Source organism: Pezoporus occidentalis, unplaced genomic scaffold (assembly GCF_034315485.1).
Source record: "Pezoporus occidentalis ecotype Australia unplaced genomic scaffold, CSIRO_AGI_Poc_V1 ctg274, whole genome shotgun sequence".
Lineage (NCBI taxonomy): Eukaryota > Metazoa > Chordata > Aves > Psittaciformes > Psittacidae > Pezoporus > Pezoporus occidentalis.
Genome location: NW_026914653.1, coordinates 210346 through 337564, shown reverse-complemented (window position 1 = coordinate 337564; position 127219 = coordinate 210346). Strand labels below are relative to the sequence as shown.

At 56.2% G+C, this 127219-nt stretch overlaps 6 protein-coding genes and 1 long non-coding RNA gene across 19 annotated transcripts in view; 3 read left to right on the top strand and 4 right to left on the bottom strand.

Moving 5' to 3' along the window:
- The first annotated feature begins 16234 nt into the window (after positions 1–16234).
- TMEM9 (transmembrane protein 9) lies at positions 16235–22886 on the top strand. Of its 2 annotated transcripts, none has more exons than XM_062624919.1 (6): positions 16235–16298; positions 19836–19937; positions 20301–20392; positions 20819–20927; positions 21419–21550; positions 21693–22886. In XM_062624919.1, the coding sequence occupies exons 2-6, from the start codon at positions 19842–19844 to the stop codon at positions 21840–21842; spliced, it is 579 nt and encodes a 192-aa protein (XP_062480903.1). In that variant the 5' UTR covers positions 16235–16298; positions 19836–19841; the 3' UTR covers positions 21843–22886. The 2 variants fall into 2 exon arrangements, with proteins under 2 accessions (XP_062480903.1, XP_062480904.1); XM_062624920.1 differs by lacking the exon at positions 16235–16298 and adding an exon at positions 17113–17129.
- Positions 22887–23588: 702 nt separating this feature from the next.
- On the bottom strand, positions 23589–30721 carry LOC134166850 (alpha-1,6-mannosyl-glycoprotein 4-beta-N-acetylglucosaminyltransferase-like). Of its 4 annotated transcripts, none has more exons than XM_062624900.1 (5): positions 30165–30721; positions 28792–28920; positions 26073–26197; positions 25690–25837; positions 23589–24842 (listed from the first exon to the last, which is right to left on the bottom strand). In XM_062624900.1, exons 3-5 carry the CDS (start codon positions 26175–26177, stop codon positions 23698–23700), a joined length of 1398 nt encoding a protein of 465 aa, XP_062480884.1. In that variant the 5' UTR covers positions 26178–26197; positions 28792–28920; positions 30165–30721; the 3' UTR covers positions 23589–23697. The 4 variants fall into 4 exon arrangements, with proteins under 4 accessions (XP_062480884.1, XP_062480885.1, XP_062480883.1 ...); XM_062624901.1 differs by having other exon boundaries at positions 28792–28902; XM_062624899.1 differs by having other exon boundaries at positions 28792–30721.
- A 1514-nt stretch (positions 30722–32235) lies between these two features.
- Positions 32236–44878, bottom strand: TMEM183A (transmembrane protein 183A). 3 transcript variants are annotated; one of them, XM_062624904.1, is made up of 8 exons: positions 44716–44878; positions 44193–44282; positions 41667–41822; positions 39279–39438; positions 38016–38196; positions 34715–34795; positions 33938–34093; positions 32236–32705 (listed from the first exon to the last, which is right to left on the bottom strand). In XM_062624904.1, the coding sequence occupies exons 1-8, from the start codon at positions 44810–44812 to the stop codon at positions 32520–32522; spliced, it is 1107 nt and encodes a 368-aa protein (XP_062480888.1). In that variant the 5' UTR covers positions 44813–44878; the 3' UTR covers positions 32236–32519. The 3 variants fall into 3 exon arrangements, with proteins under 3 accessions (XP_062480888.1, XP_062480889.1, XP_062480891.1); XM_062624905.1 differs by having other exon boundaries at positions 39279–39435; XM_062624907.1 differs by lacking the exons at positions 44193–44282; positions 44716–44878 and adding an exon at positions 44008–44163.
- Positions 44879–48726: 3848 nt separating this feature from the next.
- Positions 48727–101949, top strand: PPFIA4 (PTPRF interacting protein alpha 4). Of its 6 annotated transcripts, none has more exons than XM_062624882.1 (31): positions 48727–48826; positions 70836–71621; positions 79300–79401; positions 79510–79674; positions 80222–80296; positions 80742–80837; positions 81219–81440; positions 81841–81987; positions 82103–82237; positions 82825–82908; positions 83646–83777; positions 85712–85774; positions 86998–87089; positions 89130–89271; positions 89474–89679; positions 89994–90234; positions 90435–90470; positions 91061–91194; positions 91351–91514; positions 92092–92185; positions 92418–92499; positions 93116–93316; positions 94161–94223; positions 95562–95588; positions 96492–96667; positions 97154–97251; positions 97973–98148; positions 98362–98430; positions 99227–99404; positions 100260–100351; positions 100796–101949. In XM_062624882.1, the coding sequence occupies exons 2-30, from the start codon at positions 71385–71387 to the stop codon at positions 100316–100318; spliced, it is 3696 nt and encodes a 1231-aa protein (XP_062480866.1). In that variant the 5' UTR covers positions 48727–48826; positions 70836–71384; the 3' UTR covers positions 100319–100351; positions 100796–101949. The 6 variants fall into 6 exon arrangements, with proteins under 6 accessions (XP_062480866.1, XP_062480870.1, XP_062480869.1 ...); XM_062624883.1 differs by lacking the exon at positions 48727–48826 and adding an exon at positions 51969–51991; XM_062624886.1 differs by lacking the exon at positions 85712–85774.
- Positions 101950–102175: 226 nt separating this feature from the next.
- Positions 102176–107120, bottom strand: MYOG (myogenin). Its single transcript, XM_062624917.1, has 3 exons — positions 106591–107120; positions 104030–104111; positions 102176–103300 (listed from the first exon to the last, which is right to left on the bottom strand). The coding sequence occupies exons 1-3, from the start codon at positions 107068–107070 to the stop codon at positions 103179–103181; spliced, it is 684 nt and encodes a 227-aa protein (XP_062480901.1). The 5' UTR covers positions 107071–107120; the 3' UTR covers positions 102176–103178.
- Positions 107121–117318: 10198 nt separating this feature from the next.
- LOC134166877 (uncharacterized) lies at positions 117319–118958 on the bottom strand. The gene is made up of 3 exons (XR_009966021.1): positions 118474–118958; positions 117465–118136; positions 117319–117375 (listed from the first exon to the last, which is right to left on the bottom strand). It is a non-coding gene; the product is annotated as an uncharacterized LOC134166877 (long non-coding RNA).
- Positions 118959–119268: 310 nt separating this feature from the next.
- The window catches only part of ADORA1 (adenosine A1 receptor), a 23238-nt gene continuing 15287 nt past the window's right edge, over positions 119269–127219 (top strand). The window contains exons 1-2 of one of the 2 annotated variants that reach the window (XM_062624909.1): positions 119269–119555; positions 119860–120237. In XM_062624909.1, the coding sequence (XP_062480893.1) occupies positions 119897–120237 (341 nt within the window). In that variant the 5' untranslated portion in view covers positions 119269–119555; positions 119860–119896. Of the gene's footprint in view, positions 119556–119587; positions 119699–119859; positions 120238–127219 lie in introns of those variants that run through there. The other variant, XM_062624910.1, reaches the window with a different exon arrangement.

Here is a 127219-nt window from a genome sequence, read left to right as displayed (position 1 = left end):
CTGCAGATTGTGTTTCCTCTTCACGGCAACTCATTAAAAACGGACACAACCCAAGGGCTCCGGGGTGCTTTAAAGGAAACAGCCGCTGAATTGGGTTGAAGCCAATCTCGACACTAACCAGGGCTATTAACCCATCAGGTGAGGTGAACTTGGCTTCAAAGCACATTGAAAGATGAGGCTTCTCCAAGCTTCCTCCTTTCTAAATAACTCTTGAAGAGTTTGGGTTATGAATATAAGGGGCAGAGCGAGCACCTCACTCTTGAAAAGCAGGAGCCTGCACTCCAGCTACATGGCTGGGAGCAGCCGCTGCTACCCCCATGGCTTTGTACACCCCTGGGAATAAAAGGTACCCTCCAAAGCATTAGCAAGGGATTAAGAACCATTAGGTCAGGCTGGAAATGGAGATCAGATGCCCCTGCAGACTCGGTTCTGCTTATCAGTAAAGGCTTTCTGTGCTGGGAACAGCAATCCAGAGTCACCTGGAGCTGATGGAGATAATCCAAGAGAAACAAGACCAAGTCCCAAAATTCAACCGCCCAAGGCAGGAGATGAAGAGCTTACAGGCAGCTTCTTCAGCTTGCAGATGCTAGTGGGCACCCATGGAGCACCCAGCAGCCCCCTTGCTCCCATCCTTTCCCAGGTCTGGATGTTGTAGACATCTCTGGTGTTCCATTGTTCACCACAGGGATAGTCACACCTTGAGTGATAATGCCACTCATCCTCAGTAATTTCAAAGGTAACCCCACGAGAGGGGGGACATGAGCACATCAATGCCTCTATAAAGATGGATAAAGCTCAGCAGCTTGTCTTCTTCAAGGAGGAAAACGTGTTTGTGGGATAGACTGTACAAGAAGCACTCCAAGCACTGAAATGTGGGCAGACTCCACAGCCCCAGCAACGTGACCTGCCCTAGCATCACACCAAGTCCAGCACCACCCAACAGAAGAGGCAAGAATCTAAAGTAAACTTCGTTTCCAGAGGTTTTGCTTCTAATCCTTGAAAGTAATCCCACACACACCAAGCAATGGGCCCATTGCCCCCCTGCATAAAGCTATAGCTCTGATGCACCAAGCCTGGGCAAGCAAGTAACTGTAAGAAGGCATAGCAAGAGGCAGCAGGGTGAACAAGCAGGAGGACAGCAGGTTTGCCTGGGCTTTTAAGTCAAATAACCCAAACGGGGTTATCATTCCCCAAGTCTTTTTCTGCAGATGAACCAGGTTTTGGGGTTTGGATTCTCAGTCCCTTGGCATCACAGTGGCCAACTGAAATCTACTGAGAGTTTCCTACCTTGCTGCTCAATAGCTCAGCATCCTTCCTGTTGATGAGAGAGCTGAAGCTGGTACCCAATCTGCCAAGGTTATACCACAACAGGTTTAAGCCATAAAGTGCAAGTGACACATCCCAAAGAATCCACATTTGCACACATTTATGCACATTTACAGTCAGCAAAACATATAAATATATGGTCCTATTTAGTGTTGTAGAAGAGCAAAAAATACCTTCTGCCCCCAAAAGCAAAGTACTGCAACAACCCAGGAGATGCTAAAATCAGCCTCAGAGACTTGAAAACATGCCCCAGTTACCAGACTCAGAAATCCAAAGGCCAAGCTCGTGTAATGTATTTTACTTAGCAATCCCCTGACATATCCCTTCCCTATAACCCACTCCAGTGATTTGTAAGCCTGGGTATTCCCTTCCCTTTAACAACCCTCATAAAGACGATTTCCTGCTGGACATGCAAGAGGACTGTACTGGAAACCCCCCAAACGCTGTCTGAGCTGACCTGAGGGATGTCAGACTCCAGCTCTACTTTTATACCCAGTTAGGAAGTGGTTGCTGGTTGCCTCGGAATTGCATTTGTCAGGAATGGAAATTCTTTGCCAAAATAAACCAGTCAGATTTATTCAGCACATAGATTTTGTTACTGTCCCAGAGTATTACCCTAAAACACTATCAGCTCAGCCAGCCCTGGCCCTCTCCCCTTTCATGTTTGCAACCCGGTCATGGAGTTGTCTGTTAGAAGTTGTACCGAGGGAACAGAAACCTCCTCACTGCTACACTAGATGAGGATAAAACACAGAAATGAACTACTAGTGAGGCCTGAGTCTTTGTTGTGACTGACTAAGGATACGATCCTCTTTGTGTTCTTCTCATCTTGACGATCAAGCAGCATGGTGTCTCAAGGATGTGGACACAGACACAAGACACAGTTGTGCCAGTTGTCACATCTGAGCCAGTTTTCGGCTGCCCACCACATAGCCTTGACAAGTGTCCTACAGGCAGGCACCACAGCACTGCTTGAGATTGAAAGCACAAGCTCCATGCCAAAGCAGGATGCAGCCTGGTGGCAGAGCACCCATCCGATGGGCCAAAGATCTACTTTGATTGCAGTTGCCATCTCTCAAGCACCCAGACAGAATGATACCTCACAGTCCCTGTGGACACTTGAGGCTGTACAATTCACTATTGCCTTCAAAGGCCAGACTACCTCAGTAACCACTGGAAGTCCTGCCTGTGGTGAGGCTGATGCCAGGTTGACCTACCCCGTAGCCAGGAGCTCAGCGCACACACTTGGACATGAAGGGTATGGTTCCAAGACAGAAACTCTACCAGGTAAAGTGCTAGGAACCCCTCCATTACCCACACCCAGGGAACAAATCTGAACTACCCCTCTCAAGCTGTCCTACAGCCTTCTGCCAAAGCAAGTACCTGCAAGGCAGCCAAGTTACTGAAGCATCCAACTGCACTTGGAGCCTTCCAGTGGCTTCAGCTACAAGTCAAACTAAAGGCCATTGCCACCAGAGCTTCTTTTATTGCACATCCCTTTCCCCCACCCCTAATCCACCCCCATCCAATGGCTCACTAATTGCATCTTCAGAACCGCAGCAGGGGGACACAAAGAGTGCTCCAAGTATCCAGTCACATTAAAAAGGATGGGCTACAACTGAAGCAGCATGGATTACCAAATTGGGGTTGTGATTCACCTCTTCCAGACTCCTTTAAATGGAATTAGGAGACTCAGTGTAACTCACCTGACCCAGTACCAGAGCCTGCCCTTGTGAGCTCTGGTTGCTATCTGGGTAACCTGATCTGGGAGAACAGAACAGGGCAGATGACACTACGAGAGACCGTAAGTGCCCATCCTACCAACAACGCCTTCTTGGGTCCAAGCCTGAAGCAGGTCTGATATCACCCTGTCACTCCACCCTGGCTGACAGTGGCAGGGTTCTTGATGGTTTTGTGAGGGCTTTCACCACATCATGAAGGCAGCTGAGCTTTTTGACCCCAAACAGCCCATGGCAACCAATTCCCTCATTCTCCCAGGTGATAGTGACCCAATGTGGGACAGACACGGACCCTTATTCCTCAGTACCAGGCCCAAGGCCAGGGCAGGAACCTTAACAGTGAAATGCCTGTAGGAGTGCAAAGAGAGCAGGAAGAGCTGAGCTGTTCCCTGATGGAAAGGGTAGCCCAAGGGACCTTCCTAAACAGACACATTCACCCAGAACCTGATGAGGGTGAGCCAAGAGGTGATGGCAACAGGTCCCATCAGCAGCGGTGTCATCGTCAAAGGCAAGGTGAAAAAGCCAGGTCCGAAATCAATCTGGGAAATTCAAAGAGCAGCCTCTTGGGAACAGCCTGAAAACAGCCACAACTACAGCAAAATGTAGGAAGAGGAGGGATGCCCAGGCCTGAGTTTAAGTAGAGCTGCTGGGCCATGAGCAGAGGGTGTGGGAAGGGGTCCCATGTGAGACTGCTCAGGGCAATTAAGGCCTATTAGTGCCCTGGATTGCAGAACTTCATTGCTGTGACACCCCAGCTCATCCAAACCTTGCACCCAACAGGGGCTCTCAGCACCATGCTTCTAGTTCAGCTCTTCCTTCCACCCTGCCTCCCCTAAACCCTCCTGCTTCTACAGGTGGAAGCGTGAAGTTTGAAGTGCTCAAACCTGACTAATAAGTACTGAGCACTTGGAGCCTTCCCTAACATTGCTGGGATCACCTGGATGCACATGACCTGGTGCCCACCTGCTGGACCACTGGGATATGAGCATCTTGGTCATATGTGGGATGGAGGGAACGGAAACATTTTGCTTTACAATAAAATCAAACCACTTCCTCTCCTTTAATGTCTCACACTGAGTTCTGCCACCTCGACACAACATCACTCCCTACCACACAGCTACGTTTGCAACTGCCTGGGAAAGGCAGAGCCTCTGAGTAGGAGCCGGACTTTATCTTGCAGCCCAGTTTACAACCCGGTCTCTGGCAATACTTCTTCTGTGTTGCCTTTTGTGAGAGCCGTGTATTTTCCAGCAATCAAGCACGTTCTGCTGCCTGTGGTCAGGCAGACAGGCAGGCTCCTGCCTGACCCAAGGGCAGAGGGACAGAGGGAGGTCGCTTTTCAAGGCAGATGGATGGAGAGATGCCTCATCGAAGTGGGCAGGGTAAGGTCAGGGGTGCTGATACATCACGGCCAGACTAGAAGGGAGGAAAGGAGGAGTGGGTGTCAGAGACAGATCCTGTGTCAGGACGGGTGATGGATGAGGGAGGACCGTCTTCTGGGAAGGCGGCTGGGGCAGACAATGCCAGTGCCAGGAGCTGAGCAGGAGGAAACAAGACCCACGCGAAGGCCCTGATTAACCCTGCATTTGGACAGAACTGAAGGGAAACTGAATGGCAAGCAAATTGCTCGCAGTTTGGGCCTTTACGAAGTCCAGCATGTCCTTGTCAATCTCTTTGACTGGCAGGTTGGGAGTCCCAGATGGTTCAGAGCTGTCTGGGACCATGATAGTGAATGGGTCGTCCTCTCAGCCATTCATGTGCTTTTCAGGTGTGTCTCATTTTACACTCACCACTTACTCCTCTCTTTTCACCAGTGAGTGTGTCTGCTTTAAAGTGACCATGCAGGGGCAGAGCTGTCTATGCAGCTCATGGTGGAGAAAGGGAGAACCCTCACACATTTATCATCCGAGATGGCTACCCTGTATTGCTCAGTGGTTTCATATCCCTTATTGTTCCTCAGGGCCAGATGGGTCATGCTGACAGTTTCCCAATCTCTGCTGGGAGGAGGAAAGCACTAGTGAGATGCTCCTCTTGGCCATTCCTTTCCATTCCTTCCATGGCAATATTAAGCAACTTGGGTCCCACTCCAAACTGGCAGCATCAGAGTGGGAGGCCGCTGATGCAGGAGGGTGAGTCTAGCACAGAGAACAAGACTCCAGCAGCCCAGGAAGATACAAACTCAAAAGAGCCCTAAAAGGCAGGGAGCAATGAACTAAGCCATTAACTGTTGTTGCTCCCCTCCTGCAAGAGTATGAAGACAACACTTCTGGGCTTAGTGTTGATGAAGACATGTCCATCTTTCCAAGTAAAATTGTAGTTTTCTGTCCCATACATCTAAATGTTCAGCTTTTCCTTCCTGGTGTAGTATTTTCCTATCTATCCATCACCTTCCAAGAGGCTATCTCCTATTCCAGGTACCTTTCTTTTCCACGTCCTCTCTCTTTATTTATCCTGTTGGGCAATTTGTATCTTCTTTGTAGCTTCTGAACTTGCATCTCATTGATAAGAACATTGAGATCTGCAGTTTGTCTTCCCTGGCAGGGTTTTGGCCTCCTTCCTGCCTCTCTAGGTATGCCTGCAAAAATAGCATATGGGCATTGCTGCCTTATGACCCTATCCCTGAGAAATAAACTTCCCCAAACAACAAGCCCCAGCCGTCTGAGGCAGAAGCCAAGATACACTGGCCTTGCCACATGCCACAAAGGTCAATAGACCCGAATTGCTGGATCAGACAGGAGGACAGAATGCCAGAAGCAAAGGGCATATAAATCTACTGACTGTCAGCTTAACTATGTCAGCTGATTCTTGAGCTCAGCCGGAGAGGGAAAGGAGAAAGATGGTCCCAGTTTACCTTCACAGGTCTCAATGAATTGAGGCTTCTTTCAAACACAGGCAGTTACAGCAGTTCCTGAAGTGTTTCACCCAGGAAACCCGGGATCAACCAGATCCAGTCTTGGAGTGAAATCTACCCTCAAAAGTGGTCGTTCTTTGAGTGTGAGGCTTGACTCAGAGTATGGAAAGGCTGGCAAAAAAAAGAGCACCAAGCGAAGGATAAAGGCATCAGTGGGCAAAGGAATGGAGAAGGAGGAAAATTCAAACTGAAGTTATTGAAATTCATCAAAGTAGTAATTCTAGCAAGTGGGACAAATGGAATTAACTGACCATAAAGGGGAATATCAGGAGGTTTTCAACCATCCGATCTGGTTAACACAACCACCTAGCTGGAATAAGCAGGCGGAGTGTCTGACAGAGTGAGCAGAGATTGGTTTCTTTTATAATGGGAACTCTGGGACACAGCTTTCTGCCACTCAAATTCTGAGTTCTTTGCTAAGGTCAGGAACTAATTCTGAGAGGACGAACAGCGGAGACACTGCACTCAGAAACTCTTGGCTGCAGTAAAGGCCAGTAGGGAGTGACTTGCTCCATAGTTATTTTGGCAATTCGTTGGCCCTACCCTTGGGCATTCTCTTTCAGTAGCCAAACTATAGTGAACTTTGCGCACAGCAGAGTGCACAGGTATCAGGCCAGCAGCAGGGCAATGAAGAAAGCTGTAAGACAGTGCATTCATTTGAACCAACAAGGCAGCGTTACGGGAGATTTAAGTGTTACCAACATCCCTGCCGGTGAAGCCCATAGAAGAGTAGGGCCCAATTCTCCCTGCTAGCAAAACCTCCATGTCACTTCAGTAGAAATCACAGATTGCATCCAGACAGAAATACCACTTCTGTGTGTGTGTCCTCTCCTCTGCCAGCCACAGCAATGATTCCCCCATCATCTGGTGTCTGCAAGTGTGTGTGTATTTGTATTTGGATCTGCATATACACAGCACTTTACTGGTGCATGCCGAGTGCTTCAGGGCCTGAAGAATCACAGCAGCTCTCTCGGGCTTCATGACTCTACCGACTTGTGACCAAGAATGTGAATAGCTGTGACCCAAAGGGTATCCACCCCACCTCCCTCGGCATCCTGCTGACAATTGAGCTGACAGCAGAGCTAATGCTCCAGCACGCGGTGCGGAGAGGGCCGAGTCCCCTGCTGCAGGCTATAAATTACACGCGGCCAGTTTTAACACCTCTTGGTGCAGGAAAGCTCTCCGTGGCCGTGGCTGTGTCATCCGCCTGCCCAAACACGTGTCAGCGATAAGGAAATCACCCCCCTGGTGAGAGGCATGTTAGAAGCTCTGAGGAGAGGTCGCAGTTGCAGGCAGGACAGTGTGAATGTGGCCGCGGGCACCTTCTGACCCCTCTTGGCTTCAAGGGCAGGAGCTCTCTCTGCAAACAGCTCTCCCTGGCAGAGGCCTGTGCCAAACACATCTGCTACAACAACGTGTGCTGAGCCCTTCCGTTAGGGATGTTGCGCTGGACCGTGAATCCCAGCACTGTTTCCCGAGGAGGTGGGAACCCCACAGCTATGGCGTGACCTGTTTCACATGGGCAATGAGCTTTCCTTAGGCAACCAGTAGAAAAGTCTCTCTCCAGACTTCAGGGCAAGACACAGAAGACCTGGCACAACCATTCTACTGTCCACCATCCCTTTCAGAAGTACCAAGAGCATCCGGAGGCTCTCCGAGTCCCTTCTCCATGTTCGATGCTACCCACTGGCTGATGTGGCTGTGAATCAAAGGAAAAGGAGGAAATGAAATGATTGTTTCACAATAAGAGCAAGCAGCCATTGGAATAATCTTCCCAGGTGCATTCCCCAGCACTGGACATTTCTAAGTGTCAGCCGGACAGAGTTGGGACATCTCATCTAGGTCATGCTGGGCCTAGAAAGGTTGGACCAGATGAGCCTTGAGGTCCCTTCCAACCTGGTGCTCTCTAATACCTCAATTCTATCACTCTATGAATCTCAGTGCCACCATTCAGAAAGGGAATTCCTCATGGAAAAAGTCGCCAGGAAGCAAAACCAAATAAAAGTCTCTCCATAGTCCTGGATGAGCTTTCCCTCACACTCCAGCATCGCCCAGCGGTGACGAATTGCTGTGCTTTGCCTCATTTGGATGAAGTGGGAGAAGCAGCCGCAGGGGCAGTGAGACCAGTGTCCTGCTCTGCCAGCACCCCCATGGCACTACGCTCCTGGAACATGGCCAGAGCCATGGCTGGGCCAACCCAGCACACCCGTTCCTAAGGAAATGATCCAGCAGAGCATCTACTGCAGCCAGTGCCAGAATCCAGGTCCCTGTCAGGCTGCTCGCTGTGCTCTGTGCACTGCAGGCTCGTGGTCAGGGCTGTTGGGTAGCACATGACACTAAGCATGAGCACTGGTAGTCCTGGGAAGATGTCATTCCTGCTCCAGGCTTTTTGTCTCCACTGACAGGGCTGTAGCATGTTTCCCAGGTCACCCACTGCAGCAGTGTCACTGTGGAACTCCATGCTAAAGCTATTTACTTGGCACTGTAGAAGTACAAGTGAACTTGGGGCATCGTGGTCCCATCACAGCCTTCCAAGGTCTCTGTTCCTCTGCCCTCCAGGCTGGGTGGTGAATAGCTCCCTGGAACCATCAATTACAACACACAATTAGCTCCACTGAGGAAGAGTCACAGCACAGCCCTGGCAAACTGCCCTTCCTCCCACTGCTCCCTCATTAGGCTGCTCCTCTCTTGCTGCATCTTCAATTAGCTTGTCAGCAGCAGCTTGGCCTGGATCGAATTCCCTGCATTCTCCCAAAGGAAACCGTATAGGACAGATGGGACAGCAAAAGCAGCGAGACAGCAGGGTGAGAAGATATGCAAAGGAATCGCTGTGCGTCTGTGACCTCAGAGGGAGGACAAACCGGGGGTGTGCAAAATGTAGGTAGGCTGAGACCCAGCAATTTCATTCCAGCAAACCCACCATAGGGCAGCAGAAGGGAGAGGCAAAACCCAGCAAAAGCCTCGAGGAATAAAGCCATTTATTGAGCCATTAAAGTGAAGAGCCCAGCCATGGCTGACCCCCAGCTGCACAGGAAAGCTTCATCTCCCCTTGCTCCCACAGGCCAGCACTTGGCCTCAAACCACCTTTTCCCTGTATTCTGCAGCCGTTCCCCTTGTCTGCATCCCTCTGAGCCCAGCAGATGCTCCACGGCATGGAGCATGGAAGGAGGGGAGGGCAGAAGCGCTGGATGGGGCGAGCAGCCCATAAAACACACACCTGTTGTCAAGCAGAAGCCAAGGCTTATGTCAGCCTGCTGCAAATATTTCCCCTTCCACCTTGGTGACCTTTGCAATCACACTTCATGAGGGAGACTGCTCCCATTAAGTGCTACTTGATCCTCTGTTAATGCAGCAGTTATGAAAGGACCACAGCACTTGTTGATAGGATAAACACCTCTGCAGCGGGAGAAGCTGCAGGGAAGGGGCACACACCTCCTCTCCCCTCTGCTTCCTCCGGTCCCCCTGTCCATCACCACCGTTACAGCCCCACGTCTGGACAAGGAAAGCGGAGCCTGGCTGCAGCAGCAACCACTGCTCTGTATCTGCTGGCTCAGCTGAGCTGCCAGTGCCTGAACTGCGGCAGAGAAGAGGGTTGGGTTTTCTGATCACTGAATGTTCATGAAGTCACAGAACCCCAGCCTGGTTTGGGTTGAAGGGAGCTTAAAGCTCCTCCAGCTCCAACCCCTGCCACGGGCAGGGACACCTTCCACAGAGCAGCTTGCTCCAAGCCCCTGTGTCCAACCTGGCTTTGAGCACTGCCAGGGATGGGGCAGCCACAGCTTCTCTGGGCACCCTGTGCCAGCGCCTCAGCACCCTCACAGGGAAGAGCTTCTGCCTAAAACCAAAGTATCTGCAGGATGGTTGAAGTCCCCCATGAGGACAAGGGCCTGCGAGTGTGAGGCTGCTCCTATCTGTCTAGAGACACTTTCATCCACAGTCCTCCTGATGGGGTGGCCTGTAGCAGACCCCCACAGTAACGTTCCCCATTGCAGTTCTCCCTTTGACCCATTGATGTAAATAGCTACACCCCCTCCCCATCTACCAAGCCTGTCTTTCCTAAAGAACCTGGAACCTTCCATTCCAACACTCCAGTCATAGGAGCCATTCCACCACGTTTCAGTGATGTCAATGCTATCATATCCCTGTAGCCGTGCACACATCCCTAATTCCTCTTGTTTATCCCCCATACTACAGGTGTTTGTATAGAGGCATCTGAGCTGAGCTCTGAATGAAGCCGACTTCTTGGCTGGAGAGGCTGAAGTAGCTCTGCATCACTCCAAGCATTCATTACAGGTAGCTGGCATCTGACTGGGAGTGTTGGGATGGAATGATGCCCCCCACCCTCAACACATCCAGTTTAAAGCTGCCTTGACCAGCCTGGCAAGTCTCCAACCAAAGCAGTGCTTCCCCTTCATCAGACCAGCCCCATCAGCCTCCAGTAGACCCGGCCTCCCAAAACGAGTCCCATGGTCTGAGTAAACCCCTGACTATGGGGTCACCACCCCTCTAAGCATTTATTAACCTGCCAGATCCATCTGGCCTTGCCAAGGTCCTCCCTTTTGACCTGGAGGACTGATGAGAAAACCACCTGAGCCCCTGACTGCCTTTCCCAGGGCTCTGTGGTCCTTAATGCCTCCCAGACTGCTGCTGGCTGTACCACTGGCACCCCCATGGACCACTAGCAGTGGGTAACAGTAGAGCTTCCTAGACCAGGCAGCCTCTCAGCAACATCCCTGATCCAAGCCCCCAGTAGGCAACACACCTCCCTTGAGAGCGGGTCAGGGATGGATGGGTGCCTCTGTGCCTTTCAAAGTAGCATCTCCTACTACTATCACCCGCTGCTTTGTCCTGAATAACAAAGCCACCAGTGCCCTGGGGATGATGATTCAGAACACATGTGCAGAGCTCCTAACATTGTGCACTGACAAGAAGTTTCATCAGCTCAGATAAATACCCCTGCCTTCTCGGTGACGGTCCCTCGTGCTCCACATGCCTCACCTCCCCTACCTGCCAACATTTGAAACCTATAAATAGGGCCAGCTGGGAGAGGAACAGGGGATGTACATGGCCACCCACTAGATATCTGTCAGGCTGTCACTGCTTTGCAGGTCCCAGCAGTGCAGGTCACCCATGTTTCCATAGAAAGGGCAAGCACCTCCCTCCACAGATGTTCTTCACTCCTACAGCCAGAGGCTGCATCTTGCTCTGCACTACAGACCCCTTTGTCACTGAGCCCAAAAGAGCAGTGGAGGGCACCATGGGTTTTGGCTCACTCCTCCATGGGACCATTTGTACACAGAGCCAGAAGCCCAGTGCAGGTCTCAGTGATGTGGAAGCATCAGTGGAGGTGGGTTACATTTGCACAGGCCACTCCTGTCAGCAGACACCACTTGGAACCTTCTCTTGGAGAACTCCTGTCCAAGCAGAAAGCTATCGCAGCAGGAGCACAGAGCAGCTTCTGTGTCTCCTCCTTCCAGGCACAAGGCTCTTTGACATGTACAGGACAACCTGCTTTCCAATCAGTGCCTGCCTGCTGGTAAAAGCTGTTAATGCTTTGTATGGTCTCCTGTCAGCAACATTATCCCCTCCTGTCCTATCCCCTCCTGCTGAGACTGGAACGAGGGATTGTCCTCTTTGGTGCCTGCAGTGGGACATGGAGAGGGGGAAGGTGAAATGCAATATGAGCAATACTATCCATGGCAGCAAGCAAGGCTAACCAAAAAGCTGTGAGGGAAGCAGGATTCCGAGAAGAGGGAATGCTGGGGGAGGATAAAGCATGGAGCTCTCTTGACAGCGCTCCAGGATCATTTTGAAAGGGCCCAAGAAATGATTTTTTAAGGTCTATTTTTACGATCAGCCCCATGTGTGCTGAGGGCCCTGCCTGCCTCACCACTATCCCCTTACTTCCAAGATTAGCAACCGAAAGATTCATTTGGATCCATTGAGGATGGGATATTTTCTAGCAGAAGCATCGCTGCCCGCGGGGGAGCAGCTCTGAGCTGCAAAGAGCACGTACAGGGAAACCCCACACCGTGGGCAATCCCTCCGGACAGGAGTCCCCCAGCTGGGAATCCACCAGTTTGGGTTCAGGTCAGCACAGCTGGGGTGGTGACACCAAGTGACCGTCATCTGGCACCGTGACTGATCATAATACACAATACCCCCCTGCAGCTGCCAACAAAAGCTGTGGAGACAACAGAGGATCAAGGCTCCGCTCCTGCTCTCCGGGGGAAGATCATCGAGAGCTATTAAATACTCAAATGAGCCCGTGGTCCTTGGTTCAGGGAGTTCCCGAGACAGATGGAGCTGGGAGGGACTGAATCCATGGCTCTTGTACCCTGCCTCATGCACTGCTGCCACATGACCCAGGGAAGCTGTGAAGGCTCCATCCCTGGTGGTGTTCAAGACCCACCTCTTTGGTACTTGAAAACGTTTGCCTTGGGTTATGATTGTTATCTGAGAACTGTGTCACGGGCTTATTCTTAAACAGCAGAGGTTGTCTTGACTTGGAAAACTCTGGCACAAGGAAAACAGATGAGTTTTTACCAGGATGTGACAAAAGCAACGTGAAGGCAGCTATGTATCCTGGGCTGCATCAAAAGGAGGGTGACCAGCAGGTCCAAGGAGGGGATCCTGCCCCTCTACTCTGCTCTCCTGAGACCTCACTTGGAGCATTGTGTGCAGTTCTGGTGTCCTCAACATAAAAAGGACATGGAGCTGTTGGAACAAGTCCAGAGGAGGCCACGAGGGTGCTCAGGGGCTGGAGCAGCTCCTGTATGAAGACAGGCTGAGGAAGTTGGGGCTGTTCAGCCTGGAGAAGAGAAGCTGTGTGGAGACCTCAGAGCTGCTTCCAGTGTCTGAATGGGGCCTATAGGGATGCTGGGGAGGGACTCTTCATCAGGGACTGCAGTGACAGGACAAGGGGTAACGGGTTCAAACCGAAACAGGGGAAGTTTAGATTGGATCTAAGGAAGAAGTTCTTTACTGTGAGGGTGGTGAGGCACTGGAATGGGTTGCCCAGGGAAGTTGTGAATGCTCCATCCCTGTTTGGACGAGGCCTTGGGTGAGATGGTTTAGTGTGAGGTGTCCCTGGCCATGGCAGGGGGGGTGGAACTGGATGATCTTAAGGTCCTTTCCAGCCCAAACTATTCTATGATTCTATGACGGGAGAAAAGCAGCCTGCTTGTCCCACTGCTCTGATGGGGTGCCCACAGGAGTACCCACGTGCTTGCATGAACATGAGCAGTGCAACATGGGGAGCCTTCAGGAGCTTCCCACCTGCGTGTCAGCGCTGGTTGTCCTGGCTTATGTTTGAGCTCTTCCATGTGACAGCAAAATTAAAGGCTCATGAGCACTCCCTGTGCTTTCCAAGAGCTGTAAAACCCATGGGCAGAAGCTCTCAGTCCGCCCTAGTGCTGGTGCCCACAGTGACTGGAGCTGAAGCCTGCATTGCCCTGCTCCCCAAGGTCTCACATGAAGTGTTTTCCCCACTGTGCTGGTTTTGGCTGGGATAGAGGAAACCCTCACAGCAGCTGGCTTGGATTTGTGCTGGAAATGGTGTCGATAACACGGGGTCAGTTATCTAAGACCTTCTCTGCTTCTCCCCCCACCAGCCCCAGGCTGGGCGCACCAGAAGCTGGGAGGGGACACAGGCAGGACAGCTGCCCCAAGGGATATTCCATACCACGGGACATGGTGCTCAGCACATAATGCTGAGGACTGTCAGCAGAGGCTGCAGCTTGTGATTGATAATGCTTGGTCACTAACGTGTGCTCAGACATCCCCATGAGGATTCCCCACGCCTTTTTGAGGCTGGCAGGTCTTTCATGCCGAGATCTTCACGCACCCTCACAAGCAGCTCTTGTGATCCTCACGAGTTCCTCAGCTGCCCTCACACAAACCCCATGGCACTGCTGGGAACCACAGGAGTGAGGAAACTGAGGCACATCACCAGAAGCCGCTTCCTTGGAGCCGTAAGGGAGCCAGCAGCAAAAGAGAAAACAAGTGCTATTCCCTGGTCTAACCAAGCATCCCACACAGGCAGAGAGGCTGACCCAATGCCCAGCAATTCCCCTGCATCCTCTCTTTGTCACTGTGCAATTCTGAAGGCATTTTGTTTCATGTTTAACACAAAGACCAGATCATTTTGCTGCAGCTGGAGAATGAGGGCTCGTCTGCCTGAATGACAGGATGCCCCTCACAATGGCAGGATGCATCTCTAGGGTGTTTACAGGTTGTTTGGCACAGTGGAAAACTCACCCTTTACATACCTGGCAGCTGACGTGCCCCCACCGTGGGGCAGGAAGAAGGCTTGCAGTGTGGCCACTGACACCCGCTTCCAGACTGACCAAGGACAAGCTGTTCGGGGTGTCCTCAGTCACTGCCACGCTACCAAAAATGCCCCCTGTCCTTCAGAAGCTGACACCACAAGTACCACTCCGGACTCATTGCATCAGTTCAGGGCATTAACAGCGATGCCCGATGCATTTCCCCTCCCTTACGTATTTATGTGCTCGTTTCTCACACTGATTCCCTCACCCTCTGTGCCAAACGAACTGCGTTTGGCCTCTATTCCCAGGACACTGCATGGAAAACTCCTCCGAGGCACCTCCCTCACCTCCCTGCTGCCAACAAAGTGAAAGGCAGAAACCGCGAGGGAACAGCCCCACGAAGTCATTGCTAACCCTGCAGTGCTCCAGGTACGATGAAGCCTCCTGAAGGCTGGATCTGTGCAGTGATGCTCTTAGGAATGAAGACAAGGCCGAGCAACAGGTAGGGAGAAATGAAGCCGCAAACCCTGTTGCCTCCAGCCAAACTCTCTCATTTTCCACTGCTGCTGGGCTTTAAACACAGCAACAGGAGATAACTGTGCCCGCTGCATCCCAGTTACCTGGGACTGGCAAAAAGGCTGCTGGGCAGGGGGAAAGGCAGCAAGAAAGGGCACAGAAAACAGTTTCCTGGATGTGTTGTGTGTGAGATCTCCCTCCCGTCACTGCAAAGGATGCAGCCAATCCTCTCTCCCAAGGAACTGGAAACCAGTGACTTGAAAAAGGGACTAGAAAGTGAAACGCAACTTTCAGTCTTGTATTTGGTGGGTCTGTCTTTGAGGCACTCCCCTAAAAAAGCCTGATCCCTGCACTCAGTGCCTGGGCTGTCCGGGCTGTTCCTTTGCTTAGGGCAAGGGGATTGCTCCGTGTCTGGTCCCCAGTTCAGGCTGTTTCCTCCTGGTGTGCATCCAGCTCACTCCAGCCCATGTACCTTTGGGCTGCAAAAGCACACAGCAAACAGCTTGCTGTGGCAAGAGCATGGCAGAGAGGATAAAAACACCTCTTCCCCATCGGTGCTGGGAGGGTTGGTAACAGAAAATCCCCGCGGTCATCTGGCTCTTAACCCTGGAAGCCATCGGTCACTGCACAGCAGCGCCAGGGTCCCCCGCTGAAGTGGGAGCTGCACTGAAGAGGTTGCTCCGCTCGGCAGCGCTGCAGCAGGAGGAAGGAATTAGAAGTCCCTTGTGCATCTCATAGCCAGCATTGTTCTCGTGGAGTATTCCCTTGGATCGGTCCGGCTGATGGAGGCCACGGTCCCACAACAGAATCCAGCTGAGTGCAGGGGGAATGCAGCCATGGCAGGGGGAGGATTTCACAGGGGACAGCGATGGGGTGAGAAAAGGCACCAGTGATTCCCACACCCGGGTGCATGGAGCAGTGTGGGACGTTTTAAAGGCAGGAGGTCTCCAGAGGCTCTGCATTCAACCCTGAAACAAGCAACCTCAGTCAGTTGTGACTTACACGTATTTCTGGCTGAACACATCTCATGCAACCGTGGAATGGTTTGGGTTGGAAGGGACCTTAAAGCTCCTCCAGTTCCAACCCCCGTTCCAAACGCAAGACCCCCATGGCCTTGGGAAGACGCAACATTCTCCCCAGCACAATTACGGAGCAGAAACGGGTTTTAAGTCAAGAGGCTGACGGCAGCCCCCCGGCCTTTGATGCTAGAGGATCATGAGTAGCATTTATAACCGTACATCAGCCAGAAAGCATCACCAAGGGCACAGATGATGCCAGTGCCCTCTGACGGACACAGCAACACCTTTAGTGCCGCTCCTGCCCCCGCTCCGCCCCACACCGCCCGGCTCCCCACAGCCCCGAGCGGCGGCCGGACCTTCCCCCTCGGGACATCTGCCTTCCGATTGGCTGCTGGCGCTGCCTGTCACGGCTCGTCACCCTCCCTAACCAATGAGCGTGCAAAGAGCCGCGGCGGGGGCGGGGCTTGAAGGAGTCGGGGCCGGCGGTGGAGAGCGTCGGGCTGGTGTCGAGGGACAGGTAGGGCCGGGGCGGCTGCGGCGGGCGGCCTGAGGGGAGGCGCGGCCCGGCCCCTTCCATCCCACCCCATCCCCATCCCATCCCGGCCCCTTCCATCCCACCCCATCCCCATCCCATCCCGGCCCCTTCCATCCCACCCCATCCCATCCCATCCCGGCCCCTTCCATCCCACCCCATCCCACCCCATCCCACCCCACCCCATCCCACCCCATCCCATCCCACCCCATCCCGGCCCCTTCCATCCCACCCCATCCCATCCCACCCCATCCCGGCCCCTTCCATCCCACCCCATCCCACCCCACCCCATCCCATCCCACCCCACCCCATCCCATCCCACCCCCTTCCCATCCCACCCCATCCCATCCCATCTCCCCCATCCCACCCAATCCCACCCCACTCCACCCCATCCCACCCAATCCCACCCCACTCCACCCCATCCCACCCAATCCCACCCCACCCCATCCCCATCCCACCCAATCCCACCCCATCCCTTCCCATCCCGGCCCCTTCCATCCCACCCCACCCCATCCCCATCCCACCCTATCCCACCCCATCCCATCCCCATCCCACCCCATCCCACCCCATCCCCATCCCACCTCACCACACACCCACATCCCCACCCACCCCACCCCACCCCATCCCATCCCATCCCATCCCATCCCACCCCATCCCACCCCATCCCCATCCCACCCCTTCCCACCCCTTCCCTTCTTCCCCTTTTCCCTTCTTCCCCTTTTCCCTTCCCTGATGCGCTTCCCCCCAGCCCCGGGCTGTCTCTGTTGTGGACCACGGTGGTCGCTCGCTCGGTGGCGGCGGCGGCAGCGGCCTGGGGTAAGCGGGGGGCACCCCGGAAGGCCCGGCCCCTGGATGGGGTGGAGCTGGGATGTGGAAGCCTCGGCAGCGCTGAGCATCCGCTGTCCTTGGGCGGGCATGGAGGGGTCGCTGCCGGGGGGGGGGAAGCTCCGAGTGGGGCGGTTGGGTGTTGGGGCTGGGGAGAGCAGAGAGCCCGTGGTGGGCATGGGAGCATCATGGATAGAGGCTTGGAAGGGCTCCGGGTGAGGTAGGGACAGCCCAAGGGGAATGGCTTTAACCTGCCCGAGGGGAGACTGAGCTGAGCTCTTAGGCAGAAGCTCTTCCCTGTGAGGGTGCTGAGGCGCTGGCACAGGGTGCCCAGAGAAGCTGTGGCTGCCCCATCCCTGGCAGTGTTCAAGGCCAGGTTGGACACAGGGGCTTGGAGCAAGCTGCTCTAGTGGAAGGGGTCCCTGCCCATGGCAGGGGTTGGAGCTGGAGGAGCTTTAAGGTCCCTTCCAACACAAACCAGGCTGTGGGTCTGTGTTAAAGGTGAGGAGTTTATTGGGATGCTCCCAGGGAAAAGATGCAGATGTGCTATGGGCCACCTCGGTGGGGGGGCTCGTACCTGGAAGTACCGTGCTCCTTGGTCCCTCCAAGGCCATAACCACACACACGGTCCCTCTCCCCTGCTATCAGTCACGGTGCTGTTGGGTTTAGGTCCAGGTACAAATGCTTTTAGTCAGATGGCTGCTGGGAGATTGGCTGATTGTCTGGAAAACAAAGAGTTTTAAGGCATTTTTGCAAGCACCCCTTTGAACATACATTGTCAGTCATTGAAAGAATACCCATAAACAGCACTGTGTATGGCTGTTGATGTTTTACAGGTCATGATGGGTGGATTTGGAGTCATCCAACGTGTTTATCAACATGGTGCAATAGACTACATTTCCCCCTGCTTTTATTAAGAATTACGTCCCTGAGTTGTTTGGGTGACCTGAATTCACCTGAGCAGGCTAAAACCAGATACACACCTCATTGTTAACAACTCAAACAAGTAGTAATCCAAACCCACCTACAATGAGGAGTGTGCATGGTGCAGCCCAGCTATGTCACAGCATTTCTGATGGAGAGCTCCAACCCTGGTGTGCAAATAGTCTGCCAAGGGCAAGGTCCTGCACCTGGGTTGGAGCAAATCCCAGGTACAGCTACAGGTTGGGCAGAGAAGGGATTCAGAGCAGCCTGAGGAGGACTTGGGGGTGTTGGTCGATGAAAAAATGAACACGAGCTGGCTTCAGTGTGCGCTCACAGCCCAGAAACCAACCGTATCCTGGGCTGCATCAAAAGGAGCGTGACCAGCAGGTCATGGAGGTGATCCTGCCCCTCTACTCTGCTCTTGTGAGACCTCAGCTGGAGCATTGTGTGCAGTTCTGGTGTCCTCAACATAAAAAGGACATGGAGCTGTTGGAACAAGTCCAGAGGAGGCCACGAGGATGAGCAGGGGCTGGAGCACCTCCTGTATGGAGACAGGCTGAGGAAGTTGGGGCTGTTCAGCCTGGAGAAGAGAAGCTGCATGGAGACCTCAGAGCAGCTTCCAGTGTCTGAAGGGGGCTACAAGGATGCTGGGGAGGGACTCTTCATTAGATACTGCAGTGACAGGATAAGGGGTGACGGGTTCAAACTGAAACAGGGGAAGTTTAGATTGGATCTAAGGAGGAAGTTCTTTACTGTGAGGGTGCTGAGGCACTGAATGGGTTGCCCAGGGAGGTTGTGAATGCTCCATCCCTGGCAGTGTTCAAGGCCAGGTTGGACAGAGCCTTGGGTGCCATGGTTTAGTGTGAGGTGTCCCTGGCCATGGCAGGGGTGTTGGAACTGGATGATCTTCAGGTCCTTTCCAGCCCTAACTATTCTATGATCCTATGGTTCTGACTGGGGTGCAGAGGGTTAAGAAACCCTGTGATAAGCTGATACGGCTGGAATGCATTTTGATGGGGTTTGGCAGATCAGCTTGTTACAGGTGGCTGGTGTTTTGTCTAAAGAAGAAAGGGAACTTGGTGTTTCCAATCCATAATAATCATTTTTGATGTTGACAGGAGTATAGCAAACAGTGGTGGAATATTCCAGTGATGGAAACACTCATGGAATCATGCGAGCCAGTAGAAAATAGCCTGGAGTGAGCTGTGGGATTACCCGTGCCCTACAGAGCTGATTAATGAAGGTGTTTATTACCTTCCCTGAGTAAAGCTGTGATGAGTTGGCTTTTCAGCGCACCAGGATTGATGCCACCTTGGGGACAGCTGCCTTTTGTGCTGCCCTCATGCATGGGGCTGCAGCCTTGTGGAGACTAAGTCTGCTATTGTGGCAAAGGAAACGGGCTCATATTCCTTTGAATTCAGAACACACATCTCTGAACAGCCTTATCTGTGCATTTTGCATATGCAAAATACCACAATAGGGTGCTGGGGACTTGCAGAAGTCACTGTGTAAGGGGGTCAGCAGTACTTGCTGCAGGACTGCTGTAGTTGGGATGTGTGGCTCTAGAAGGTGGAAGCTTATTCAATGGGAGTGTTTCTTGGCATCTGTGTAAAGTGTTTCCGGGAGTTTTCTCACTGACATCATTGCCTTGATTCAGGGATATATTTCTACCTCCTAGGCAAAGGGGAGCACAAAAAGAAAGCTCCAGTTAACTCTTTACGGCTGCGTTCAGTTGAGATCCTCTGTCCTGGATGTGACTTTCTGTTTCCTCAGGCTTCCATGATGTTTGCCCAGTGCAGCCCCAGGTGTGCGAGCTCCGTGCTGCTGCTGGTGCTGCTCTGCTGCATACTTCCTCCTCCGGCGCTAGGCAGCAAGGTGAGTGACCTGCTTCAGACACACCCTGACCCGTGCAGGCAGTGCGACAGGAGCAAAAGCAGCGGAGAAGCAGCAGGGTTTCACAAAGACAGGGAGGGCTGAGGTGTGTTCTTGATGGCAGTGGCCTCTGCTGTGCCTTCTGCTGGGTTTTGGAGCTTGCACTTTATAATGTGTATGAAAAGTACTTGGTGCCTGGGCAGGCGGGTTAACTGTGGAGTTCTTGACGTGAAGGCAGCAGTGCAGGAAGAAGAGACGTGGTGTGAGGTCCTCTTGGAGAACGTTTTGCCTTCTCCCACCGGCCGGGTGCTGAGGGCACAGAAATGGCCCCGCACCTCACTGACACCACCTCCTCGTGTTGTGCAGAGCTCAGAGGACATCCGCTGCAAGTGCATCTGCCCCCCGTACCGGAACATCAGCGGGCACATTTACAACAAGAATGTGTCACAGAAGGACTGGTGAGTTGGTGTGGGTTCAGTCCATGAAAACCAATGCTCCCGAGTGTCCAGCTGGTGCTGGGGAAGTGATTCCCTGCCTTCTATTTGCAGGGGAAGCTGGTTTTGTTGGTAGGGGATGTTCAGCCCAGGCAAGGAGTGCTTTTTGAACAGAGACTGAGGAATCTGGGGGTGTGATTCCTTAAGGCACAGCTCTCAGCAGATACAGGGTGTACCCTCCTGTTCCTTTCACCAGGACCAGATCCCTGCAGAAGGCATTTGGACAGTCTGTGCCAGGAATTAGCTGAGCTGTGAAGGGAACTCAAACCCGGATCTGTGTTTTCAGCCTGATGGGAAAGCTGGGACACAGGCAAAGTCACCCCAGTGTGCTCCCCCAGAGCATTGCTTTCAGCTTGGCCTGCTGCTGATTTTGGGTTCTCTGTGTTGCAGCAACTGCCTGCATGTTGTGGAGCCAATGCCAGTGCCAGGGAATGATGTGGAGGCCTACTGCCTCCTGTGTGAGTGCAAGTACGAGGAGCGCAGCACCACCACCATCAAGGTAATCATGGCTCTGCTCCCTGTGGCTGGCTCCTTCTCCCTGCCATGCCACGCCAGCCCAGGCACAGCCACACTGGTGGGTGCCTGGAGAAGAGCCCAGGAAGGGGAAATAAAACCATGGTGGTAGTGCCAGGGGCACCATGTGCGAGCCAGGAGGGCTCCTGGCAGGGAGGAGCAGGCTGCACGGGAGCAAGGGTTTCTTGCTGAGGATGTGTGACAGTGACAAGCACCTCTGAGCAGGGGCACGTCCTGTTGGGCTCCTTTCACATGCAGCACGTGTCCTGAACTGGCACAGTGCAGGGAGGAGCAGCACATTGTGGCACTTGTGTCTCATCAGCACTTGCTGCAAATGCAGGGGACTTTCTAGTGAGCAAAATCAGAATGAGAGAGGAGACCCAGCATCCGAGGCAGCTGTGAAAGGAGCTTCTTGGCCTCTGTGCTGCTTCTCACCTACATACTGATTCTTTTCCTCTCTGCTGTCTTTGACTGCAGGTGATCATCATCATTTACTTGTCTGTGGTGGGAGCATTGCTGCTGTACATGGCTTTCCTTGTGCTGGTGGACCCTCTGATCCGGAAGCCAGATGCTTATACCCAGCCCCTGCACAATGAGGAGGAGAATGAGGTGAGGCTGTGCTGCTGGTGCATGTTTCTTGTGCTCCAGGCCCTTCACCAGCTCCATTGCCCTTCTCTGGCCCCACTCCAGCAACCTCCTGTGCTGGGACTGCCCATGCCTTGGTCTCCTTCATTGTTTCCTTCCCTTGCAGGATGCTCGCTCCTCGGCTGCAGCCCTCACCCCATCTGGGGCCAGAGCCAACACGGTGCTGGAGAGGGTGGAGGGGGCCCAGCAGCGCTGGAAGCGCCAAGTGCAGGAGCAGAGGAAGACAGTTTTTGACCGCCACAAGATGCTGAGCTAGATCTTTGCTGAGCACCACTCCCCAAGAGCCAGGGCTGTTCCGCTGTTCGAGACGGACAGCAGGTCATCCTCCAGGACCCTGTGGTGGTTGAAAGCTTTAACCCTCTCTGATTTACCATCTTCATGGAGAGCAACAGACCAAAATGGTTTTGTCCCTTTGCCCTTCACCCCTCAGCCCAGAGGCTCCTGACCCCTTGCCTGGCTGAGGTCTGTGCTCATCGTGGCTGCATGTACATGGTTGGATGCATAGGCTGACTCGAGCAGACACTGCAGCTCCAGTCTCCATCATCCCACCCCTGTGTTGGAGACAGAGGTCTCCATACAGTGTTGGAACCCAGCTGAGTCTTCCTGGGATAAAGATAGTGGGCTAATTTTTATGTGGGATAAGTTATGTGGCACTTCTCCAGGACAAAGAAGCCTCCTCCTCCTCTTCCAGTTTGCACCAGTGTTAACTGGGCGTCCTGGTGCTGAGATGAGTGTGTTGTACTGGAAGGAAGAGGAGGGGGTTCCCTGCCTGGGGTCAGCTGCTTACCCTGGTGTAAACAGAGGGCATTTCCACTCTCTTCAGTGGAGTGTGTCCAGATTTACACCAGCATAACTGAGACTGCAGCTTGCTTCTGCATAGGAGGTGATCACAGCACTGGTGAGTACCTTCACAAGAAAGAGACCAACAGGTAAAAGGTTGATTTACATGGTTTTTTTTTCCTGCTTTAGCAAGGGATAAAAACATACTGGGGAGAAGGCTTTTCATTGCACCCACACTGGTAACCCTTGATGCTCTCACAGCATGGTCAGGAGCACTCGTGTCCTGAGCAAAGTCTCTGCAGGAGCACTGTAAACACTCCTCTGGGTCTTGGGGCCCTGGGAAGGGAACACTTGTACTGCTCCAGGCACTCCCACAAGCTCTGAGTGGACCTGGGCTGTGTGGAAGAAACTGAAGTGATTCTGCCGTGTGTATATTGGTCCCACTGAGAACATTGACAATGTCAGGAAGGTGCTGGAGATCATCATGTAGCATCTCTGTATTAAATGCAGACAAAACTCTGTTACCTGGCTGGCTGGTTTTTCAGGGAAAGGTCCCATCCCAGCAGGGCTGGGGCTCCAGCACTGAGTGGCTGCTCCAGCTTCACATCATACTGGGGTCACGTTTTGCTTTACACGTCCTTGTTCCATGGGCTCAATGGTTGGACCTTTCTCTCCCTTAAGAAAGCCACATTTTCTCTGTCCTTCTTTCTCGGTGTGAATCCCTTGTGGACACAGGGTGGTTCCTGGTTTCCCTCCTCCAAGAGGGAAAAGTCTATTGGAAGGGTCTGAACAGCAGGACTGGGGCTGGATGGGAGCTGTTGTACTGGTGCGATGGGTCCATCTGGTGGCTGGTGCCCCCTGACCACCACTGGGACATGGGTGACCACCAGTGGCCGGGTTCTTGCCCTAGGCCCCTGATCCTGGAGGGTGAAGGGTTTGCTGAGCAGTATCCCTGAACCCCCCGGGAACAGCTGGAAAATGGGATAAGAGAGGAAAAGCTGCAGGTGGTTGGTGGGGTAGAAAACTCAGGTGGGGAGGGGATGGTGTGGAGAGGCTGCAGGAGGTGCCACTGCCTGGTTAGCTGTGGCTTCTTCATCAGATGATTGCCTTTGTCCCCTACCCCATCCTTCCTCATGGAGCTCCTGCTCCCCTCACCCTGCACCCAGGCTCAGCCTGGGGGCCCTGCTCCTGCTCCCATCCCACATCCCTCCGGACACAGGCGCCAGCAGGAGCCAATAATTTAATTCCTCATCCAAAAAAAAGGGAGCAGGGAAACCAAGGAACCTCTGAGTACAAACTGCACCAACGTTTGTAACCTGCCTCCTCCACGGTCAGCTGCCCGCCGCGGTCCAGATCTCGATGCTCTGGATGATGAGCCACTCGCTCTGGTCCCGGGTCACCCGGATCCTAACACACTCCACAGGCCCTGGGACGCCCTTCTCCAGCCCCCGCCGCTCACAGCTCCCCTTCTCGAAGATGCCCACCATGGTGTAGGCAGAGCAGTCCCGGCCATCGTCGCGGCGCCGCCGGCCCAGCTCCAGCACCCCGGCGCGCAGGATGTCCCCCCGGCGCTCGGCAGAGCCGGTGCGCACCCGGACACGGGTGACACGGACCGGCTGCTGGAACACGATGGAGAAGGTGCTGCCGGCTGCTGGGTCCTTCCCCCAGAAGTACCCCTCGGCGGTGCTGTAGGCCTTGAGGGGCTCGTAGTTCTCAAAGACAGACATGGTGGTGAACAAGGCCGCTGGAGGGTTGTCCGGCAGGTCCATGGCATCAGCCTGGAAGTCATCGTCCTCCAGCCTGTTGACGGTGCCCTGGAAGGAGGAGTAGAGGCCCATATGTTGGAAGAGGGAGGGCTTGAAGCGGATAGCATCCTTCTGGGTGAGCAGGAGGCGGAAGTGCACCAGCAGCCAGTCACAGGGCATCTCCTGGTAGAAGAGGAGGAGGAAGCGAGCCAGGCGAGGAAGGTCACTGGAGCGGTAGAGCTTCCCGATGTAGCCCAGCTTGGAGAACTCCAGCGTGGCCCAGTTGGAGCCCTCCTGGGAAGCCAGAGCCTTGCGGATGGCCATCAGGAAGGACTTGGCGCACCACACATCATCCTCGATCATCAGGTAGTAGGAGGAGAGGTTGGCGGCGAAGGCGAGCAGGAAAGCGTAGTCCACGTTCTGCTTGGACCTGAACCTCACCCGCTCCTCCGGGTCATTGAAGTTCCTCTTGAGGCCCTCCAGGGTGGGGTAGAACTCGTGGGGAGCGTGGATGAGCAGGAGCCGGCCCAGGAGGATGTGCTGAGCAAACCTGGTGGCGATGTTGGCGGCCACACGCACGTTCCACGTGGGGTCGGCGTCAGCCAAGTGCACCACCACCACCATCTCCTGCAGCTCCTCCTCTGTCGACTGCTTGAAGAGGGACTGGAGCGTGGCCGGGAGGTAGTAGCCACGCGGCCGCTGCACCGATGCCAATCCCACCGCCAGGAATTCTGCAAGGCAAAGGAAGGGCTTTGGCAGGCTGGGGATGGACCTGGGATGTGCCACGGCGAGGGGGCTCCAAAAAGCCCTCTCCATGCCCAACCCACAATGGCCCCAGGTCAAGGCTGGTAGGTCCTTTCTGAAGCTGAAGCCTCCAGCATCTTGGGAGGCACCCAAATGGCAGGGAGGGCACAGGATGAGAAACCAGGGCTCCTCTGAAGAGGAAATATTTGGGGGAAAACACCTTTACAAAAGGCAAAGGTGGGGAGGAGCAGAGGCAGCGTGCGGGGAGGGATGGCTTCGTGGAACGGCTGCACATCCCTACCCAACTCCAAAACTCATGGATACGGCCTCACCAGGATGAGATCACCCCTTCCCTCCCCACAGCTTCCCTGCAGCTCCTCTGTGCAGCCCCTGGCCCATACTGGGCCTCTGGGTTCAGCCCAGGCTCATGTGGGTCTGCCCCAAGGTGTCTGCATGGGAAATGCTTCTCATGCACCAAAGAGCTCGATCAACATCTCCCACACTGCATGATTATCCCCACGGTTCAGTCCCACCACCTCCACCTTCCTGACTGGAGCTCAGCCCAGGGAGAGGGGATCTCAGCCACTGTCCCAGCAGAGACCTGGGAAATGCAAACGCCTGCAGTCACCCCAGCCCCAATGTGCAGGAGCAGGGGCCATGCTTGGAGCACACGGACCTTCCTCTGCCCCTCCGTCTTGACAAAGAGAGCAGCAAAGGTTGGCTGGGGAGGTATGGGCAGGTGTGCCCCCTCCAAACAGGCTGGAGCAGGGCCGCCCCTGCCCAGCGGCAGCAGCGATGGGGCAGGTCCGTGCTGGGGGTCCCGGGGACACTCACTTTTGTGGGGTGACAGGGAGCCAGCCAGGAGGTGGTAGGAGACGTTGTGGAGTGCAGAGAGGCCGCCCGTGTCCCTGAGGATGCGCTGGGCTCCTTCCGGCTGCAGCAGCTGCAGGACCGCGTCTGGGGCCAAGGCCCCGAGCTCCACCTGGGTGGGAGCCGCAGGCAGCCAGGTCAGAGCCCAGAGTACCACAGACACCCGTGAGCACGGGGCAGTGACAACAGGGGAGCCCCTGTCCTGCCCTGAGCAACACCAGGGAGAGGAGAAGGCAGAGCTGGGGTGGGGTTGATGGGGTGCAAAGCAGGGAGCAGAGGTTGGGGTCCGTGTGGGGCAGGCGGGGATGGAGGATGCGGCCGTGGGACATCACTGGTGTGGGACTCACCTCTGGGGGATCCTGTTCCTGCCGGCTGCCCCCGTAGAGGAAGAGGAGGAGGAGGAAGGAGGCTGCGAGCGCAGCCGAGAGGGAGCGCTTCAGGGAGCATCGCATAGCACCGGACACACCGAGACCTGCGCGAGGAAAGGGCGCATCAGGCCAGGGCTCATGGGGCAGGGGGACAGCTCCTGGGTGCACCCCAGGGGTGATCCCAGCGGCAGCCATAGGGCACAGTTGGTACCGTCCTGCACCATCCCTGCTGAGCGGGCAGTGGGGGGGGGAACACACCCCAACACAGCCAGGTACAAAACGCACCCCGCAGCACCCACACAGCACCCGGAGCTGGAGGCAAGGGAAACGCAGGCACCGCACACAGCGGGGAAGGGTTTTGGGGTCAGGGCGGCCCTCGGGAGCGCTCACCGAGACCTCGGGACCTGGCACGGAGCCCTGGGAAAGGCTCTTCCTGCAGCGCAAGGACAAAGCAGCTCCCGCAGCCCCCCCTGCTGCCCCCTTGTCCTGGCTGGGCAAGGAACCCGTCCCCACCGTGGGGGAGCCGCCTTCAAGGAAGCCACACAGCCCTTGAGGTGTTTTGCCCTGCAGCAGGGGCTTGGCTCCTGTGCTCGCCTGGGGTTTTTCCATTATAAATATGAGCTGGAAGAGGAGGAACTGGAGACGGAGTGAGCAGGGCAACCCCAGCTGGGTGCTCAGAGCACATCAGCCTGTCAGGTCCAAGTACCTTTGAGTGCAAACGTGGAGGAAAAGTCCTTCCAAGCCATGCCATAAACCATGGGGAAAGCTCTCCTGAACCAGGGCTGGGCTTCACCCAGGGCCGCTCCTCACATCATGCAATCCCAGAGCAATTTTATGTTGGAAGGGACCTTAAAGCTCCTCCAGCTCCAACCCCTGCCACGGGCAGGGACCCCTTCCATAGAGCAGCTTGCTCCAAGCCCCTGTGTCCAACCTGCCCTTGAACACTGCCAGGGATGGGGCAGCCACAGCTTCTCTGGGCACCCTGTGCCAGCGCCTCAGCACCCTCCCAGGGAAGAGCTTCTGCCTCAGAGCTCATCTCAGTCTCCCCTCTGGCAGGTTAAAGCCATTCCCCTTGGCCTGTCCCTACAGGCCCATAGAGAAACAAAGCAGCGCAGTCAGTTGGGCACAACCAGGGGCCACAGCCCCATCCCTGGGCTGCAGCATCCATGTCCTTGCTCCTGCCCCAGCACCTCACGCACCTTCCCCACAGCTCCACACCTCAGTGGGGCTGTTCCCCCTGCTTCTGGGGGACATGGTGCTGGTGGACAAGAGCTGCCGAGAGCCCCCCAGTCAAACTCCTCCAGTTCAGTGGGAGACTCCCGGCCTCACAGTGCTGTGTGACGCAGTGGCTGTGATTCAGTCCAGCAGCGAGGGGAAGGGGAAGGAGTAAATACACAACCTCGGTCCCACGAGGCCTGAGAAAGGGCCGGATGCTCCCTGTGTACAGGCGGCTCCAGCTGCTTCCTCCAGCACTGGGCAGAGCAGGGCTCTCGCATGGGGAGGAGGGGAACAACCAGCGCTCAGTGTCCCGCTGCCAAAGCACCTTTTCCATGCTGGAGGAAACAGGCACGGGAGAAGGTTGTGCATCACAACCAGATCACCCGCACCCGGGGGCAGGATGTAACCCAGCACCAGACACCACAGCTGGCTGGAGCCTGATGGGCACCACATCGCGTTGCTCACCCACGGCTCCACAGGGAGGAAGGAGGGGGAAAAGCCCCATCTCAGTAGCGCAGGGCTCCAAAGCTTTTAGGTCAACCCAGGTCTCCTCCAGCCCCGCAGCACAGGGTGGGCTCTGCTTGGACACTCGGCTGTGAGCCGGTCCCGGAGCTGACAGCGTGGGGACCCCCAGCCCCGCAGCCCTCCCGGGGCAGCCCCATCCCAGCGCCTCTCCGGGTCCCGTCCCTCCCGCACCCCCCCGGGGCAGCGCAGACTCACGGGGTGCGCGGCCACGCTCCGGCTCCTCGCTCGGCAAAGCCCCACCCCGGGCCCTCGCCGGCCTCCCGCAGAGGAGGAGCGTCCGGAGCGGCCGCTGCCCCGCGCAGGGATGGGGGGGACCCGGGTGCGATGGGGCCAAGGGTCCCGGGCCCCGCTGCGGGAGGGATGGGGCAGCCTCAGCCTCCCCCTGCGACGGCACCGGCTGTACCCAGCCACCCGCTGCCAGCATCAGAACCCCCCCAGGGTCCGGTGGAAACCTGCCCCTTGGGCGGCACCGGGGTGGGAACACGCCGGGAGCCCGGTGACAAGGAGCTGTGGGGTCTTTCTGCCCCCATCTCCTTTCCAGCCCTTGTGCTGAGGTGACAGGAGCAGAGAACTGCAGCCCCCAGAGCTGGCAGCATCCCTCATGGGGACCTGGGCATCCCAGCTCCTCGCTGGAGCATCGGGCATCGCAGCCCTGGCTGAGGACAGAGCCCCTTCCAGCTCCACCAGCCAATGTGAGCCCTTCCCATGGCCGTTTGTCCCCCGCTCCTCCACCCTCCAAGCCTCATTTCTCTCAATCACTTCCCTCCTCTGGACCCGCAGTGGGAACACAGCCCTGGAGCACCCATGAGTCAGTTACCCACCAGCTCCTCCGCTCCCTCCAACACAACTCACCCACAGCATCCAGAGAGGAAAACCTTTCCCTTGCCTCCACCCCATCCTCCCCGTTTACCCACACGGAGTGTGGAGCCCGTTCCCTGGCCTGGAGCTCTCCTACCTTCAGAAGGGCCCCAGTGTCTCTTCCCAGGCTTTGTCTTCTACCCTGGGACACCCTCCAGCCCCGGCTGCTCGCTGTGGGCTCAGATGGAACTGCCCGGCTCAAACAAACCTGCAAGGACAAAGGTGGCTGCAGAGAGATAAGGTACAACAGGAAGCAGGTAATGGCGTTGGGAAGGAGAGGGAAAGGCATCCGCAGGCTCCCAGATCCACTGGCTTTCCCTGTTCTCACGGTGCTTGATGTTTAAATCCTTAAATTCCCAGCACGGGATGCCGGTGGCTCTGTGCCCGTGGGGTCCCGGGAGCTCAATGGGGACACCAAGGCCTGTATCTGCACCCAGACAAGGGCTGAGTGACACCAGGACAACCAAGGGAGTTGGGAAACACCCCAGCAGTGACTGCACATGGCAAGGATGGGATGTGGGGCTCAGGGAGGGATGTGACAAGGACCGGCAGCAGCTGCAGGAACCAGGGCTCAGTGCTTCCCACCCATGCAGGAAGGAAGGGGAGGGTTGGAGCCACGGTGCCCAACGCAGCCTGGGGTCCCCATGGGACCTATGGGCGCAGCTGGCAGCCCCGCTGCAGACCCTGCCCTTTGGGGAGCACACCCCACTGACACGAGGTACAGCAGAATCCCCCTGGGGTCCTCATGGGCCATCTCAAGACAGGATTTGCCCCTCTCCAGGCACATGAGGCTCTCCACAAACCTGCCCATAGTGAGAAAGGAATCCACAGCCACGACACAGCCCCTTTTGCCTACCACGATGGGGTCTTGGGTCCCCCCATCTGGGGCTGGAGTGAGCACTGGGGTGGGACAAGGGAATCACAGCAGGTACCAACCACCTTACCCACAGCCCTGCCCTACACTGGATCCCTAGCAAGGAGAGGGGCAGGGGGAGGCTGGGGATCCAAGCTTCCATGATTCCCCTGGGGAAACCGGAGAGCTGGGCCGGATCTGCTTACAGCCCTTCCATTATTCAGGAGCCTGAGCAGGACAAAGCAGAAGTAAACCAGGGCCCCACACAGCAGGGAGAGCAGCACGGCTCCATTTCCACACCACGAGGACCCTTTTGAGTTGCATCCTATGGGAAAGAGTGATTGTGATACAGCAAAGAGCAGCAGCTCCTGCCTGGAGCCCTGGCAGGGACCATGGAGAGCAGTTGCACCAGAGCCTCACTGCACCCCAGCCCTGGGGAACACTGAACAGCCTGGAAGAGAGCCTGGGCTTGGGGAACAGAGGGTGGGACCCCCTGCTTGGGCTGAGCTCCAGCCAGGAGTCACCCACATCAGTGAGCAAACCTCAACGTGGGGTTCCCATGCTCCAGGGAAGGGAGGAAGGGGAAACATGATGCCCTGCAGCAAGCAGAGCCCAACCTCTGCAGCATCCCTGCCGCCTCGCTGGCCTCCTCACATGGACCACAGGAGCTCCCAATCCCTGCCTGTGCTCGGCACGCCTCCAGCTCCAGGGCCATCACAAGGTTTGCTGCTTGCAAAGAAAAAGGTCACATCATCATTCTTCATTTTATACATTTCAGGCTGGAGAAAGGCTTCAGGGCAGAGGCACCTCTGTAGCTAAATGGCCTTAATCGAACCCAGCAGGAAACATCCCACTCACCAGCTTCCTGCTCCACTTGCACCACCCAGACCTGCCCAGGGAGTGGTGGGGCTGGGAGCCACCAGCCACCATATGGAGCTGGTGCTGCTGGAGCACCTCTGCCCCAGAGCATGGGGCACATCCTGGCCATGCCCTAGGCCTGATGTGAACATTCCTGCTCTCACACATCTCACAAACGCACAGCCCCAGGATTTGCTCTGGATTTCTTCACCAGAGCAAGAGCAAGGCACAGGGCAGAGCTGATGGCCACCAGCCTGCTCCATCCTCCTGCTCAGCCCTGGCTGGGAGGCAAACACCTCTGCCTTCACCCTCTGTACCCAGGGAAGCAAACAGCTCTGCCTTCACCCTCTGTACCCATGTCTTGCGCACAGCCCAAGCAGTGATCACCAGGCACATGGTGCTCATCTTCCTGCAAAACAGGTTTCAGGGTCTGTAGAGGAAAACACCTTCAAAGGCACTTTAAAGCACCTTGGATTCTGCAGGAAACAGGCTCTGATTGACAGACACCTCCCCAGGAGAGCCTACACCACCCAAAAAGAGCCCCCGGGGCCAAGACAACAGGCAACTGTGCAGCTGATGCTGCTTCACCCACTAAGCAGCAGTGGAGAAACTCCACCCTGTGAGCCCTGAGCACTTGTCACAAAGCTCAGCAGTATTTAACCCCACCACAGGAACATGACTGTTACTCACCCCGTGCTCTGGAGCAGCTTCCTCCCACGCAGCACCCACATGGAGCACCTCAGCTGCAGCCTCCACGCAGCTCCAGCACTAACCTGCTGCCCTTCCTCTCCTGTACCACAAAGGCAAGCACAGCTCAGGCCAGGCTCTTGCTATCATGGGAACCAGCTTTGTTATCAGAGTCACAGCACACTTTTATTGCCCTTATCTCTACTTCAACTAATCTTGTTCCAAAACCTTCCCTGGCGGCACCAACACAAGTTCAGCAGCAGTGAAAAGGGGAAGTGAGGGCAGAGTTTTCCCAAGTATGTTTGAAGTCAACATGCCAGAGCCTTGAATGTAGATCCAAGTTTGGGTCCTCAGCTGGTGACTTACAGAGTGGCAGAGACACGTGGAAGGAACTCCTCATGGGCATCTATGCAGAATCATGGGGTATTTGTATGCTAACTTCAAACTGGGATGGAGAACTCCCTCCTTCCAGAAGCATCACTAAACATACATGGGAAACCACTCAGTGACTCCTGCTTGAGGCAACATCTGATGAGGAGCAGGACTGAGGAGCTAGTGATGAGCAGGCAGCAAATCCCAGCCCAGGGTTCCTATTGCTTCTGTGGCTCATGCACACTGCGCTTCGTCCTCTGCCTGCCACTGCTCCTCCATAAGACCCCATCTGCAGCAGCAGGATGTGCACCCCCCTCAACTACACCTCCAGCCTGCTCTCAGGAAAGACAAGAGTCCTTCATCACTGCTGCAGTTTCATTTCTCCCCTCCATCTCCTCTCCCTCCCTCGGTTTATCTTCTCTGAAAAGCACCTTCTGGGGTTAAAGCTTTAGATCTTCTCAAAGAGGAAGCAGCAGTGTGAGCCCCTGGGAGTACCTTTACATGCAAGTAAGACTTTTGCCTTACATCTCCTCCTTGAAAGAAGTCCTTTGTCTGATCATTTATTCTTTCCTTAAACTCAGATCTGCTGGACTATGAATTACTGGATCCCTGCTGCTTCCAGGCACCCAGAGACCATGCTGTGTTGGAACACCATCCTGCTGCAGGAAAACCAACCTGGGTTTGCTTTGCACATCATTTCTGGTCGTATTCAAGCTGGAAAGCAAAAACCTCCTGTTTCTTCCCAAACAACAGAAAACAGGACCACGGCCATTAGCACCAAAAGGATTTTAAATGAACAGTTCCAGGGAGCGCCTTTCAAATCATAAAATTGGAATTTTACATAAAAGTGTGTTTACAAAGAGTTTCTGCTTTACACTCAGCTCTGCCCATCACTGACCAGAAGTTCTATACATACAGACCAGCGCAGCTGCTTCAACCACTTGCAAGAAGACTGCAGAATTTATTTAAGAAATAAAAAGGATTTCCTGCTTCCTTGACATACTCTTCAGCCTGTTGAGAGGGAGGCACCCGCCGGCTCTGAGGCCCAGGGAGCACTAAGCTTTTGGAGAGAAGGGGTACTGTGGGTGCCACCAATCCAGGAGCCGCACGCTGTGCACGGGGTCCAGCACAACCTGCACTCCCTGCTCCAGGCGCGGCTTCCTGCCGTTGCGAACCGGAGCGTCCTGGAACACCAGGCGCACGCGATGATGCCTCATGTCTGTGCTCACGTTGATGGTGAACTGCAAGAAAAAGAGAGCAGGAGGTGCCTCAGGAGATGAAAGAGATGGAGTTCTTCACAGTAGGCTCTGAATCAACAGCACTGGATTCAAACCAGTTCTCTCTGGCTGGCAACTCCAAATATGACCACTACCAGAAGTGAACTGGAAGCAAGTGGCTGACAGAGAAATCTGGAAATCACTGCCCTGCTCTTAGTCCCTGACAGGGGTGTTGGGTCAATGAGAAGCTCACCATGACTGGGCTGCACCCTCAGAGTGTAAGCAGCAGGGCAGGGAAGGGAAGGGATTCACCCCCTCTGCTGTGCTCTGGGGAGAACCTCCCCCTGCAGTCCTGATCCAGCTCTGGGGCAGCAGCACCAGAGGGACGTGGAGCTGTTGGAGCGAGGCCAGGAGGCCACAAAGATGCTGCGAGGGCTGGAGCAGCTCTGCTCTGGAGCCAGGCTGAGAGAGCTGGGCTGGGGCAGCCTGGACAAGAGAAGGCTCCTGAAGGGGAGACCTGAGAGCAGCTCCAGTGCCTAAAGGGGCTGCAGGAAAGCTGGAGAGGGGCTTGGGACAAGGGATGTAGGGACAGGCCAAGGGGAATGGCTTTAACCTGCCAGAGGGGAGACTGAGATGAGCTCTTAGGCAGAAGCTCTTCCCTGTGAGGGTGCTGAGGCACTGGCACAGGGTGCCCAGAGAAGCTGTGGCTGCCCCATCCCTGGCAATGTTGAAGGCCAGGTTGGACACAGGGGCTTGGAGCAAGCTGCTCTAGTGGAAGGGGTCCCTGCCCGTGGCAGGGGTTGGAGCTGGAGGAGCTTTAAGGTCCCTTCCAACCCAAATCAGTCTGTGAATCATTCTGTGAGTCTATATACACATGGGAAGAGTCTGGCCATACAGGGTTTTGCACTCAGATTTTACTCCATAAGGTAAGGTGGTATTTTCTTGAGGAAGGAAGACCTCTTCTCCTGCATCCCTTCCTCTCATACCCTGCTGGAGTACTAGCAGCTACCCTGCCCCCAGATGCTGCACAACTACAGCTCATTCTCTACATCATCTCTATCTGCTGCACCAAATAGGGAAGAGCTGACAGAAATGCAGAAGCTCAAATGAGGAGATCCTCAGCATTTCCTCTCATTATTAAGATTCCCAGAACTGGTTTACTGATGCACCAGCGTCATTTACACACCACTAACGAGGAGTCCTCTGCATCTCCTTACACCTGCGAAGTCTGCAGAGCAGCCTTCTCCAACACTTACCAAGGTAAACGTCATACCCATGACTATTGGCACGAATATGAAGTTGAAGGTGGTGATCTGCAGTAGACAGCAATCCTGATCTGGATTTGTATGGACTTCTTCATACTGAATGGGTGGCTGGAGACCTTTGCAACACTTGCTCTTAAATCTGGGAGACTTGAAAGAAAGAGACTTATTTAGTGAAGCAGGATGCTATGACGAGAGTTTGGCTGCCTCTCACCCATGCTAACAGGTTCCCAGTGCATTCCCATACCCTGGGGCAGAGCTTGACTTAAACAACAAAACACCATCACTCAGGACAGGCAATCTCATTTGCAGGACCATTTCTTTAGAGGGGAAAGCTGCAGAATTCCCAAGGTTGCCTGAAAGTATTTGCTCCTCCCAGGAGCTGGAGATTTTCATGGGCAGTGTTGGATTTCTTCACTTCTCTGGGCAATCTTTCCAATGGGAAAACCAGATGGTTCAGATTTTGGTCTATATTTTGAGCAATGAAGTCAAACGGTCTTTGGGTTTGGGTAATAATCAATGACCCAAAGACTAGATTATTTGGGATAACAAATGATGCACATCTTAAAGTGAAAGAAGGATAGCAAAGTTAAGATTCTAAATACAGCTTGAAAACTGAGGGTAGTTCAAAACATGCTTTAATTTACCAGGGGAGTCAGTTTCCATTTGGTGTCTGAGCACATAACAAGTTTCCACCTTCCTTTCTACCACCCAGAAAATTCCTTTCTGCTTCAAAACCAACTCACAGCCATTCTGGTTCTTCTTCCATACCTGCTTTTTGAACTTGAAGTTGAATTCCCACATTGCTTCTTGTCTGTTCCCTTCAATCTTTTTGCACCAGAAAAGCAGACACTGAGGTGGAAAGAAAAGAAATACAAAACTGAGGAACCTTGAGGCACCACTTTAAGGAAGTTTTAGCAGAGCAGAAAGGCTTCCACTGACAAACACAGTTACACAGGAGCAGTTAGGAACCATTTATTCAAATGAATTATGTTCAAAGAACACACTCAGCAGCTCAGGACTCCCAGTTCCGAGTTGGCCAACTCGTCATGCAGCTGGATGATACAACAAGGAGCACTGACGTGCTAAACAAAAAACCCCAGCGCACATTTTGCCCCTTTCCTAAGGCAGAGATGAGCAGAACAGATTCACCCACTTTACCCAACCACCAGGAACTGCCACTAAACTGGACGCCAGGCAGGACTGAAGTGAGGAACAACTGAAAACAGAGTAAGGATCGAAAGGAGAGGATCCGGAGGGAAATACAAATTCCAGTACACAAGCTATGAGGTGACAGATGATAAAGTTCCTAAGTCACTGTGGTGTCAAAAGAAGGTCTTGGCATCACTAGGCACTGATGGTCAGACTTCACAGTATAAAAACCACCTCCAGGATAACATGGGCTGATCAACCTCCTGTCCCTTCTTAAAAGCAGATGAGGAAAGGGCCTCAAACAGCATCAGAGCTAGCCAGCACTCACACACCAGGAGTCCTCCAACCTAATCCAGTTACCTCCGTGTGGTCCACAGGCTCCATCCCAGCATGCAGCACTCGCTCTAGAGGAGTCTCAGCAGAGCTCCTGTATTAAACTGAGTAGGAGGGAAATTCCCTGTCTACCAGTGAGTAGAAGCAAGTAGCCTTCAACAGCCAAGAAAAGAATCTGGCACATCGGTGCAGCCATCACTGCAAGTGTTTCCACACCACAGATGCCAGCCCGCCACAGCTGGTCTTATCTCTGAACAGTGTCAGCAGGAAAAGGAAGACTAATATGGGTAAAGACAACTCCACATGACCCATTCACTGTCTCTCCCACTCCAAGAGACGGTCTGACTGCACTGCAGGGCGAAGCACACATTTCATTTCATTCCAGGATTGCGTGACCCCAAACGAAACAAAGCCAGAGCCAACCTCCACCACGGGGCCTCTGTAACTAGAGCCTAGGGGTGACAAGAGAGCCTTTACTTCAACTCTGAGTCATGTCCATAAACGAGAGTCCTTAAAGAACCTTTACCTCAACTATCCTCATGAGGTGAACAAAGCAGCTACGTGGAGTCAAGCTCAGGAACATGTATCAGGTAGCCTCCACCCGGGAGGTTACTGACAGAAAGGTTCTCCAGTAACTGAGAGTTACTGAGGTGAGCAGCAGATGCTGCTGAGTTCAACTCCACCGGCAGCAGCATTTGTGGTGCACCTGCAGAGACAGCCTGCTCTAGCAACTTGTTTGGTCATGGCAAGTAGTGAAGCACAAAATGGTCAGTACCTCCTAAGGGGCAGAGGATGTCGTCCCCGCGTCAGCCGTCCTGCCCTTCAGACGCGCCGTGCGGCTGCCGCTCCGCCAAAAATAATGGGGGTCTCTTTAAAGGGCAAACACTTCTGCTGACACCATAACAGCTCCAGTGTCCCACACAAGCTAGGCTAGGGAAAGAAAAAAGGAAATTAAAGAGGAAAAGCTGGAGTTGGTAACACCCGGGGCTGGGGGCTCCTCTTGCCACATGCACTTTCTGTAGGCATCTGCCATTAGTTTCAACGACCCATAAAGGTAGAACCAAAGCCCATGAAAGCCAGAACGTGGGGAGGAGGCAATGGCAGCTCCTCCTCCGTACCCGCCATGCCCAGGCATTTCTGTGCACGGTAACACAGGTGGAGCTCGGAGTCTTGCAGTGGAGTAGTGCAGCAAGACCAGGCTCACGTTTCTGCTCCAAGGGGTTAGGTCAAACAAGCCTTGTCACCATTTAATTTCCTTTTTTACAAGCTGCATAATAAAGGACTGCACCCGAAGGACCTTCCTCACACCGTTAGTACAGTAGAAGCACTAGCAGTGGGCACCAAAGCCGTTATGATGTCAACGTGAATGCTTCCAAAATGCTGACCCTGCCAGCACCATTTCATGGTTTCCTACAGCCACGCCACAAGCTCCAGCAGTGGTGGGAAGTCAGACCCAGGAGGATTAAGGTTAAGTTGGCATTTCCTAGAAATGTTTTGCTTTTTGGTTTTCAAGAGATAGGATACCCAAAGCGGAGGTTCGGGATGAGAATGAAGAGCTCTGGATGCAGAGATAAGACTGCACGTAGAAGTGTGCGCTGTTCTGCTGCTCTGCAGCACCACCTGCTTGTGGGACTGCTGGATGCACCCGGAGCCATGTGACAGTTGTTTCCAGTATCCACCAGGAGAGGAGGGAAGAAAGGAGGGATGTCACATACAGATCGATGAGGTTGCTCTATTTAGCATGGAAAAGAAGTCCAGCTCTTGAATCAAAACTACCTCAGTTTGGCCCCCAAAACCTCCTTCAACAAGCTTCTGATTTTGGATTTGGAGGGTGAAGGATTCACATTGCTGCTTAAGCTGCTCACAGAGTATCAGCCAGTTGCAAGTTAAACCCAAACAAGAGACACAGAGGCATTTCAGAGTTAATGGTCTACAGCAATTAAAGAGGAATAGATATGCAAGTGCTCCAAGCTGGGATAGCAAAGGGAATTGCCTGCCCACACCAGCCCAACACAACTGCAGCCCCAGTCCCAAAGCAGACACTTGCCATGCTCACAACCTCACTGCCCTCCTTGCCCAGACCCCGAGCCGATGGATGACCTACAGGAGCGCGGTACGAAAGGATGCCCTTTAAGAGGCTATCAGTGGCACTTCTCATCTCTCCAGATGCCTGCTTGGAGAAAAGATGTATTCTGGCAGACAGTGTCAGAATAAAGCAGAAGATATAAAAGCTGATCCTACTACAACCTCCTTTCAGCAACAAATTTGCAACAGGGGAGGAGAGAGCTGCAAATAACCCTAGCAGTTCTGGCATTCAGTCAGCAAGTGCCTTTTTGCTGGTATAAAGATGTGGTAGGAATTAAAGTGGAAGTTACCCAGAAGTGTAACCAGAAACCTCTGCAGTAGCAGCTCTACAAGTAACCAGTGTACTTTTTAAAATGACTATTCAGAGTTGGAAGTCATCCCACGGCCAAGTTTCACTGGCACCATCTAAACATGGTCCATTTTAATTCTAGAAAGGGAACGAAAAAAACCCAGAAAGAGCAACCTCTCAGACATACCCAACTTCCTCAGTGGTTCCACTTACTCTGGAATTTTTTAAAGTGCTGGGAGTACTGTCTGGAATAGCTGGATTCCTGGAGACTCGAGCTGCAAAAGGCTCGTACATGTGGTACAGCGACCGGATGACACACGCTCGGAGGCAGTGCAGCTTCTCCATAGACTCCGGGCGCAGGCGCAGGGGCAGGTATGCGTCCAGACTGTAGTGCCTGAAAAGCCAACAACAAACCCAGCCCATGCTGAAGGGTTACAATGGCAGAGATGTGCAGAGGAGAGCTAGGAAAGGGATGCACGTGGAGAGAAAACTGAATATCTGATTGATCAGAGGACCTCTGGTCAGCTCTGAGTGCTTCAAGCATGCTGCACTGCTCTACGTGAAATCGCATGACAGTCTTAAAGGCTTCACCCATATCAGAGAGGTATACACAGATATCATCCTACAATTCCCCAGTAATTCCTTGCAGACAGTTTGTCCAGAGAGCCCAGATGGTGTTTTAGCTGCAGGATGCACAAAGACCTGCAGATTCCTGCAGGCTCTCAAGGACTCACTTTAGCAGAGTGCAACTGCATCCCTGCAGACAACTGCCTGTGCTTGAGGGTCATTCCTTGATCCACTGCCAAAGGAGCCTTTGCGAGGGAACTTCACACTAAAAAACAGGGGTGAGGATGACTATGGCTGCTATTTGATCCCCACTCCACCTGCCTGCTCCTCATGGACAACAGACAGAGAAACGTAAAGCAAATGTTCTGTCCTGAAAGAAAGTCACCAGTGTTGTGCACCAGGACAGAGGATTTGGTTCAAGTCTTTCTCTTTGCTTTCCTTTTAATTTATCTATTTATTTACTTTTATTTCTGCCACTGAGACAGCTCCAAAATGCCTTAGCTCCTTCTCAGGCCACTCTAATTACAGGAAGGTGGCCATGGTCAAAGCTTGAGGCAGGGCAAGCTTTCCATCAGTGATGTCTCTCAGCAAGGTAACGGCACTGACTCTACTGTAAGCACTTTGAGTGCTTTACAGCCAAAGCACACTGTTACAAACCGAACCAAGTAGGCCATGGCAAGCAGGAAAACACATCATACTTAAGAGATTATATACAGGAATATGTCACACAGATCTATCTCCAGATATAAAGCAGATGCAATATACCACAACCCCTTGCCAGATGAGGCCCCCATCACTATATCAATAAGCAAACATTCTAGGACACTAGCCAAGAGGGAATTATTTCCTTATTTACAGCACCACAGAGCTAGTCACTGCTGAAGCCTCCTATAGTCTTTAGAATCTCACCTTCTGTAGAGCCTGGTCCAAAAGGCAGCAGTGCAAGTAACAGTCCAGGCTTTCTTGCAAATCAAAGAGAAGCGGACAATGTCCTCAGGGCGAATGTAGGAAGCCAACAGCAGCCAGATATCAATGGGGTATTCTTCTCCACCACCCCCATCAGGATCTTCTAAAGGCAATGAAGGTATGTTAGCGTAGTAAGTGACCTCTTTATCAAGTCTTATCTAGAAGCATGTACTTTACTACTGGTAGCACAGGGTAAGCAGCTGAAATATGTATAGACATAGGGTCAAACACACCCAGGCTAATACAACTTCATTACCACTGCTACTGGTTTTCATCAGCATGCCCTTGCCCATCCACACAACCATTACGCTTGCCCTTTGCTGGATAGACGCCATCATTTATCCCTGCCACACTGTCTGCACAAGTATGATAAATGGCAGATTCAAAGAGTAATGCAGGCTGAAAGGTCCTCTGGAGGTCTCTAGTCCAAACAGCCCAGCCCAAAGCAGGCTGGATGAGATCCTTTTGGTCAGGATCCCATCCCATCCAGTTCTGACTGTATCCAAGGATGGAAACCCCACAGCCTTTTTGGACCCTATTTCAATGCCTGACACTTTCACAGCTGAAAAATAACACTGAAGTGAAGAAATAAAAATTGATGGCAAATACAGAGGCAGCTTTATGTAAAGCAGGGCCAAGCTCATGGGTTTTTATCAAAACCCATTTATCAGGTCATTTAACTTCAACTTCATGAAAGCTCATTTAACAGGTCAGCAAAAAATGCTTTGCACTAGAAGTCCCTGAACATTAGACATTGCCAAGCTTGTCAGGTCTTTGTTCAAATGGTCACAGTATTTTGATAGAAGCTCTGCCAGGGAGAGCAAACAACTCTCTGCAACTGGCTGATCAGCTGCTTCTCTTAAGTCTGATTTCATTAAAGCTTCTTGGAAGGGAATGGCCCATTCTTCCTCCCAGAGGTGTCAGAACTGATCAACCAGAACTGAAGGCACAGAAACACCTTCATTCCTGCAGTGGGTTTAACACACCTTTTGCCACAGACAGTCCTCCAAAAATACCTGTAAAGAGCATAACTAACTAAACAATACTGAGCATTAAGAACATTAAGACAACATATAACCTGCTTATGGTGCTAACAGAAAAACTTCAAAGTTTGTGAATAGGTGGCATAAAGAAGGTGTTTAAGAACTTGAGGGTGCCAGACCTAATCCTGAGGCAGCAGGCTAATAGCAAAGGGCAGTACTTTAGTCCCATGTGATAATTGCCAAAGTAAGCTCTGCATGTAATCTCTTCCCTGCACCACCCTGGATTTATGGCAGGCACACCCACAATGGGCTGTCACATCCACTTTGCTGTTTCATCTTACTCAAGAAGCCATCAAACTACAACTGCGGAACTGCAGAGTGCAGCCAGAAGCATCCCTGGTCTCTTACTGGTTTGTTCCTTCCCTAAACACACAGCAGAACTAAGCCAAGGTTGGGACAGACCTGAATCCTGTCCTTCCAGACAGCTAACTCCCATAACTCCAGCCACTCCTTATTTTCCCAGAATTCTGAAGCATGTCTTAATAAAACAGATTAAACTCCTATCCCAGAGGAGTGCTGTGCACCTGCAGTCCCTGACAGATGGCAATGTGTTACATAAATCAGTATCAGCATTAAGAAAGTTAAAGCTATTCTTAAGCTCAAGAAACCAAGTCAAACTTGGTTTCTCAACCTGGAAGTAACCTTCCTTCAAAACTCCTGCAAGCTCACTCCACAGTGGAGCTGAACAGTCCATTGCTTCCACTGCAATGCAAATTGCTTTCTAGAGCTGCACAAAGTGCTGAAGGCTACAGCTCCCTGGCATCACCTTACCACAATGCCACTAGGGCCAAGTTCACTTGCTTGCTGGAAAAAAAGCCCTCTACACTCATTTGTAACAAACCACAAAGGAAACACCTTAATGACAGAGCCTGTGTTCTGCCAGCCAATGCATCATGGACAGCAGCAGTTTCTTCCCCAAAGCAAACATGCTCTCACCTACAAGCTCAATGAGAGAAGAACCTGTCCAGTGGTAGTTTCACAACTATTTCAAGAGCAGCATTTGTTTTCCAAGGCTCAGAGAGGTTTACTGAAAGGAAGGAGCTCTCAGGCTTTGATTTCACAGCCAAAGCTCTGCCTTTGCAAAAAGGCAACACCTCTGAGGAGGCCCAGCAGATTCAACTGATTTAACCCTTGGCATTTCATTTCTTTATGCACAGACAAGTTACAAAACGCCTCAAAGAGCCCCGTGAATAGCCTGTAATTGCAAATATTAACATGACATAGGCAGAAGCCACAGCAGCAGCCCCTGCAGAGCCCTCAGGAGAGGCTGGTGACAGTACAACCCTACCTTTGTGCCTTTTGCTCTTCTTTTTTCTAGAGGCAGCTCGCCCGTTGATGCTCTCTTTCGTATCCATTTCATCACTGCTGTCACAAGACTCTCCCGATACGGAGAGCACTTCCTCAGCAGGAACACAAGAAGCTTCCAAACCACAGAGGGATTTTACTAGAATGACAAGAACCACACACTGAGTATACCAGCAGAGAGGAGACGGTGCTCCAAATTCAGGAGGTGCTTCAGGGGAGCCACAGCTGCTGCTAAGAACTGCATGAAAGCTTTCTGGTGGGTGATACAAGCAGGTAAATCCCAAGCCCAAGATTTACCTCAAAAGATTAGCACCACTGAGTGAACTGGAAACATCATTATTCAGTTTCTTGTTTTAAAGAGTGAAGAATGAGGATGAGCACCAGCACATTATGCAGGTGATCCCACTGGTTTAGCTGAAGCTGTTTACAATTCCAAATAGAAACAACACGCTCTTTCTCTACAGAGCTCATGGGTTCCCCTGCACACCAGAGCTCCCCTGCATGGCCAATGCTCAACCTAGAGCCAGCACCTGCTCTGTAATCATTCTGTGAACACAGAAAAGATACACTCCCTTCTCAGCAGGATAAAGAGATCCTGTGGCCAATGACACATAATCCACTAATGATATAACTGGGTGCCAAGCAAGCAGGAGCTTCACTTATCCTAGAATGTAGTGAAGGGAGACTCTGGCCTAGTAAGGAAAACAGCAAGTCGAGTCAGTTGGTTTGGTTTTGGGTTGAGGAGATGTTTAGACACATCCTTGCTGTCATTTTTAACAGGATCTGTAAACTCAGGGCTCCTTGAGGTAGAGAAGTCCATGTGTGAGGCAGTAAAGACAGGTTACTCTCTAAACCTTATGCATTCATGCCAGAGGCATCCGTCACTGTGAAACAGCAATGCCCTCTCTACATCACCTTTTACAGGCAAAAAGAGAGAGAAATAGATGGCTGCAGGAATAGCAACAAGTTATGACACCAAGTACAGCCAAGCAAGAGAGGACAACAACTGACAGAGACTCTGAGAGAGGGTTAGAAATAGAAACCCTCATCCTCTGCAAAGATCAACATCTGAGTCGAACAGCACAAGTCCATTCATACTTCACTGTAATCTTGCAGAGGCACCTCTGTTCATCTCACAGTTGGGGTTAGGATGGGGAGGAGGAAAAAGCACAGGATGATTCCCCCTGGCCTTTGCTCCCTGCCTGCTGGCACTCACAGCACCATGTTTACTTGGAGCCAGGAGGTGAGGCCAAAGGCTGAAGCTGCCGGGGCAGAGGCTGCTGTCCCCATGTCCCAGTGTGCTGCACCAGATAAGGCTGTAGCATGCGTCAGGACTGCACCAGATAAAGCTGTAGCACAGCCCCAGGCTGGGGAGGAGTGATCCTGAGGATCCCACATAAGGAGGGGAAAGCCCCAACGACTTTGCACAGCAAAGACCTGAGGAAGGGGTGGGCAGGGAGCTGCTGTGACCTGTAGTCAGGCAGGTAACATGGAGAGGAGCCAGAAACAGAGCAGGATTTCAGAAGAGGGCTTCAGCTGGACAAAGCAGGTGATGCTGGATGCAAGGACTTAGAGTGGGGCAGGGAGAAAGAAAAGACAAGAGTTTGGCAGGTATGATGCCAAAGCACAGTACTTTGAGGCAAGGTGAGAGAACACAGAAGGCTGAACAGGAGAGGGAAGCCCCACTCTGCTACAAAGGAGGTAACAAGAGGGAGGTGCCCTCATCTTAAAAGCTTAAGAAGTAGCAGCTAAAAAGGATATTAACCAGCAACACTGCCCCATACAGCTTCCCCCATGACAGTCACTCATGCAAAGAGTGTATTTTGTTTAAATGTGAAAGATTTCAGCAACATAACAAGAGTTTTCCTAGATGAAGGGCTCAGTCTTCACTGTCAATCTCACAGCATTCACCTCCAGCCTGTGTGACCAGTTCCATTAAGAGTGGAGGCCTAAACATTAACATTTCTCAAGCAAACGGGGTGTATTAGGTCAGAATGCACTCTCCCAGCAGCTGAAAACCGAAGAGGAAGCTGATAACTAAATATTGCAACACCTTTCCAGGAAGCTCCTTGCTTATGCACTTCAGCAAGGAAACAGCAACACCCTCAGCAGAGCTCCCTGCAGCACAGGGAGGGAATAGGTTTGCCAGCACTATCATGTTCCCACTGCGAGGACTTTTACCGGCTAATAAAACTGGAGACAGTTTTATAGGAGGTACTAAAGCCTCCTATCATGTTAATTTCTGCTCCAAGCAGGAGATAACACCCAATAGTTAATGGGAAAAGGCCTATTGCAGGCACTGACAAAGACTCAGCAATTCTTACCAGCCTTCTGCAAAACCTGCTGCCTAAAATCCCAACCACCTGATGCTGCAGAGGAGCAGACTCATTCCCAGGCACTGAATGAAACGGAATCTCTCAGGCCACAGAAGGGGTGTTTCCTCCATCCCACCGAGGCTGGCAGCGCAGGGCAGCAGCCTGGGGAAGGCAGGCTCCCAGCACACACTCACCTTCCTGCTGCACCGCGTTGGCCACGGCTTTCTTCACCCGTCCAGACTTCACGACAGCCGGGTCTGAGTTCGCATAATCCGCCACCGTCACTGCGGGAGACGGCATCAGCAGGATTAGGGATTACAGCGAGGGGAGAGAAGGGCTAAAAGCCGCCATCCCTCAACGGGGGGCACAGGAGCAGAAGGAACCGCAGCAAAGAGGAGCAGGCCAGGAGCCCCCCATCCTGCTCAGCTCAGGGCTCCCTCTCCCCCCACCTCAACCCCACAGCGCCTCCCCCCCCCAGCTCCGGCCAGGGGCAGCTCTCTCCCTTCACACCCCCGAGCGGGCCCGGCTCCCCCCAACCGGGGGGCGGCTGCACCGGCCTCATCTCCCCCCCCTCCCCACAGGCCCGTCAGCCCCTCGGGTGAAGCCCCTTCGCCCTCAGGCCCCACCACAGGCCCAGCCCCTCCTTTCCGGCCAGCCCAGGCGCCGCTCCCTGCAGGCCCGGCCCAGCCGCGCTCTACCTCAGGCCGGGGCTCTCACCTCTCTCGGAGCACACATCGTCGGCCCGGAACTTGAGGCGCTTACGGGCGCCCCTCTTGGGCATGGCGGCGGCGGCGGGCCGGCCGCGAGGGGCCATGTCCCGCCCGGGGCCGCAGCGGGGCCGCGGGGACAGCGCCACCCCGGCCCGCCCCGCGACACGCCGTGACGTCAGCGCGCCGGCGCGCCGCGATGACGTCACGGCGGCTGGGCATGGAGGGGGGGGCGGGTACACAGGCCTAGTGTCTGCCCTCCCCTCCCAGACCGACCAGTAACGGGGGTCTGGAGGGGGTTGAGCCCTCCCAGTCCTCCCAGTAACAAGGGGCTCTAAGGAGATGGCTCCCTCTGCATTTGCACTGCCCAGAAGTGAAGGGCTCGGAGGTAATTGCCCCCTGCCCTCATACAAAGGTCTCTGGGGTAGGTGGCTCCCCAGTACTCCCAGTGATGAGGGTAATGAGGGCCACACTCCCTGTAACAACAGCCTCTGAGGTAACCACCCTTCCCAGTCCTCCCAGTAACAAGGAGATGGCTCCCTCCCAGTAAAGAGGGCACTTGGGGGGATTTGCACTGCCCAGAAGTGAAGGGCTCGGAGGTCACTGCCTCTGTACAAAGGTCTCTGCTCCCCAGTACTCCCACTAATGAGGGTAATGGGGGCCGCACTCCTCATAACAACGACCTCTGAGGTAATCGCCCTTCCCCGTCCTCCCAGTAAGGCCTCCCTTTGCACCCCCAGCCCATGGGAGCACTCCCCAGGGCTGGTGTGTGCGTGAGCCCCCTCCTGCTGCCCCCTGGTCCCTGGGTGTCCACCACCACCACCCCCCTGGCTGAACCCCACCATCCCCAGGAGAAGGAATGGAGCCGGCAGCCACCCCGCACCCTTGTGGTGGGTGACACGTGGGCTGTGGGTGCAGCAGTGGGGTCACTGGGTGTAGACTGCCATGACTGTTTCTGTTGGGTGCCACCTCACTTCAAATGGAGCCATAAAGGGAGTCCAAGGCAGGAATGGCAGCCCGGAGCCTGACTGTGATCCTGGGGCCTGTGTCCCTCCGAATGCTTGTGCAGTGCTGAAAGGATTTGGGCACCACTGGGAGCAGCTGCTGGTTGGGAATCCCAGCCAATCCTGGGGGTGATCCCGCTCCCTTCCTTTGGGATTTCCACAGTGGCTGCTTGGGAATCCCAGCCAATCCTGGGGGTGATCCCGCTCTCTTCCTTTGGGATTTCCACAGTGGCTGCTTGGGAATCCCAGCCAATCCTGGGGGTGATCCCGCTCCCTTCCTTTGGGATTTCCACAGTGGCTGCTTGGGAATCCCAGCCAATCCTGGGGAGTTCCCTTTGGGATAGCCTTTGGGGATCTGGCACAAGCCCTGTCCCACCCTCCCTGCCTTGACAGGCACTGAGCAGCCCCTGGTGTTCTGCCTGTGCTCCTTTACTGCAAGGCCACAGGAGATGAGTTGGCTCTTGGGAGGCCAGGGCCACAGTGAGATGTTTCCAGGGCTGTGGCTTCAGCTCTTGTGCTCCCCGGAGCAAGGGAACACGCAGGGTACAGCGGAATCCACGTTTCTTCTGCTTCCAGGCATGGCCAGGAGCTGACAGCAGAAAGAACTTCCATTCCTGCCCGGATTTATTTCAGCAGTTCATAAAATACATTGAGAGCCTTTTATCAGCAAAGAACATATCTGATGGTTGAGAAGACTTCTGATCAAGCCAGCCAGGAAAGGCCATTCCTTGACAGAAATGCTGTTTCTAATTCATCTGGTTTGAAAACAATTGGTATGAATGAAGGGCATTGGCAGATAGTACAACCAGCTCCTGGTGCTGAGGGGTTTACCCACCTCTTTGGTACTTGAAAACGTTTGCCTTGGGTTATGATTGTTATCTGAGAACTGTGTCACGGGCTTATTCTTAAACAGCAGAGGTTGTCTTGGCTTGGAAAACTCTGGCACGTGGAAAACAGATGAGTTTTTACCAAGGTGTGCCAAAAGCAGCATGAAGGCAGCTATGTATCCTGGGCTGCATCAAAAGGAGGGTGACCAGCACGTCCAGGGAGGGGATCCTGCCCCTCTACACTGCTCTCATCAGACCTCAGTTGGAGCATTGTGTGCAATTCTGGTGTCCTCAACATAAAAAGGACATGGAGCTGTTGGAACAAGTCCAGAGGAGGCCACGAGGGTGCTCAGGGGCTGGAGCAGCTCCTGTATGAAGACAGGCTGAGGAAGTTGGGGCTGTTCAGCCTGGAGAAGAGAAGCTGTGTGGAGACCTCGGAGCAGCTTCCAGTGTCTGAAGGGGACCTACAAGGATGCTGGGGAGGGTCTCTTCATTAGGGACTGGAGTGACAGGACAAGGGGTGACGAGTTCAAACTGAAACAGGGGAAGTTTAGATTGGATCTAAGGAAGAAGTTCTTTCCTGTGAGGGTGGTGAAGCACTGGAATGGGTTGCCCAGAGAAGCTGTGAATGCTCCATCCCTGGCAGTGTTCAAGGCCAGGCAGGACAGAGCCTTGGGTGCCATGGTTTAGTGCGAGGTGTCCCTGGCCATGGCAGGGGGGTTGGAACTGGGTGATCTTAAGGTCCTTTCCAACCCAAACCATTCTATGATCTTATGATTCTATGATTCTGTGTGTCAGGCTGGCTGATGTTCAGTGGGGCTTCTCCAGTGGGGCTGATGCTGATGCTGTGTGAAGGTAGGAGCAGCAGCACATGGGCTCAGGGGGCCAGATTCTTTGCTTACCTGCTAATGCTGCCTCCCTGTGCAGTCCATGGACAGCCTCTGCCTCAAATCCCAATTTAGGGAGGAAGAGGCTCTTCCAGAGAGGGAGCCAAGGGTGAGGGTCCAGCCTCACGCATCCACCACCACTGAAATCAGGAGGGGTGATGCTTCTTGTGCCCCCATGGCTCGGAGCTGGGCCTCGGCAGGGCATGGAAGTGACATGACAGAGGTTGGGACTCTACCTGCTCCCACCTTTGCTCCCCACATGGTGGGATCCCCACATTCAGGAGGAAAGGGATGCTCAGGATCTGGCTGCCCCACAGCATGGGTCTGCTTCCCCTTGTCTAGGGACCCCTTGAACAGACCTACTCACAGGGGGCTACAGAAGCCCAAAGGATATCCTGATAATGCTGGGTTAGGCTAAGGTTTTAACCCATATGTTCACTCCTGTTCAGTTCTTGTGGTTCCTCTCCAGCCACCAAGGAAGAGAGAAAATTGGAGACCCTGTTCCTAGGGTAGTTGCCAAAAAGGTGACATAGACTGGGAATAAGATGAGAAAGCTGGGATTGGGCCATTCGTCTTTCCCAACTCCAGGCAGACTCAGATCCATGTCCACCCAGGCAGCCAGGAAGCCCCCAGCATCCTGGCCTGGATCAGCACCAGTGCGGCAGCAGGGCCAGGGCAGGGATTGTGCCCCTGCGCTGGGCACTGGTGAGGCCGCACCTCAAATCCTGTGTTCAGCTCTGGGCCCCTCACTGCAGGAGAGACATTGAGGTGCTGGAGCGGGGCCAGAGAAGGGAATGGAGCTGGTGCAGGGCCTGGAGTACAAGGGTGATGGGGAAGGGCTGAGGGACCTGGGGGGTTCAGGCTGGAGAAGAGAAGGCTCAGGGGGGACCTGATGGCTCCCTACAAGTGCCTGAGAGGAGGATGGAGCCAGGAGGGGCTGGGCTCTGCTCCCAAGGAACAAGGGATGGGACAAGAGGGAACGGCCTCAAGCTGCCCCAGGGCAGGTTTAGATGGGGCTGAGGAACAATTCCTGCCCCAGAGGGTGCTCAGGCATTGGAACAGGCTGCCCAGGGCAGGGCTGCAGTCACCGTCCCTACAAGTGCTCACACCCGCTCAGTGCCGTGGGTCAGTGGTGGCCTTGGCAGTGCTGGTATAGAGGTTGGACCGGACGAGCTGAAATGCTTTTCCAGCCCCATTGATTTGACGACTCTGTGATGCTAAGGGGGGATCCTGCCCCCATTCTCCTGCCCTGTCCCCCCCCAACCCCGACCCCCAGCTCACCCCACGGGGCGTGGCCATGGGGGCGTGGCCTGGCGGGCTGGTGACGCAGTGGGCGGGGCGGGGCGGGGCGGGCCGCGGGGAGGCAGCGGCGCGGCGGCGGCTTCCAGCGACTTCGGCGGCCGGTGAGTGCGGGCGGGGCCGGGCGGGGATGCTCAGCACCCCCCCGCTGTCCGATGGGGCCGGGCTCGGGAGGGCTCTGCCCTTCTTCTCCCCCCCCCCACCACCGCAGGGATGCTCTGCTCCCCCCCGGGATGCTGGACCAGTGCGGCTGTGCTCCCTGTTCGCCTCGCGGTGGGGATGCTCTGCACCGCCGGGAGGGTGCCTCAGTCCGGGGGTGCTTTATCTCCCCGCTCGTTACCCCATGGAGGGGGTGTCGGAGGCAGGGGGGTGCCCCTTTCCCCTGGGTTGAGGCTGAGCTGGGGGGTGTCATCCTCACCCGTGAGCTGGGCTGGGGGGGATTGATGTCCTCTGCTCCCCAGCTGAGCCGGGGGGTGCGCATCCCGTTGCAACCACTGGCCCCACACCGTGGCGGCTGAGCCGGGTGGATGTGCTGCCCCACCGCATGGGTGTGCAGGCAGGAGGGGCGAAGGGATGGGCACATCTGCACCCGGGAGGCTGCATGGTGTGGGGGGGAAGCGATGCCTTTAACCCGGGAGGGGGGTGTCCATGGTTTTCCAGCTGCACTCTGCCCCTGGGAGCCCCACAGTGTAGTCCCAAGCTGCCCCTTTGCACCCTTCCACCCGACAAAGCTTCCACCCTGTGCTGATGAGGAGGGCAGGCATCCTGGTGAGATTGGTCCTAGCCTGGCCTTCTCCTGGCCTTCTGCTCCTCATTTCCCAGCGCCAGATCCTCCTTCCTCAGTGCTGTCTCCAGCCCTGGAGCATCCTCCCTGGAAGCATCCACCCAGTGCTGAGCTCTGGGCTGTATCAGCCCTGGGGAGCATCTGCCTGGCACCCGAGCACCAGCCTGGAGCAGCTCATGGGCATGGATGCTCACTACACAGCTGCGCACGGGGCTGGTTCTGCCCAGAGCTCAGCACCAGGTAGATGCTCATTACGCTGGTCCAGCTCCGAACTGGGCAGATGCTCACCAAACTGCTCCAGCCTGGATGTGGATGTTGGCACTGGGCAGATGCCCACAGTGCTTGGGGCTGGACCAGCTCAGTGAGCATGGAGGAGCATGGTTAGCTCCAGCTGGGCTCACACTGGTTCCCAGCCTCTGCTGGTGCTGTCTCGTCACGGTGGTGGCAAGCTGCCTCCAGACACCATGATTTTCTCCGGAATAACCAGCCTTGAAGGGCTTGTTTATCCCCTAAATTGCATCATTAGAACAGCAATTGGCTTAGGAAGCTGGGTTTTGTTAAAGCTCTGTAAAACCTTCTGGGGATGCCCTGGGTTTGGCCAAGTCAGGCTTGGCAAAGTGTTCACTTAAGCTTGTTTGCCACCATCTGCTTGGATGCTGGGCTGAGGTTCTGCTGGTGAGGTTGACACCAGCACGAGGTATGAGCTGGAGTTCGGTACCTGGATGAACATGCCGGCGTGGTTTGGGAGTCTCTTGGTTGTGGTGCTCCTGGGCTTTATAGAGGATGAATTGTTGGTGTCTTCATAGCTCTGATGGTCCAGCAGTCTCAGGTGTCTGTGCTCTTGGGGACACCATGATCTGCTGCTCCCTGCATCTCAGGGCACTGCTGGTGGGAAACAGGATGGATCTCTGGGGGCTTCCTTATGGGAGCCACCAACACAGGTCACTGGTGCTATTCCCATGCACCCAGAGGTGCTCAGGTCCATAGATGACTTCCCAGCTGCAGTGCTTGCTCCTCCTGCATCTCTTTTCCATGAGACAGGCCAGAAGTCCAGGACCTGTATCACTGGCTGGAGGGAAGGGGGGAGCCTCTAAACTGGCAGGTTCCTGAGACATTGGTGGTGGGACTGATGGATGGATCTGCCTTTTTGGGGTGGCCAGCTCAGCTGTGGCTTGGCACATGGGGATTAAATGACTTGTCTGTCTCTGTGAAGCTTTGTGACAAGGGTGAACGGGTCTTGCTCTTGCCGTGCCTCGGTGCTCCCCAGCAGTTGAAGTGATGCTGGAGGATTGAACCTGCTGGGATTCAGGTTCCTGCCTGCCTCAACTGTCTCAGAAGGTGCCGGGAGTCAAAACCACCCTGAAAACCTCCCTGTTATCTTTTGAGGGTCCTTTTATTGCTGAAGCCTGGCCCTGTCGGGCAGCTCCCACTGGGGTGCAGGGGAGAGGGATGGGGATGGTGGTGTGAGAAGGAGGCTGAGTGAGTGTGAGCTGGGCAGGTGCTGGGGTCCTGGTGTGCTGGGTGGGGAGACTGTGGCCATGAGTCAGTGCTGGGGAAGAGCCTGGCACTGTTGGCGGGGGGAGCTCGCACTGAAACTGGGGGAGGCAGCTCTGGAGCCTCAAACAGCTCAACCCAAACCCAGGACCCAGCTGGAAGTGCTTCAGGAGGTCTCCACTCTCTGGGGACCTGGAGGGACTTTGCCATGAGTCTGCCCTCTGCCTGGGCAGTGCCACTTCGTGCTTTGCAGCCAAGCAGAAAGCTGCTGTAAACCTCCAAACCTTATTTCACAGTTCCACCTAAGGAATGCTTCGGTGAGCCTGAGGTTTCCCAGATGGCTCCCAGAAGTGAGCCTGGAGGTCTCATCTCTGGGCTATTAACTGGAGGGGAAGGATGTTGGCTCCATTTTCCGCCTTTCTTCACAGAGAGGTGTTAAATGCAGTAACAACCCCACACTTCACAGATGCTTTCTGTGAAATGCCATGCACCAAGTGTGGGCAAGGCTGAGGGCTCTGCCATGGGCTCTGCAGGTGGGTCCAAGCCCTGACCAGGCTCCTGAGGGATGTGCTTGGGAGTTCTCAGTGCTTAAAGGGGCTCCTCTGTGAGCAAAGGATGCCAAAAGGCTTGGAAGTGGGTGCATGTGGGTGTGCTCACACGAGCTGGCATTTGGGAGGGAGGAAGGGAAAATATCACATGGAACAACTGCAGCGTTGGGGGACAGGTCTGCGTTGGGCCCATCTGGAGCAGTCGTGAAGGAATGATTCAAGGCTCTTGGCTAAAAAAAGTTGTGCTGATAGAAGTGGATTTTGCTGCAGTTTGTGCTGTGGTCAAGCAGGTTAAAATCCATGTGGGGACGTGGGAAAGCTCTCGGCTCAGGCTGCAAGGTGGGGATGCCCCAAGGAATGATGCGTGTGTTCATCTCCGTCTGGTTTCTGTGCATGGGGCAGCGATTTCCATCCCGCAACAGGAAGATGGAGGTATCTTGATGGTTGGTGCCCAACCTCCTCCAAAAGTGTGTGCTCACAGCCCAGAACCCTCCCGTGTGCTGGGCTGCACCCCCTGCCCCTCTGCTGTGCTCTGGGGAGAGCCCCCTGCAGTCCTGATCCAGCTCTGGGGCAGCAGCACCAAAGGGATGTGGAGCTGTTGGAGAGAGGCCAGAGGAGGCCATGGAGATGCTGCGAGGGCTGGAGCAGCTCTGCTCTGGAGCCAGGCTGAGAGAGCTGGGCTGGGGCAGCCTGGAGAAGAGAAGGCTCCTGAAGGGGAGACCTGAGAGCAGCTCCAGTGCCTGAAGGGGCTGCAGGAAAGCTGGAGAGGGGCTTGGGACAAGGGATGTAGGGACAGGCCAAGGGGAATGGCTTTAACCTGCCAGAGGGGAGACTGAGCTGAGCTCTTAGGCAGAAGCTCTTCCCTGTGAGGGTGCTGAGCTTTAAGGTCCCTTCCAACCCAAACCAGGCTGGGGTTCTATGAGTCTATGAAGAGTCACTGGCCAGGAGGGTCCTGCTTCTGTGCCCTCCAAGTTGCTTTTCCTTTCCTGAATCTCCCCCCTGGTGTTTTAAATGAGCTCCTGTGTCACTCTCTCCAGCAGTGTAATCCTGCAAGGACTGACAGGGCTGGAATTGATCTGAAATGCAGATTGGGTTTTTTTTTTCAGCTCCTGGGTTTCAGTTTGTGCCATGCTGCTTTAGCAAGCACGAGGAGGTACCGGCTGGGTGGCTGCCTGTAATTGCATCCAGAAAGCAGAAAACAAGTGGGGGATGAGAGCTCATTTCCCCCATGCATCCATTGCGACTGTTGTGCAGCAGGGAAGGATGCTCTTCCTGCCTGGATGCTCCATGCAGCCTCCCAAAGGGATGGGATCCATCGCCAGGGCAGGATGGCACAGCAGGGGGAGGGACCCTCTCCCAAAATCACTGCCCATCCACCAGCCATATTGATTTCTCGCTCTCATTTCCACCCTTTATTGATAGAAATAGCTTTTCTCCCGAATTACAGATGGGTTTTCCCTGCCTGGCCAGCATCGTTCCTCATCCAACTCGTGCTGGGACAGGAGAAATGGGATGCTCTGAGACCCTGGGGGACTCCATAGCCAAGAGGCAGGAGCATGGCCGAAGCCTGGGGAAAAGGGGATGTTTGGCCCCACTGCCAACCCAAAACTCAATGTCTGGGCATTTCATTAGTGCAGAGCATCCTCACACACATCCTCTCCTGCCAAAGCCTGGTCTTTCTGGCTTCCAAAATCAGGAAGGGTGTTTATAGCCTTGCTGTGGCATTAGCACAGGTGTCATAAACCTGAGCCCAAGCTCTTCATCATGAATTAAATCGGTTTGGTGCTGGTGCCTGCTCCTGTTCTCCAGGCAGAAATTAATGGTGCCAGGGGCTGCAGACAGGGAGGGGAAAGATGGGCTCGTGCAGAGTTTACAGCCTCAATAACGCAGGTAAATCCACCCTGTAATTCAGTGCCTGGCAGCAGTACTTAACCACATCTTGGCCTCTTTCTAGCATCGCCCCAGACTGGTTTGCAGGAAGGAGTCAGAAGGGTCCAGAGGTTATTTTTGGCTGTGGCTGATGTATTCACACGCTGATGAGCCAGGGGAGGAAGTTATTCTGGTCCCAAACTGTCCCACATAGCGTGCGAGTGTGAATCCTCCGGGCGAGGTTGTGAGATGACATTCCCGGTTTGGGGAGCAAAGTCACATAAAGCCCCTGGATGGCTCCTTTGTCCTGTGAACCTGCTCGGGGAGCTCAGCCCAAGCCAGAGCCCAACAGCCAGGGAATATGGGCTCTGTGCCCTCATGTCCTTGAGAGAGACCCAAGCCCTGCATCTCTGGGCTGATGCAGAGCACCGTGCCTTGATATCCCTGCTCCATCCAAGGGAGCAGCCAGCCAGCCTGCGGGTGTCCCTGGGTGAGACCTGGGATTGGGGGGTACAGGGCAGTGTTCCAAGGCTCGGGAAGCTGTGGTGTCATGGCCAGTTTCTCTGCAGGATGAGGTGGCTGTGGTGCTGCTGAGTTTGCTTTCCCTGGCACGCTGCGAAGCTGAGCTCCCCCTCTCTTGGGAATGGGTGTTGGGAATGAAATGTGAGGGTGGCACAGCCAGATCCTGCTTTCCTCTGCTGTCTGTGTGACAGATTGTTTCCATGGGGCTTCCTACTGTTGCTGCAACTGGTTTCTGACCAGGGCTCCTGTGGCCGTCACTGGGAGGTGGCACTGATGGTGCCTTTGCCATTCCGCTGTACCAGTAACATGCTGCCCACCCTGGCTGAGGATGGCATCGCTGTCAGCTGCATCTCTACTGGTTGCAGTAGAGATCCTGTCCCTGTGCCACCCTCAAAGCTTCTGTGGCAGCGATGTCCAGCCATGGATGCACTGCTGGCACGGGCAGAGTGGGACCTGATCCCCACGTCTCCTGCAGCGAGGAGGCAGGCAGGGCATGGTGAAAGGGAGCCGGGTGTTAGGGCTAAGGCAGGCTGGGGAGGGCTGCAGGAGGCTTTGTGGGGGCAGAGGAGCTGCAAACCCAAGCCCCTAAAGGACCCGTGGAGGTGTTGAGCAAACCGAACGTGTTGGCTGCTGCTTTGCTGCACGGAAAACCTGGCAGTGCTGGAGAGCAGATGGGTGGATGTCCTGGAGATTCCCATCTGCCTGCTAAGCGCTGCTGCCCTCGCTCCTCGCCAGCACCTGGAGGCAGGTGGCCATGAGCCACACTGGGACACAGGGGCTGGAGCGAGGTCGTAAGGACACTGCCAGCATCCCTTGGAGAGGCACCTCCTGAACCCTTCTGGGGGCTTGGCCTCCCCAGTCACCATGTGCAGAATAATGTGGCTTAACTCCTTTTAACCCATTAAGTGTTTTAACTGGAGCCAGAAGGCTCATCTCTAGTTAAAGATGTCTCTGCTCATTGCAGGGGATTGAACTAGGTGAGCTTTGAAGGTCCCTTCCAACCCAAACTAGTCTGTGATTCTATGATCTCGCCTCATCTGAGCTGTCTTTCCTTCAAGCCCAGCTCCAGAAAGGGTGTGCTTTGCTGCTGTTACCTGTCTGACGCTCAGATGTGCCACCCAGAGAGCAGGTAGCGTTTGATGGAGAGAGAAGACTTCTCCTTCGTCCTCCCCAGCATGAAAACCTGGATGGAATCCTCGATTATTGCCAACACTTTGGGGTTGCCATATGAAAAACAAAGATCATTCTGTCCCCTTTGCATCATCTGCTTCTATTCCGTTCCGTTCCAAGACTTCCGTGGTGGCCATTTTTAGAGGTGGCAGGCACAGCATCTCTGCAAGCAGAAATGCCTTTCGTGCTGCATGTCCTTTGTGTTGCCGTGTATCCAAAGGGATTTTGTCTCTTCAGAGGAAGCAGAACTGAGCCCCAGCATTGCTGATCACTGCGTGGCTCTTCCCGAGCGCTGGTGTCGCTTTCAAATCGCACGTCGTCAATAAATCTCATTGGAAGTGCCCTGCAGCAAATGGCATCAGTCTGCACTTGGAGATCTCTCCCACACTGCTCCTGCTGCCTAAAAATACCAGCTCTTTCATTCTCAAATGACTTGGCTATTGTACAGCCACCGTTTTTTACTTCAGTGTTGCTGCATGGCTCAGTGCAGGACGTCTGTTATGCTGCAAAGGGTGAGATTCTGCTCCCCAGCCCGGGGCTGTCAGGAACGTAGGGGCTGGGTTGACCTTTGGGTTCAGTGAACATTTATGACCCTTACCCATGCTGTGAGGCGTTCCAGGAGGGGGAACTCATCCCTGATGTAGCATCGAGCACAATACCCCCCGAAACTCATCCTTTCGCCAAAGAGATGGACCCTCAACAGCCACCGAAGCAAATGCCATCGTTGCTGCTGACCTTCCCAGTGATGGGCTGGCCGAGTGTGCTGGCATTATCCACACAGGGCATGGGAAAGGCACTTCCAATATCCCATCCAGCCCATCACCCTCCACATCCCTGAGCTGTCCCTGCAGTGAAGACAGTGGAGGTTACCCATGGGGATGCTCTTGTGTCCAAACACCTGCATGCTCTAGGAGCTGTCAAACGCCCTGTGCTGCCTCCATCCCTGGTAACCCTCCATGTGTGTGTGTCCCGGGTGTCTATTCCATCCGCCTTGCAGGGAATACATCATTTACATTTCCATGTCTGGGTTTGGGATGTGGAATACTGCTTTGGTCTGAGCAGCTGGGTCTTTCTTTAATGGGTGAATGCAGAGAGCGTGCTGTGTTTTCAGTGTATACAGGGCACTGGGTAGACTGGTGTGTGATGCAGAAGCAAGCAGGCTTTTGGAGTGGTGCTGGATGCGATGGATGTGAAAACTGAAGTGTGGCTGGGAGGTGCTGAGGCTATAAAACATGAGTGATGCTCTAAATGGATGCATTTCTTTAGGAGGCTTTGCATTGAAGGTATTTGGATTTTCCTCTCTCCATCTCCATGCAATGAACCCTTATGGTGCTGGGGGGGAGTTTGTAAATGCAGCCTGGAGCAGCGGGTGAGCCCTGGCTTGAAGCACACAGGGCTGCTGGGGCTGGCTGGTACCTGGAATCCCTCCACCCTGCTGCAGTGGGGTCAAGCCAAGCACTGATTATTCCCCAGCCTTGGAGGGAAAACAAACAAGTCTCTTTTTAGAGGCTGCAAAGGTGAGAAACCATCGCAGAGCCCACTCTGCTCGCTTGGTTTCCTCCTCTCCGCACTGCAAGCAGGAGGAAATCCAACCACTGGAGAAGCCAGGGAGGCTCCGCCGCTGCCCCGCAGTGGGGGGACAAGTGTCCCATCGAGCAGAGCCAGCACATGGGCACTCAGACCTAAGATGTGGCAGGGCCTCCATCACTCAGTGCCCAGACTTCCTCCTTCCTGGGGACTCTTGGCTCCACGTGGGCTGCCCTGTACCTTGACACGCGTGTGCATGAACGTGGAGCCAAAGCAAGGCTGGACGTGTGTGTGTGTGTCTGCCTCCATGGAGAGCTGGGGCTGGGCTCTGCACGTTGGGGTCTGTGCCCGTGGGGCTCAGAGGGATGTTCTGTGCAGATGCAGCTCACGGGCGGCTGGGGAAGCCAAAGGAGAGCTGCCAAGAGGGGAGGCTGCTGCAGGGAATCCGCGTCTCTCCTTGCCTGCAAAGCTCCTGCCGCTGCTCGGGAGATGCCGGCTGGGCTGGGAAGGACCAGTCCTGGAGCAGGGAAGGGGTTTTGTGGCCGTGCTGGGAGAGCAAGAGCAGCTCCCAGCGTGGCTGCAGCTCGGGATGGAGCTGCCTCTTGCTGTGAGCCCGCAATGCTGCGTGACACCGGCACAGCCCAGACCCTCCTCTCCTCGCAGCTCTGGAGCTGGGAAGAGCCGGGGCCGTGTTTGCCTTGCCCAGCTTGGGCTCTGCCTGCGGATGCTCCAGCTCAGCTCCTCTGGAGGTGGGGAGCTCCCTGGGAGGATGGAGGTGTGGGTGTCCCCTCGCAGAGGGATGCTCATGGGGATGCCAGAAGGGTTGCGCCGTTTGCTTTTCCACTTGGGATGCTGACAGCTGGATTCCTGCTTGTGCCGATGGCGCTGCAAGTACCTGAGGAAGCAAGGAGGCATCCACGCTGCTCTCCTCAAGCAGTCCGAGCAGATGTGCTACAGCAGCAATGTGGCCTGGGGGTGGCAGGAGAGCAGGAGGAGGATCTCTGTAAAGAATCATAGAACCTCAGCCTGGTTTGGGTTGGAAGGGACCCAAAAGCTCCTCCAGCTCCAACCCCTGCCACGGGCAGGGACACCTTCCACTAGAGCAGCTTGCTCCAAGCCCCTGTGTCCAAGCTGGCCTTGAACACTGCCAGGGATGGGGCAGCCACAGCTTCTCTGGGCACCCTGTGCCAGCGCCTCAGCACCCTCTCCAGGCACTCAGAATATGAAAGCATTTCACCACAGCTCCTATGGGGCTCGCTGGACTGGGGTTAAGGGGGGATACCCAGGGGCTGCTGGTGCCTCTAAGCACCCCAAGCATCTCACAGGTCACTGCAGGAGTCAGCCACACCTGTGGGCACTGCGGTGAGCAGGGCCGTATTCAGGTGCTTGCTCCCCATCCCGCTTGTTCTCCAGATGTTTCGCTTCCCCCATCATATCCCTGTTCCCATCGGTCATTATTTCTCTGTAGGTGAAGGCTTTTTAATAACATCTGGCATTTTAGCCATTTTTTTAGCAATTTCCTTTCTTCGACTCCAATTTTCTTCCTCTTTTCCCTAACCAGGAAGCCTTTCTTTGTCCTTGGCCAGAGGGGAGGTGTCTGTTATTGCCTCTCTTATCATATTCCAGGAGGTTTGATTAGGTTAATGAAAATCATTCTCTTTCTCTTGTGTGTCGCTTCCACTCTCCTCTCTAGCCTGGTTTCTTAAGGAAATGACACTAAAGGGCTTGTGTCATCACAGCTTTTACTCTCCCTCTGCTCACTCCTGTATTGGTGTCTCTGGGGTGGACCCCAGAGAAGCTGGGGCTGCCCCATCCCTGGCAGTGTTCAAGGCCAGGTTGGACACAGGGGCTTGGAGCAAGCTGCTGTATGGAAGGGGTCCCTGCCCGTGGCAGGGGTTGGGGCTGGGGGAGCTTTAAGGTCCCTTCCAACATAAACCATTCCATAGTTTTATGATTATACCGGCCCAAGGGAAATCTTGGGAGGCCTGGGAGAAGCACAGTGTGCCCTCAGTAGTTCAAATGCATCGGTGGAAAAGGACCAAAGCACTTCTTGGCATGTCCTTGGAGCTCATTGCCCTTTGCACCACGGGATGAGGTCTCTCATGAGACGTGCCCTCCTTTCCCAGCCTTGCATGGGGAGAGGGATCGTGCCACGCTGGGGAGGAGGGTTTGCTCAAGCCCTGCAGCATGGAGATGCTCTGCCCAGCTCTTGCAGTGTGGAAGCAACCTCTCTGCTTGGCAGTTCAGCTGGGACTTGGCTTTTCTGCCCATGAGCTGCTGCTCCTTGGCACCAGGTTGTGTTGTAGAGCTGCACTCTGAAGGTCTCCTGCTCGCTGCGCCATGCCCTTCTCTTTGCAGGGACATCTGGTGTCTCTTTTGGCCCTCCTGTTCTGTTCTCTTGTCCGCCTTTGGCCCTCAGACCTGGAGCCTTGCTGGACCTCAGCATGGCCCCTGCCTGGTCCCACGCCTGGAGGAGGACATGGGGCTTGCCGTAGAGAGCCATGCTTGGTTTTCTGCCTGGTCCCACCACGCACCAGCCCTCCCCTCTCCCTTGTTGACCTTCCCAACCCAGGAAGGTGGCACCAACCCTGCAGAGAGCACAAGGGCACTCGTAGCCTAGCAGTGAGTGGGGTCCTCACCAGGTCCCCACGGGCTCCCTTCTCCCAGGGGATGCCCAAACATGAGATCTCACTATGGGGAGGCAAACCCAGCAGTGGCTCCGTGTCCCAGCTCATGGTGCATCCCTTTCACCTTGCTTGGCCTCTCCACCTATTCATGGTCTGCTGGCTAAGGAGGCTCGATTTAATTCTGTGATTCTATGACTTGATCCTTATGGGTCCCTTCCAACCTGTGATTCAATGATGCAGTGTTTGGGGTGTGTTTTCAAGCTGGGCTTCCTCGTGTGAGACAAGGATGAAGGCAAGAGAAGGGCTTGGCAGCGGCTGCTGCGCAGGAGCTGGGTGCAGGAAGGGTTTTGTTCTCTCCAGCCCTCTCCTCCACTGGCGGTGGGAGGGATGGGACTGAGGAGCTCCAAGCTGAGCAATCCACTGAGGAAGCTGCTGATGGGAAGCCGTGTCTGTAATAATTAAATCCTTGTCTGGAGGGACGTGGGGAACAGGCACCGAATCGGGGGTAATTAAAAGCCAAGCCCAGGCTGATTCGGGCTCTGGGCACAGTCCATGGGGATGGCTCCATGTGTAATTGCTTTTCAGAGCCCCAGTCCCAGCAGCAAACCCTTCTGCTCCCCCTCATGAGACAAGACTGACCCAGAAATCCTCTTGTCTTCTCCTGTCCCCTCTTCCCCTGAGCTGACACAGCTAAAAGATGGCCATGTGCTTTGCTAAGGACAGAGGAGATGGTGAGACTCAATCTGGGAAGATATTTGGTTCTTGGGCATCAGGAATTAGGTTCTTCCACATCTCTGGAAGATTTAGTCCTTACCTTCTTTGAACCTTCAGGCTTGGCTCTTTGGAAATCCCTTGAGATCTAGGAGCAAGGTGGGCTCGTATCTATGCCCCCTTTATGCATGGAGGGGTTTGGACCTATAAAGGTGCCACAGGGACCCAGTGCCTGGGGGAAAGGTGGCTTTGGCTGTAGGGGGAGATGAGTCTTGTTCAGGTTGACTCCACATCTGGGGTGGGAGAGGTTTTGTGCTCTGCATCACCTGTAAGGATGCAGTGCATTGCTGGAGGTGAGCCCAGCCCTTGGGTTATCCTGGGCTGTCAGCTCTGAGCAGGTCCACATGGATGGAGGTGCCTCTGCTGAGCTGAAAGATGATGACTGGGAGGTGTGGTTGTGATGTTGGAGGGGAGAAGGGGTCTTCAGGCAGCACTTTGTGCTAGGCCACGATGATGGCACATCTAAAGGGTGGCTGTTAACATCCATACCCCAAGGTGAATGCTTTGCCCCAAGCCAGTCAAGCCTGAAGCCCACCATGGCCTTCAGCAGGGCCAACCTCTCTGCAAAGGGCAATGCATAAAAATCCCAGCTCCCATTTTCAGGATGCTGCATCCAGGGCAAACTCCATCCTTTTATGCTTCTGCACTGGGTGGTTTTGTGTGTCAGGGAGGTGTTCCTGCTCTGTCTCCTTAGACTGAAGGTCCTACCATGGGTGGTAGCAAGGTGGAACCCAGCAGGAAGCATCGTTGCAGAGGAGCTGGCCTTGAATCACTGTATTTGGGCAGGGAAGGGCTTGAGCTGTCCAAACCAGGCCCCTTCCAAAACTGTTTGGGATAAATTGGTGCATGTACTCAATGGAGACAGCACCAGGAGTTCCCTGGGATGGCTGCTCTGCGCCTGGAGCAGGAAGAGCTCTTGGGGAGCCCAAGGGCCAGGGCTGTTGTGTTGGTGTGGGGAGATGGGATGGCATGGGGGGGCTGCGGAGCTCTCAGGGTGTCCTGAGCAGGTGACACAGAGGTCCCTGCAAAGGACTGGCCTGCAATGGCCCAGGCTGGGACTGCCTGGCTGGGAGCAGTCCATGGGAAAGGTCTGGGTGGGCAGGAGCTGGACAGGAGGCAGCGGGCGCCCTGGCAGCAAGAGAGGACAGCAGCATCGGGGGCTGTATGAACAGGAGAACAAGGGAAGGGATGCTCTGGAATCCTCCATGCAGGTTTCAGATCCCCAGTTCAGGAACGCTATTGGCAAGCAGGAGTGGGTTTGGCAACGGGCCCTCAGGACAGGTAGGGACTGGAGCAGGGTGCCTGTGGGGAGAGGCTGGGGGAGCTGGGGTCCCTTCCAACCTCTGTTCTCTTATGATCCTACAATGATGGGCTTATGGAGGGTCACAAAGATGCTCTAAGGGGCTAATGATGACAGGCTGAGAGAGCTGGGGGTGTTCAGCGTGGAGAAGAGAAGGCTCCACGGAGACCTGACTAAGCCCAACCTAAGCAGGACCTACAAGAAATCTGGAGAGGGACCTTTTTACAGGGTTGTGCAGTGACAGGATGTCCTGGGTTCAGCAGTAGCAGACATTTTTCTCCTTCTCAGTAGCTGGTGCAGTGCTGTGTTTTCAACTTTCAGCCTGGGAACAGTGCTGATAACACCAATGGTTTTAGTTACTGCTCAAATGTTTAGTCTGGCCAAGGACTTTGTGAGCCTCATGCTCTGCCAGGGAGGAGGGGAAGCCGGGAGGAAGCAGAGGCAGGACACCTGACCCAAACTGACCAAAGAGGTATTCCATACCACAGCACGTCATGCCCAGTATAGAAACTGGGAGCAGTTACCCAGAAGGGTGAAATCACTGCTCGGTTGGGCTGGGTATTGGTCGGCGGGTGTCTTCCCTTGTTATTTCCCTTATCATTATGGTTCTTGGTGGCAGCAGCAGTGATTTGTGTTATACCTTAGTTACTGGACTGTTCTTATCTCAACCCGTGAGAGTTCCATTCTTCCAGTTCTCCTCCCCATCCCCTGGAAGCAGGGGGAGGAAGGCGGCGGGGAGCGAGTGAGCTGCGTGGCTGACTGGGCTTAAACCACGACACCATGTTTTGGAGTGCCCAAAGGAGCACTGCTCAGAGGGACCAGGATGGGACCCACCCCCCTGCATCTCCTCCAGCCACTCACGCACCCATGAGCCTGCTGAGCTGGAAGCATAGTTCCCACTTGTCCCAGCTCAGCGTGTGCAGGAGGTCCTCCAAGTGCTGGGCTGGGGATTGCGGAGTGCTGTGTCGAGGCTCTGTGCCCATGGCAGTAAAGGGGATTGATGCTTCTTGGGTGCTCATTAGGAGTGATGGATGGAAACAGGGGCCAGGCTCATGATGATGATGGCGTGCTTGGGGCCATCAACACAAAGGTCTTCTTGGGTGAGCTGGGCATGGCTGGGGAAGCTCAGTGGAGACAAGGGCAAAGCTCCCAGGGCTGGGGCTGCACTGGGGGCTGCTGGCAGGGACACGCTCGCTGCGTTAGCCTGGCTGCACAGAGCTGACATTTTAAGAGGGAGCAAGCTGGAAATTGAGCTGAACTAAAGCCCAGGCTGCTTTTTGTGACAGTAAATGAGCTCTGGTGCCGCTCGGCTCCTGCAAGCAGCGACACTGGCCACATGTTCTGGGGTAACTCTGTGTTAGTTACCTCACATTGAACCTTGCACCGTGGTTTCAAACCCCTCAAACCAGCTGAAGAGTGCTGGGGCAGTGGATTCCCTCTGGGCAGTCTCTCTGTTCAGCCAGCATGATGCTGAGCATCCCTAGATCGGGTGCTGGGGCAGTGGATTCCCTCTGGCCAGTCTCTGTGTTCAGCCAGCATGATGCTGAGCATCCCTAGATCGGGTGCTGTGGCATTGTGCTCCCTCTGGCCAGTCTCTGTGTTCAGCCAGCATGGTGCTGAGCATCCCTAGATCGGGTGCTGTGGCATTGTGCTCCCTCTGGCCAGTCTCTGTGTTCAGCCAGCATGGTGCTGAGCATCCCTAGATCGGGTGCTGGGGCAGTGGATTCCCTCTGGCCAGTCTCTGTGTTCAGCCAGCATGATGCTGAGCATCCCTAGATTGGGTGCTGTGGCATTGTGCTCCCTCTGGCCAGTCTCTGTGTTCAGCCAGCACGGTGCTGAGCATCCCTAGCTCGGGTGTTGTTGCAGAGGAACAAGGATGAAGGCAGTGCTGAGTAGGCACTGTGGGGACTGTGGCAAGCAGGATGGGTACCAGGGTCACTGAGTGGGCATGGTAGTAGCATGGGCTAGAGCATGAGTGGTAAAATCCTGGCACAGGGTGCCCAGAGAAGCTGTGGCTGCCCCATCCCTGGCAGTGTTCAAGGCCAGGTTGGACACAGGGGCTTGGAGCAAGCTGCTCTAGTGGAAGGGGTCCCTGCCTGTGGCAGGGGTTGGAGCTGGAGGAGCTTTAAGGTCCCTCCCAACCCGACTCTGGGATTCTGTGATTTCAGCTGGTGCCTCTTCCCCCGTCGCTGCATAAATTAGCACCCGCGAGTGCTCGGGTGGGTGACTAAAGCAGGGCAGGGGCTGGTTTGGCAGCGGGGAGGAGGCCCCGGATGCAGTAAATAACTCCTCAGCAGTGTCCCGGGGGTGGGAGGGAGGTGCCTGTGGCAAAACCTCACAGAGAATCACCGGCCACCCCTCGAGTCCCTGCCCTGGCAGCGGGGAGACCGAGGCACCGAGCCTCACTTGCCCAAAGGAGAGGGGACTCTTACAGTGATGCCACCTCTGGGATAAGCACATGGTGTCCCCCCATGGTTGTAGGCTGCTTCCCCTCGCCTTGTTCCCTCTGCATCCACCCAGCCCCAGTGCTGGGATCCCAGTGCTCACCTTCATAGGTGAGCACATAGAATAGAATCATAGCGTAGTTTGGGTTGGAAGGGGGCTTCAAAGCTCATCTAGTGCAACCTGCAAGGAGCAGGGACATGTTCAACTAGAGCAGGTTGCCCAGAACTACATCCAGCCTGGCCTGGGATGTCTCCAGGGATGGCAGATTCATGTAGGGCTGGTTCATCTCGACATGCTGCTTCCAGAAGAGCTCTGGCAATTGCGTTTTCCTCTGCTGCTTCTTTAAACTAAGCTGGTATGAAGCAGAAGTGAAAGGTTTTATGCCAACAGAGCCAAGAACGTAAGTTTGGTTGCAAGGTTGTAGTAATAGGGATGAAACAGCCACGTGCATGCACAGGGATGGCCAATGGACCAGCTATTGAAAGAGGAAACGATTGGAACCAGATTGTGGCTTTTTGGTGTCGTGTCAGTTGCTGTTAACACTCCTCCGTGTGTCTGTGGCTGGATTCGAGTGCAGGCCACATCCTGGAAGAGGGATGTGAGCTCGGGGTGATGCACCAGGCACCTCCTTCTCCTCCCTTCCAGGGAGGCTGGCTCCTGGCATGAAGTGGTTTCCCATTGCTCACCCATTGAAGGCACCAGTGTTTCTGTGGCAGTCCCGTCCTTCCAGTGATGCTGTTGGATCTCTGTGGGAATCCACGCTGGGGGCAGGTGACAGGACTGGGGGGATTGTGTTTCTACTGGTTTGGGGTAACCCCTTCTGCCTGCCGGGGCAGGGCTTTAGCAGGGTGAGATCCAGCCTGTGGCCTTCTTATAGTGGCTGCACGCCCTTGTGTGGCTTCCATGTGAGCTCCTGCCCGCACTGGGATCCTCAGGGGTTCAGCAGCACCTCCAGACCCGTTGTCCTCTCTCCCCTTGGTTGTGTTTTTGGCTGTTGCTGGAGCTCGAAGATGAGCCTGGCCTTGCTGAGTGTCTTGGCCACGCTTTGGGATCTCACTTGTCAAAGGGATCATCCCCTTTGGAGCCCCTCCAAGGCTCTTTCCGTCTGTCATCTGCACAAAGGCAGGAGGCTTGCGGGTTGCCGTGTCTTTATCCCAGTACTACCTTCATGTGCCACATTCCGCCTGCAATACATCGAGGTTACCCCTTCCTCTGGGATCAGGTGAGGACACAGCCCATGTTGGAACACAGGGAAACTGAGTCAGACACCATGAAAGAACTGATCCAACACGCTCCAAGGGGTGCCGTGGTGCTGTTAAGCGGTGTACGTGACCGGGGTGAGGTGCCATCCCCTGCAGGGATGTTCTCCATCCTCTGCACTGGGCACCCCAAGGACCCAGCAGAGATTTTGGCTCCTTGTCTGACGAGTTTTTTGCTGCAGAACCATTGTGTTTGTGCACAATGGTGAGGAGCAGGTGGCTTTCTGAAAATACCCACTGGAAGTGGTGTGTAATGCCTCCCTCCCACTGGGAAGTAAAAATACCAGTGGAATACTAACACTTCTCCCTGCAAAGAAACAGCCAGATCTGGACACTTTTCCTCCTGGTTCCTGCTCCGGCTTGGAGCAAGAAAGTGCTGAGGAGAGGTTTTGGTTTGGGAGCAAGGCTTTGGGGCAGGAATGTGCCTGTTAAAGAGCAGTTGTCTCTTACTGCCTGCAGTGTCCTCTGTCCCCATGCTTTAGGTGCTTCCCTGTCACCTCTACACTGGTCCAAAACCTGGAGATGATTCCCAAGGGTCTTATCTTGCATCTCCAGCATGGAGCAAGTTGGGCATTGTCCCTGGGGAAGCAAAGGACACGTTGCTGCAGGTGTGGGGACCTCAGGTGACTTCCCAGGCTTGGACAGGAGAGGAGGCACCCCTGCACCTCTCCTCCGGTGTGGAGATGCACATCCATAGCACAGCTCTCCGCAGCGATGCCTCTCCCACTGCGGATCCATCTCACCTCTTTGTGTGTGAGCTTACTCCCGTGCTGCTAAAAACTGGCACCTTATTCCTGGCCAGAATTCCTCATTTCCCTTCTTATCCCTGGGTGTCCTGGCCACGGGCTGCCCCTGGCACCATCTGTGCGGTCCCCTGCCAGCAGCAGGGCTGCGTGAGGGAATGCAAAGGTACCATCACCATATGGGCCCCATGGGAAACTGGATCTTCCTGGTCTCTTCTTCCCAGAGAAGCTGTGGCTGCCCCATCCCTGGCAGTGCTCAAGGGCAGGTTGGACACAGGGGCTTGGAGCAAGCTGCTCTAGTGGAAGGGATCCCTGCCTGTGGCAGGGGTTGGAGCTGGAGGAGCTTTAAGGTCCCTTCCAACCCAACCCAGCCTGGGATGCTGTGATTCCTCTTGGCCTGGCTGGGAAGGGGTCAGTGCTGGGACCCTGTTTGGCCGCATTGGTGGAGGAGAAGCCGTCCTCATGCTGCTGAGCTGCATCCCGGGTACCGGTGTGGGCTCTGCCACCCTGCCTGCGCTGCTCTCAGAGGCCAGCTTGGGCTGACGGGGATTTTCCAGGCATGGAAAAGATCAAAGTGACGTTTTTATGGGATGATCAATCTCCGCCAGCTTGTTGCCTCCAAGGTGCGTGTTAAACCTCTTTGCCAGCTGCCTGCCGGGGTGAGGATCTCACTGACACACGGGGCTTTATTCTGTCTCTTGTCAGGGCTGAGATGAGAGTGGAGCTGTTCAGAGATAAAACACACGCCTGCCTCTGCCTCGGCGCACAGGAGGGTTTGTATGGGGGTCAACGCTGGCTGTGCTAGAAGGGGAAAGGCAGGGTGCTCCTGGGGACCCAGCATCCCATGGGCAGCCTGCCTGCCTCCGGAGCTGTGCGAGCAAAGAACCAGCTCAAGGGCAAACCCCCCCTCCCTCTGCTCTCCATGAGCTGCTCCATGTCTGGGCACTGCCATTGGGAACCAGCCTCTCCAAGCAGGCAGCGTGTGACTGCGCTGGTTTGCAGCCCAAAGAGCGGGGAGAGCATCATTTGGGGGGGGGGGACACACGGACGGATGGACAATGATGGAGGGGCAATAGGGAAACCAACACGTTTTCCCTGGCAGCAAACCTGCTTCCAGCAAGGCTGTGCCTGGCAGCCCCGCGGCACTAAAAATACCCAGCAAAGGGCTGGAGCCGCGCGGCGTCTGTTTGCTGAGCTCCCCAGCTGTCTCCTCACATCCCCACTCTCTACCCAGTGATTATCCCATCACTTCAGGCCCTCGAAGCCCCAGCAGCAGCATTTCCGGGGTTTTACCACATGCACTTGAAGGGGTTGGGATTCACAGGCAGCGTTTGGCTGCTAAATGTGAGCAAGCTCAGGCCCCTCTGCCCTCGCTGCTGCTGAAGTGCAGTGGGTGATGTGTTTGGGCTGTGATCCGCGCTGATAGCCCCGAGGTGCTTCAAAGGGCCCGGCTGGACGTGCAGGTCTGCCTAAGAGATGCTGAGCTTTGCTATGTGGGGATGGCAGCTTGTGTCTGCACCCCCCCAGCTGGGAATGGCTGTGTGGAATGTGGGGATCTGCTGGTGCTTGTGGAGGATGGAGAGAATCCCATGGTTTGAGGGGGTGCCTCAGTGAGGGGCTGCTCCTGGCAAGGGGAGCTTCCTGCACATCCTGACACCATGCACATCCCGACACCATGCACATCCCTGCTCCCGTGCACGTCCCTGCTCCTGCGCACATCCCTGCTCCTGTGCATATCCCTGCTCCTGTGAACATCCCTGCTTCCACGCACATCCCTGCTCCCGGGCACATCCCTGCTCCCATGAGCATCCCTGCTCCTGTGAACATCCCTGCTCCTGGGCACATCCCTGCTCCCATGCGCATCCCTGCTCCCGTGCACATCTGTGCTTCTGTGAATATCTGTGCTCCAGTGTGCATCCCGGGCTCATCCCTGCTCCTGTTTGCATCCCTGATCCTGGGCACATCCCTGCTCCTGTGCTCATCCCTGCTGTTTGCATCCCTGATCCTGGGCACATCCCTGCTCCTGTGCACATCCCTGCTCCTCTGCACATCCCTGCTCCCGTGCACATCCCTGCTCCCAGGCACATCCCTGCTCCCAGGCACATCCCTGCTCCTGTGCTCATCTGTGCTCCTGTGCACATCCCTGCTCCTGTGCACATCCCTGCTCCCGTGCACATTCCTGCTCCCAGGCACATCCCTGCTCCTGTGCTCATCCCTGCTCCCGTGCTCATCCCTGCTCCTCTGAACATCCCTGCTCCTGGGCACATCCCTGCTCCTGGGCACATCCCTGCTCCCAGGCACATCCCTGCTCCCAGGCACATCCCTGCTCCTGTGCGCACCCCTGCATGCCTGGATGTTGCTCTACGTGTGAGTGTCCTTGCATTGCCTCTTGCTCACCCAACACGCTTCCCGCTCCAAAAGGCTTGGAGACAGCAGGTATCAAACCCAGCCTGGGCCTGGCGTCCTCACTCGGTATCAGGAATAAAACCTTTTCACTGCCCTGACACTGGGGAGCCCATTAGCCAGGCTGCTTCTGGGGCTTGGGGTTTGGCGTTGCTTTGAGTCACTAAGCATTGCCTTATCCTGGGGGGTCAGTTTTGTGCTGTATCATCTCTGATAAGTATGCTGAGGAGCACAGAGCACAGATGGTTTGGGGACCAGTGAGATGGAATGAGTCCGTCCTGGACCAGCGTTGATGCTCTGCAAGGTCCCTGTGATCCTGTTATCACCCTCCCCAGGCGCAGGTGTTGTGCTGTGCTTATCACCACCAGTCTCTCTTCACAAGCACAGCAGATGTAACAGAATACAACAGTGTACAGGGGTGGGTTCCAGGGAAGCAAAATAGCACATGGGCTTACCCAAAGCCCCCCAACCACCCCTGCACCAGCTCAGCTGGGGGGCAAGCAAAAAGCAAATTACCCCTTGGGTGATGGATGGGTAAATCCGGGCCTCCTCCTGCTCCCTGTGAGTCCAGAATCACAGAGGCTCCTCATGGTGAGTCTCTCCTTTCCCTCCCATCATTTCTGCCATCAGATTTATGCCATTCCCTGCAGCATTCCCCCCCTCTGAGTGCTGGCAGGGCTCTTCTCTCCGTGCCTTGATTGATATGTCTTAATTCACCTGATAATTCATGCAGGTACCTGCCAGCAGCTGGGGTGGGAGGGAGCCCCGTGGCTGGTTTCACCATTCACATCACGCTCGAGGGCTTTCTGCGGCGTTCTCCACACTCATCTCACAGCAGAGGCACAGACAGAGTCACCTCATTTGGGTTTTGCACCCAATTAACAAGGCTTAGCCCTGGGGTGAGCCTGATTCCTGCTCTTCTCAGCCCCTAGAGCCTGGGGCATCTGCCCTCTGGGAAGCGTGGCCATGCTTCTGTGTGGGTACCACTGGGGATGCTCATTCAGGGAAGGAGGACTGGGAAGCACTTTCCCTGCTTAGTTATGGCGATGAAGCTCATGTCCAACTCAACCCAAGGGCTGGGACGGTCGCTCACTCTATGCCTTTTCCTCCACCAGCCTCCTGTTTGCAGGGATGCTGTGGGGATGGGATGTCCTCAGTACATGGTTCTCCTCGTCAGCCATGTCCCAGCAGCCGGGAAAGAGCATGAACAAGCCTCAAGGGTTCAGGACAGCATTAACACACCCCTGACAGGTTTTATCCCTCTTGAGGGATGTGACTTAAATCCCTACAGGGGGAGGAGGAGGGACAGCCATGTGTGAGACATCCCTGTCCCATGTCTCTGGCACACCAGGGCCGGCTCTCTGTACCACACTGGATGCACATCAAGGGGTTGATGCTTTTGCCAGAGCTCCTCTGTTTTTAGAGGGGTTTTTGTGTCAAACTTCCCATCAACTGAGGAGCCAATGTCAGCCCAAGACCGGAGCCGTGGTTCCCCTGGCCCCGGCAGCGGGTGTCTGCATGGCTGCTGTGCACAGCAGTACCTCCTTCTCCTTTGAACGGGGCAGAAGGGCCCCACTGTGCTGCCGAGCTCTTTGAGACACGAGCTTTTGTTCCAGCCCGAAGGGCCAGAACGGGCTGATCCGGCCCATGGCAGCACGTGGGTCCTTTTTGTCTGTGTGCGTACATTGGTTTAAAGGGGAGTGATGCGAGGATGTTCAAACTTAACCTTGTATCATAGAACCCCAGCCTGGTTTGGGCTTGAAGGGACCTTAAAGCTCCTCCAGCTCCAGCCCCTGCCACGGGCAGGGACACCTTCCACTAGAGCAGCTTGCTCCAAGCCCCTGTGTCCAACCTGGCCTTGAACACTGCCAGGGATGGGGCAGCCACAGCTTCTCTGGGCACCCTGTGCCAGCGCCTCAGCACCCTCACAGGGAAGAGCTTCTGCCTAAGAGCTCAGCTCAGTCTCCCCTCTGGCAGGTTAAAGCCATTCCCCTTGGCCTGTCCCTACATCCCTTGTCCCAAGCCCCTCGCCAGCTTTCCTGCAGCCCCTTTAGGCACTGGAAACTAAATCTCCCCTGTTTGAGTTTGATCCCATTCCCCCTTGTTGTCCCACTGCAGCCCCTGATGAACAGTCCCTCTCCAGCATCCCTATAGGCCCCCTTCAGATCCTCAAGCATTATGTCTGTTGTAAAGATTTAAAAGCTTAAGGCAGGCTCCCCAGAAGCAGCATTAGATTGAGTTTGTCACTTCGTGTTTTGCTGCTCAGCTCCAGTCCTGCCCATGGTTTTTGTCCCCTTGCAGACAAAGCCTGGCCAAGGCAGTGGTGAGGGGTGGGCAGGTCCCCAAGGTGCTTGGGTGACAGCAGCACAACCCTTGCTGCTGGGGACCCTCGTGCAGCTGCAGTGGGCTGAAGCTCACCCATCAATAGAAGTCCCCATCAGGCTGTTCCTTGCAGCTTGGTACCATCCTGGATGCAGCGTAGTGACCACATGGGCGCAGGGTGGCACATCTATGAGTGCCCATTCCTATGGGTGCTGAGCCCACCTATTGCAGCCCTTTGGGGTTTGCTGGGGAGCAAGGACACACAAAGGGTGCTGGGCAGGTGCCCTGGGGGCAGCAGGAGGGATCTGATCTCTGTCCCCTCTCTGTAGGTCACTATGGAGATATCAAGCGAAGACACGTTCCTGCATCAGCAGTGACCATCTCAGCCTCGGGGAGAGCAGCCACCATCCCTGGACTTCTCTTCAGCATGCCCAGGCAGCCCAGAGATCCCCCAGACCCTCCCTGTGCTGCTGCCAGCTTGGGCTTCCCATCGGGATGGATCCTCAAGGGTGGCTTTGTCCCCCTCTGAACACCTCCGTGGCTCACTGATGCTGCAGCCCCTCCAAGAGGCATCAGAGAGGTGACACGAGGGACCCTGGCAGTGACAAGCAGCCAAACGGGGGGATTTAAGACTGCAAGGACCCTGTTGGCGCCAAGGACGTCGCCCCATCCCCGCCGGAGTGATGCCAGCTTCTGCTTAGCACCCAAGAAGAAGGGATGGGGGATCCCCCCCACCTTCACCACCCCATTGCCCCTTCCCGTGCTGGCTCCCCTGACCCACAGGAGCCCGTAGCTACGTGATCGGGGCCGCGGAGCTCAACGGCCCCCAGCACCCACCTCACCTCGAGGACCCTCACCCCTCCCACCCTTGCCCCGCCATGATGTGCGAGGTGATGCCCACCATCAGCGAGGGGGACCCTCTGGGGCCCCCGCAGGGCTCCGAGGCGGATGCTGACTTCGAGCAGCTCATGGTGAACATGCTGGACGAGAGGGACAAGCTGCTGGACACGCTGCGGGAGACCCGCGAGACGCTCGCTGTCACCCAGAGCCGCCTGCAGGAGACCCTGCGCGAGCGGGACCAGCTCCAGAGGCAGCTCAACTCCGCGCTCCCCCAGGTAAGGGGCTGGCGCTGGGGATGAGCAGGAGCCGGCATCATCCCCGTGGCAGTCGGAGGCTTGGATGTGGTTTTTAGCTCCAGGAAGGTGGAGCTGGCGTGGGAGCGGGGATGCTGCTGGATGTGGTGCGCCTCGTGGCAATGGGAATGATGCCCATGGGTTCCCCCAGGCCAAGCTGCGGCCACCTTGGACACTGGTCCCCCTCCTTGGTCTGTGTGGCCATGCAGGGAGGTGGGGGACCACAGGGAATGGATATGGAGAAGGGGAAAAACATTCCCGAGGGCATCCTAGGGTGCCAGGAGGCAAATGCAGAGCCCGTGCTCACCCACTGGGGATGCTGAGGTTGGAAGAGGATGAGATGGATCAGCCTCACAGGGCTGTGCAGGGTGGGTCTGAGCTCCCCAGCTTCCCTGTGGAGTCCTGTGGGGCAGCACATGGTATCCCAGGGCCCAGGCATGGGGGAGGCAGGATCTGGGGGGGTTTTGCACTACCCCATTGTGGGTGTGATGTGGGGAGAAGCGGAAACAGGAGGCTTTGAACGTTTGTATCTGCTCTGACTGTGCCAGTGCTGACACTTTGGATCCTCCTTGCCTGATGCTGGGGTTTGGGGTACCCTAAGGAGACAGGGGACAATGAATGGATCAAAACTGGTGGCACAAGCCAGGACAGAGCCTGGGGTGGTGTCTGGCCAGCTCTCACGTCCCTCCTCTGCCCTGGACTGGGGACACAGTTCTGGAGGAAGGCAGCCCCTGTGTCCATGCACGGAGCGGGGCTGCTCCTAGAATCATAGAATCATGGACTCACAGAATGGGTTGGGTTGGAAGGGACCCTAAAGCTCCTCCAGCTCCAACCCCTGCCACGGGCAGGGACCCCTTCCATAGAGCAGCTTGCTCCAAGCCCCTGTGTCCAACCTGGCCTTGAACACTGCCAGGGATGGGGCAGCCACAGCTTCTCTGGGCACCCTGTGCCAGCGCCTCAGCACCCTCACAGGGAAGAGCTTCTGCCTTAGATCCCACCTGAACTTCCCCTGTTTCAGTTTGAACCCATCACCCCTTGTCCTATCACTCCAGTCCCTGATGAAGAGTCCTCTCCAGCATCCTTGTAGCCCCCTTCAGACACTGGAAGCTGCTCTGAGGTCTCCATGCAGCTTCTCTTCTCCAGGCTGAGCACCCCAATGTTCTGATCATTAATCTGTTCATTAATCCCATCCCTGCCCAGGCTGCTGAAAGCAAAAACCCCACCAGAGCTTCCCCATGGAGGAGCTGCTCCCTGTCCCCAGAGATGTGCTGAGACGCACCCAAGTGCTGGGTGCAGGCAGGGCCACCACCACCACCTCCCATGTGCTGGGGGCTCACATCCCCTCTGCTCCTGCCTCTGTTGCCTGTTCACACTGGAGAGAGCAGCCCAGGTCACGCCGAGCGCCCGCCGCCCGCCCCGCACAGTGCCTGGGATTAAGGGACCGCACGGATTTAGTCTCCATCCCTGCTCCAGCAAAGGGATGTGCAGTGCTCCTGTGCACAAGGAACAGTTCCTTGTGCAGTGCTCCTGCATCAGCACCAAGGGGCTCGGTGACACCCTCCATCCCCTTGGATGCCTCCGCTTCCAGCACCACAGCGAGGGATGTAGGGATGTGAGCAGGGCAGGCTGCACATGGGGAATGTCCCGGAGCTCCTGCTGCCTGTCCCTGCCCAGGCTGCCCGGGCACGGCAGCACCCAGTGCCCACCGGCTGCCCTCATGGGAGATGAGGGCTTGGAATGAACCCGGGGAGCAAACCCACAGGTGCTCACCTGCCCAATGGGATTAACCCCAGCATGTGCATGTACCAGGTAAGGGGGATGCGGCGGGTCTCTTCCCCAGGGCACTGCGCGGGGGCATTCCAAGGGTCTGTCCCATCTTCTTCCTCATCTGTGAGCCCTTTTACCCAGGAGCAGCGTGTCAGACCCCATTGGGGTGGGATTCAAGCTGGTTTGCTTGTAAAAACCCTATTTTGGGGGCAGATTGGGCACCTGTTCTTGTCAGTGGCCACAACAGCCTTTCCCCATGTCACTGAAGAGCCAAGGTGGGGGGGGGATGAGCTGCCTGGGGATGTTGGGGTGGATGGTGGTTGGGGGATGTGGCACTCTGCATCCTTTCAGGGCACAGGATCCAGAGTGCTGCCAAAGCTATCGATGGGGCAGGCAGGAAATGTGCTCTGGGGTGAAGCCCTGCTTGGGGCAGGCAGGGATGCTCCAGGGATGCTCCTGTCTTGCCCTTGTGGGGCTTGGTTGCTACGTGGCCAAGCCATCTCCCCTGAGCATCCCTCAGTCCCTAAAAGGCAGAACTCCAGAACGATTTCCCAGGGAGCCTAAGCTGCCTTAATGCTTCTTACATGATTCATGGGGGAGCGCTGGACGCAACTTAATCGAGCTGAAAGCTCTTGGCTCCAATCCCTCTGCCCTCCCCGCTTGTGCAGGGGGGATGCGGTTGAGGACCAAGCCCTGGCTCTGGGTGCTCTCAGCAGCACCCTGCGGCCCTGGCATTGCTTCTAGCTCCCTTCTGCCTGGCCACCAGCTTGGACACTGCTCTGCCCTCCTGGGGGTAGGTGGCACCCAGGGATGAGACATAGAATCGTAGAATCCCAGAATGGTTTGGGTTGGAAAGGACCTGAAGATCATCCAGTTCCAACCCCCTGCCATGGCCAGGGACACCTCACACTAAACCATGGCACCCAGGGCTCTGTCCAACCTGGCCTTGAACACTGCCAGGGATGGAGCATTCACAGCTCCCCTGGGCAACCCATTCCAGTGCCTCAGCACCCTCACAGTAAAGAACTTCCTCCTTAGATCCAATCTAAACTTCCCCTGTTTCAGTTTGAACCTGTTACCCCTTGTCCTGTCACTCCAGTCCCTGATGAAGAGTCCCTCCCCAGCATCCTTATAGGCCCCCTAACATGCAGAGCTCCAGGTGTATCCAGATGTGCTGCATCCCTCCTGTCCTGCAGGGCTTGGGGGTTTGGCAGGAGTCCCTGTCCCCAGCTCTGCCAAGGGGACAACGGGCTCCCACATTTCACAGGGGCTGTTGATGGTTCTTCCTTCACAGCCCCTCTGCTGCCTCTTGGGGTTGCAGGGACGCCTTCCACTAGAGCAGGGTGCTCCAGCCTGGCCTTGAGCAGGGATGGGGCATTTCAGAGTTAACATCGGGAGGTAACGCTTGCTACAAGCAGTGTGAAAAGAGGCCCCTCAGCAGCCCCAGGCGGGGGGAAACCAGTCCCTGGGTGAGAGCCCTCAAGATTTTGGGCAGGGCTGGAGGGATCTGGTGGTTCAGGTCTTGCTCCGACAAGATCAGGGCACTGAGATGCTGGGTTCCTCGGCTGTACAATGCTCCTCCCCGAGTAATCCCGCATGGAAATACACATCCTGGCTGCATATGGAGAGGGGAGGACCCCAGCTCTGCTGCAGTCACAGTGCTGTAGCCAGGAGGTCCAGGACGCACCACTGCCCTGCCTGCTGCTGAGGGTGGGTGATGGTTGAAGCCCTGGCTTTACCCAGTGGGATTTAGTCTCTGTAATCCCATGCTGCACACAGGGGTTGTGTTTATCCCCTCTGCTGTGCTTTCGGGCTTTCCCATAATCCTGCACCTCTCCTGGGACACGAGAAGGAGTTGGGGTGGTGGCTCTGCCAGTTCCCAACATGGACAGAGAGATGCTGCGGCTCCAGCTGCTGCTTTCCCATCGTGGGCATCCTTCCATGTCCCCTCCATGTCCCCTCCATCACCTGCAGGAGCAATCATTCCTATCAGGGGCTTTAAAACCTTGGAGCAAGTCCAGAGGAGGCCACGAGGATGCTCAGGGCTGGAGCAGCTCCTGTATGGAGCCAGGCTGAGAACACTGGGGCTGTTCAGGCTGGAGAAGAGAAGCTGTGTGGAGACCTCAGAGCAGCTTCCAGTGTCTGAAGGGGGCTACAAGGATGCTGGGCAGGGACTCTTCATCAGGGACTGCAGTGATAGGACAAGGGGTGATGGGTTCCAACTGAAACAGGTCAAGTTCAGCTTGGATCTGAGGCAGAAGCTCTTCTCTGGCTGCAGCATCCCTGGCAGTGTTCAAGGCCAGGTTGGACACAGGGGCTTGGAGCAAGCTGCTCTAGTGGAAGGGGTCCCTGGCCGTGGCAGGGGTTGGAGCTGGATGATGCTAAGGTCCTTTCCAGCCCAACCCGTTCTGTGAGTCCATGATTCTATGCAATGCCATTAATCCTGCAGCTGGAGGCACCTTGTTCCCAAGGCTCAGGTGTGTTGGAGCAGCCGCGCTCCTGCCACAAACAGGGGAATTTTCCTTGCTTTGGAGGCAGGAGACGGCTCTGGGCTGAGCACTTTTGCACTTCAGCTTTTTCAAGCTCTGAGCCTTCTCCCCTGAGCTTCCTAAACCTCTCCTTGCTTTCCCAGCCATCTCTATGTAGCTGCTTCTGGCCTAACTCGAGCTCTTCCCTGTGCCTTCCTCACTGATGCAGCCCAGGGGGAAGACCCCGAACCCCCCAAAGGAGGAAGGCACCAAACATGCCTGGTGCTGCCGGAAGATCCAAGCCCTGGGCCACAACACTCCATTTCAGTACCCTGCTGTGGTGCTCCAGGTTTCCATCCCGGCTCCCTCCCCCCTGCTCCCCCTTGTCCCAGGGCTTGGGGCTGATCCCAGCCCTGTGCTTTGGGTGGTTCTAATCCAAATGAGCCCCTTCCCAGGCTGCTGGGCTTCCTGAGGGCTTCCGGGGCTGTGTCTCAGCATCCATCCTTTGACTGAAGATTAAGCACCTCTCCTTCACTTTCTAATCCGTTTATAGGTGTCCCTGCTTAGTTTGAGAGCTTATGAGCCTTGCTGGGGCACTCAGCCCAGGATCTGACCAGCAATTCCTGCTGGGATGGAGGGCTCAGAGGGGAGCAGCCCGATGGGGTAGGGTTGGGCAGGAGCATAGGGTGATGGAGAGGGGCTCTTCATCAGGGACTGTAGCAATAGGACAAGGGGTGATGGGTTCAAACTGAAACAGGGGAAGTTCAGGTTGGATCTAGGCCAGAAGCTCTTCCCTGTGAGGGTGCTGAGGCGCTGGCACAGGGTGCCCAGGGGAGCTGTGGCTGCCCCATCCCTGGCAGTGTTCAAGGCCAGGCTGGACACAGGGGCTTGGAGCAAGCTGCTCTATGGAAGGGGTCCCTGCCCGTGGCAGGGGTTGGAGCCGGAGGAGCTTTTGGGTCCCTTCCAACCCAAACCCTTCTATGGTTCTATGACGGTGCTGGGAGTGGAGCTCGCACCACGCTTTGACCCGCTGACCCATGTCTGGCAGCGGGTGGCTGCCCGTGTCTCTCCAGCAGATTTTCCCTCTTTTAATCTCTTGGCATTCTGGGATGGAAGCATCATTGTGGGCTCAATCTGTGCAGCTCAGCCCCCCCGGGGCTGAGTGCTGCTCATCCCTGTCCCCTGCGTGGCATCCCTCCTCCCTTGCTGCCTCCAGTACCTTGTCCCAGTCATCCCATGCCACCGCCGGGGGGAGAACATCCACGTCCACAGCCCCCATTTGCCCTGCGAGCCATGGGGCAGAGCAAGAGGTTTGCACTCTTTGCACATCTGGGAGCTTTGGATCCACAAGGTCCCTTCCCCAGCACTGGGAGCAGCCGATGTGTCACCCACCATTACAGCTCGTCAGGGATGTCTTCCAGCAGCCCATCAGATCCATCACAGCTGCAAGGAAGCTTTTGCTGAGCTCCTCCTGCTTTGCTGCCTGTCTCTTGGCTTATTGAAGGGCCAGAGGAGTGAGATACCCCCAGTTCTGAAGCAGAAAGTGGGGAATGGGCACCTCCTCTGACACCTTCTTCTGTCACTCACACACCAGTGTTCCCAGGCACAATATAATCCACAGGGATGCTCAGGAGCTGCTCACTCTTGCTCACAGCACATGTATAACCCAGCAGTGTGCTCACAAACGCATGTGCTGATGGGCTGTGCTGAGCCCTAATTCCCACTGGCTGGAAGAGCGCAGCTCCTGGAGAGGCTTGGCTGGCACCATGGAGTCCTGTGGTGGGGTTCACCCCGGCTGTGGAGTGGTCCAAGAGCAAGGGTGGGATGGTGCCTGGGCATGGCAGAGGCTGGTGATGGAGGTTTGGGGTGCTGTGATTGATTCGGGGGACAACTGACGGGCACAGGGATGACTGCAGAGCTGGAGATGTCACTGGGGAGGCGAATGGGTCTGGAAAGGAGCTCAGGGATTCAGGCCCTGGGGCAATGCCGCAGTGAGGATGTTGGGTGGCAGCAGCCCTGAGGCGTGGTGATGGGCAGAAAGCGGCTGTTTAGAGGGACAGTGACTGATTTTGGCCTCTGCAATTGCTCTTTCCCTTCCTCCACATTGCAGCACACTCGGGTACTGTCCCACTGTGGGGTCTCAGCATCACCAGCGACACCAGCATCCCCCCCAGCCCCGGGCTAGAAACCACACCAGTGTGAGCAGCTTGGGGTGGGAAGGGAGAGGGAAAAGCTGGCTGGGACAAAGAGAGGTTAAATAGCTGGGGGGGGGATGTCAGCTATTGCAACCTAAACCTTAACATTTTGCTTCCATTTGAAGGGGTTTGATTTGTTGAACTTGAACATGAAAGTGGATTTCATGCTGTAAAACATCTCGCAGCCCCCAGTGAGATTTGGGCTGTTAATGCTCAGCCAAATCCCCCTCAGCTGCTTTGGAAACCCTTCTGCTTTTCACTTTCTTCTCGACCCTGTGAAACGGGTGTGAATTTGGGAAGAGTTTCCACATTTGCATTTTTCACCCCAAAATTCCCCAGCTGCGGAATGTCACTTAGTCCTGGCACCACTTGGTGGCTGTGAAAGAAACTGGGAGCAATGGGAGGGTGCTTCTGGGCTAACCCAGCTTGCTGGGCTTTCACTTCCTAAGGGAGACCGAACTCTCCTGCAGCCCAGGAGCCCGGGATTGAGTTTCCTTTCCCCTCTGCTACAGTCACGAACCCGACTGCTCTGTTTCTGAGGAGCCCATGGCATCCCAAAGGATGTGCTGGCTCTGCTTTGGCACTGCCCCGTGCATGGCTCTTCATTGCTGGCTGGCACATGCCTGGAGGGAGCAGTGATTGGAGCAAGAACTGGTGGTACCAGGCACATCTCCTGCAGTGCCCCGTCTCTCTCAGCTGGGATTTGAGGTGTGGGGGTGCTTGATGAGGCCCCCCATGCTGAATCGGGGCAGCTCTTGCTCTTTGGAAGGAGATTGTGGATGATGCCTGATCCTGAGGCCGTGGCAGAGGCAGGCTGGGGGCCGGTGGACTCATCCTGGCTGGCTGTGGCTTTGTGGTGAGCTTTAGCCTGATGGGATCCTCCAACGTGGGTCTTGCGGATGGTGCTGTGTAACGTCAAGGGGACACTGTGGTGGCCTTGGCTGGGATGCTTTAAATGCATCCAAAGAGCACCTTTGGGGCTGTTGAACAGTTTCTTGTGTCATTGGACATCAAACCAAATGGATAAATACCGGGATGCTGCGTTCTCCCTTGTCCAAAGCACTTGGGGAAGCAGCAGTAGGTCACCTCCCAGCCTGGCTGTGCTTCTCCACTGCTTTCTCAGTGTTCCTCTGGGTGTCACTCTCTCTCAGAGGTTGGGTTTGCCTGGAGATCCTGGCAGAGGTCTCCATCCCGCTCTCCCTGATCGCTTCCGTGCCCTGATTCCTGCAGGAGTTCGCCACGCTGACACGGGAGCTCAGTGCGTGCCGGGAGCAGCTCCTGGAGAGGGAAGAGGAGATCTCAGAGCTGAAAGCCGAGCGCAATAACACCCGGGTAAGCACCTGGAACCTGCTGCCTGCCTTCCAGGCCTCAGGAATGCGGGACACTGATAGCGGCATTGCCAGCCCTGGGCTGTGAGAGCCTCCCTCCTGCCTCTTGCAGCTCTTGCTGGAGCACTTGGAGTGCCTGGTGTCAAGGCATGAGCGGTCCCTGAGGATGACCGTGGTCAAGCGTCAGGCCCAGTCGCCATCCGGGGTCTCCAGTGAGGTCGAGGTGCTCAAGGCACTCAAGTCACTCTTCGAGCACCACAAGGCGCTAGATGAAAAGGTGAGACAGACTCTGAGCCCTCCTTCTCCTCCCAACCCTCCTCCTCCCTCCCACTGGATGCTGTTCTTACTGTTAAGCTGGGTGGTAACGTGGAGCCCCTCGGGAGGAAGCTTTCTGGATATCCAAAAGCTTCGGCACCCTCATTTTAGGAGCTGGTGGGGCTGCCAAGGGGATGCTGTGGGTTTGAGGCTGTTGGGGATGGGGAACTTGCTTCCCTGGGTGACTCGTGGTGATGGCGAGTGCTGGTGTTTGGTAACCTGGTTCAGTCGTTATGTTACACCTCTTGTTGTTCCTCCTGATTCATTTGCCTCAAGCATCTCCTTCCTCTGCTAAAAGATGTCCTCAGGCTGGCCTGGCCATAGGTCCCTAATTCAGCTTGGCTCAGGCTGTTCCTCACCAACTGGAGCATCCCTGAGCCTGTTCCCTGGATGTGAACTCACCTGAGCCTGGCTGCAGCCAGACAACAGGGTCTGGGAGCTGGTGCAGATCCTGGCCACCCACATCACAGATAAATGATGGCCTTTCCCATTGCCTTACCCACCTGCAGGTCAGGGAACGCTTGCGAGCAGCCTTAGAGAGAGTGGCAACCTTGGAGGAGCAGCTCGTGGATGCCCATCGGCAGGTAAGAGGTGTTTGGGAAGCCAACGCTGGGCCCTTGGTGGGCATCCACTGGGCTGGGACTGCGCCGTGTCCCGACTGTGAATTCCAGTTGAATTTGCTGGCATAGTCCCCACAAAACACGGTGCAGAGCAGAGAAATGGCATTTGGGCACTTTTAGTGTAAGGCTTTAACTCTAAACTTGCCATTCACATGAAGCATTGGCTGTGTTTAAGTGAATCCTCCCTGCAAAACAAAGAGGCTTCATCCTCCATCAGTGCTGAGCCTTCACAGCATCTCTGCCTTCCCTTTCCCCCTATCCCCCCGGTTCCTCCCCATCCACATCCACCAGGTGAAGGAAACCACCCCAAAGCCAGCTGCAGACCTGGGTGCTCCAGGGCTGTCCCCACCAGCAGCCAGTCAAGCTGGTCTCTTGTGTCCCGCATTGAGGAATCCCTGTTCTCATGCAGGTGGCAGCTCTGCAGCAAGGCGCTGTGCGGGAGGCCCCGCTGGGAGAGCGGGATGAAAGGGAGCCCAAGGAGCCAGCGCAGAAGCTTCCCTGGAAGGTGAGAGCCCTGGAACCCCCCGCTCTGACTACACTTACTGAGGCCATCGTGTCTTCAAACCCCTTGGGGCTGACTCCAGGGTGCTGGAAACCTTTTCCTCTGTCCCCTGGTTCAGTTCCCTGGGAAAAGCCCTTCCTGGTGGATACAGGCTGCATCTGAGCAGATGGGAGTTTGGGCTCCCGCTTGGATGCTGTGATTCCCAGGGATGCTTTGGGAAGCCCTCAGCCATCCCTATTCCACGTGAGAAGCCACATCCCTGTCTAGCAGAGCCTGTTGACAGGGGGTCCCCAGAGCCCCATGTCCCCCCTCCTCACCACCCCACTGGGTCCCTGCAGGGCCATGTTCCCCCCAGCATCCACCTCCCTCTCTGGTGCCTTGCAGCGGCTCTCCAACGGCTCAGTGCACCCGGATGATGAGGCAGGGCGGGTGGTGGAGCTGCAGGAGCTGCTGGAGAAGCAGAACTACGAGGTGGTCCAGGCCAAGGAGCGCATCTCTGCGTTGGCTGCCAGCGTTGCTGAGCTGGAGGAGGACCTCGGCACCGCCAGGAAGGATCTGATCAAGTCGGAGGAGATGAGCAGCAAGTACCAGAGGGACCTCCGTGAGGTTAGACCCTGCCCTCTCACGCTGCCAACCAAGCCTCTTGCAGAGACATCCACAGCAGCTTCCGCATGCTCTGGGCTGGGGAGGGATTGGAGCTTCTGTTGTATGCAGGGTTCCACAAAAGAGGCCACTGCCTTTGGGAGGTTGTCCCCAAGCCCATCAGCAGAGCATCCCTGCAGTTATAAGCAGACACTGAGGTACCCGGCTGTGCTGCAGCCCTGGGGCACTGAGCTGTGGCCATGCTGGAAGATGCTGCTGTGGTTGCTTGACTCTCCCTTTATCGCTCTGCTGTGAAGAGTGGAGCAGGGTTTTCATGGCATGCTTGGACTCAGGGCTGAGCGGCCCAGTTATTGCCAGGTTGGTGCTCACAGATCAGGGTGTGACAGCCCCATCACTTCCGCAGGCCCTGGCTCAGAAAGAGGACATGGAGGAGAGGATCACCACGCTGGAGAAGCGCTACCTGGCAGCCCAGCGAGAAGCCACCTCCATCCATGACCTCAATGACAAGCTGGAGAGCGAGCTGGCCAACAAGGAGTCTCTGCACCGCCAGGTACCGAGCCTGCACCCAAAGGCTCCCCATGACCCCGGGCTCTTGGGAGGGAGAAGTGGGTGCTGGGGACGGGACCAGCCTTGGTGCTGGGCACCCACCCTGCCCTGTCCCACAGTGTGAGGAGAAGGCCCGGCACCTGCAGGAGCTGCTGGAGCTGGCAGAGCAGAAGCTGCAGCAGACGATGCGGAAGGCGGAGACGCTGCCCGAGGTGGAAGCGGAGCTGGCTCAGCGCATCGCTGCGCTCACCAAGGCAAGGGCTGGGGCACCAGAGCCGAAGGGAGAGCAGGGACCAGGGGAGGAGGCAGGTCTCGCCACCCCATTGCACCATGGATGCCACCCTGCCCTCAGGGCTGTGCTGTCTTCTGCTTCCCCATGGCTGCAGGGACAATGAACTGGTTTTGAAGCTCTCCACGTGTCCTGCATGTATGGGGTTTGCTTCCTTCCCTCTGCTCCTTTCTCCAAGGCATAGATGGCCCTGTTGGGGTAGATGCCCTTTGGCTTGTGCTGGGATCACTCTGAGATGAGGAGGAAGAGGAAGGATCCAGGCTGGATGTGGGAGGGTGCAGGCCTGGAGGGAGGTTGGATACACCAGCCCTGCTCTTCCTGGGTGCTGCAGCAGGTGCCTGGTTCTGCACAGAGCACCTCCAGCTCCCATCACCTTGCTATCAGGGCTGATTTGGGCTCACAGCGCACAGCCAACCATGGCAGGGATGAAGGCAGTGGGAGAGAGCCCTCCATCCTGGGAAAGATTCAGATGCAGGGATGGAAGGAGGGATGCAGGAAGGTCTGCACGCTTTTGGGGAGCATCATCCAAGAGGGCTGCTCTGCTTTTCCCAGGCAGAAGAGAGGCACGGGAGCATCGAGGAGCACCTCCGGCAGCTGGAGAGTCAGCTGGAGGAGAAGAACCAGGAGCTGGCCAGGGTAAGGGGTGCTCAGCCTGGGCATGGGGGGTCCTGGTGAGTCCTGATCTGGTTAATTCTCCCCCATCCAGGATGTCTTAAACTAGAGCCACACAGGAGCTCATGACGCTCTGCTGTGATTTCCCTCTCTCCCAGGCATCCAAGCACTGCTGTTAGCGTGCCACATCCCTCCTCTCCCAGCATCACCCCTTGGGGCAAGCTGGGACCCCACATGCAGGGAGGAGAAGGGGAGGCTCCAGCACCATTTCCCCAAGCCTGGATCAGCAGCAGGATGAGACCGAAGGGCACTGGGAGCAAAGAGTGCTGCCCCTTAAAGAGACAGGGAGGCCAAGCTGATGGGTCATGGGCTGTGCAGTCCCTGCTGTGCTCCTTAGCCAGTGGCTGGGCTGTCCATGCAGGAGGTTGTGATGCTCGTTGCTCAGGTGGGATTGCAGCCCCTGGGAAGCCCCAGGTTGGTTTGGCCTAGGAGAGACCTTTGCAAATCCAGAGGATCAGCACCCATTGGGGTCTGGAATGTTCCCCCCAGTGTGGCTGTCGCTGGTTGCAGAGGTGAAGCTTCCCTGAGGGGCCGGCAGGACAGGAATCCTGTCCTCTCTCCTGTTCATCCCTGGCTGGGGAATGCAGAGCCCAGCAGAGCTGCAGCAGAGGGGCTGGTCTGCGCTGTGACGGGTGGGCTTGTCCCCAGCAGCAGGGACGGGGTGGCAGGAGGAGCTCATGTGTTGCTGTTGGCTCCTCCAGGCCCGGCAGCGGGAGAAGATGAACGAGGAGCACAACAAGCGGCTCTCAGACACCGTGGACCGGCTGCTGAGCGAGTCCAACGAGCGGCTGCAGCTCCACCTCAAGGAGAGGATGGCGGCCTTGGAGGAGAAGGTAGTGCTGGGGGTCCTCTGGGGGGGCTGAGGGGGATCTGCGTGGTCTGCAGCCCCTCTGGCGCAGAGCTTCAGCCACAGCACAGGGGTTTGGAGGTGCCTGTGCAGGGATGGAAAGATGGTCCTGTGCAGGGGTGGAGAGATGGTCCCGTGCAGGGATGGAGAGATGGTCCCATGCAGGGATGGAGAGATGGTCCCATGCAGGGATAGAGAGATGGTCCCGTGCAGGGATGGTGAGATGGTCCCGTGCAGGGATGGAGAGGTGGTCCCATGCAGGGATGGAGAGATGGTCCCATGCAGGGATGGAGAGATGGTCCCATGCAGGGGTGGAGAGATGGTCCCATGCAGGGATGGAGAGATGGTCCCATGCAGGGGTGGAGAGATGGTCCCATGCAGGGATGGAGAGATGGTCCCGTGCAGGGATGGAGAGATGGTCCCGTGCAGGGGTGGAGAGATGGTCCCATGCAGGGATGGAGAGATGGTCTCGTGCAGGGATGGAGGGATGGTCCCATGCAGGGATGGAGAGATGGTCCCATGCAGGGATGGAGAGATGGTCCCATGGAGGGGAGGACAAATGGTCCCATGCAGGGGTGTAGAAATGGTCCCATGCAGGGGCGGAGAAATGGTCCCATGCAGGGGTGGACAGATGATCCCATTCAGGGGTGGAGAGATGATCCCATTCAGGGGTGGACAGATGATCCCATGCAGGGGTGGACCGATGATCCCATGCAGGATTCCAGCTGGGCGCTGGGGCCAGTGGGAGCGCCAGGAAGTGTGCCCTGCATCACACCCAACACTGCCACTGCCTTCCACCTCCAACAGCAACAGGATTTGTCCTGCTCCACTCACTCACTTCCCTGTGTCTCTTCTGGCTGTCCAAGCAAAACCCTGCTGCATTTTGCAGGTGAAAAATGCAGTGTTCATCCTCTCCCACCTGCCCATCCCCTCCACATGCTGCCGTCAAACCTCCCTGTCTACAGCCCAAACTGCTCTGCCTGCTCCAAGCCAGGGAAGAGCCCATGAGCAGCTCCCAGCTCCCACCCTGGGGCACTGGGCTTTCCTTTGAGGAGCCAGCTGGAGTTGCTGCTGCTTCCCAGCATGAATGCGATTAGCTGGGAGAGCAGGTATCTCAGAGCAAGGATGAACCTCCCAGTGCCAGTGGGAGGTCAGGCCTTGATAATTCACCTCTTTGGGTTCCTGCAGGGACCAGGCTCCCCTTAGTGAGTCAGAGCACAGAGGGCTTGCATCCCCCAGCTGATGCCTCCAGGACTGGGTCTGTCTCTCCTGCTGCTCTGCAGCTCCTGTCCCGAACCAGATGTGGCTGTGCCAACGTGTCCAGGCATTCAGCAGATAGGTCTGAGCGGCTCCAGGTAAAGAGCAGGACCTAACACATGGGGCTGAGTCCAAATTTCCAGCCCAGCAAACAACAAGGACCAGAGTGGTGACGCATCATCTGCTCCTGCTGCTGGCACTGGCTCACCCAGAGCTTATCCAGGTCTTTGCAGGCAAAAGTGATCCAAAAAAGAGCACTAGATCAGGTAGCTGCAAACACATCTGCTTTTCCCCCTGCTTATTCGCTAGCTTAGATGTAGAGGACGTTTTTGCCCTTGATCCAGCTCAAGGAGTTCATCTCCTCTCAGATGCATTTCCTAATGTTGAAGCCCTGTCCTTCAAATCTCTAATCACCATGTGCCCGCCGTAGCCATAGCGCGGTGCTGGTGTGGGGCAGGAGCTGAGTGAGGGCAGCCCTGCTTGAGGAGCAGGGGATTTGCAGAGCAGAGCCATTCCCAGGTAGGTGAGGAGATGCTCGGTGGCCATCGCTGTCCTTCGTGCCAGGTGGTCCCATGCTGGCCATTCCCAGGAGGCCGTTTCCTAAATGGTCTCTCTTTTTCTTTCCTGTTTTTGTTCCCTTTTCTTTTGTTTCGTTTTCCAAAGAACACTTTGTTACAAGAGCTGGAAAATACCCAAAAGCAGATAGAAGAGCACCAGCACGACAAGGTAAATGCGGTTGCAGGGAGCCTGACCCAGTGACTGCGCTTCCTCGCTCCTAATCCCCAGCTAGTGGCAGTCCTGGCTCCTTAAGTCCCTAGTTTTGGAGGCGCTGGGATCCCAAAGCACCCAGCAGCAGGAGGCCCCAAACTAAGCCGTGGATGGAAGCTGCCCCCCACCCCTCTGGAGACCCCCGGTTCAGTCCCCTGACAGGCATGTTCAGTCCCATCTCCATGTTTCTATCCCGTTCATCCATCCCCAACTCCCTGAGGACAGCAGCGAGGCTGGGATGGCTTCACCTCAGGCAGCCACGTCCCCTTCGCTCCTGAGGCTTTCTCAACCCCCTCACTCCAGCTGGGGGAAGATCTGCTCCATGCCCAGCTTGCAGAAGGCCCTGTAGGTCTTCACATCTTCCTTGCTCTCAGATAAAGCATCCAAGTAGGGTCTGCAACACGAGTCCACCACGTTGGCCTGTGCTGGAAAGCTGGAGGGTTACTGCTTTTTGAAGCAATGGGAGTTTTTGGGATATGCCCTGTGTTTCATGCATGGTTGATTTCCCCCTTGCCCAGGGCCTTGCTCTCCCAGATGCTTCCAGCATCCCAATGTGGGCACTGCTCGTGCTTCCCAGCCATGGCTGCTGGGTTAGGGCTGGCTCCAGGCAGAGGCAAAGCTCCAAGACCTTCATGATGCTGCCTGCACTTTGCCCACCCTGGTTCAGCCTGTTTGTCCCTGGGACTGGATCCTGCTGGCCTGGAAGATCCATCTCCCTGCCTCCCTTCCCACTCACATCTCCTGTAGGACAGCACAGCCACGTAGTGCAGGCACAGGTTCCTGTGAGGATGGGACTGGCAGCAGGAGAGACAGGACCAGCAGTCCATTTGGCCAACTGATCCCTCACTGCTGGCCCCGCACATGCAGTGTGGAGCAAACCCAGAGCATCCCAGTGGGACTGATCTTCCTTCATCTCTCAAAGCAGCATCGCTTCGAGCACGCGTGTGTCTGTCTGTCTGGCCTGTGGTCACTTCCTCCCTTCGCGGCATCACCCCAGCATCGCCATTCACTGTCGCCTGCATGAGCCGTTTCTTTCCCGATGTGCCAAAGGTGCTTTAAACCTGGGATGGGGGTTTTGAAAGGAAATAGAAACCTGGGAATAGCTAAGGACGTGGATTGCCCCAAGCCTGGCTGCTCCTCAGAGCAAAACCAACCCCTGTCTCTTGTCTCACCCCGAACAGCGGCGGTTGTCTGATGAGATTGACAAACTGAGGCTGGAGGTTGATCAGCTCAAGACCAGAAGTGGGACGTTCGTGGAGAGCGTGCACACAAGGTAAGGGCAGAACCCCACCAGCCTCTGCTTGCACCCTGCACCCCTGGCTTTGGCCCCAAAATGCTGATGGCATCAAGCACGTCTGGTTTCACCAAGCTGCAGGGTGGTTCGTGCAGCAGGGACAGCTCCGGCTCTGCTGTCCCCACCGTGGGACACAGACTGTTGAGAATAGCCCAGCCCAACTGAACAGTCCAAAAGTTGCTCTTTTAAGGGCAAAAACCCACTGGGCAACGTTTCTTTTTCTGTACAAAGGACTTAGGGCTTAATTCTCTATGAAAGCTGGGTGTTCACCAAGCACCTTTCCCCTTGTGGTGTGCTGGGGATGGAGAAGGAGAAGCTCTTTTGAGGTGTTGCAGGCAAAGAAGAATGAACCCCCCTTTTTTACCCCTCCTTTCCACAATGGTCCCCCCCTGCCCTTTCACTTAAAGTCATCTGGGAGATGGGGAGCAGCCCAGAGCACCAGGAAGAGAGGTGAGTGCCTCAGGCCCCAGCCCCCAGCACTGACCAGGGGGCTAAAGCAGGGGGCTGGAATAGGAGGGTGACAGCAAAGTGTGCTGCTGCGGCCGCCTGGGACACAGCATCCTCTCCTGAGCATCGTATCTGTTGTGGATAGAAGAAAGAGGGAGAGTGAGGGAGAGTCTGTGAGGCCGGAGGGTAGCTGAGTGCCAGAGGAGCGTGTGTGGGACCTCTTTGTGTGGGGCTGTAGGAACAAGATGGACATTTGTGTTTAGCTTTGTTTCTGGGAGGAAATAGCAGCAGACAGCTTGAGTTACAGAGGGCAGAGTAATCCCCCCGCTGAAATGTCAGCTTTTGTCTGAGGCGCCTTTCTGTGGTTTTAGCTCAGGAGCAGCTTGTCAGTGGCTCCACAGCTTAAATCCCCTTGAAACTTGGGCTGTGCCTTCGTGTGCAGACACCAAGCTGACGCCAAGCAGAGCTGCTCCTGTCAGTGCCTTTGTCTGGCCTTGGGAGGATGCTGGGGCAGGGAGGCACCGCAAAGCAGAGCCACCGTGCTGGTAACCACTGGTCTGCCTTGGGCAGCTGCTGTTGTCCTCCTACATCAGAACCCCCTTGTGCTTCCCGTAGCAATGCCCATAGGGAATGATGACCCCGTGCTCTGGGAAGGCACTGGGCTCAGCTGTGGGGTTGGGTGTTCAGGGTGAGGAGGAGCAACCAGGCAACACGAAGATATGCATCGAGGACCACGGGTGGCAAAGAGTGGCCCTCATGTCCCATAGCTGCTGTGTTGCTCTCCCTGGCATGGGGACCTGCTCCCAAGCACCAGCCTGGGCATGGAGGACGATGAGGAAGTGCCAGGCAGTTTCTGCTGGAAGATCCCAAATGATGCCTATGGCCCTGCACTTGGAAGATCTGTTTCAAACGGGATTTTATTCAACATTTTTAACATGAAAATATTAAAGAAAACATAAAAAGGAGGAGAAAAGCTCCCTGGATGGCCCCTGTTCTGGAGCACGGGGATGGAGAAGGCAGGCACAAGACGTGCTGTACATGCGAGGTGCAAGCTGTTCTCGAGAGGGAAGGACAGGAGGGGACTGCTCAGCCCACGGCTTCACAGCAGACCCACTGCATAGGGTGTTTTTCTCCAGGGCTGGCTGCGTGCCCTGGTGGGTACTGCAGAGAAGGGGGAGGTAGCAGCAGGGCAGGGCCCAGGGCTGAGCTTCCTACAATCTGTGAGCTCATCTCCAGGGCGAGCATGGGGGGAATGGGGCACCTTTTTCTGGAGCCTTGGGTTTGCATCATTTATAGAATCCCAGAGTGGTTTGAGTTGGAAGGGACCCAAAAGCTCATCCAGTTCCAACCCCCTGCCACGGGCAGGGACACCTTCCACTAGAGCAGCTTGCTCCAAGCCCCATCCAACCTGGCAGGAGATGCAGAACAGGCAGGCATCACTGGGGTGGACATGCCAGGGTGGCCTCATCCTCCTCCTCTGTCCTCAGCCAGCCTGGGCTGCAAGGGGAGCAGCCTGGGGATGAGGGCATCCCTGCATGGAGCAGTGTCTGCAACAGGGCTCTCTGTCCACAGGTCCCATATGGGCAGCGCCACGGACCTGCGCTTCCCACTGAGTGCTGTGGTCCACGGCCCCGCTGAGCCCTTTGGGACAGCCCCAGGTCTGCCTCGGGCACAGAAGGGCCGATTTGCTGCCCGGCGAGAGGAGCCAGCCAAGGTAACCCATCTTCATGGGGTCACGTTGGGCTTGGGGTCTCCTCCTGCCTTGCATGCCAGTCTCCTGCCCTTGGGGATAGCATGGTAGGAAGGGTTTTTCCCATTGAGGTTGCATTGAGTTGTAACTGGTGTGTGGAGCTCTCCAGTTTGGCTTCTGGAGGCATGGAGTGCCATGTAGGACCAGTGGATCTTGTTCCCTCCAGGACTGGGAGCAGGCTCAAGCTGGCAGTGTCCTGGCCACGGGGCCTCACGCCTTCGACAGCGACCCGGAGATCTCTGATGTGGATGAGGATGACCGTGAGACACTTTTCAGCTCCATGGATGTGCTCTCCCCTGGTGGGCACTCGGATGCCCAGACGTTGGCCATGATGCTCCAAGAGCAGCTGGATGCCATCAACGAGGAGATAAGGTAATGACCATGGGCAAACTCCACCACTGCCTTGCTCTGAAGGGGCTCCAGAGGCATCAAACTTCCAGGCAGTGGGAGGAGGCTCGGATGCCCTAAAATTGAGATCTTGGTCCAGCTTCAGCCAGGGAAATGGCTCCACATCCTGCACATGGTTTATGTGGATCCTGATGGGTCGCTATAAGGATCCTGCTCCTACTATTCCTGGAGCTCAGGGGCTTGGGTCACAGCACCCAAGGTGCATCTCCCTCGGGCAGTGGGATGCGGTGGCTGACGAGGTGAGGAGCCAAGAGCCCTGAACCCTGCTGCTCCCCCAGGATGATCCAAGAGGAGAAGGAATCCACCGAGCTCCGCGCCGAGGAGCTGGAGACGCGCGTCACGAGCGGCAGCATGGAGGGGCTCAACCTCACCCAGCTCTGCAAGAGGGCTTCCATCCCCACCTCGCTGACAGCCCTGTCCCTGGCCAGCTCGTCCCCCCCGCTCAGCGGCCGCTCCACCCCGAAGCTGTCCTCCCGCAGCGCCGCTCAGGACCTCGACCGCATGGGGATCATGACGTTGGTGAGGAGGAGGAGTGGGGTGGACGTGGGGATTGGAGGGGGCGTGCGGGTGGCTGCTGGGGTGGGAGCGGTGCCTCTGCACCCGCACGGCTCTGGGATGGGCTCTGGGATGGGGGTGCCTGGCCCTGGGGTGGGGCGGGGGGGTTTCTCCATTAACTGCCCCCCTTTCTGTGTCTCTCTCGCTTTCCCCCTTGCAATCAGCCCAGCGACTTGAGGAAGCACCGGAGGAAACTGCTAGTGAGTGGCTCCCATCCCGTTGGTTTTTGTCCAAGCCCCTTTTCCAGCCTGCTCCTGGCTTTGTCCACACCAGGTCAGGGTGCAGCAGGCGCGGGATGGAGCTGGGGACCCCAGGGATTCAGCAGGAGGATCTTGGGGATCCCATAAGGTGCTTGGAGATGCGCTGGCTGGCAGCCTAGGGGGGTCTGGCAGGACATGGGGAGGTTCAGAAAAGCCACTGGGTCCTCAAACGTTGTGTGTCCCCTCTGGCGACTGGGTGTCTTTGGGACATTCCCATCTGTGCTCCTCAGAGCCCTCTGCTGAGGGCCAGCAGCTTCTGTCCTCACGCACTGACCTGGACCACGGGGCTGCATCCCCTCTCCTTCCTCTTCCCAGGATCTTGGCCATACGGCCACATCCTCCCCATCTGTTTGGGCATCTCAAGCCGTTGCCACAGCTCTAGTTGAGGCCAATCCTGGAGCGTGGCAAAGCCTCAGGGCTCTGGTGGCTCTTTTGGCCATGCCTCCGTGGAGCAAGAGAGAGGCAGGCAGCAGGGCAAGGATGGAGTTGGACTTTGGCCACCCAGCCTCATCGCTTCTCTGCCTGTTCAGTCCCCTGCAGCTCGGGATGAAAGCCGAGAGGATAAAACCACCATCAAATGCGAGACGTCCCCCCCATCCTCACCCAGAACACTGCGGCTGGAGAAGCTGGGCCACCCTGTGCTCAGCCAGGAGGATGGGAAGAGGTACGTGGAGCATCTTCGGGTCTCTCAGCAGTGCTTGCTCTGTCGGTTTGAGGATTTACGTGGGACTGTGGGGAGGGCTGGGGTTGGCCATGGGCTTGTGCTCTGCTCGGGAATAACCTGAAGGCTTTGCTGTTCCTCTCCCTCCTCCATCCCCAGCTCGCTGGAGGAGCAGGCCAGCAACCCCAGCAGCAACAGCAGCCAGGACTCCTTGCACAAGGGCTCCAAGAGGAAGGGGATCAAATCCTCCATCGGGCGCTTGTTTGGGAAAAAGGAGAAGGGTCGTTTGATCCAGCTGAGCAGAGAAGGGGCCACAGGGCAGGGTCCGTGAGCAGCCCCATTCCTGCGCGTGCCGGGCTCCTGGCCCTCTCTGGCATCGGGGTGCTGTTGGGGTGACCAGTGGAGGAGCAGGGACACCCCTGCGGCTCTGAGGATATTGGGACCACTGGCTCTGGGCAGTTGGGTCCTGGAGCTTCTGCCTTTTGGCCATTTCTGGCCTGAGCATGGTATCACTCGTGATGCTCTGCAAGAGCTGCGGTGAGGATAGTGACCCCCCATCACTGTGTCTTATCTTTAATGTCCCCAAATCTGCTTCCCTCCCCATAGGACCTTCTTGATTTTGCAGAGCCCATTGGTAGGAGCTGCTTTTCCACTCCTAAATCCTTCACTGCTTTGATGTTGAGCATTTTGAAATGGGAGGGATGGCAGGCTGGGATCCCCTGGAGCTATCCAGGGATGCAGGGGGGCTGTGAGGGTGGGTTGGAAACGGAGACTGTCACCCCCTGTACATCCTCAGCAACCTGGGATGGGAGCTGTGACGTTGCCCACTCTAGCCCTGGGGATGTCATGCTCACCCAGGGGACGTCACATTGACCCAAGGGTGTCTTGCTTGGCCAACAGTGCTGCTGACTGACGTGGAGGTGGGCATGCAGGACCCTCTGGGGCTTGGCAAGTTGGGTGCTCAGGCCGAGAAGGATCGTCGCATGCGGAAGAAGTGAGTGAACCTCCTTCCCCGTCCCAGCAAGGAAATGTCCTGCCCGATGGCCAAGAAGCCATGAATGGGAATTGTTGGAAAGACTTCTCATCTTCACCCTCTCTTGAGCCCTGTTAGCTCCTGTAGTGCTGTGCTACCAGCTGGTTCTTAGCGCCCATGGCCTGTTCCCTTTCAAGAGCTGCTTCCTTCCCTACAAGTGATCAGTGAATCACTCTGCCTCTGTTCCCTCCAGGCATGAACTCCTGGAAGAGGCTCGGAGGAAAGGATTGCCCTTTGCTCACTGGGATGGCCCCACTGTTGTCTCCTGGCTGGAGGTAAGGCAGAGCGTGCCCGTGCATCGTCTCCAGGCACTGATGGCTTTGCAGTTACTGCTGGTCTATAGTGTGCTCCCCTGGCAGTGGTACAGCACCCACAGTGCCACCATGCTTGGTCCATGCACGTGGTTGGTGGTTGCAGAACCTGGGGGTGCAGAGCAGATCCCCAGATCCCTCACATATTCCATTGAGTTGTGGTTTGAGTAGAGCTGTGAGCTGAAATCCTCAGTGGGTGCTGCATCCATCAGATCTAGCGATGCTGGGCTGCCCACGTGCCATCTGTGCAACAGAAAAGGAACCCCATGAGGCTCTTCAGCTTTGATACTAGGTTAGATCTGAGGCAGAAGCTCTTCCCTGTGAGGGTGCTGAGGCACTGGGTGCCCAGAGAAGCTGTGGCTGCCCCATCCCTGGCAGTGTTCAAGGCCAGGTTGGACGCAGGGGCTTGGAGCAAGCTGCTCCAGTGGAAGGGGTCCCTGCCTGTGGCAGGGGTTGGAGCTGGAGGAGCTTTAAGGTCCCTTCCAACCCAACCCATTCCATGATTCTATGACTCAAACAGGAGGGCAGGGGGGTCAGGGGAGGTGACCCATGCAGTCACTGGCTGTGCCCCATTGTGCAGCTCTGGGTGGGGATGCCAGCCTGGTACGTCGCCGCTTGCCGAGCCAACGTGAAGAGCGGAGCCATCATGTCAGCCCTGTCCGACACGGAGATCCAGCGGGAGATCGGCATCAGCAACGCTCTGCATCGCCTCAAGCTGCGGCTGGCCATCCAGGAGATGGTCTCACTCACCAGCCCCTCGGCACCACCCACCTCCCGCACCGTAAGTGCTGCTCCGTTGGCCACCAGGGAGTCAGGCAGGCACGGCCATGGAGGGTGTGATGTTCCCTCATGGACCAGTCAAACCACCAGGCGCTCGGCCTTAAGCACAGAGACCATTGATGGCCATCGAGTGTGAAGCGCTTTCCTGTCCTGAGGCAGCAGCAGATGCTCTTGTCCTTGCTCTCAGAGGCTGTCAGCAAGAGGCTGGCCCTGTTGAGCAGCCTGCAAAGAGCAAAGCTCAGGGGGTGCTTCCCTGGAGAGGAGAAACCCATCCAGCCAGCACGTGTGTGACTCACAGGGCTGGCTGTGCACAGCCTCAGTCATTGCAACTCAAGCCTTTTCCTGGGACTGTGTGAAATCCCTGGGGCAACTGGAGATCCCTGGATAGGGCATGGAGAGGATGGAGGGATCATGTCTTGTGCTGGTTCCCAAACCCCTCGAGGGTTTAATAGTGCCCCAGTAATGCCAAGAAGCATCTGTAGCAATGCAGCCAGCAAAAAGAAAGCCCCCAAGCGTGCTGTGTCCCCCTCAGATGGCCAGGGCTGGGGTCACAGCTCATAGAGACAAGCCTGCAGGCTCTGTGAGCTTAACACTGAAGTATAAAGGCAGCCAAAGGGCCTTGCTGTGCTCTCTGTGGCTGCACAGACAGCCCAGGTTCCCCATGGGCAGCGGGATGCCACGAGCCTGAGCTGCAAGGAAGCTGCGAGATGTCCCCAGTACAGCTCCAAGCACAAGGATGGCCCAATCCTCCATCAGCCTGCACCGGGCTTGGCTCCAGCGCGGTTGGGAATGAGGGCACAGCTCTATGGGGGTTTATCCTGACCTCTCCTCTCTTTTCCCTGCAGTCCTCTGGAAACGTCTGGGTCACCCACGAGGAGATGGAGAACCTGGCAACTTCCACCAAGACGGTGAGGCTGCCCGGCCCCGCTGCACGGCGTATCGGTTACTGCGCCGAGCTCCGGGCATGCGTTAACACGCTAACCCTGGAGGGGAAGGAGATCTCTGCTGCATCTCATGTGTCAGCTCTTGGCCAGCACCGTGCAGCTGCTTGGAAACCATCTTTCAACCTTTAATAGCCAACGAGTTCTAAAAGTGCCTTAAAACCCATCAGATGGGTTTGCCTTTGCCCCTGTGGGTTTCTAGAGTGGCTTGGCTGTGAGTTGTGAGTTAGAGAAGTGAAAGACAAAACCCAAGACAGATGCATGAGATTGAGTCCTGCATTGATCATTCTGCACTCAGAAAAGCCACTGTGGGATCTCTCATTGACACCCAAACATTGTCCCCACTGTCTGTCCCCTGACAGCTTGGGGTCCCTCGGTGGGATGTGGCTGTGCTCCCAAAACCTCTGACTCCTTTGGAGAGACGTAGCCATGCTCCCCTCTCTGGGGTTTAAAAGACCCCATGTGCCTGTCTCAGAGCAGGGGCAGCATTTTGGGTTTGTTGTTGTGTGAATTGGGGCATTTCAGTGCAGCTTTTGCCTGCTGGTTGGGTAGCACAGACCTGCAACCAGCGGGAGTCTTCTGGGAAAGGAGAGCTCAGAGTTGCAGCAGGGAAATGACACTTTCCCTTGGTCAGTTTTGTGGGCTTGAGCAACACCAGCACAGCTTGACAAGGGAGGAAATAGCTACAAAACTGGGTTGGGAAACCTCCTTTGGGGGTTGGGACCCATGAGCTGAAGCTTAGGTTTCTGTCTGCATCCATCCATCTTTGGGGACACAGGAGTTACCATTTGGTACCCATACTGGGACACGAGGATGAGCAGGGGCTGGAGCACCTCCTGTATGGAGGCAGGCTGAAAACACTGGGGCTGTTCAGCCTGGAGAAGGGAAGCTGCATGGAGACCTCAGAGCAGCCTCCACTATCTGAAGGGGGCTACAAGGATGCTGGAGAGGGACTCTTCATCAGGGACTGGAGTGACAGGACAAGGGGTGATGGGTTCCAACTGAACCAGGGGAAGTTCAGAATAGCTATAAGGCAGAAGTTCTTTGCTATGAGGGTGCTGAGGCGCTGGAATGGGTTGCCCAAAGCAGTGGTGAATGCTCCATCCCTGGCAGTGTTCAAGGTGTTCAAGGCCAAGGTGTTTCCAACCCAAACCGCTCTATGACTCTGTGATATTTCCCAGGAAAGATGTATGATGACCCTGAGTGTCTGCCACTGTGCCTTTATAGCTCAGTTCACGGTGCAGAACCGCCAGGTACTGACTTGACTTGTCCTTTCTATTGACATGCTGCATGTGTCACACTTAGGACACAGAGGAAGGCAGCTGGGCACAGGTGAGGTCCCCGTGTCACCCTTCTCCGTGGCGGTACGTGGGGTGGATATGGATGGGAGGGAGAGCTGGACACCATGGGGCACCGGGGAGATGAGCTTGGGGCATCAGTATTGAGCACATCCTTGTTGGTGTCTGAATCTGCACCCTATGGTTGCTCCTCTGAGCCAATTTCCAAGTGCAGGGTGGTCCTGAAGCTACTGAGGACCAGTGCCTTCTGCTTCAGGCAGAGTGACTTCTTTTGGGACCTCCTCTGCAAGATACTGAGCCTGTATTAAAACCCCCACCCAAGAGTGACCAGCTGCCCTGCATGGGGGGTTTCTAGCTGGACAGACATTTGGTTTTCACCTTTTTTTTAGTCCCAAATTCAGGATACAGATCATTTTCCTGAATGGAAAAGGTGGGAGGAAAGAGCCCTGATTTGATCCATCTCTTCTGCTTTTATCACTCTCAAATGACTTCTGGTGGATTTTATTTCATTTTCAGACCCAGAATCAGCTTGCAGTGAAAGAGTGAAAAGGAACTGATGCTTTTCTGCCCAAAACTGACCTTTTGTTTCATTTTGAAGTCATAAAGTAGATCTTTTGGTGATTTCTGACCTTCTTAAAAACCAGTGTGGGATGCACTGAAACCTTTGTCTTGGTTGTTTCTGGATGAAGCTGGTCATAAAGTCCAGCTATCCCTACACTTGCTTTTTGGCTACTGCCTTGTCCCCTTGAGGGACACAGACCATGGCCAACAGGACCATTCCCTTCAGCACAAAGTAGGGTTAAGCTGCTCTGACCTGTGTTTGGTCCTCAGGACAGTGACCCCCAGTCTGCAGCACTGAATTGTCACTTGTCTCCTGGAGTCTGCAGCTCCACCAAGCCCTGGTTTCTCTCTAGTTTTTCCCTTTGCTTCCCCGCAGACACTGGCCTATGGGGACATGAACCACGAGTGGATTGGCAACGAGTGGCTGCCCAGCTTGGGTCTCCCACAGTATCGCAGCTACTTCATGGAGTGTCTCGTTGATGCGCGGATGCTGGACCACCTCACCAAGAAAGATCTCAGAGTGCACTTGAAGATGGTGGACAGCTTCCACCGGTGAGTCCTGTCCTCCACGAGGTCCCTGGGGTGCAGAGCCTGCACAGGGAGCACAGGATGGGGCAGTTTGAGGGATGCTCCCCCATTTTGGCCAGCCCTATTGCTGGAGGGTGGCACTTCTAGGCTAAACCCTGACCCATGGGGCTGTGTCCATGGACCTGCCAGGTCCTTCACACTCCTCCAGTCTGGAGCAATCCCCATTGGTTCTCCGTTCCTTCTCCAGCCACCAAGCTCAGTGTGTCCTTATTTGAATGCAGGCAGGTAGAACACGGTAAAACTGATGGTGTTGGGAATTACCATACACAGGGAGGGACATTCCCCTTTTCCAGCTGAGATCTTCCCTTTGGGTTGTGTCTGTCCTGACTCAACCCTGAACCAAAGCATCCTTCAGGCACAGGGAGGGCAAGCAGGGAAGTGGGTCCCTCCAACCCACCTGGCCCACGGTGCTGAGCCCTCCTGAGGGTTGGTGATCTCGTGTCCCTGCAGCACCAGCCTGCAGTACGGCATCATGTGCCTGAAGAGGCTCAACTACGACCGCAAAGAGCTCGAGAGGAGGCGAGAAGAGACCCAACACGAAATCAAAGGTCAGCAGCCACCTTGCACCATCCAGCTCTGGAAAAAGGAGATGAGAAACCTCCCAAGAGATGCCCAGGGATGGTCCTTTTCCTATCCCTTGTTTTAACACAGCATTTGTCTTGAGTGTGAGGTGTCCCTGCCCACGGCAGGGGGGTTGGAACTAGGTGATCTTAAGATCCTTTCTAATCCAACTATTCTATGATTCTATAAAAGCCTTATTTCCGAGCAACCCTGCCCCAAGGGGGGACCTCCCTGCAGTTTTTCCCAACAGACTGCTCCAAGTGCCTTTGTGCAGCTTTACCCCATGGGGAGGGAAGGTGTCACGACAGAAAAGAGCCACTCTGATCATCGGGTCATCTTCTGCCCATTTCCGATGCTCAGGACGTGGCTTGCTCAGCCTCCCCTTCCTCACTGCCCGTCCTGAGATTCCCTACACATCTGCCTGCTGCTTGGATTGCATCTCATTATTGATTAATGCCCCTAATTACAGCAGCAGCCGGGGGTTCTTAGGATTAATTTTCACAGTTGGTTTCTGCCTGTTAGCTCAGCATTGGGTTTGGTAAATGGAAGTGAGCTGCTCCTGGTGCTTGAGCACCCGGTATTGATGCTGGCTTGGCAAGGGGAGTCCCAGGCTCATCCTGGGGCAGTGCAAAAGAGCTCCATCAGGTCCCTGCACAAGGAAGAGCACGGTCTGAGCTGGCCCTGAGACGTGCCCTCGCTCTTTCACAGACGTGTTGGTGTGGACCAACGACCAGGTCATTCACTGGATCCAGTCCATCGGGCTCCGCGAGTACGCCAACAACCTGGTGGAGAGCGGCGTGCACGGGGCGCTCCTGGCCCTCGATGAGAACTTCGACCACAACAGCCTGGCTCTCGTGCTGCAGATCCCCACGCAGAACACCCAGGTGAGAGCAGGCACCTCGGGGTGTCTCAGAGGAGGGTGCCCAGCGTGGGACACGGCTGCGGGGGGACTCCAGCGGGGCCACCGGCTCAACTCTGCCTTCCAAAGCAGAGCGCTTGGATGGTGCATGGGCTTTTTTCATCTCATTCTTGGGGTGGGAGCTTGGGCTGGAAACTGTTTTCATCAGTGGGGAGCGCTCATTTGTGGTTAATTTCAGGCTCGGCAAGTGCTGGAGAGGGAGTTCAACAACCTGCTCGCCTTGGGCACGGATCGGAGGCTGGATGATGTGAGTACCAAGACTCTCCCATGGCAGGTTAATGCTAAGCCCCTGTTCTTGTGCAGGAAACAGGAGAGGCAGGACCTCTGCTCAACTCCCTCCTTGTCCAGTGGTGTCAAATAGCGCATCATGGACTCTTTAGAGCAGTTGCATGGGCAGTATCAGTGGAATAAGCTAAAACTATTAGACAAGGCCCCAGGGAAAGTGTTTCCAGGCTGTGGATGCAGGTGAGGAAGAGCCTTGTGCATCATTTCAAGCCTCATGCTCAGAGGGCTGAATTTTAGATAGGCTGACTTGGCTTTCCTTGCCTGCTGCTTTAATATTGCCTTTTAGAGTCACAGATGTTGTGAGCACGGCACATCTGCAGTGGCTGAAGCTGGTGGGTTAGAGAAGCCCCATTAAAGCAGCCAGAAAACTGTTCATATTGAGTCACTAAGGGTGGGAATTCATCTGTATCTCTCCTATATGAGAGCAGAGCTGTTCAGGGCTCTCTTTAGAGCACGGTCTTTAGAGCAGATGCTTCCAGATGCCATTATCTCACCAAGGTTATGCATCCCTTGGGGTCTTTACTGGGGTTCGTGCGTTGATGCCTCCAAGGCACCTTTGCAGGCAGGACAGAGAGAAAGGCCAGCTGGAAAGGCTAAAGCCCATGTCATGGCATCCCGGAGAGGTCTCCTATGTCCTTGGTCCGATTCACCCGCACATCTCGGCGCTGTTTGTGCCGGTGTCCGTGTACAGGCACCTTTTACCTTGCTGGGTAGGAGAAGGTATCTCAGAAGGTTCATAACGGGCTCTTCCCTCGCAGGGCGATGACAAGACCTTCCGCCGCACCCCGTCCTGGCGGAAGCGCTTCCGTCCACGGGACGTCCACAGCATCAACATGCTCAGCGGCTCCGCCGAGACGCTGCCCGCCGGCTTCCGCGTCACCAGCCTGGTGCCACTGCCCCCCCCGGCCGCCCCTGCCAAGAAGATGCCCCCAGAAGGTAGGTGTCCCGTCCCCCCCCTCATCTCCCCTCCTCACACCGCAGGGTTAATGTAGAGTCATTGACTCAGAGCCAACCGGGGTGGAAAAGACCTTTGAGATCCAGTCCAACCGCCCCCCAGCACTGCCAAGGCCACCACTAACCCATGGCACTAAGGGCCTCGTCTACATGGGGTGTGAACGCTTTAGGGATGACGTGCCACCAGGAGAGGAGAGAGACAGAGAACTGCTGGTGGTGATGCTGAATCCGTGTGGTCCTTGAGCTGTAGATGGGTTGCTTCAGTCACTGGTCCACCGTGATGAAGGAGAAGGCTGGATTGGGAATGAAATGGGGATGCCCATGGCAGGGGGTTGGAAGTAGATGATCTTAAGGTCCTTTCTAACCTTAACCATTCTATGATTCTGTGTGTGTCACTCATCCTGGGTTGGGCATCCAGGTCAGAGCCTGCTGGGGTAGCACTGGGGGCTGTCAGGAGTCAGTCTTGTCCATCCTGTATTTTGGAAGCCATCCCCAAAGGGACTGAATTAACCAGTTCAACTCAGTCCAAGCACTGCTGAGCACCCACTTTCCCAGGGCTGGTGGGCCCTGCTTAGACATGCCTGCTGTCTGTGCTGGCTGTTGTGTGTTTTAGCTGTCCCAGGCTCTGCCCCACCACCACACAACTCCTTTCTACCACGTTATCTTGGTCCCTTCCAAAGATGCAGGGAGGCACAAGGTCCAGCCAGGTCCAGGTGGCCAAATGTGCCTCTTCCCTTTGACCCTCCTCTTCATGTGGGTGCACAGATGCTGCCTAATAAAGGCTGTGGTGGGAAGCCTGGGGCTAATTGCAAGCTCTGCTCTTTGACTCCCTTCCAGTTGGTGCCTCTGGGTCGCCAAGGCTGGAGACCTCCACGGTCCGGACGTATTCCTGCTGAGGGTCCACGTGATGGGAACCAGCCCGGCCCCGGGTAAGTGGATTGAGGCCTCAGAGCTGGATGGGGACCAAGAGGAGAGCACGAGGCCTCTGCCCAGCATCACCCAGGCAGGGTGTCTGCCTTCACCAAGGTTTGCCTTGCCATGGAGGACCACGGAGACCTCAGTCCTGGGGCTCATCACAGGACACTGAGATGATGCAAAAGGGATGCCCAAGATCCCAACTGCGTGTGGTTTGTCCCATCCCTGGACAGACAGCTCCCCTGGGGACCCCAGGATGCCATCCTGGATGTGGGGGTCCAACTGGGGTTGTTATAGGCAAGCACTTCAGGGAGGCTCCTGGGATCCTGCTGCACCCTGGGACACGGTTTTCCTGTACTAGGATTCATTACTTGCTCTACCTGGATTTGTCGGCCTGTGGGTGCAGAGGTGGAGCTGAGCCACCATCCTCATGGAGCCTTTCCTGCTTTGTTTCCCAGCACATCCCCACTCTCCGTATGGCCACGTGCTGGCTGCCTTTCAGGACAAGAGCCCAGCATGTTCCTCGGCCCAACAGGCGCTGCAGTCTCACTGCTGTGGACCAAAAAGGATTCTCTCCCTTCTGCTTGTGCACCCCACCGCTTCCCCCAGCTCCCCATGGCTCCTGCCTGGGGCTTGTTGCCCACCTCTCCCCGCACTGGCTGCGGATGCGCTCGCTGGGTGCCTGCTCCGTTGCTGGCAGAAGCGTGGTGCAATCCAGGGGAGCAGCAGAGACACCCCAAAAGCGGGCTGAGATATCTGGAAACCTTTCTCCTGCCTGGTTCATGTTGCCAATACACCGTGGGCTGCTGCACCTGAGCCCCGGGCATCAGGGATGGTGCTGCCCACAGGACTTGAAGCCAAGGAAGATTCAGGCTTATGAAATTCCTCACACTGCCGGGCACGGAGCTGCCCCAATGGGGACTGGAGCCAGTGCTGGGGTTGGTGCTGCATGGGATGGAGCAGGGACCAGCCACTGTGGGGACAAGGGGGTGACATCTGCCTAGAGGCGGGCAGCCGGGGCGCTGCAGTTTTGGGTGCTGCCAGATGCCACATGGGGAGAGGCTGCATGGGGAAGGGCTGGAATCGCCCCATAGGGCTCACTGCTGGCTGGGGCAGTACCCAGCATCCATGAGAGAGGGGACACAATGGGGGTACCCACCACCCCGGGACATGCCTGTCCTTTCCCCTCCGGGTACAGAGGAGATGCTCTTCCCCCCCCTGCCTCCAGGCTATGGGCAGGGATCTATCCAGGAGGCTCCAACTCTTCCCATTTCTTCCCCGTAGGGTAGGATCTCTTCATCTCCTCATGCCACGTTTGCCTTGTGTGGCCCCTATTTCTGATGTGATATTTATTGATGGCTGGAATGACCTTATACTTTATCATGTGCTGTCTGGAAGTGCAATACCTGAGAGGCTCTACAGTCACCATGTCTTTTCGGTGTATTATTTGCCTAATACAGTATTAAATATTTTTTTAAGTTGAAGAGTCAGTGAGCCCTTTATATCGAGGCCCTATTTCTTTCGTCATATTATTGGTACTGCATGGACTCCAAACCCTGGATCGGGTCAGGAAAGGATGTATGTGTGTTCCAATAAACAGGATTTTAAAGCAGCGCTGGCTTGAGCCTTCTTTCTAGAGCCCCAGTTAAGAACAGAATTAATCTTTAGCTCCCCCGAGAGTTCCTGGGGTGCAGGGCTGAGCCCCACTGAAATCACTGCTCTCTGATTTAACCGTGGGACATCCAGTTCCCACCAGCGAGCAACCACATTGAGATCCAGCTGGGTTTTCTGATACAGAGAATCATAGAACCCAGGCCTGGTTTGGGTTGAAGGGAGCTTAAAGCTCCTCCAGCTCCAACCCCTGCCACAGGCAGGGACACCTTCCACTAGAGCAGCTTGCTCCAAGCCCCTGTGTCCAACCTGGCCTTGAACACTGCCAGGGATGGGGCAGCCACAGCTTCTCTGGGCACCCTGTGCCAGCGCCTCAGCACCCTCACAGGGAAGAGCTTCTGCCTAAGAGCTCATCTCAGTCTCCCCTCGGGCAGGTTCAAGCCATTCCCCTTGGCCTGTCCCTACATCCCTTGTCCCAAGCCCCTCTCCAGCTTTCCTGCAGCCCCTTCAGGCACTGGAGCTGCTCTCAGGTCTCCCCTTCAGGAGCCTTCTCTTCTCCAGGCTGACCCAGCCCAGCTCTCTCAGCCTGGCTCCAGAGCAGAGCTGCTCCAGCCCTCGCAGCATCTCCATGGCCTCCTCTGCCCTCGCTCCAACAGCTCCACATCTCTTTTGTGTCGTTGCTTCCAGAGGTGAGCGCAGCACTGGGTGCAGGCTGCAGCGCTGCCGTGCACGAAGCCCCGAGCACTCAAACAAGAATGCCTTTATTTAAAAAAAAAAAAAAAAAGAAAATCCAAATAAGTTAGCAAAAATAATCCTTAAAAAAAAAACCCAAAACAAGAAATGGCAACTCCACACAGCGCTGCTAGAAAAGCCACCGTGGTGCTGAGCCCAAAGAGACACCAGCCCCAGAGAGACGTTGGTCGAAGAGCATCTTGGAAGGAAATCAGCAAGCGAACCCAGCACACGTGTTGGCCCCCAAAACCCACTGGCCCTGGATGGGTCCCTTGTGCGACCCGGGGCCATGGCACTGCCCATATCCCACCTCTGCCTCTTATTTTCTCAGCTGGCCGAGCAGGAGCGTTTCAGCGGGAATGGGAAAGAAGTTGAGTGGTCTCAGTGGTGCAGTCCATGATGCCAAAGGGGTAAATGGGTTTTCCAATGGCTGGAACCTTCTGGCATCTTATTCCCACCCCATTACCAGCTCGAAGAGCCGCCAGGGTTGGTGACAGCTCAGTTTTGGACCTGCTCCTCCTGGAACGTCACGGCCACGTCCTCCACGGCGATGCTCTCCACAATGGAGGAGAGGGAGTGGAGGTTGCGGTCCTCTGCCGTGTCATCAGCCAGGAGGTGATCTGTGGAGAGCAAGGGGATGGTGGCTCTGGGGGGATGAGGACTCGCCTGGGGACGGCTCCTGGCTCCACACAGGGCAGATCCAGTGGTCCCCCAACAAATAGAGTTGGGAATCGCCCCTAGCTCCCACCATGGGGGATGATGAGACCTCCCACTGAAGAAGGTGACGGGGAGCGAAAGCTCTGGCCACTTCTTGAGGTTTTATTCCCCATTGGAAAATGAGATTTAAGTTTCTGCTTTCTGGAGCAATAAATGTGTGGATTTGGAAGGGATGGGGATCACTGGAATAACGGGAAAAACAATCAACAGCTGCAGGGGGGACATGGGGAGGGAAAGGGAGCCTGGGGCAGAGATGCTCAGTGCACAGCAATGCTCAGCCCCGCAGCAAAGGTAAGCCAAGGGATGGAGATGGATGAACCCTTGATGGGGACCCAGGCTGCTGCAGCCCAGTTTCTCACCCCCTCCGCTAAGAGAACGTTTCTTGGTGAAATCAGTGAGAGAAGCCTGAACTCACTCAGCATCCAGCCAAAGAGGTGCAGGAGGATTTATGAGTCTGGGGGGAGCCATCCCCGCAACAGCAGGATGGGGAGAGAAGCACAAAGCTCCTTCTATCCTCTGCTCCGATCATTTCCTGCTTGGGGGGCTTGGCTCAGCGATGCTCTGCTCCAGGGCTGTGGGTCCCTGATTGCTGCCCCCCATTGCAGAGCCCAGTGAGGTGGGGAGGACCTTACCTGCGGGGTTGGTGCTGAACTCCAGCTGGCTGCTCCACTCGGGGCTGCAGGACGAGCTGCCGGACCCACACTCGCTGCCCGCCTGCAGGGAGCCAAGGGGTTCACCATGGGTCTCACTTCTTCAGCCCAGCCAAACTCCACCAACCACCCCAAAAGCACCCCAGGGAGCCCAATGCCCTGCGGAGATGGGGACATCTCTCCCCATCTGCAAAGGGGCTTGAGGAGGCGACAGCATTCAGCATCCCCCCGACCCATTGGGAGATGCTTCGTTAACCATAAGGGCTGAAAAAGGGGATTCCTGGGGATCATCTTTGGGCAGTTTGATTTGTGGGCTTGGAGCTGAAGGGGTATTTCAGAGGGAAGAGCTGGCAGCCTGGAAACTGAGGGTGTTACTCAGCAAAGCTCTGCATTCACTTTCCTTCTGTGTGCATCCTTACCTGGAAGTAGATGCTGGCTCAGGTTAGACCCCAAATCTGATTTATAGGGGCAAGCCCAGGGACCCAACTGTTTGTAGCAGCCTTGGAATGGCACTTCGGGTCTGCAAGGCCAGGGCAGCACCAGCCCTGAATCAATGCTTGGATTTACTTCCAGCTAAAGGAGGGCTGGGAGCAGCAGGGACATGGGAAGTGCTCAGCGAGGGCCTGGGCCCATTTACAGGGGCAGCCACAAATCCACAGGGTCAAACCCAAATGCACACATTGGGTTTCTCCTGGGAAGATCCAAGAACGTATAGGATGGAGCTAAAAGGCTTTTTCAGTTGTTTATTCAGCTGTAAATGTTGGGCTACCTGGGTACTGCTGGTTTGTGCTTAAATCCTTCCATCTGAAAGGACGTGAGTCTCTGTGAATCCCTCTTTTCTGTGCCTCTTATAAAGCCTACATCTGCATCTATATCCATGTCTTTATCTGTATCTAATTGTATATCTCTATATCTGTATCTATATCTAAATCTAAATCTATGTCTGTATGACTATATATCTCTAAATCTATAGCTGTATCTATATATCTATATAAGATATAGATATATATATCTTTATCTATATATCCATATATCTATGTATCTAATCTATATATATCTAATCCATATATCTATAACTGTATATCTATATGTATATATCAATATTGACATCTATATATACATACCTATCTCTGTATATCTCTATCTATTCTACATATTGATAGCTAATCCATACATGTCTATATATCTGTAACTGTATATCTATAACTGCATCATCCATAGCTGCAGCTATCAACACAATTCCACACACAAAGAGCCACAGGGAAGCGCACGCCCAGACCCCAGGATTCAGGTCTCAAAAACTTGGATCAATGACCAAGACCCTGTGGTGCGATGGGGCTGGGGAGGAGGCAGTGGGGCTGAGCCCCGGAGCACCCATCCCTATGGAGCGTGGCTGGAGGCAGCGGGTGCTGACCCCTCAATGGCCTTCAGTCAGAGGCTTTGTGGGTTGTGTCACCCCTTGACTTCACAGGGAGAAACCAGGAGCATGATTCTCTCTGTGAGCAGGGGGAGGACTCACATGGGTTTGTTATACTTTGCTATTTTGTTTTATTCCACTTTTGTTTAAATTTAAATTCATTTCATTTGGTTTAAAAGATGCTTTATTTTAGTTTGGTTTGGTTTGATTTTTGTTTCCTTTGATTGCATTTCATTTCATCTCGGTTTATTTCATTATCCATTTTACTCCATTTTATTTCATCTTAGTTCCCCAGTAGGACTCAGTGCTCCAGAGCTGCCCGCAATGCCTCTGCTTGGGATCACCCCCATAGAGCAACACTGCCATGGGGCATCCCCCCCATAGATTAACACTCCCATAGAGCTTGGGATCACCCCCATAGAGTAACACTCCCATAGAGCAAGCACCCCCATAGCACATCACCCCCACAGAGCATCACCCCCATAGACCAACACCCCCATAGAGCAAGCACCCCCATAGTACATCACCTCCACAGAGCATCACCCCCATGGGGCATCCCCCCATAGAGTAACACCCCCATAGAGCAAACACCCCCATAGTACATCACTCCCATAGGTCATCACCCCCATGGGGCATCCCCCCCTAGACCAACACCTCCATAGAGCAAACAACCCTATAGTACATCACCCCCACAGGGCATCACCCCCATAGAGTGCCACCTCCATGGGACATCATCACCTCCATGGGGCATCCACCCATAGACCAACAGCCCCATAAAGCAAACACCCCCATAGTACATCATCACCCCCACAGGGCATCACCCCCATAGACCAACACCCCCATAGAGCAAACACCCCCATAGTACATCACCTCCACAGAGCATCACCCCCATGGGGCATCCACCCATAGACCAACACCCCCATAGAGCAAACACCCCCATAGTACATCACCTCTACAGGGCATCACCCCCATGGGGCATCCCCCCATGGACCAACACCCCCATAGAGCAAACAACCCCATAATACATCACCCCCATGGAGTGCCACCCCACTGGGACATCATCACCGCCATGGGGCATCACCGTGGCACTGGTGGGGACCAGAGGGCTGCCCTGGGGCACACTTACCCCAGGCTGCGCAGCGGCGGGGTGGAAGCGCAGATCCCTCTGCTCCCGCTCCTGCTGGTTGAGGGTGCTGAGCAGGCTCTGCAGGCGCTCGATGTACTGGATGGCGCTGCGCAGGATCTCCACCTTGGGCAGGCGCTGGTTGGGGTTCAGCAGGGTGCTGCGCTTCAGCGCCTCGAAGGCTTCGTTCACCTTCTTCAACCTGCGCTTCTCCCGCAGCGTGGCTGCCCGCCGCCGGTCCATGGACACCGTCTTCCTCTTGCAAACCTTGCAGGCCCAGGGCAGGCATTGCCCGGGGCAATGCTCAGGTAGGGCTGAGTCCTTCTCCTCCAAAGCCACCCTTGCCTCCGGGCACAGGGACACGTCCGGTCGCTCCGGGAATGCCGCCGCCTCGTAGCCCTGTAAGCGGGAGCCCAGGAAGTTTTCCCCATCGTAAAACCTCTGGTCCGGGAAAAAGTAAGGATTGGTCTCAAAGAGCTCCATGGCCACCGGGGCAGCTCGGGGACGGACGTGTGCGCGGCTCGGGGACGGCTGCTCCCTCTCCCCGCACCAACTGCTCGGTGCCATTTAAACCCCGGCGCTGGCATTAAATCACGGAGATAAATATAGAAAACCCAAAGGAAACCTGAGCTCGGGCTGAAGCTGCTGCTGCCTCACATCAAAACTTGTCCATCTGATTTCATGTGCTCTCCCCAACGGGGATTTCACTGCCCAGACCATGCTGGGGCGGGGGGGGAGCGGCTGGGGGAGCTGGCACAGTGGGGACGGCAGCGAATAAGGGCTTTGTTTGAGCCCAGGGGTGCCACTGGGGATGGCCGGTGGCTGCCAGCTCCCCCCCGGCATTCCAGCATCACCTGGTCCCTTCAGTTATGGCTGGGATGGGGGGAGCCCACGGTGGCCTCATGGCCAGGCTGCACGGCCAAGGCACCCTCATCCCTCCATGGCTGCACCCCTGCATCCCACAGCACCCCGGATCCGCACCTGGACCCGGCACTGCCATAGCATCTTCTGCTGCTCAGCCTTTACCACCTCCCCACCACATCGCTCCTGCTCACCCCATCTTTCCAGCAGCATAAAGCCCTGATCCTGCTGAAGCTGTGGGGAAGGGGAGGAATCCAGCCCCACGGGGGACATCCCAATTCAGGGAGCACCCCAGGGTCCAGCCCTTTCTCCATGGGCATCCTTCACTGTGCAGTACCTGTCCTGGTACCAGCCACTGCACTCTGCTGCCCATCTCTCCTCCCTGATCCACAGGCAGGATGGCTCCAGGCCCAGACTTTCCTCCACCAGGAGCTTCCTGAAGTTTCCTGGCTGAGTCCCTTACCCCAGAGCTGCATTTTTAGCCCAAAATCCATGTTCATGGCTTCTCCTATGCACTAAACCCAAAGGGCTCCATGCCCCAAACCCAAAGGGCTCCATGCCCCATCAGAGGAGCCCAGCTGGGATGGATCCCACTGACTTAGCCAAACTGGCCTCTCTACCTGTGGATAATCCATCTCCCAGTAAAGACACACTGCTCCCACATTCCCAATGGGGAAACTGAGGCACGATCATGGACACTGCACGAGCATCAGTCCCCTCCCTTCCCTACTGACCCCAACCCTTTGACCGCATCTCTCCAGCTTTGTCTTTACTTCAGAGGGGATGGTGGGTTTTTTCCATCGGGAACGTCAGAAACCATCTCCCATCTCCTCCTATTCCTGCTCCAGGCCAGATTCCAGCTGAGGGATCGGTCAGTGGAAAGAATGTCAGCAAAGAGCAGGGCCAACCCTGCCGGGTTTTTCCTTCCCCAAATCCCCCCTCCCACAGAGGCCACATTCCCCGTGCCTGCTGCTGGCACCGCTGCTCACTTTGGGTTCATTTCCAGCCTTTTTGGAACCCACCATGATGTTCTCCTCTATTTGGAGTGATTTCTTTGGGGCCAGGAGTCTTATAACACATCCTCAGCCTGATCTCAACTGTCCCAGGGTGTCAGCCCGCAGGGTTTTAGCATCCTGCGGTAAGGAAAGCAGCACCTTCAGCTTCGAGGGTCACCCTCAGCACAGCACCTGAGCTCCAACCCCAGAGCACTCGAGAAGGAAAGAAATCATAACACCTCCTTGGTCTCTGCATAAGGAGAAAGCACTGAAACAGGTAGGAAGAGGCAGGAGTGCGCAGAGCAGCCAGCAGCAGGCACAAAGGTGTTGGGAGGGGATAACTTGAGCCTGATGGCTTCACATCACCGCACTCCGGGGATCTTTATTGGTCACACTTGCTGTGGACATGGCCCTGGGGAGCCCCTGGAGCTGCAGCCGGGTCCCTGGGTGTGGGTACCTGCAGCACTGCCCTGGCTCACCACGTCAATGGGCTTTTCCTAACTGCAAGAACCTATTTGGAGGGTGAGGAACCCGGCGGTGACATAAATGACTCCCAGGGCATGTGGTGGACCCCTACAAGAGAGCAGTCAAGCATTTAGCACTTCATAAACCAGGGCAGCATCAGTGGAGCAGGGCATGGGTTGAGCCAGCTGCGATGGGCCACCAAGGCCACCGTGTCCTGAACAGGCAGCGGAGACAGGAGGTGGTCCATGAAGACCGTGAGGGAAGGGAAGCCAGGGCCAGAGCGGGATAGGGACTGGGAAGAAGGACCCCAGCTACCTTTGGGGGGTCTCATCCAGGCTGCCAACATTGGCCCTGCTGTGAGGAGCTGGAATAACACTGTGCTCCTCCGTCAGACCCGCTGTGCCAAGGATGACCCTAACCCTGGGCATGGCGAGGGGACACAGCGGGGTCCGGGGTCCCTGGGTCCCAGAGGATATCAGGAGAGGGATAATGACTTCTCCTGGGCAAGATCACCAACGAGGGACCCCAATGAATGTGTTATGGGACCCCATCCGCACGGTGCAACCCAGGAGCAGCTTGTCCCGGGTCCCATGGGTGCCCCCGGTGGCTGCAGGCTGCGCCCTGCCTGATGCGGAGCTGTCGGGAGGATTAGGGCTCTGCTGCCGGCTGTCAGGTTAGCCCGTGATGGATGGTGGCGGCTGGGAGGGACACAAAGGGAGGCTGTGCGAGCCCCGGGCAGAACGTGCTGCGATCCGTCACGGGGTGACCTTCCCCCGGCTGCCGGAGGCCTCGCGGGGACGGCTAAAAATACCCCTCCATTGAGGAAACCCCGCTCCTCCGGGGCAGCTTCCATGGGGCAGGGTCATGGGGAGATGCCCCCGGGGCTTTCCCACCGTGGTTCATGGTGTTGATGAGATGAGTTTGGGGGCGGCACAGCATAGGCTCCTGGAATCAACCCGTCTGGGAAAGACCTTTAGGGTCATCAGGTTGGACCAGCACTTGCCAAGGCCACCACTGACCCATGGCACTGAGCGGGTGTGAGCACTTGCAGGGACGGTGACTGCAGCCCTGCATCGGGCAGCCTGTTCCAATGCCTGAGCACCCTCTGGGGCAGGAATTGTTCCTCAGCTCCATCTAAACCTGCCCTGGGGCAGCTCGAGGCCGTTTCCTCTTGTCCCATCCCTTGTTCCTTGGGAGCAGAGCCCAGCCCCTCCTGGCTCCATCCTCCCCTCAGGCAGTTGTAGGCAGCCATCAGGTCCCCCCTGAGCCTTCTCTTCTCCACACTGAACCCCCCAGGTCCCTCAGCCCTTCCTCACAAGACTCATCATTATAACATCAGCATGTTGCAGGCTGCAGCACATCCCTCCTTGCTGCATGGAGTTGCACACACTGGTTCCATGTCCCTGCTTGCTGCATGGAGCTGCACAGTCCCCACACTGGAGAAGTGATGGTGGGGATGATGCCAGTTGACTTCTTCCATTGGGAAGGGCAGAAGAAGTAGCAGGCTTTAAGTGCTGGTGAAGTGATCCAGGTGGTTAAGGCAGCATCCACACCCTCAGGACGTGGGTACCACCCTGCTGATGCGCTGGCTAGGATGCAGCAAAGAGATCCCATTGGGATTTCAACACAGGAAAGGCATCCCTCCAAAATGCCACTTCCAATGGGACCCACCTTCCCGTTCCCCCCCTACCCCTGCACCCCACTGCCCCGCATCCCCTCTGGCCTTCCATGCTCACCGACATCCCTTCCTGCGCCGTGACAAGTCCTAACATATTTGGGAGCAGCTGCAGGCGGCGGGAGATGCTTGGCCCTGTCCCCGCTCCCGGCCGAGGAATGCGGAGCAGACCTCTCCGACACCCGGGATTTCCGACGTGCCTTCCAACGGGGATTTGGGACGGCGACAGCTGCTTGGCCACGCTGGGGCCACGGCAGAACCTGCCCCTTCGCCCCCATCCCCGCAGCCAGCCGCTGTGCACAGCCACGTCTCGGCCTGCCGCCGGGTAGGGCCAGGGGTAGGTCCTGCATGGGGAGGGATGGGGGACGATGTCCGGTGTCTGTCCTCCACTGGGATGGGAGCAGTGGTGGCAGCGCTGTCCGACAGCCCCGTCCTCACCCATACGTGCCAGTTTGGGGTGGGATGGGAGGGCAGTGCCATGTCCCCATGGGGCTTGACATAGAATCATGGAATCATGGAGTGGTTTGGGTTGAAGGGACCTTAAAGCTCCTCCAGCTCCAACCCCTGCCACGGGCAGGGACCCCTTCCATAGAGCAGCTTGCTCCAAGCCCCTGTGTCCAACCTGGCCTTGAGCACTGCCAGGGATGGGGCAGCCACAGCTTCTCTGGGCACCCTGTGCCAGCGCCTCAGCACCCTCACAGGGAAGAGCTTCTGCCTAAGAGCTCATCTCAGTCTCCCCTCTGGCAGGTTAAAGCCATTCCCCTTGGCCTGTCCCTACAGGCCCTTGTCCAAAGCCCCTCTCCAGACACCATAGAATCATTAGCCATCTAGTCCACCTCCCCCCTGCCTCAGTTTCCCCATCATTAAATCAGGGATGATGATGGAGGTCTGAAGTCTGGCTGGAGAACAGTTTTATTTTGGTTCTTAACTGCCTTTATAGGTTTGACCTGGGATGGGTTCTGGCTATCAGCAGAGAGGGGCTGGTGTTTGAGCAGCTCCCATTCCACTGGATCCCAGTCTGGGGACAATACTGGGTGCCCCAGCACACCAATCCTTCGGATCCCAGCCAGGGGGTATTAGTGGGCCCCTGGCCCCGTAGTCTCTTGTGACCACCCTGTGTGCCCTGACCCTCCAGTTGCCAGTATCTCAGTCTGGAGACCAACCCAGGTGCCCCAACACACCAGGTTCCCATCTGGTTCCCGGCCCATATAGCAGACATCCTGAGATCCCTGCCTGCCTACACTGATGGGGTGATGCTCTGCCCCACAGCCAGCACTAAACCTCCTGATGTGCCCTTCCTTACCCCTGTCACCCCAAGTCCTGGACACAGCCCTTCCCTATGGAGGAGGGATTCACCCAGCAGGACCCCACTAATGAACCACGGGCTCTCCCTTCCAGAATCCCCCCCATGGCAGGGGCACCCCCAGCACATTAGAGGCTGCTCCTCCATCTCCTCCAGGGTGGCCCCTGCCTCGCTGTCCCCACACAAAGGGACCTGGGGGGAGAACACACACCCGGGTTGTCAACAAGGGCTTGTTTTGCTGTGGGTTCGAGCCCGGCTGGGATGAACGGGAGGACAGGTGGGTGCTTGGAGGAAGACCCATGAATGTGAGGGATTCAGCAGTGACATATGGTGGCTATTCGACCCCCCGAGAGGGACAGCTGGCTGGGCCAGGGGGGTGGCACAAGGCCCAGCGAAGGGACCCGGGGACAGCAGCGTCCCTGGGCAGGGGACAGCCCTGAGATGGGATGCCTGGAGCCGTGCGGGGAGGGGGGCTGGTGGCTGCAAGCCAGGTCCCATCGTCTTGACCCCATGGTGGGCACATTCCTGCTGGGACTCATCCAGCCCCCGTGGCTGATGCTGCAGGATCAGGGTCTGGTGAACGGGGCGGGGGGGATAAAGGAGTTGGTGATGCTGATACGGGGCTTTCAGGAGATAAAACAGTGATCCTGCATTTTTCTGCCCCACGGGACAGCAAATATCTGCCCTACCCTGCAGCTGGGCACCCCACAGTAACTCAGAGAGCCGGGGAGGGAAGGATGTGGGGATTCTGTGGCTTCAGGGTGGGATTCCCAAGCAGAAAAGGGGAGGCAGCCCCTCCCCGGACATGCCAGTGGTGATGCCAGACACGCCGGTCCCCATGGAGGAGCACCCATCCCGAATTCCCATCGCTGCTGGCTCAGCCACCCCATGAGCACCCAGGCTCGGGGACCCCCCACCTCCAGGCTGGTTTTATCCCTTTCTGGGGTGCTCAGCCCCATGATGGGGCAACATCCTGCTCACATGCTCAGCTGCTCGGCTCCTCCTGCACCTTCTGTCGGGATGGGGAAGAGGCTGGAGGATGACCCCGACCCTCCAGTGGCGAGAGCCGGAGCTGGCAGGCAGTGATGCACCCCATGGGGGTCCCCAGGCCACCCACCATAGGATAGCCCGCACCCAACGAGCTGGTGGAGCAGGACCAGAGCCAGGGCAGTTGAGAGCCAGGAGGATGAGGAAGGGCTGGGAGGGGTGAGGGAGGCTGCTGGGCTCTGGTGTAGGGGACAGAAATGGGGTAGATGCTGCTGGGGTGCTCCCTATGCTCCATCGCAGGGAGTCGAGCTGCTTCCAGCCCGTTTCAATCACTGAGTGAATGCTGCGAGGAGAAATGCCTTCAAATGAGAGTCTGTGACCGAAGGTAAACCCCCCCTTTCCTTGGCCGGGTCACCCTGGATCCCATGGGATGGGGTCTGAGGCCACCCGTTCGCTGCCAGGAGGGATGCAGAAACCATCGGCTCCTGCAGCCGCTGCAGCCGCACGATGCAGCCGTCGGGAGAGGGCACCAGCAGCCCAGTTATGCACGCACCGGTCGGGATTTCGGGCTGCACAACCCAAGGCAGAGGCTTAAAGCACCTCAGAACCCTTTGAACCCCCTTTTCTTTCGCTGGGGGGGGGGGGGAGAAAACCTCATCACCTCCCTATGCGGAACCCGGGATGCAGATGCAACCCTTTGCCTGGGGGCTGACGGGAGGATCGGGACCTGGAAACCCCTTGTCTCTGGCACTAATTCCCACCAGGGATGAGCCCTGCTCTTCATTTCCAACACCCACCCCCCCGGGGGAGAAAATCTGGAGGTTTGTTTTTTCCCGTAGTGTAATGACCCCAGCAGGTGCTTTTCCTTCCCCAGGGCTCAAAATAGCTCCCAGGGTTTGGCTTCCTCCAGTTCCTGCCTCCCTCCTGGTCCCCTCGTTCATCTCTTGGACCAAAACATCCCAGTCCGGGGAGGAGAGGCTGCGGGAGAGTGGGGGCACTTCCCGGAAACCCTCTGCTTTGCGTCTTTCTCTTTGGATGGAGATGGAATCATCCTGGAGAAGGGATTTCTGGCTCAGCTCTAGCAGCCACGTTGCCCTCGAGTCTCTCTTGGGGAGCAGCTCAGCTTTCACCCCATCAGCAGGGACTGGAATGTGCTTTGAGGGGTTTCCTCCTGCCAACCCGTCTGTTTCTCCTGCAGGAGCTGTGTCCTCTGTCCCTCAGGATGCTCTTGCCCATGTCTCAGCTAGTCCCTTTGTACCCATGGATTCAGCCAGTTTGGGGGAGTGAAATGGCTGAGGCGGGACGGGGGACAGGACACGACCAACCCCTTGACCACCATCACTAGCGCTGGTCATTGCCTTATCCAGAGCATTTCTTTAGGGTGTTGAAACCAGGACCCCCAGTTTCGCCTTGGCCTCTGCAGCACTGAACCTTCACTGATGGGTTCCCACTTCTCCATCGCCTCCAAGCCCTGGAGCATCCCACTGCAGCAGCAGGTCCATAGGGCATCCCTGCACCAAATCACCTCTTCCAAAGGCACATATTCACCCAGGGGCTTCCCAGTATGGGGCTGGGTGAGCCCCAAGCTGGATCCTGCACCCCAGATCCCCTCCAACAATGGAATCAAGAGGAGGAAAAGCAGGAGGAGCAGCCTCTATGTCCATCAGAGCTCCGAGCTCTTGGCAGGGGACCTGTGCAGGCGCGTCCCTGAGGAAGGCATCCAGCTGTGGGAACGTCGCTGCCGACCATCCCGGGGCTGCTCTGTGAGATGCTAAATGTCCCATGTCCCACTGCAGCGTCGCCGTTTTGCTGCAGCCATCCCATGGGGACCAGGAGGCTGTTTTCAACGGCGCTCAGATGGTTCGAATAATGTTTGTGCTGCTCGGCGGCCAAGGGGACAAGGATCCCAGCTGGAAGAGAAGAGGAACAGGGCAGGAGGTGGATCCCCTCTGCTGATAAGGAATTTTCCATGTCTTCGATCGGAATCTGTAGGTTTCCGTCCATGGGAAGGCTTTAAACAGCTTCTCCTCCAATGCGCGGGACCTGCCCAGTGAATCTCTGTCCTGACTTGATTTCTGGAAATGAAACATTCCAGCTTGGAGTGCCTGGGAGGAACCAGTTTGGGCAGCAGCAGAGTGCAGAAGAAGAAGGTGGAAGAAGAGGGGCTGTGCTGGAGGATGGTGATGTGGTTCCTGTCTGTGACGGGAGGGAACAACTCTCAACCTCAGCCCAAGGCACCGAACCAGCCCAGTCACATCCTTCCCTCCAGCCCTGTCCTTCCTCCACCCCCTGTTTTCTCCTTCATCCCAAATCTCATCCTCCTATACAGAGTATGAGGTTAAGAGTGGGTGTCCCCAGGCCACAGCAGTCCCAGGTCTGGGGCTGGCTCTGGGGTCTTCCAGCCATGGCACCCGTTGGGATCTTCATCCCTTCCCCAGTATTGCCCCAAAGATCAATGGGAAAATGGTGACCCCACTTCAGAGATCCATCAGGGGAAGAGATTCCTCACCTTCATTGAACCAGGATTTGCCAAAGTCACATTTTTCCTTTAATATTTCATATACCCCCCCCCCCCCTTTATTCTTCTCCCTTTCCTGGGAAGTTGCTGTGTCACATGAAACTTTGCCCCAGCAAGATCTGTCATCACCCCTGCTTGCTGCAGAGCACTTAGAGCCTCCCTCCTCCTCCCTCCCCACGGGCACAGCTCCGTGCCTGCAGGGCTGGAGGCAGCAAGCACCGTCCTGCCTCTCCATGGGCTACTTGGAACAGCAAGAGAGGTAAAACAAGTGCTGCGTTTGCTTAAGGGGTGGCCAAGGGCTTTTCTTGTCCTCTCAATTCATTTGCAGGGGTGGGAAGGTTTAACCCGGTCCTGCAGCACCGAGCCTGCTGGAAGTGGTGGTCAGGAATAGCTCTTGGCTCTCAGCCTGGCTCGATAATACACCGAGGCTCCCTCAGGATTAAAATAACCCCGGCCCATGGTGAGGAAGATGCAGCAGTGAAGAGGCCAAGGGGCTGCGTTGGAGCAGGAGATGGACACTGGCGCCTTGCTGCAGAGCTGGAGATGGGGCAGAGCCCTGCTTTACCCACTGCCGCGCCAAGGGTAGCGCTGGTGGGGAGCTCAGAGGGTTTGGATGTGTTTTCTCTTCCACTGAGTGATGCCTCAGCAGTTCCTCCGTGCCAGGGAAGTGCAGAAGCCCGTCAGCAGCCTGCAGTACCAAGGCACCAGCTTGGCTGAGCCCCAGGCAACATCTGGCTGGCATCTGGCAGGGCACTGAGCGGGGCTTGAGCCCTCTGGTCTCTGTATGGGAGTCCATGGCATTCGCTTGGGATGGAGGGAGCTGGGCCATGTCCTGGTGCTGGTACCCACGTGCTGAGTGACCAGAGGCGTCATCCGTGACTCACTTCCTACCTCAGAGCACGGGCAGTGCTGCCGATGTGCTGGAAACCCCTGCTCTGGGAGGCAGGGCTGAGATGGGCTTGGTGGGAAGGGTCAGGCCGTGGGGAAGCAGCCGCTCCTTCATCCATCCTCCAGGATCTGCCGCTTTGAATTGTCTCCCAGGAATGTCTCCTACGCTGTGTCATTGCTGCTGAGTGTCTGCCCGGGGATGCATCACCCTGCAAGGGCTTCCCAAGGGCCGTGTATCCTGTCGAGCGGGACAGAAACCCAGCACAAGTCATGGAGCAGCCCCGTATCCCAAGGGAAGTCCAGCTGAGGCGCTGCGTCACCGTCGGCCCCAGGGCTGGTGCTATGGGGTGAGCATCTCATCCTTGGAACAGCTCCGGGTTTTCCCTGTGTTTGCTCCTTTTTGTGCCATCTTGTCTGGACCCACTGGCCAGTGGCGTTCAAGGGGTCACTTGTCCTCATGGAGACATCAACGTCGGCCTCGTCCTGCTGGCACCAGCCATGCTCCTCATTAACTTCCCTAATTAAGAGGCCCCTTTCCATGATCAGAAGGGCTGTGGGATGGTGCCTGTGATGGAAGAGGTGGAGAAACCCTCAGCTTCTGCCCTGAGCTCCCAGGACGGCAGCAAGGGGCTGCTCTTCGGGGAGGTAAACTGGGGCAGGAGGGGGAAAGCTCCAAGCCCCAAGAAAGGCTGAAGGAAGACGGGTGGAAATGAGCTGCCATCGCCTGGACTTGCCTCCTCGGAGCAGCATTCCTTGGCTGCTCCCAAGCCCTGCGGGTGCTCACTTGGGGTTTGGTTTTGTCAGCCAGGCCCTGACACGCCAAACCCCGCGGTGCACGGCGCTGGCACGGAGCCGGACACCCACCAGCTCCTCCTGCCATGGGCAAGCTTTGGTCCTGTCCCCAGCTCACGGGAGATGCCGAGGTGGAACAGCCCGAGCAGGAGCACCGGAGCCACGCTGTGTCCTCTCCTCACCCGCCTTCATCCCATCCACACCGGGGATGGCAGTGGGTACGTGCCTGTAGCAGCCTTATCCACCACTTCACGACCCGCTGCAGGTCTCAAGGTGTTTTCTCATTCCAAACCCCAGCAAGACCCTGAAAGAGAGGAAAAAACCCCTTCTCAGTGCTTGATGTCCTCTGGAAACTTACCTTTCATGGGATTTTAAGGGATCTCTGACACTCACCCGACACGAGCCTGGTGTCCCAGAGGGCGAGGACGTGATGCCTTGTCCATCAGGAGCAGGCTCTCCACAACCACCAGCAGCAACGTTTGCTCATTCCACCTCTGCAGCCTTTGCCAAAGCCCCCAGAACCATTTCCATGGGCTGGTGATGGAGCTCCTACCTGCTTTGACCAACTCCCAGCCGGGCAGCTCGGTTTTGGCTTTAAATGGGGCTTTTTTAGGGGTGCTGCTAAAATTAAGTGCGCTGGGGCATGAGTCCAGGCAGGGAGAACAAACTGCAAACGCACTAAGGAAAAGGAGTGGTTTTTGATCTGTGTTTGGGAGATTTGCATACAATTAGGCCGGGACCTGCCTGCTTTTGCTTCCGCATTACGCTCCCGTGAGGAACCTGCCAGTTTTCCTGCCCTGCTCCCAGCCAGAGGTTGATTGCAAGGACGTTCCCCCTGGGAAGCTGGTGGGCGAGGGGGTTTTGGGGGCTCCCTGGGGATGCTCTTTCCACTGTGGTCCCCTGCCCCGAGCACCATGTGTTACCTCTGGCCATAGAGCTGGGTAACGGCTTCCTGCCTGTGCTTGAGGATGTGTGAGGAGACGCGCTGGGAGATGCTCCAGTGATTGCCTCCCATAAATAGCACGGTGTTTACATGAGCCCGCCATCCTCAGTTTATTTTTCTCTCTGCAGAGCAAACAGATTGTTCAATCCAAATAAGCTCTCCTGGCCCTGGTGCTGGCACAGCCCAATGGCACATTGCTGCAGGCCCCAGGCACTCCTCGGATGCTCAAACCCCTCAGCCCCACACTGGCCACTTGGCCAAGGAGGTAAAGGGGAAGCCCATGGACCATCAGCTGAGCAGCTCAGCACTGGGTCTGTGATGATCCCGCACTGTTCCCATCCCCACCTGGGGATGTGCAGGCTCTGATGGAGGAGAGGGTGAGGGTCAGTCCAAAGGGGCAGATGCAGGTGCTGGGACATCTCTCAGCAAGGCAGAGCAGAGCAGAAGGGCACAACTCACCAGAGTCGCAGCAGAGGAAGGAGGAAGGGTGGCAAGAGGTGCAGATGGGATCTGAGAGCATCCCCTTGCTGCAGATCTGCGGCTGTAGCTGGTCCATGTCCCTGCAGCACTTGGATGGTCTAACCCCACTCCTGGGGAGCCACTTATGCAGGATGAGCCTAGTCCATGCTTGGGAAGAGTCCCTGGAGGGCTTGGCTGGTTCAGCTCCATCAGTCCCATTCCCTCCTCACTACCCAGCCAAAGGGTGAGGTTTTGGGGGTGATGGTTTTCCCCCTTCTTCTAGGATCTTAAGCAGCATCTGGTCCAGCCTCACCACCAGTTTGGGGTCACTATTCCCACCCAGGCCCCTCCGCCTGCCCCAGCAGCTCTGTTTAGCATTGGCACAGCCCCTGCACAAGGAACGCTGCCAGCCCTGCAGCTCCCCAGCCTGGGGTGCAGCCCCATCGCAGCACCCAGAGAGGATGAAGGTTGCTTGGGGGTCTCACCCCGACAGACCCCAGCAGTGATTTGGGGTGACACATTGTCAGTCGCAGCCCCCACGTCTCTTAGCGCCTGTTCGGGTCTGATGTGGTGGGGGGGGGACAACCAGCCCCGTCCTGTCCCATTGATGCGCTGGGTCCTCGCTCCCCTCGAGCGCAGGCGCTGCCTCCGCGCCCGGAGCCTCTGTCACACCCGGCCTCCAAAACCGGTTTTGGTGCTAAAACCGGGACCGGATCCGTGCCTGGAGCTCGGGGCTGGCACCGGCTCCGTTGCTCCCCACCACTGCCGGCTCCACCCCCCTACCCCCCCCACACACCCCCCCTCCCTGTTCTTCCCGGCCTCGACGAGCCCCAAATCGGGTCAGTCGCTCTTTAAACGCCTGGAAGGCTGCACCATGTGATGCTCCAGCTCCGGTTGGGAGCCGGCGGAGCCTGCGGGAGCCGAGCGGTGCCGGGCACCGGGGACCGCGCACAGCCACCGAGAGCCGCGGGCATCCCTCCGGCCGCCCCGCAGCATGCCCCCGGCGGCACCCTGCGGGTGAAGAGCTGCTCCTGTGCCGGGGTGAGGGCACCCCGAAACAAGCCCTCTGCTTGCAGCACAAGGTGAGGTCCGTGTCCGGCGGCTGCTGCTGCCGGGGCAGGGACCAAAGAGGGGGGAAACGGGGGTCCTGCTCTGATGCCTCGGTCCCGAAGGGCTCCGCCGGGGTTGGCCCCGCGGCTCCGGGAGCGGTGGTGAAGCAGCGGAGGTGGGTGCAGGATGAGCCCCTGGGGTCGGAGCTCCGGGGGACGGCACAGAGCTTGGGGGGGGGGGGGGGGGTCCTAGTTCCCACCCCCTGCCCAGGCTCCATCCCGGCTCGCAGCGCACCCGGCGATGCCAGTTGCAAACCGCATCCCTGGGCGATTGCAGGTGACCGAGGACTCCAGCGCGGGGGGTCCGCAGCACCATGGCGCACCCCGTCTCAGCCTTCCAGGCTGCCTACATCTCCATCGAGGTCCTCATCGCTTTGGTGTCCGTGCCGGGGAATATCCTGGTCATTTGGGCTGTGAAGATGAACCAGGCGCTGCGGGATGCCACTTTCTGCTTCATCGTCTCGCTGGCGGTGGCCGACGTGGCCGTGGGGGCTCTGGTCATCCCCTTGGCCATCATCATCAACATCGGACCGCAGACGGAGTTTTACAGCTGCCTCATGGTGGCCTGTCCCGTCCTCATCCTCACCGAGAGCTCCATCCTGGCTCTCCTGGCCATCGCCGTGGATCGATACCTGCGGGTGAAGATCCCTGTCAGGTAGGAAAACGCATCGGGATGAGCTCTGTGGTGACTGCTGGGGGGAGAAAGGGAGCCCCAAACTCTTGGTGAAGCACTGAAAGAAAGGTCTTCCTCCACGCTGCTGCTGCTGGGGCACATCTGGCTGCAGCAGCGATTGGGGCAGGCTGGGCTGGGGGGGGGGGTCCTGGAGCCTTTGGCAGCTTCATTTGAGGGTTCAGAGGGTGCTGGGGTGCAGGCAGAGGTTACATTGTGGTCCCTCGTGGGGTCCCACGGCATATGGGAGAGCACCAGCGGGTGTTCCAGGGAGTGGAAAGGGGATGATAGATTTGTCTTCAACCCAGTCATTCCCTCACCACGGGCAGCCCAGGAGCCATGGGGTGATGCCTTGCTTGCTCAGGGACATGTGTGGCACAGTTCTGGGGGGCTGAGGGACCAGAGGTGACAGCCAGGCATGTCTTATAGAGCAGGCTCACCTAGGAGAGACCCTGCCTGTGGGGCTGCCCCACAGACGCCTCCCCTCCCTGGTTTTTCCCTTCTCCTCGTCTCTATCTGTTGTCAAAGCCAAGCCCATGACCAGTACGGTGGGGTGTAAATGGGGGGGTACGAACTGTATCTGAACCCTGCTGCTCCAGGAGGAGATATTTAACCGCTTCATGGCTGGCTCCTGGTGAGCTGCTGCAGTCCCTGGGGCTGGGGAGAGGCAGCTGTGGGGCCGGGATCCCCCTGTGGGGCTGGCAGGGATCTGACACCCGGCGCTGGTACCTGCACATCCCACCTCAGCCCCGCGCTGCGCCGTCGCTGTTGCTGGTTCCCTTTGCTCTGTTCAAGGACACCTTTGCCAGGCTCATCCGCTCCGGGAAGGCTGAGGAAACTCAGCCCAGACCCTTCCAGGGGCAGGAATCACCTCCCTGTACAGGGAGACAAGGACCTGAGGCTGCTCCAGTGTGCTCGGTGTCCCTGGATCCACTGGATCATCACTGTGGGGCTTTTCCTGCACCCTTGGCCCGCAGCGGCTGCTCGGTGAGGGACCATAAGGCAGAGAGGGGAGGCACAGGTTAAACCCCAACCCCTCCCCGCCACAGATGATTCCTGAGGCTGTTCCCGACTTCCTCCCTAAGTGTGATTTTCCCAGCCTGACAAATCCTTGTCTCCCAGCCCGTCTGTAACTGAAGTGATTCTCACCCTGTCATTGATCTGGGTGCTTTTTTGGTCCTCCTGCCTCCCCTGCATGCTGGGGCTGGATTCAGGAGTGGGAGTGCTGCAGCTTCATACATAGCAACACCGCCGAGCTCTCAGCAGTCATTTTCCTAACAAATCCAGTCTTTTTATGTCCATTCCTGCCTCTGAGCAGCAAATGGGGAGATTTCTGCCCTGTGCCCAGGACGTTTCCTGCAGCAATATTAAGCTGTGAATAGTTTGGGTGGGCTTTTCTCATGCAGTATCGACCCTGACTTTGCCTGTCCCATTATGTGGCTGAGCACTTGGCACAGGGAGATTTCCCTCTGAGTTTCTGTACCCTACTTAATATCAAAAGGCTTCATAGCCACAAGAAGGGTTTGGCTTCACTCTCCCATTCTCTCATCCCCGGGTGCTTCCTCCTCTCCCTGGCAGTTGGCAGATGCAGTGATTTTAGGTGATTTTGGGCGCCAGCAGCAGCAAAACACAGGGCTGGAGATCACAAATAGCACAGAAACCACCACGACTCTTCCCTGAGCCTGGAATGTGGCGAGTTCCCCCCAACCTGTGCTGGCTGCTGAGGGATGATACTGACAACATTTTGACAGCTCCAATCACGGCTTCATGGTGTCGTTCCTCACTGCGACACCGAACCCGGCAGCCTGCAAACGGGTGCTGAGAGCCTGCAGCAGCACTTGAGTCCCCATCGAGACCCATGTGTGTCCCCGGGGTGGCACCCACAGAGACCTGCAGGTGATGTGGGGGGGGATCTCTGCCCCCCGGGCACATCCATAGGGTGGCCAGGACATGGAGCAGGGGTATCCCCCCTGGCACATTGGCATCGGGCATGGAGGGGATGGGGTGAGCAGACAGAGTGGGTGCTGCGGTGCCAAAGGAAGTGCCCACACAAGGCTGACACAGGGTGGGTGCTCCCCAGTGGGATGCACGCATGGCCAAGGGGCCTTGTGGGCTTTTGTGCATGGGGATCCCACATCCCCAGCCCCACTACTGGCTGGAGGGGACAGCAGGGAAGTGAAACGCATCTCCTAGAGGCAGCCAAAAAGGACTGGGAGCAGCAAGGAGAGAGGCTCCGGGCTTCCCTGCTCCATCCTTGTGCTCCCCAGCAAGCAGCACTTGCGGTTTGGGTTCTGTGACGGGGTGTGCAGGGTTTCCACATCCCTCCCATGTAGTGGCCAATTGGGGTGAGAAGCCAACGGGGCTGTTGTCTGGGACGGGTTGTCTGGAGGAGAAGCCAAGGCACTGGTGGATTTTCCAGGTTTTCTATTTAATTAGGCAGAGCCAGGACTGGAAGCGCAGCTTGGCAGGGAGCTGGGAATGTGGTGCATCACAGCTGGGATCCTGCTCCAGCTCCCATGTACAGCCCAGCCCTGGGGGCTGTGAGCTTGGGGGAACCACCTTCAGCTTTGCTCCTTCTTCCAGCGAACGTGGACCCGTTCTCTGCCCATGCACCCAATGGAGATCAAGCCCTGGGGCAGACCAGGAGCTTTATGGCCCCAGGGGTGGGTGTTTTCTGGTGCAATGTCTTGAGCAAATGGTGCCCTGAGACATCTGGGATGTGTGGGATGGCAGTGGGAGAGTGACATCCGATGCTGCATCGCAAGCATCCTCCCTGCTCCCATGGCCGTGTTTCCTATGGACACAGACACACAGAGGAACATGGGCCACTCGTGCAAGGTGGAGGCAGGTTTTGAGGGATGGAGAGGGGTCTTTCATGGCTCTGTGTTGGCACCTCTTTCCTCCTGCTCCTGGAGGGAAACCCAGTGCACACCCAGCATGGTTGGGGGACCAGGGTATCCCACTGAACCCTCTTCCTGTGCCCCAAACCCCCAGGTAGCATCTCGCCAGTCTGCTGGGATCTGCAGGGTGCTGCCTCCCCACAAAGGGCATTTTCTTGACTCTGGAGGGATGCAGGAGCATCGCTAGGGTTGAGAGGGCTGGAGCAGAGGGTACCATGCTCCCGAGCCTCCACAGGAACTGCTCTAAACAGCTGGAAACCACCTAAAATAGGTTTGCTGCTTTCCTGCGGGTGGAAGCGCTCACATCTCCCCTCTCGCATCCTTCCTCCCCTTCTGGCCTCAAGGCAGGACCCCCCTTGCTGCCGTCCCCAGTGCCGGGCACAGCAGGGCCCCCAGCCCAGCCCAAACTTCCCTCTCACAGCCGGGCCTGGGGAAGATGAAACGAGTTCAAAGGGAGGGAAGCAGCCGGGCAGGGGCGGCCGGCAGGAACCGGCCCCTCGGCAGCAGGATGCTGGGGGCCGGAGGGATGTTGGGGGGGGATGTAGCTCCTCTGGCGCCAGCCCCTGCCCTGTCTCTGCTCTAAGATGCTGCTCTGGGCTTTGTGGAGGGGGCCATGGCAGCAGGAGCGGACAGCCCCTTGCCTGGGGATGCTGGAGGCACTGGTCCTATCTTGCTGTGTCCTTGGGGGTCCTCGCCTTGCCCACTTCACACCACCAGCTCTTTCCTCCTGGTCTTTGAAACACGGGCCAGGAAGATTAAAGTTGGAGAGATGTGCTGGTAGCAAGAGCCCTTGTGGGGGGGGGGGTCTCTCACCCCGCAGCAGGGACCTCCAATGCCCACCCGAGCAGCATCCCGCAAGGCAAGCTGCGTTTTACATTGCTGAAGGTATTGAACACACACGTGAGGCTGCAGAGCCATGGAAATGAGACCAGAGTGGAGTGGAAATTGCTAGGAAATGGTGGGGGGGGGCAGTAGGAGATGGTTTAGAAGAACCTTCTCCTGAGCCTGATGAGATAAACCAGCTCAGGTGCGGCAGGAGCATCCCTCAGCCCCCAACTGCAGCACTTGGAAGCCGAGGAGGTGAGAGCTGCAGGCAGCCTTGGATGGCCCCAGTGGTGGAAGGGGGAAGCTTCCCCCCCTTGACCCCACTGTTGTCCAGGCTCTTGCTGGGATTGCAGTGCTCTTTCCCCTTCTCTCTGGGCCTGCCAAAGGCTGCAGGCATGGGGCCAGCTGGGGCTGGGTCACAGGGAAGCCTCAGCACCCTCAGCCAGCTGGGTCATGGAGCAGGGCATGTGGCTGGGATGGTTTTCCCACCTTTCTTCCACTGACAGTGGGATGGGGATGGGGAGGACACTGGGATGAGACCCTGCTTGGGCCCAAATTCCCAGGCACCAAAGCACATGGGAAACCTTTCTAGCAACCCCAACGCTTGGGCTCTGAGACCCAGCAGATGTGGTCAGGATGGGGATGAGGAGGTTTTGGACCAGGCTGGGATGTGTGGTGGCCCCGATGCCTGTGGGAGCTGGTCCTCTGCAGAGGTATCAAACCACAGCAGCAGGTTTTGAGGCTCTCATCAGAGCAATGGAAGAAGAGGAAACGTGTGCTCCATCTGAGGGCAGTTTTTGGCCAGGCAATGGGTTTCATGGCTACCCAGGGAGGCAAAGGTGACTGGAGATGCCTCAGCCTGGCCAAACCAGCAGTGAGGCTGATGGCAAAGTGACTGTGTCCACCCAGGCAAGGGAATAAACCAAACCCTGGTTGTCCCAAGGCTTATTTTCAGTCTTGGAGGAAACATTTCACAAGCATCCAGGTGACTCAGAGCCAGGAGCGTGAGCTCAGGGAGCCGCAGGGGGGGTTTGCACCCAGGAGCTCCTCTAGGTTTCCTTCAACCCCATTACTCATTATCCACCCCTATAGGCCCTGCCCCTGTGGAAGCAGATTGGATTCCCAAGGAAAGAGCTCCCATTTGTCCTAAACTGGAGAAATTTGGGGGTCTCTGCAGCTGCCTCTTTTATCCCTTTCCTTGCTGCCCTCCACCAGTGCATTTATAGCAGGGGAGGGTGATCTATGGAGACCTCCGTTCCCAAGGAACAGGCACATCTGAAGCGAGGATGGAGCTCAAAAGGCAGAAATCACACACAGGGAGGTTGGCTGGAGCCTCCAAGCTGCTTTGAAGCTGCAGCTCCCAGCACCCTGCACCCTGCACCCTGCACCCTGCACCCTGCACCAGCTCAGTGGGTGGCTGCTAAATCAGAGCCAGCATTTCACACCAGACCCGGGGTGCATGGATGAGCTGTGCCAGACCGGGAGCTCAATCCTGGTCACACCAAAACACCCAGAGCCCTGGCACCACCCTAGGCTTTACCAGCAGGTTGTATTGGTCTTAAGACCCCAGTAAATACCTGGGTGAGCTGGTTTGCAACACAATGCTTTGATGCACGGGGTGGTTTTGTGCCAAGAGCAGGTTGTATTGGTCTTAAGACCCCAGTAAGCACTCGAGTGAGCTGGTTTGCAGCACGATGCTTTGATGCACGGGGTGGTTTTGAGCCAAGAGCAGGTTATGTCAGAGATCCCTGGGAGAGGGGACATCTGGAGGAGGCTCAGTGGGATCACACACAGCTGCAGCAGCAGCACCACGAGACGCTCGCCAACAGACACAAAATCAGGTCACTCTAACTCCAGATGCTGCCACGCCGGCCAAAGGAAGCACTTTGGGCTGTAAGCAGTGTCTGCAGCTCCAGGCCTCTTAGGGAAGGCTTGGGAATGGGTGTCCCCTCCTTGGTGTCTATGGGTGTCCCCTCCTTAGGATGCAGCGAGGGTCTGACTGTGGGATGCTCCATTCCCAGTAGCGTAGAGGGAAGGGGAGAAGAGCAGTGAATCCCGTGCAGGGATACTCTGGATGTGCTCAGATTGGGGTTTATTCCCACATTCTCGCTATGGGAAGGAGATGGGGAGATGTGTGGCCCCCAAGACCCTGGCCAGGCTTCCTGGGTAGCAGCATCCCATCTCATCCCAGCCCTTCTGTAGGCCTGAGCAGGGTGCTCCCCATGCTGGCTAATCTGCCCAGGGTATCATTCCACCCTGACCCCGTTTGCTGTGAGTCGACATCTGGTCCCTCAGCAGAGCTTAGGCTGAGCTGCAGGGCAGGGCACCAATACCAGCTCCTTGCTGCTGCTGTCTCCTTGCTGCACCCCAAAATCCTGCTCTGGGATGCTTTTTTTTTCCCCTCCATCTCCCTAGATTTTAGGTGAAAGCATTGCCCCTTGGCAAGGCATCACCAGTATGTTTGGAGGCAGGTTTCCAGGGCAATAGTACATGTGCAGACAGGGAAACTGAGGCACGGAGCAGCGCTGTGGCTTGCTCAGCATGACCCCACCAAGGCAGGGAAGGGGGCTGGGGCACAGCAGTGATGGAAGCTGAGATGGGGCGCTTGCCAGCTTTTGTTTCTTCATCCCATGGGAATAGAAACCGACCATGAGGTGAGGAGCACCAACATGGTGGCATAGACAGGGAAGTGCCTGCAGTAAGATGAGGTCCCTCACTGCCGGTGAGTGATGGTCCATGGTGCAATAGTCCATCAGACCAGCAGAGCCCCAAACCCAGCCCCAGCCCCGGAGCTGCAATTTGCAGACCCATCAGACAGACTGCCACGCTTCCAGCAGCACCACTGAGCCCTTCAGAGCTGCCTTTCCCTTCTCTGCAGTGCCTGGGCTGGTGGAGGCGATGGCAGCGTGCACTGAGCCGTGGTGCCCGGTGCTTCCCAAGGACCCTGTGCAGCTGCTGGCAGCAGGACAAGTGAAACACCCTACAGGAGGCTCTGCCAAAGCAAAAGCTGCTGACTCAGCCTGCCGGGTCCCCAGCAGCCCAGCCTGGCCCTGCAGGCAGCCTGTCAGGCATGAGTCAGGTCCAGCTCACCACGGCGTGTGCCATCACCGCGGCCATCCGGTGCCGGCGCTGGCTCAGGGCATGGTGGAGCCCTTCAGTGGGGGGGGTCCTGTGTCTTCCCCCAACCCTGTCATGGAAGGATGCGGCTCCATCAGTGGGAGGCATCGTCTTTACCTGCTCTT

Excerpts from the sequence above, each read along its gene's own strand:
- MYOG (XM_062624917.1), bottom strand. The coding sequence starts at position 107,070 with ATGGAGCTCTTTGAGACCAATCCTTACTTTTTCCCGGACCAGAGGTTT. Across the intron at positions 104,112-106,590 it reads CCGCCGCTGCGCAGCCTGGG|GCGGGCAGCGAGTGTGGGTC; the intron begins GTAAGTGTGCCC and ends GGCTCCCTGCAG. Across the intron at positions 103,301-104,029 it reads GTTCAGCACCAACCCCGCAG|ATCACCTCCTGGCTGATGAC; the intron begins GTAAGGTCCTCC and ends TGCTCTCCACAG.
- PPFIA4 (XM_062624882.1), top strand. The coding sequence starts at position 71,385 with ATGATGTGCGAGGTGATGCCCACCATCAGCGAGGGGGACCCTCTGGGG. Across the intron at positions 71,622-79,299 it reads TCAACTCCGCGCTCCCCCAG|GAGTTCGCCACGCTGACACG; the intron begins GTAAGGGGCTGG and ends TGATTCCTGCAG. Across the intron at positions 94,224-95,561 it reads TGGCAACTTCCACCAAGACG|GACACAGAGGAAGGCAGCTG; the intron begins GTGAGGCTGCCC and ends TGTCACACTTAG.
- LOC134166850 (XM_062624899.1), bottom strand. The coding sequence starts at position 26,177 with ATGCGATGCTCCCTGAAGCGCTCCCTCTCGGCTGCGCTCGCAGCCTCC. Across the intron at positions 25,838-26,072 it reads AGGAACAGGATCCCCCAGAG|GTGGAGCTCGGGGCCTTGGC; the intron begins GTGAGTCCCACA and ends GCTCCCACCCAG. Across the intron at positions 24,843-25,689 it reads CTCCCTGTCACCCCACAAAA|AATTCCTGGCGGTGGGATTG; the intron begins GTGAGTGTCCCC and ends TTTGCCTTGCAG.
- TMEM9 (XM_062624919.1), top strand. The coding sequence starts at position 19,842 with ATGATGTTTGCCCAGTGCAGCCCCAGGTGTGCGAGCTCCGTGCTGCTG. Across the intron at positions 20,393-20,818 it reads AATGTGTCACAGAAGGACTG|CAACTGCCTGCATGTTGTGG; the intron begins GTGAGTTGGTGT and ends TCTGTGTTGCAG. Across the intron at positions 20,928-21,418 it reads GCAGCACCACCACCATCAAG|GTGATCATCATCATTTACTT; the intron begins GTAATCATGGCT and ends CTTTGACTGCAG.
- TMEM183A (XM_062624904.1), bottom strand. The coding sequence starts at position 44,812 with ATGGCCCCTCGCGGCCGGCCCGCCGCCGCCGCCATGCCCAAGAGGGGC. Across the intron at positions 39,439-41,666 it reads GAAGAGCAAAAGGCACAAAG|AAGATCCTGATGGGGGTGGT; the intron begins GTAGGGTTGTAC and ends CATTGCCTTTAG. Across the intron at positions 32,706-33,937 it reads TGGGTATGACGTTTACCTTG|TTCACCATCAACGTGAGCAC; the intron begins GTAAGTGTTGGA and ends TTTTTCTTGCAG.